General features: G+C 38.7%; 3 protein-coding genes and 1 pseudogene across 18 annotated transcripts; 3 read left to right on the top strand and 1 right to left on the bottom strand.

Annotated features, from left to right (window-relative positions):
* Positions 1 to 30,809: 30,809 nt before the first annotated feature.
* On the top strand, positions 30,810 to 31,512 carry LOC128097083 (solute carrier family 7 member 13-like; annotated as a pseudogene).
* Positions 31,513 to 73,126: 41,614 nt separating this feature from the next.
* On the top strand, positions 73,127 to 105,077 carry Lrrcc1 (leucine rich repeat and coiled-coil centrosomal protein 1). 7 transcript variants are annotated; one of them, XR_008213949.1, is made up of 20 exons: positions 73,152 to 73,401; positions 75,861 to 76,066; positions 76,362 to 76,427; positions 77,137 to 77,304; positions 78,907 to 79,082; positions 79,182 to 79,391; positions 80,614 to 80,807; positions 82,348 to 82,495; positions 83,268 to 83,416; positions 85,858 to 86,062; positions 86,998 to 87,137; positions 87,815 to 88,016; positions 89,207 to 89,392; positions 90,269 to 90,443; positions 91,291 to 91,454; positions 91,915 to 92,123; positions 92,213 to 92,350; positions 93,257 to 93,392; positions 94,029 to 94,230; positions 96,202 to 96,288. XR_008213949.1 is itself a non-coding variant. In XM_052718400.1 (20 exons), exons 1-19 carry the CDS (start codon positions 73,313 to 73,315, stop codon positions 96,015 to 96,017), a joined length of 2,985 nt encoding a protein of 994 aa, XP_052574360.1. In that variant the 5' UTR covers positions 73,152 to 73,312; the 3' UTR covers positions 96,202 to 96,270. The 7 variants fall into 7 exon arrangements, 6 of the variants coding, with proteins under 6 accessions (XP_052574362.1, XP_052574360.1, XP_052574359.1 ...); XM_052718400.1 differs by lacking the exon at positions 94,029 to 94,230 and adding an exon at positions 95,994 to 96,017 and having other exon boundaries at positions 96,202 to 96,270; XM_052718399.1 differs by lacking the exons at positions 94,029 to 94,230; positions 96,202 to 96,288 and adding an exon at positions 104,824 to 105,077.
* Positions 105,078 to 106,368: 1,291 nt separating this feature from the next.
* Positions 106,369 to 126,392, top strand: E2f5 (E2F transcription factor 5). Of its 3 annotated transcripts, none has more exons than XM_052718404.1 (8): positions 106,369 to 107,055; positions 118,021 to 118,130; positions 119,035 to 119,196; positions 120,824 to 120,867; positions 122,566 to 122,630; positions 123,661 to 123,790; positions 125,183 to 125,227; positions 125,675 to 126,392. In XM_052718404.1, exons 1-8 carry the CDS (start codon positions 106,846 to 106,848, stop codon positions 125,782 to 125,784), a joined length of 876 nt encoding a protein of 291 aa, XP_052574364.1. In that variant the 5' UTR covers positions 106,369 to 106,845; the 3' UTR covers positions 125,785 to 126,392. The 3 variants fall into 3 exon arrangements, with proteins under 3 accessions (XP_052574364.1, XP_052574363.1, XP_052574365.1); XM_052718403.1 differs by having other exon boundaries at positions 123,523 to 123,790; XM_052718405.1 differs by lacking the exon at positions 119,035 to 119,196 and having other exon boundaries at positions 120,821 to 120,867; positions 123,523 to 123,790.
* Positions 108,723 to 130,517, bottom strand: Rbis (ribosomal biogenesis factor). Of its 8 annotated transcripts, none has more exons than XR_008213950.1 (5): positions 129,732 to 130,085; positions 128,817 to 128,933; positions 126,749 to 126,865; positions 115,390 to 115,577; positions 108,723 to 110,904 (listed from the first exon to the last, which is right to left on the bottom strand). XR_008213950.1 is itself a non-coding variant. In XM_052718408.1 (5 exons), exons 2-5 carry the CDS (start codon positions 128,928 to 128,930, stop codon positions 110,862 to 110,864), a joined length of 345 nt encoding a protein of 114 aa, XP_052574368.1. In that variant the 5' UTR covers positions 128,931 to 128,933; positions 130,092 to 130,517; the 3' UTR covers positions 108,723 to 110,861. The 8 variants fall into 8 exon arrangements, 7 of the variants coding, with proteins under 7 accessions (XP_052574368.1, XP_052574367.1, XP_052574371.1 ...); XM_052718408.1 differs by lacking the exon at positions 129,732 to 130,085 and adding an exon at positions 130,092 to 130,517 and having other exon boundaries at positions 115,507 to 115,577; XM_052718407.1 differs by having other exon boundaries at positions 115,507 to 115,577.
* Positions 130,518 to 132,244: the final 1,727 nt, after the last annotated feature.

Genomic DNA, 132,244 nt, shown 5'->3' with positions numbered 1-132,244 from the left:
GTTACAAACACAGAACACATGGTTCTTCTAGGCTTTGTGAAAGTTCCATAATGATTTTTATAATTGTCACATAAATTTATAGTCATACCAGCACTGTATTTCTTCTTCACCTACATCAGTACCAGAATTTGTTGTTTGTTTTTGTAAAGATGGGTTTTTGTTCTATGACATGGAATCCCAGAGAAGCTGGGAAGCATCATATTTCCATGATGGCTAACAATGGAAAGACAGATGGTTGTGAGCTGTCTCTTTTCTTTTTGATCTAGACTGTAATGTGAGAGAAAATGTGCATCCATGTTATTGATGATACCGGTCTATAGTTTTGGGTTTGTTGTTCTTTTTTGTATTATTGTTGTTGTTAATATTTTACCTGATTTGGGTATTAGTCATACTGGCTTTATGCAATAAAGTGATCCTTTGGGCGTGATCCTTCCTTGTTATTTCTCTTTGAGAGTTGAAGATGTATTGGTTGTAACTCTTTGAAAGTATGGCAGAATTCTGATGTGAATTGATCTGGGATTAGCCTCTTTATAGTTGAAAGTATTTTTTTTCGTTATTTGTGGAGGCCCACAAATGTTTCCTAGTGAGAGATGAGCTTGCATTACCCAACAGAGCTGTATTAGAGGATTGCTTGACCATGTGCATGGTTTCTAGGTGATTGGAAGGGTCTACACTTGGCTGAGTGAGGGGGAGGTTTTGCTCCACCCCTTGGCATTCCTATAAATATCCCTTTAAAAGAGACAGAAGCTGCCAGTGGATAAGGATTCAGGCCCTCCTGAGGCTATCCTGAGTTTATATCTGTTTCTCTCCCCTCTATCCTTCTATCTAAATCTCTTATCCCTCTCTCCTCAAGTGTACCCTGGGGTAAAATGTGGGAGTCTGTGTCCCAGCTGGCCTACCATATTTGTTATTGTTATTTTGAGACAGGGTTTCTTTGTGTAGCCTGGATGTCCAGGAACTCACTCTGTAGACCAGGCCGGCCTCAAACTCATGGAGATCTGTCTTCCTCTGCCTACTGACTACCAAGATTAAAGGCATACACTACCACAGCCCAGCTAGAAGTATTTTTATTATTGTTTCAATCTCAATGTTTATTATTTTTATTTTGTGATATTGGTCTATTCTTGGTTTAAGTTTGGAAGTTTAGATAGATCAATAAAATCATTCATTTACTATCTTTATCAAACTGTTCTCTTAAAGACTTAGGGACCTATGTAAAAAATAAAGGAAACAGACTGTAAGAGTCAGAGGTCATGGATGACTCCAAGAAAAATGCATCATCCAGACAAAGCAGGCCTGTTTAAGTGTATGAAATCACCAACACTGTGACAGCTCACACAAGACCTGCAGAGGTTCAAAGCAGACAAAATACCAAGATGGAGAACGAAACTGTATAGAAAAGTCCTATATAACTAGGCAAGAAGGTTTGTGCAATTGATACCTGCTGAGAAAGAGAAAATAAGCTTTCTCCAGTGGAGTGTTACAGGGTACACAAAGCACTTTCTAGGGCACACCTCAGTCCTACAAATAATTGGCCAGCATCAAATGGAGTTTTTGTGCTTTGTGTTTTCATTTATTTTTTTTTTGTTTTTGCTCTGAGACAGAAAGAAATAGCATACACTTGGTTGGTAGGGAAGTGAAGATGATCAGGGAGAAGATGGCTGAGGAAAGAATATGAAAAAATACATTTAAAAAAAAAGGAAAGCCAATCTATAAATGAAGAAATCAGAACGAATATCTCTGTTTAGTTTTCTGACTTGTACAAGTGGTCCAAGTTAAATATATAAGACTATGTAGATGAATTTCTAAACAGTCTTATTAAATAAAAACACAGAGCCAGAAATTTGGGTTAAAGCCTGAGAGAAAGATCAGAGGAATAGGACACACCGCAAGCTCACCTCACCTCACCAACTCCACGGCTTCCAAAGGGAGCCTCTTCCTGTACATTCACGTTTTTATGCCTTTCTCTTCTCTTCTCTCACTGGCTCCCACAGGCCGGCTAAATCACTTCCTCTTCCTGCCCAGCTCTGTCACTTCCTGTCTGTCTGGACAGAACTCCAGACCTCTATGGTTGGTGCTGGGATTTAAGGCGTGTGTCACCATGCTTGGCTCTGTTCCCTAGTGTGGCCTTGAACTCACAGAGATCCAGACAGATCCCTGCCTGACAGGTAATAGTATGAAAGGTGTGTGCTAACATTGCATGGCTTTTGTTTACTATAGAGGCTGGCTTTTTCCTCTGATCTCCAGCCAAGCTTTATTTATTAAAGCACAAATAAAATATCACCACATTTCAGCACAAATAAAATATCACCACATATTCCCTTTCTCTAATAAAAAATTAAAAAAGGAAGTAATTTATCTGGCCCGAGGGAGCCAGTGAGAGAATAGAAGAGAAAGACAATAAAATAAGTACAATAACTATATACAATATATACAAGCAATAAATACATCAACAATGTCTAGTCCACTTGTGTTTGACAAATTCATTGAAAGTATTTCTTATCTATCCTATTTTCATGAGTCCAAAATGTACCTAATTCACTTTCTATCCTATCTTGTATTGCCAACAGAAAACTATCTTATAATGTCTTTCAAGCTTATACACTTAACACCTCTCAGTGCTTTTCTTTTCCGAATTTATTAACAAGGAAAAGTATAACTATAAATATCTAATCTTCAACTCCCTCAGAAAACAAAGAAGGAAGTAATATTATCTAGTAAAACAGGAAGTGCAAACAAGGGACTTCTAAATAATGATTTATGACAGAAACAGTCAAGTGCCTGGACAAACACACGAGGTTTCTTTGCAACATTGGGGCATCATCTTTGGCCTACAGACTTAGCATATCTGACAGACTCATTTGTGAAGCAAATGTACTCAAAGCCTATAGCTTAACCCCACATTCTGTGTGAGTATTTCATGTACCAGATAAACTTGAAATCCACCAGTGTGCTGTCATGATTCAGGGTTTTAAATTCTGGAAATTGCTGGTGCTTTGGGAATTCAGCTTCCCATTCTTCTCGGTTTGTTGGTAGCTTCATCACAGCATCCCATTCTTCTCAGCTTGTGGGTGGCTTCATCTCTTTTATTAAATGCCAGTCTACCATTGAGAGGTAAGGCTCTGTCAGCTTAGTTACTCTTACAAGAATAACTGTTCCAGCTACTGTTCTGCTGCCCACCAGAAGCAATCAGTCCACTGCCTGCTCAGCTGCCTTCAAAGAAAGGGGCACTATACCATTTCTGGGTCGCAAAGCTGCCCTTGAAATCACAAGCCAAGATGGAGGAAAGCATCGTGGTTGCTGTTTAAAACATGTTTTTCTAAACAATAATTACGTGCATACTTACTTACAGTTGGATCCAAATTACATACGCATACATACAGTTAAAGCTTGCTTGCATTTACATATATAATTATCCAAGTCACAAATGTATCCACATACACATAAATATATGTATCCATTTTTAACATAAACACTTTGAAGAATCATCAGCTAATTTTAAAATGGAAACCAACCATAATTAACTTTAAATTTAATATTTGCAGCTATAAGGAACCACAAAATACATACATTCCCTCTGACCTTCTACCATGTCCCATGTACACTCAGTCTGTTCAGACATTTCTCAGATATTTACTTCAGATATATTCTGCTTTTCCTTTCCTTTTCAAACATAGAAACTCTTACCAAAGTCTTTCTTGTGATTTCCCTCAGTAGTCTAGAATATATTGTAAAGATACACCATTTTAAACAAGAACAGAAATTCATGCATATACCATAACAAAATAACTCTAAATTTCCATCAACATTGTAACAAAATGAGGCATCCGAATCTGGCAGTTTTTTTAAACAATAATAATTTATAACCAGCCCTTTTAAGGGATGACAAATATTTATAATCTATTGAATCCGAATGCTACAGCATTATAACACAGCCGATCCCAGCTTAACAACCATAGGCAGTGACACTCCACTCTGCCCTAGGAGCCAATCCTCCCTCAGATTTGGTGGACAGCCAACAGGGCAGGTCACGGGTATACCACACATTAGAATGGGTGGGGAAAGCACACAGCATAGAGACAAAAGATTGTTATTAACCCCAGATTTTCAAGTACATTAGAGTGGCAGACTGAAATGACTCCATGCCCCAGCTGGGCCCCCAGACCTGTAGGTCACTCCTGGGCTGTGACCCTGGAGGGGCAGTTCTCCACCAGCCCCCATGTGATGCAGGCATGCTCTGAACTCCTCAAGGCCCACACTGGCTCCTACCAGCTCTGCACCATAAAGTTTCCGTCCTGGGCCTCCCAGCACAGGGGCTGGCCTTGAACATACCAGCCAGCTTCAGGCTCTATGGGTGTTTGTCCTAGTGGGATTGAGGGACCCCAGATGAGCCCCCAATTGTTATGCCCAGATTGCAGGGACCCCCAAAAGACGACCACAGAGACCAAATCCTATATGTAAAAGCAAAGAGCCTTTATTTCATGCTCTAGGGCTTGGTCTCTCTGCCTGTCTGACACAGGGGTGAGAGCAGAGAACCCCAAGCACTGGTTGGGTAGAGTTTTTATCATAACAGATGTTGAGGTGACAGGATTTCTGGGGGTCAGGATCCTCATTTACTGACATTTGTCTAGGGGTATCTGTAAAACAAAAATAGGTGTGTGCTAGACTCAGGGACATCTGGCCACCTTAGTATTTAATGGTTGGATTGTTTGGGATGTTAGGTACTTCCCCATACCTGGGTGGATCTCTGGGTGGTGTCAGCTTATGGCTTTTCCTGGATCTAGGTGTTGCCTGCCAGTCAGTAAGCCTGTCACAGAAGCTATGCCTGGGCCTTTAAGTCTGTCATGGCAGCTGTGTGGTCAGGCTGTTTTGGAGCCCCTCCACATAATAACAATAGAAGAAGGAGGAGGAGGAAGAGGAGGAGGAGGAGGAGGAGGAGGAGGAGGAAGAAGACGAAGAAGAAGAAGAAGAAGAAGAAGAAGAAGAAGAAGAAGAAGAAGAAGAAGGAGGAGGAGGAGGAGGAGAAGGAGAAGGAGAAGGAGAAGGAGAAGGAGAAGGAGAAGGAGAAGGAGAAGGAGAAGGAGAAGAAGAAGAAGAAGAAGAAGAAGAAGAAGAAGAAGAAGAAGAAGAAGAAAGCCTAGATCAAAGGCACAGAAAACATTTTGAATAAAATTATAGAAAAACATTTCCCTAACATAAAGATATAAGGTATAAGAAAAATAAAGAACAACAAATAGACAGAGAGGACCAGAAAAGAAATTCCCTAGGACACATAATATTCAAAACAGTAAACATACAGGATAAAGGAATATCAAACTCTACAAGGGAAAGAGAACAAAAAACTATATATACAGACCCATTAAAATAACACCTGACTCCTCTGAAAGACAGAAAGACCTAGACAGGTATTTTACAAATGCTAAAGATAACAAATGCCAACTCAGACTATTATAAAACTAACAATCACAAAAATGGAAAAAGATATTCCAAGATAAAACTAAATTTAAGCAATATCACAAATATAGCTCTAAAGAAGGCACTAGACTGAAAATTTCCATCTATAGAGGTTAAACAAGAAAACATAAGGGATAAATAACCCCTGACCAGAAAATCCAATGAGAGAGAAATAAACTCACACCTTTACAACAAAATAAAAAGAATCAATAAACACTGCTCATTGTAGTGGTATTTGTTCCTTCCATGACCTTGGGGTAGAAGACCCAAAAGAGACAGGGCTTCTTACTATTTACAGGATCTCTTAAAAGAAAAGAGAAAGGGGTCACCTGGTCCATTCTTTCTATTTATTTATTTATTTATTTGTTTGTTTGTTTGTTTGTTTGCTTATTTATTATTTATTTATTTATCCTTGCTCATGGGTCCTTGTTCAAGTTGCTCACTTTGTTCTTCTTATTTGGTTTTCAGCACTTGCTCATATATTTCTTCATTGTTCTGCAAAATATCTGGTTGAGAAATAGGTTTGATATGTTCACAGATGATGTCCACAGAAGGGTGGTAGCACACTATTGTCCAGCCATAGTATGTCAAATCGACCTCTACCTTGCAGTTGTAGTACTCTGGAAGAAAAGAATATGTAGATTTATGACAAATACTAGATAAAGCTCCATTTTGGATTGGAAACAAATTGAGTGCCAGATAATTCAATAAATCCATGGGAGTCTGTTTAAGGAGTATTAGGGAAATTTACAGTAATTGAGGAAATACATTCATGAATACAAAAACAGAGTAAAAAGCTAAAGTTGTCCTCTATTCTTACAAAGAGCAAATCCACCTGTCAGGCAGCAGGGAGAAGGGGCATGTGACCCTTCTCCCTTTCCTTTTAAGAGGTCAGGTACAACAGCAAGAAACACCACCTTCTTTGGGCCTTATAGACAAAGGTCATGGGTGGAGCAAATACTACTACAGCTCATTGATATCTCCCAGCATTAATGATCTCAATTACCCAATAAAAAGACAGATTAGCATACTGGATTAGACAACAGTGTTTGTGGTGATATTTTATTTGTGCTGAAATGTGATATTTTATTTGTATGTTAATAAATAAAGTTGCCTGGAGATCAGAGGTCAAATACCATAAAACAGAAGTCAGGTGGTGGTAGCACACACCCTTAATACAATCACATGGCAAGCAGAGTCTCTGTGGTCAAGGACACAGCCAAGTGTGGTGACATGAGCCTTTAATCCCAGTACCAACGATAGAGACCTGGAGGTCTGTATAGACAGGCAGTGATGAGAAAGTCATGTGGCTGGGCTTAGAGCCAATGAGAAGGCAGAAGAGGAAGGCAATAAAAATATGGGTTAGATGGGAAGGAGCTCTCTCTGTGGAAGCTACAGCATGGTGGTAAGCTAAGGCTAGTCATGGCTATTACTCTGATCTCTTTGGTTATTACCTCTGTATTTGGCTCTGTGTTTCTAATTTAATAAGACTGTTTAGAAATTCATCTACAAGTGTCTTTTTTCTGTTGCACACAAGAAACACACCTTACCAGCAAGTATAGACATCTCTACAAGGCAAATGGATGGAAAAAAAGATATTGCAAGAAAATAGGTCAAAGAAGTAAGCAGGTAGAGATATTTTAATATTTGATAAAATAGATTAAAAAAAATTAATCGGAGTAAAAATCCACCAAGACAATATTGCAAGCATTTATGCATCAAACACAAGGGCATCCAAGTTAATTTAGCAAACAAACAAACAAGCAAAGAAACTACTACTGCTAAAATCATGTATTGACTTTCACATACTCTCACCAATAAACATATCATCCAGACAAAAACTAAAATGATAAATGCTGGAGATAAATGATGTCTTAAAAAAATTGACCCAAAAGGTATTTACAGAGGATTTCATCTGTAACACAGAAGCATACACTTTTCCCTCAACAACTCAAAACTTTCTTGAAAATTGACTACGTATCTTAACACAAAGTAAAACTCAACCAAGACACAATGATTGAAATTACACCCTGCATCCCATCTGACAACCATTGATTAAAGCTGGATATCAACAACAGAAAGTATACCAACTCATGAAAATTAAACAACCCATTATTTAATAAAAGTGAGATCAAGACAAGAATGAAGAAGGAAATTAACAACTATTTAATAATTTTAATGTAAATTAAAATACAACATACCCAAACCTATGAGGCACAATTAAGTCAGTTCTAAGAATCAACTTTATCATACTATGTGCCTACAAAAAGAAAGACTGAGAGAGAGAGAGAGAGAGAGAGAGAGAGAGAGAGAGAGAGAGAGAGAGAGAAGAACAAACAACACAATGGCACATCTTAAAGCTCTAGAACAAAAAGAAGAACCAACACCCCGATAGAGCAAACATCAGGAATACCCACAAAAACAAAAGCAATGAAGAACCTCACACCAGCATAACTCAAAGAATACTCCTCTCTCTCTCTCTCTCTCTCTCTCTCTCTCTCTCTCTCTCTCTCTAACACACACACACACATACACACACACACACTACCATCATCAACTACAAAAAAATAACAGAAATTAATAATCATTATGTGTAGAGAGCCGTGCACGGCCATGCCTCAAAGATGGCGCCGGCATCCGGCTTCCGCCTTCCCGATGGCGGGTGTTCTCTGAGATAAACAACTCCTTATTTGGCTTGGGCATAGAATCTGGCTTGCTTGCATATGTCTAACCCTATCGGCATTGTCCACGTGGCCCTATGGGGTTGGTTGCCCAGTGGCTATAAAGGGTGTGGGCTGGCTTTCCCCGGGGTCAGAAGATTGTTCAAGGTTCCTGAATAAATGGTAGAAAGAAGAGCTCGGTGTTGTGTCTTCCTTGCTGGTCGAGGTGGTCGCGACAAGTGGTGGCCCATACGGGGAACCTCAGCCTCTTCTGGAGCTCAGAACTTTTTGCTGTCAGGGTGGTATACCAGTAAGTCCTCAGGCAATTTGGGGAACCACGATAAAAGCGGATTTTGCTCTCATCTGTAGATAAAGAGAGAGCAGGAAAATTAAAGAGTAGAGCCACGACAAAAGCAGATGGGAAAATTAAAGAGTAGAGCCGCGACAAAAGCGGACAGGAAAGTTAAAGAAAGTGAAAGCAAGGGAAGGCAAAAGTGCTGCTAGTATCATGGGCGCAACTTCTTCGCACCCAATTTTTCTGGCTCTTAACAAGCTGCTCCTTTCAAAGAAATTAAAGATTAAGAAGAGTATTTTAGAAAGATTTCTAGAGGAATGTGATGTTGTGGCACCCTGGTTCACAGTTTCCAGAAGCCTCACGGTAGCTTCCTGGGAAAAGTTGGGCTGTGATCTAGACTTCACTGCAGAACAAGGGATGCTTAAACATGGGGTTAGACCAGTTTGGACATTAGTGAGAGGGTGTCTCGAAGACCAGCGCTGCAGCCTTAGAAATTTTGCAGGAGGAAAGATCAGAAAAGGCCATGTCTGCTAAAGCAGCGTCTACCAGAAGTAAAACAAAAAAGGGGGAAGAAAAAACAAGGTTATATCCTGACCTTTCGGACCTAGAGCGTTCTGAGTCCCCTATCTCTTCCCCTGATTCTGATGATGTAGAGTCATTATGTGAAACCTTGCAGAGCGTGAGAATAAGAAAGAAAAGGGGTAGAAATAAAGGAGAAAGAGAAAGAATTAAAGGATGTGAGTCTGAGTGTGGAGCCGTTCCCTCAGCTCCTCCACCGTGTCTGGAATCTGCCTCCATGTCTAGAGTTGTCTCTATGGGGAATTCTTTTAACCCGGAGGTTTGGAGACAGGTTAGTACTGAAATGCAGCTAGCTCACCCAGTGTTTCTCAATGCCCAGACTCAACAGAGATACCATGAACCTTTGGATTTTAAGGTAATCAAGTCTCTAGCAGAATCTGTCTGGGATGAAAATAAGATATGTGAGTTTGTAGAAATTCTGTCTTGCTAAATCTGTGTTAAGAAATCTTTAGGTGTTTGCTAAGTTAAATATATGCTAATGGTAGTCCTATATAAGTTTGTAAGATAAATCTATAGAGTTCCTTTAAGAATATAAGCTTGCAAGAAATATCTAAGGTAGTCTTAAGATATTAGTTGTAAATGTAAGTTTAAATAAGAAATATAAGAAATATATAAGAAGTAATAAGAAATATATTTGCTAAAGTAGTTCTATAGTTTCATTAAAGAGTATAAATAAGTAGATTTTAATATGTTATATGTGATTTTGTAAAAATGTGTAAATGTTGAGTGTGAGTTTAGGCTTAAGCACATGTTATATATAAGTTTGTGAAAAGGTGTAAATGTTGATTGTGAATCTAAGCTTAATGTATATGGTGAAAGAACCTGAGACACAGAAGGTTAGTGTCCCAGTAGACTGCAAAGTAGGCAGTCTAAAGGGTTTCAAAAGCTCCAGAAGCTGCTAAGAGGCTAAGAATGGTGGATGCCAGAATCAGCACAACAAGGCATCTGCAGCTGAGATCTGTGGAAAATCAACGCAACACAGAAAAACCTGAGCTAACAGCGAAAACGGTGCAGTTTAAAATTACTGACTCCGCAGATGGGAGTACAATTAGTGGAGTCTGATTTTAAAGGCCCTTTGAAGCTGGGCACAGTGGGTTTATTGATAGGAAGATCCTTCACCATCATAAGAGGTCTTACTGGGATCGTGAATGCACGCACATTGCAGGCTAAATTTTCCCTTTCCCGTGTGGATGCGCACCAAGTAGTTAAGGCCAAGGCATTGTGGAGCATGCACATCGGTCCCTCAAAGAAATTCTTCAAAAACAAAAAGGGGGAATAGGCCGTGACCGAACCCCAAGAGAAAGTGGAAAAATATCCTCACAGTAGCTGGCATGGCCCCGATCCCATGCTGACATGGGCACGAGGTTCTGTTTGTGTTTTCCCACAGGACAGGCTAGACCCTATCTGGGTACCTGAATGATTGGTGTGACGGGCCCCTCAGACGGAGAGACGTGATGACACCCTGGAAGCTGGTGTGCCCGATCCTGATAGCCCTGATTCTGACAAGCATGCCAGCGGGAGCAGCTGAGGATCGACTACTCTGGGCTCTTATAAAAGCCTGGCCATACCCTTTACCCATAACATCACATTCTAGTGTATTGCTTTATTTTTGAGTTGACTTGCTGCAGGAGCAGGACCCAGATCCTGCACAATGAGATCATTGCGGTCAACTCCAACCGTGTGCACCAGGCCTCCACTGTAGAAATGATGTCTTGGCTGTGAAATTCTATCACCTTTTTAAAGGAGTAGGTGGGATTAGGTGCCCTGGCCTACTGGTACTTGTCTCCCTGATGTGCCTGTGGTGCATTGTTCATTTAAGGGTTTCTCAGCAGCGCAATGCAGCCATGATTATCCAAGCCTTTACAGCCATAGAGGCTGGACAGTCTCCCCAGGCCTGGCTGGCCGCATTAAAAGCTTGATAACGCAGGATGCGAGGCTAGTGCACTGCACTTGGGTCTAGCTGTATTGCAAAACCCAAGAAGAGCAAGTCTAATTTCATGTGGGTTGATATCCTAATCCCCACCTCTGCAAAAAAGGGTAATGGACGGGTCAAGTGTTCTCTGGGTGGATGACACCTGGACTAGCACCAGTACAATGTCCAAGTTTTTTGGCAGAGATTAGACCTCTGCTCTTGCCTGCTGATTAAAACAATTATGCATCAATATCTCTCAATATCAATGCACTCAGTTCCCCAACAAAAAGACACAAACTAACAGAGTCAACATGAAAACAAGATCTATCCTTATGCTGCATACAAGAGACACAATTCAAAATCAAAAATAAGTATAGTTTGTTTGTTTTAACTTTGGGGACCTGATATCCAGCTCCCAAATAACTACACTGAGACTTATTCTTACTTTTGAATGTCTGGTCTTAGCTTGGCTTCTTTCTAGCCAGATTTTCTAACTTAACTTAAATCATCCGGTTTCTCTTTAAGTGCATTTTGCCTCTGAGCTTCTTAATTTTCTTTACACTAATCTTTCTTTCCTTCTTACTCCTTGACTAGCTGTGTGGTTGGGTGGCTGGCTCCAGGCATCTTCCTCTCATTCTCCTCTTCTCATTCCTCTCTCCTTGCTCTTCTTTTAATATTTATTCTCTTGGCATGCAAGTCCCACCCATTTCTCTCTGCTGTTTAGCTATTGGCTATTCAGTTCAGCTCTTTATTAGACCAATCAGGTGTTTTACACATGCACCGTAATACAGCTTTACAGAGTTAAACAAATGCAACATAAAAGAATACAACACATCTTTGCATCATTAAACAAATATTCCACAGCATAAATGAATATAACACATCTTAAGCTAATATTTCACAACAGATAGACGTTACCTCAGCGAAAAGGGTTGGAAAAAGATTTTGTAAGCAAATGGCTCTAAGAAGCAAATTGGTGTAGCTATTCTAATATGTAACAAAATAGACTTCAATAAAAAATTAATCAAAAGACATGAAGATGGACACTTCATACTCATCAAAAAAAAAGTTCATCAAGACGACTTGTAAATTTTCATTATCTATGCCCCAAACACAAAGCACCCATGCTTGTAAAGGAAGCACTCCTGAACCTCAAATCACACAACGACCCACTTCATTGATAGTGGGAGAGTTCAATGCCCACTCTCATCAGGGGACATCCAGGCAAATATAAACAGAGAAATAATAGAAATAAAAGACATTATGACTCAAAGGACATTTCAACCAAACACAAAATAATACACTTTCTTCTCAACACCATATGGAATATTCTCCAAAACTGACCATATACCTGATTACAAAGCAAGTCTCAACAGATACAAGAAAATTGAAATAATCCCTTGCATTCTATCAGACCACCATGGACTAAAGCAGTATTTCAAGAAAAGCAGAAACAACAGGAAACCTACAAACTCATGATGACTGATAAATTATCCACTGAAATACCACTGGGTAAAGGGAGAAATAAAAGAAATTAATCCTTGCTATAATTCAATGAAAATGAATGCACAACATACCCAAACTTATGGGAAATAAGAAAAGCTGTGCAAAGAAGAATGTTCATGGTGGCATTAAGTGCTTTCATAAATAATTTGGAGAGATCTCATACTAACAACTTAACAAAACAACTGATAGCCTGAGATCAAATAGAAGCAAACTCACACAAGAGGAGTAGAGGGCAGGACAAAAATCAATAAAATAGGGCAGAAATCAATAAAATAGAAACACAGAGAACAACACAGAGAATCAATGAAACAAAGAGTTAGGTTTTTGAAAAAGTCAGCAAGACAAACAACCCCTTATCCAAACTAACTACAAGCCAGAGAGAGAATATCCAAATTAACAATATCAGAATTGAAAAGGGGGACAGAACAATGTACTTAGGAAATCCAGAGAATCATTAGGTCATACTTCAAAAACCTATACTTCACATAATTGTAAAATCTAAAAGTGGCCAAATTTCTTGATAGATATCAGGTTCAGATAATACAATTTAAATAGGCATTTATCACATAAGAATATAGAAAAGCCCATCAAATGTCTCCCAATTCAAAAGCCCAGGTCCAAATGGATTCAACTCTGAATTCTTTCAGACTTTCAAAGAAGAGCTAATGCCAGTACACCTCAAATTATCCTACATCTACATATTGAGATATTCAAACTACATAAAGACACAAAAAGAAAGAGAATTACAGACCATTATCCTTTATGAACATAGATGCAAAAATACTCAATAAATTACTTGGGGACTAAGTCGAATGCACATCCAAAAGATCATTCACCATGACCAAGTAGGTTACATCCCAAAAATACTGGGATAGTTCAATATAAGAAAATAAACAAATGCCATCCACCAAATAAATATCATGGAACTTACAGACAAATAGAGAGAACTAGAAAAAATCATCTTGAGTGAGATAATCCACACTCAAAGTGACAAATATGGTATGTACTCACTTGTAAGTAGATATCAGTTGTAATGTAAAGATTAACCCTGATATAATCCACAGACCCAGGAGGGCTAAGAAACATGGAGATCTCAAGTTGGGGACACTTGGATCCCCCTGCAAAAAAGAAATAGAAGAGATTTCATGGGTGAACTGTGGGTGAGTGGGGAAAGGTACATGAAGAATTGGGTTGGTGGGGATGGAGAGTTGGTGGGGATGGAGAAGAAGAACATTGAAAGAGATGACTGGAAATGGGGGGTGGGGAGCATTTCAAGGTCAGGTACAAACATGGAGCAAGGTAAACTCCTAGGAATCTTCAGGGATGACAACTAAGACACATAGTAATAGCAGATATGTAGCCTGAATGTGCTACATGTGACCAGGCAAGACTTTCAGTGGACGAATTTTGGACACCGGCCACATAACCTTTGTTCTACAGTCTGTCCTGCCTATGAGAGGTTTTGGAGTAAGGGGAGCACAGAGATTGTTGGAGTGGCCAACCCATGATTGATCCAGCCTGAGACGAGTGTCATGATAGTTACCTCACACGTGACAGTGCCTGTGGTTCCAGGATCTAGAGATTGAATGTTCCAGAGACCTAGGATAGAACCAAACATGACTAGAGAAAAAAATGCCAATATAATGATGCCCAATTATATTCCTTTATACTCATAGATTGATGCCTACACTAATAGTCTTCAGAGAAGCATCATCCAGTAAATGATGGAAACAGATATGTAGACCCAAAATCAAACATTAGGCTGAGCTTGGGCAATCCTGCTGTAGAATGAGGAAGCTTTTAGGAACCAGAGATGTCAAGGACATCACAAGAAAATCCATAGAATCCACAAACTGGGCCTCATAGGATCTCACAAAGTCTGAACTGCCAACCAGTGCATTTACATGGGACTTATCTAGGCTCTCTGCATATATGTGACAGTTGTATAGATAGCTCAGACTGATTGTGAGACTCTTTTTTACAATGTGAGCAGGGGCTGTCATTGACTCTTTTGCTTGCTTTTGAGACCCTATTCCTCATACTGACTTGCCTTACACAGGTTTTATATAAGAGGAGGAGGTTAGTGCTACTTCAACTTGATATTCCATGTGTTGTTGACATCCATGGGAGTGCAAGTGTTACAGATCCAAAGGGAAAGGTATCCTGACTTGTCGGGAAGTCAGGCTATACCTACAGCTGGGATGGGAGGTATCCTGGATTCCTCCAAGTATGAGGAGAAAGGTATCCTAATTTGTCACAAAGCCAGGCTATACTTGAAGCTGGGGTGCAATAGGGGATGATCTTCTTGCAGGATGTAGCAATCCTGCTCCTCTATTAGAGATAGCCACTACACTTGAGCTCTCCTCCACCACTACCCCTTAAGGGAGTTGCCCAGCAGAGGTATCCTTTTCTTCTTCTTCTGCCCAGCCTGCCTTAGGTAATATCCCAGCAGACATATCAGTTTCTTCTCAAATCTGACCCAAAATGCTACTTCTTCTGCTTCACAATGCTGAAAGGAAAACCCCTGTAGAACTATAGCAATCTCCTCTAGTTCAAGGGACAAGCTGTTACTCTTTCTGCTCGGCCACCCTAAGGCAACATACCAGAAAAGATTCTGCTCTGTGCCATCAAAAGAAGATCTCCTCCCAAAACTCTTAAGAAAGAGATTTATTTGGGAGGGAGGAATCCAGGGGAGTGGCTGCCTCTGCCAGAGTGTAGAAGGGCAGCCCATAATTGAACAGGCAGAGGGTCTTACATATGGCTTACTAGGGTTGGAGTTTTTCCAGGGAGAAGATTTTCTGTGCAAGGACTGGTTGCTAATCCTACTCAATCATTGGTTGCTTTCATATTAAGTTGGTCAGGGGCAGATATGGCTCTGGTTTGAGGGTCAAACTGTGTTTTTTTTTCACTGGCTCTTTTAAATATTCTGGCTCTAGTTTCAGGGCCAGGGTGTATTTCTTTCATTGGCTCTGTTTCTAGTGCCAAAGTGTGTTTCTTTGGCTCTGGTTTCAGGGTCAGGGTGTGGTTTTTTTTGTTCTGGTTTTGTTATACCTGCATCATGAGTCCCCCAGAGACCACCAGGAGCCATAGTTCATCAAGGCAAAAGCAAAGAGCCTTAATTGTAAGCTCAAGTCTGGTCTCTCCATCTGTTCTGACACAGCAATTGAATAGGGAGAGCCTGGAGCTCAGTTGAGGCAGGAATTTTAAGGAGTAGAGAATGGAGATGTAGGAGAATGCCAGGTTCAGATGGGCATTGCACTCCTTATTTAGCAGGAGTTGGGCAACAGAATATTGTCAAACAGGGATTGGTACTGGCATTGCTGCAAGGAAATTGGTAAGCTATATATAAGTGATGTAAGCTATTCTTTATGTCTTGGAGCATCTAGTACTTGTTTGTCTCAATTCTGATTGGGCTCCTGCAGGGTACAGTCTGTGGTTTTTCCTAGTTATTGTAAAGAATGTGGCCTAGTCTCAATATTGTTAGTCTGAAGCCTGTCATGGCTGTGTTAATGTTGTTAGGCCTCTTCAGTTTCAGGGATAAAGTGTTTCTTGAACTGGCTCAAGTTTCAGGGTTAGGATGTGTTTCTTTTACTATCTCTGGCTTTAGCGCCAAGGTGTGTTTCTTTCACTTGCTCTGGTTTCAGGGACAGGGTGGGTTTCTTTCACTGGCCCCTTTACTCTACATGGAGGCCTGTCCTTTTTGAATAGAAACAGAGAAGAGGATTGGGGCAGGGAAAGAGGAGAAGTGATAGAATGGGAGTGGGAGTCGGAGGAGAGGAATGAGGAGAAATGGCAAGTGGCATGTAAAAAAAAATTAAAAATTTAAAACTAAAACAATTAAATTTAGCAGTTTATTAATAGATCTTTTCTAGTTCCATACAATGTAATTTCAATAGTTCATTGACAGAATCCATTGAACTTTTAAATGTAAGAGCTTGTCATCCACAAGGAACAACAATCTCTGTTTTGTTCTAATGTGAATCAGTTTTGTTTCTTTCTCTTACCTGATTGCTCTAGCTGTGACTTCAAATATTCTGTGGAATAAAAGTGGTGAGAGCAATCTTGCTCCAAATCTTTTTTATTTAATATTTTTATTTTATAATTAACTTAATTTCACATATCAGCCATGGATTCCCCTGTCCTCCCTTCTCCCACCCCTCAGTCCTCCTCCCCAATCCATTCCCCATTCCTACTTCCTCCAAGGCAAGGTCTCCCCTGGGGAGTCAGCCCAGCCTGGTAGATTCAGTGAAGGCAGGTCCAGTCTTCTTCCCCCTATATGAGGGCTGAGCAAAGTGTGCCAGCATAGGCCCCAGGCTCCAAACAGCCAGCCCATGGACTGAGGACAGGTCGCAGCTCCACTGCCTGGGGGCCTCCTAAATAGTTCAAGCTAATCAACTGTCTCACTTATCCAGGGCCTGCCCCAGTTCCATGGGGGCTCCTCAGTCATTGGTTCACAGTTCATGTGTTTCCACTAGTTTAGCTATTTGTCCCTGTGCTTTTTCTTTTTTTTTTTTTTTTTTTTTTTTTTTTTTGGTTTTTCGAGACAGGGTTTCTCTGTGTAGCTTTGCGCCTTTCCTGGAACTCGCTTTGGAGACCAGGCTGGCCTCGAACTCACAGAGATCCGCCTGGCTCTGCCTCCCGAGTGCTGGGATTAAAGGCGTGCGCCACCACCACCCGGCCCCTGTGCTTTTTCTAATCATGGTCTAAATATCTCTCACTCATATAGTCCCTCCTTACTCTTGCCAGTCAGACTCCCAGAGTTCCACCTGGGGCTCAGCCTGGATCTCTGCATCCGCTTCCATCAGACACTGGATGAGAGTTCTATCATGACAGCCAGAGTGTTCAGCCATGCAATCACCAAAGCAGGTCAGCTCAGGCACTCTTTCGACCATTGCCAGTAGTCTACAGTGGAGATATCTTTGTGGATTTCTAGGGACCTCTCTAGAACTCTGCTTCTTCCTATTCCCCTGGGGTGTACATTCATCATGGTATCTCTCTCCCCGTTTTCCCACTCTGCTCCTGATCCAGCTGGGACCTCCAGCTCCCCTAAGCTCCCTTTCCCCCGACCCTTACCCTCCATAACCCCCCCCCCACGTCCAGTTTGCTCATGTAGATCTCATTCATTTCTCTGTCATTGGGTGATCCCTGTGTATTTCTTAGGGTCTTCTTTACTAGGTAGCCTCCCTGGAATTGTGAGTTGCAGGCTAGTTATCCTTTGCTTTACATCTAGTATCCACTTATGAGTGAATACATACCATGTTTGCTTTCTGAGTTTGGGCTACCTCACTGAGAATGATTTTTTCTAGTTCCACCCATTTGCCTGCAAACCTCATGATGTCATTGTTTTTCTCTGCTGAGTAGTACTCCATTGTGTATATGCACCACATTTTATTTATCCATTCTTCAGTTGAAGGGCATCTAGGTTGTTTCCAGGTTCTGGCTATTACAAATAATGCTGCTATGAACATAGTTGAGCATGTGTCCTTGTGATATGATTGAGCATTCCTTGGGTATATGCCCAAGTTGTGTGTTGAGGGAGGTTGATTCCCAATTTTCTAAGAAAGTGCCATATTGATTTCCAAAGTGGCTGTACAAGTTTGCATTCCCACCAACAGTGGAGGAGTGTTCCCCTTGCTCCACATCCTCTGCAACATAAACTGTCTTCAGTGTTTTTGATCATAGCCATTCTGACAGGTGTGAGGTAGTATCTCAGAGTCATTTCGATTTGCATTTCCCTGATGACTTAGGATGTTGAACAATTCCATCAATATCTTTCAGCCATTTGAGATTCTTCTGTTGAGAATTCTCTGTTTAGCTCTTTAGCCCACATTTTAATTGGACTGTTGGGTATTTTGATGTCTAATTTCTTGAGTTCTTTATATGTTCTGGATATAAGCCCTCTGTCAGATGTGGGGTTGGTGAAGATCTTTTCCCATTCTGTAGGCTGTCACTTTGTCTTGTTGACCGTGTCCTTTGCTCTACAAATCTTCTCAGTTTCAAGAGGTCCCATTTATTAATTGTTGTTCTCAGTGTCTGTTCTACTGGTGTTGTATTTCGGAAGTGATCTCCTACACCATTTCATTTAAGACTACTTGCTACTTTCTCTTCTATCAGGTTCCGAGTAACTGGATTTATGTTGAGATCTTTTATCCACTTGAACTTAACTTTTGTGCATGGTGACAGATATGGATCTATTTGGAGTCTTCTACATATTGACATCCAGTTATGCTAGCACCATTTGTTGAAGATGCTTTCTTTTTTCTGTGGTACATTTTTGGCTTCTTTGTTGAAAATCATATATTAATAGGTGTGCAGATTAATGTCAGGGTCTTTAGTTCGATTCCATTGGTCCACATGTCAGTTTTTATGCCAGTACCAAGCTGTTTTTATTACTGTAGCTGTACAGTAGAGCTTGAAATCAGGGATTGTGGTGCCTCCAGAGGTTGTGTTATTGTACAGGATTCTTTTGGCTATCAGTGGGTTTTTTGTTTTTCCGTATGAAATTGAGTATTGTTCTTTCAAGGTCTGTGAAGAATTGTGTTGGTATTTTGATGGGGATTGCATTGAATCTGTAGATTGCTTTTGGTAAGATTGCCATTTTTCTATGTTAATCCTGCCTATACATGAGCATGGGAGATCTTTCCATTTTCTGATATCTTCTTCAGTTTCTTTCTTCAGGGACTTAAAGTTCTTCACTTGTTTAGTTAGAGTTACCCCCAAGGTATTTTATATCATTTGTGGCTATTGTAAAGGGTGATGTATCTCTGATTTCTTTTTCAGCCAGTTTGTCATTTGTATATAGAAGGGCTACTGATTTTTTTTAGTTAATCTTGTATCCTGTCACATTACTGAAGGTGTTTATCAGTTGTAAGAGTTCTTTTGTCGAATTTTTGGGGTCACTTATGTATACTATCACATCATCTACAAATAGTGAAAGTTTGACTTCTTCCTTTCCAATTTGTATTCCCTTGATCTCCTTTTGTTGTTTTATTGCTCTAGCCAGAACTTCAAGTACTATATTGAATAAGTTTGGGGAGAGCGAACAGCCTTGTCTTGTTCCTGATTTTAGTGGAATCACTTTGAGTTTCTCTCCATTTACTTTGATGTTGGCTGCTGGCTTGCTGTAAATTGCCTTTATTATGTTTAGGTATGTTACCTGTATTCCTGATCTATCCAAAACCTTTATCATGAAGGGGTGTTGGATTTTGTCAAAGGCCTTTTCAGCGTCTAGTGAGATGATCATGTTTTTTTTTTCTTTCAGTTTGTTTATATGGTGTATTACATTGATAGACTTTCATATGTTGAACCACCCTTGCATCCCTAGGATGAAGTCTACTTGATCATGATGGATAATTGTTTTGATGTGTTCTTGGAGTCTGTTTGCCAGTATTTTATTGAGTATTTTTGCATCAATGTTCATGAGGGAGATTGATCTGTAGTTCTCTTTCTTTGTTGCATCTTTGCTTGGCTTGGGAATCAGGGTAGTTGTAGCCTCATAGAAGGAGTTTGCTAACTTTCCTTCTTTTTCTGTTGTGTGGAACAATTTCAAGGGTATTGGTATTATCTCTTCTTTGAAGATCTGGTAGAATTCTGCACTGAAATCATGTGGTCCTGGGCCTTTTTTGGTTGGGAGATTTTAATGACTGTTTCTGTTTCCTTAGGGGTTTTTGATCTATTGACATTGTTCATTTGATCTTGATTTAACTTAGGTATGTGGTACCTATCCAGAAAATTATCCATTTCTTTTAGATTTTCCAGTTTTGTGGAGTACAGGTTTTTGAAGTATGACCTGATGGTTCTCTGGATTTCCTCATTATCAGTTGTTATGTCTCTCTTTTCATTTCTGATTTTGATAATTTGGAAGTTCTCTGTCTGCCTTTTATTTAGTTCAGATAAGGGCTTGTCTATCTTGTTGATTTTCTCAAAGAACCAACTCTTTGTTTCAGTGATTCTCTGTATTGTTCTCTTTGTTTCTATTTTATTGATTTCAGCTCTCAATTTGATTATTTTCTGGGGACTATTCCTCCTGGGTGACTGTGCTTCTTCTTGTTCTAGGGCTTTCAGGTGTGTTGTTAAGTCACTAGTGTGAGATTTCTCCAACTTCTTTATGTGGGCATTAAGTGCTATGAATTTCCCTCTTAGTACTGCTTTCATAGTGTCCCATAAGTTTGGGTATATGGTATATTGATCTCTAGAAAGTCTTTAATTTCTTCCTTGATGCACTGTTGATTCCTTTGAGGATTATTCAGTTTCCATGTGATTGTAGGCTTTCTGTAATTTTTGTTGTTGTTGAATTCTAACTTTAAACAATGGCGGTCTGATAGAACACAGAAGGTTATTCCAATTTTTTTGTATCTGTTAAGATTTGCTTTGTGGCCCAGTATGTGGTCAATTTTAGAGAAGGTTCCATGGGGTACTGAGAAAAAGGTATATTCTTTTTTGTTAGGATGGAATGTTCTGTATATATCGATTGAGTTCATTTGAGTCATAACATCAGTTAAGTCCCTTGTTTCTCTGTTAAGTTTCAATTTGGGAGATCTGTCCAGTGGTGAGAGTGGGGTATTCAAGTCTCCCACTATGAATGTTTGGGTTTTTATGTGTGATTTAAGCTTTAGTAATGTTTCTTTTACATTTGTGGGTACCCTTGTGCTTGGGGCATATATGTTCAGAATTGAAACTTTGTCTTGGTGGATCTTTCCTGTGATTAGTATGTAATGCCCTTCTTGATCTCTTTTAATTGATTTTAGTTTGAAGCCTTTTTTGCAGGATAATAGGATGGCTACACTCGCTTGCTTCTTAAGACCATTTGATTGGAAAGACTTTTCCCAGCCTTTTACTCTTAGGTAGTGTTCATATATGATATTGAGGTGTGTTTCTTGTATGCAGCAGAAAGGTGGGTCTTGCTTTTGTATCCATTCTGTTAGCCTGTGTCTTTTTATAGGTCAGTTAAGTCCATTGATATTAAGGGATATCAATGACCAGTGATTGATAATTCCTGTTATCTTTTGGTGGTAGTGTTGTATACTTCTCTTCTTTGGGGTTTACTGCTGTGGGGTTATCTATTGCCGGTGTTTTCGAGGGTGTATCTGACTTCCTTAGGTTGGAATTTTCCTTCTAGTGCTTTCTGTAGGGCTGGATTTGTGGATAGTTATTGTTTAAATCTGGTTTTGTCTTGGAATGTCTTGTTCACTCCATCTATGATGATTGATAGTTTTGCTGGGTATTTTAGTCTAGACTGGCATCCATGGTCTCTTAGTGTCTGCATTACATCTGTCCAGGTCCTTCTGGCTTTCAAAGTCTCCATTGAGAAATCAGGTGTTATTTTGATGGGTTTGCCTTTATAAGCCTTTTTCCTTTGCTGCTTTTAATATTCTTTCTTTATTCTGTAGGTTTAGTTGTTTAATTATTATGTAGCAAGGGGACTTTTTGGGGGGGTCTAGTCTGTTTGGTGTTCTATAGGCTTCTTGTATCTTCTAAAGTATTTCCTTCTTTAAGTTGGGAAAGTTTTCTTCTATGATCTTGTTGAATATATTTTCTGTGCCTTTGAGTTGGTATTCTTCTCCTGCCTCTACCCCTATTATTCTTACGTTTGGTCTTTTCATGGTGTCCCAGAGTTCTTGGACATTTTGTGTTATGACTTTTTAGCTTTGGTATTTCCTTTGGCTGATGAATCCATTTCCTCTATTGTATCCTCTACACCAAAGATTCTCTCTTCCATCTCTTGTATTCTGTTGGTTATGCTTGCATCTGTGTTTTCTGTTCATTTACTCAGATTTTCTATTTCCAGCATTTCCTCTGTTTGTGTCATCTTCATTGTTTCTATTTCCCTTTTCAGGTCTTAAACTGTTTAATTGCTTTTTCATGATTTTTTTATGGGATTTATTGCTTTCTTCCAACTTTTTATTTGTCTTTTCCTCTGTTTCTTCTAATTTTTTGTTTGTCTCTTCCTCAATTTCTTCCACTTTTTTGTTTTCTTTTTCTCAATTTCATTTTTCATTTTTTCTTGAAAGGCCTCTAGCATCTTCATGATGCTGTTCTTAAGGTTGCTTTCTTCTGCTTCTTCTACCTTGTGATGTTCAGATCTTGCTGTTGGAGGAGGGCTAAGTTCTGATGGTGTTGTATTGCTCTTTATGTTATTATATGTACTTCTGTCTTGACTTCTGCCCATCTCCTCCTCTAATAGGTGTAAGAGGTACCTGGGTCTGAGTGAGTTGCTATTGGTCCACTCTGTGCTTGTTGTGTCTGTGTCTCAGGGGCCCTTCTGGGTCCAGTCTTAGTTCTAGGTCTAATTGGAGCAAGCAGATTCTGTGTCTCAGGGAGCTGCTCTTGGGTCAACCCAAGCTAGTTGATTCTGTGAGTCACAGATGCTTCCTTGGCCTTATCAGGACTCTTGTCTAGTCAGAGCTTACTGATTCTGTGTTTCAGGAAGCCTCTCTTGGTCCAATGAGAGGTGGCAGATTCTACTTCTCAGAAAGCCACTCTTGGTCTAATGAGGGCTGGCAGATTCCCTGTCTGCTGAGGTTACTCTTGGTCCAATGACAGCCCTTTGTCTAATGAGAGCTCTCTCTCTCTCTAGGCCTGATGAGAGCTCTAAGTCTGAATAGAGCTGGGGATTGGTTTTCAGGACTCAGGAAGTGGCTGGGGTCTCGGACAGAAAGGAATGGGGGCAGGGCTTGTAGATTGCAGGGTCCACTGCTGAGGGGTCTTGTTGAACTGGGAGCCTTCACACAGGAGCCCCGCCTGCTGGCTGCCAACTGGGGCCCAGTTAGGTGAGTGTTCCTGGGGAAAGGCTGGGGCCCAGGGATGGGTACTAGGGGTAGGCCTAACTGGGTATGAACACAGTCACTGACCTCTAGTTCGGAATAGAGCTGGGAGTTGGTTTCCAAGCCTCAGGAAGTGGCTGTGGTCTCAGGCAGATGGAAATGGGGGCAGGGCTTGTAGATTGCAAGGTCTACTGCTGAGTGGTCTTGGTGTATGGGGAGCCTTTCCACAGGAGCCCTGCCTAACTGGCCTGCAACTGAGGCCAAGTTGGATGGCTGTTCCTTGGGAAAGGCTGGGGCCTAGGGATGGGTCCTAGGGGCAGGACTCACTGGATATAAACACAAGCATTCACCTATCCTTCCAAATAGAGCTGGGGGTTGGTTTCCTGCTCCAAATCTTAAACAGAATCCACTCAGTATAATGTTAGTGATGAGCTAGTAATATATGGCCCTGGTTATTCTGCAGTGTGTTCCTTTTATACCTAATTGGGCCAGTACTTAACTATGAATCATTATTGAAATTTATCAATTGTCTTTTCTTCTTCAATATGATTTATGTTCTTCATTCTGTTTGTGCAACGGTCACCTTAATTGATTTGCATTTGATAAGTTATTCTTGCTCTGACATATTTAAATTGTTGCCTTTCATATGATATGTTTCCTTGAAATATGTTTATTTGATTCTTTCTATGTATCTATGTAGGCATGTATTTCCTAATACATATCAAAACTTCATTATATAAAGGTGCGATGTTAAAACAATAAACAATTAAGTAATTGTGAAGCTGACTAGAATAACACCCCTTGTCCTTCTAAAACTGAGGTATCAGAAACAGGAGGACTGTTATAAGTTCAGGGTCAGTCTAGGCTATATAACAAGTTCCAGACCAGCTATGGATGTATAATAAAACCAAGTCTTTCAATATCAAAATAAAATAGAAAGGAGGAAAGGATTTTCATTTTTACTGTCTTCTTAGATTGTATAGTAAACCTTCATCATAAAAGGAGATAGAAAACAAATGATCAGATAAATATATGAAATATCCAGAAATTATATGTGCTACAAATGTATTGAGAATCTCAAAGAAATACAGTGGTTGCACTAGGATTATATTCTATGAATTTCCCTGATTAGGTAGTGTGTGTGTTTTAGGGTTTCTGTTGTGAAGAGACACCATGACCATGGCAACTTTTATAAAGGAAAACATTTAATTGAAGTGGTGGCTTACAGTTTCAGAGGGTCCATCTGTTATCATCATGGCACAGGGCATGGTGTATACAGGCAGACATGGTGCTAGCTACCTCTTGAATAGAAGGCAACAAAAAGTGCAATATGACACTGAGCAAAAATTAAGCAAAAGAGACCTCAAAGCCTACCCCCACAGTAACACTCTTCCTCCAACAAGGCCACACTTAGTTCAACAAAGAAACACCTCCTAATAATTCCACTCCTGCTGTGGGATAATGCTCTGGTACACTGCAAAGATTTGTCATTCCAATTGGTTTAATAAAATGCTGATTGGCCAGTATCCAGGCAAGAAGTATAGGCAGGGCAAACAGACTAGGAGAATTCTGAGATGAGGAAGCATGGAGTCAGGAGTCACCAGCCAGACACAAAGGAAGCAAGATGAGAATGCTACACTGAGAAAAAGAACCAAGCCACTTGGCTAAACATAAATAGAAATATGGTTTGACATAATATGTAACAATTAGCCATTAATAAACCTGAACTAATGGCTGAATACTTATAAATAATATTAAGCCCCTGATTCAATTGATGGGGAAATAGCTACTGGGTATTTGACAGTTGTTGGTGGTACAGAAATTTCTGCCTGTACACTCCCTATGAGCTTAAGGGGGCCAAATACATTGAAACTACCATAGGTAGGTACCTTTGAGAAGCAACTAGAAGTAAGGGAACAAACCAATAGGTCTCTACAGATCTGAGGTTACCAGAACCCATTCATGTGGGTTCTGGGACAAAAATCAAATTCACATTAATAGTGTATTCTTATTTACTTTTGTTGGACAAGCTAATACTTTCTTTTACAGTGGCTCAAGGTCAGAACAAATTAAGATAGTAATGTAGGACTGTGTGAGTACTGAATTACTTTCTACTATATGCACTTAAAGGGGAAAAAGCTAGTCTCACTTAAAAATGTCCTTGATAAGCCAGACCAAATGCCAATACAAAGAGAGGAGCTGGGTACATAATCCCACCCCTACCTGTGGTTTTATTGTCAACCTTGGGAAGCAAAATGTGTTTTCTCTAAGAGTTTAACCTCTGCTAATTTCACAATGCTCCAAAGGAAAACCACACTTCCAAGACTGTTTGGGAATTATAATCTGATATGGAAAGATTTTTTTTGTTACTATTTTTTTCAAAGACACAAGGTTGAGTGGATAAGAAAGGGGGTGTTGAGCTATGTGGGCTCCTTCTGCAGTATTATTGGTTAACAACTGAGAGTAAATGTAACAGTGCATAACAGCGATTGATGGTAAAACTGAAAAAATGTGTCTTTGATGGGACTTTACACTGAGTTGGCTAGAACATCTTGGTTAAACCTTCTGTGAACTAACTTCACAGAACTAACCTTCATCTCAGGATCACAGCTTAGCTTTCTCTGAAGTCAGATTCTTAACTTAAACCTTTTGTACCTCAATTCTGTTGTTAATGCAATGTTTTTCTCACTTTATTAAGTTTCAAGGCCTTCCTTCCCAGAAATTTCAGAAACAGCCTTCTACTTTTCATATCGTTCATCTCATGGTCTTTGTGACAAAGTTTGTCTACTCTATGCTTCCTTCAGGCAGGGATATACCACAGATTAAGCACCTCCTCCTTTCAGTATTTCCCTTCCACTATGCACTCATTCCTTAATACTGCCTATCCTTATTAAATGCCAAAATTGTTCATTGTCCATTGATCATTTGAAATTGCAGAACTTTTTGTCTGGTGTTCGGATACTGTGTTCCACCATGTAGCTCAAGTTGTCCAGAAACTCTGTTAGCCCAACCTTGCCTCACTCACAATTTTCCAGTCTCCATTTCCTGAAGGCTTACACAGAATTTTTCCCTTTCCCTCCCCTCACCCCTACTTTGCAGCCCCTCTCTAGGGATGGTAGGCACTCTGTCAGCTGGTACAGGGTGGTGGGGGCATGTGGGTGAGGTGTGGGAGGGAGCAGTTGGGTACTTATCACATTTATAATTGTATAGTAATGTTGGCTGAGCCATGGCTTGTGTCTGGAGGTCTGGGAACAACTTTGCAGAGTTGGTTCTTTCCTTCCACTTTTAAATGTGTTTTGAAGACCTAACTCAGATTTTCAGGCTTGTGTGGCAAAAAGTTTAACTAGTGATTCATCCAGATGCTTCCAGATCAGGACCCTGAGAGCTAATTTGCTACCTTGTTTCTATCAAGAGTCATGACTTTGAAAGCACACACCTTGCTGCTATACAAACAAACTGCCCTTCAAAGCTTGATGACATAACCTTCATGAATAACTGCTCTCATCTGAAACGAGAGTCCTGTTCGGCCCTGCTACTCTGAGAATTGAGATAGTGACTTGTGGTCATGTTACAAAGTTTGCATGAGTAATTATTGTGATTGCTTACAGAGGCAATTAGTCAACTCAAAGGGAGGGGGAGAAAACCACAAAATAAAAAAACTTCAAAGTCTTGTTGTTCCATTTGATGAGTCCAAATTAAAAAAAGATAAAAAGAAAGATGAATTTTTAAGGGTTTCTAAATACTGTTATAAAAGGACTTAAATTGTCTAAATAAATTGCTTGATTTAAATTTCATAGAAAATACAGTGCCTCTGGGACTGCTAGCACGTTTTGCCTGTGTTTAAGATAGAGATTCCTTTGTTTATATTGAAACCTAGTTATTTCATTAATAAAATGATTTCTATTTAAATTGAAAATATAAATGAACCATCAAGTAAGAAGGATAATGTAAAGAGATATAAGCATGAAATAATGTAGAGTTAAAAATAAAAAAGGGAAAATCTTTTACATGTAATCTGGTCATCTCCTTTTGCCAGGTGGTGGAACTCCTTTTCCAGTGGTGGGACTGATTGAATTCAAAATATTAATGGCTTTTATATTCTCAAAACTGTGGATATTCGTGTTGGAGAGAGGACAGCAATTAAGAGCAAATATGACTCTTGCAGAGGACCCGGGTTCAGTTCCCATCACTCACATGAAGAATAACAATTATCTGTAACTTAGATCTAGGACATCCGATGTTCTCTTCTGACTGTAGGAACTGCATATACATGATACACATACATACAAGTAAAATACCCTTACACATAAATAAAAAAATAAATCTAATTTTTAAACTACAGGTACAAATAGAAACTTCCAGATAGGAAGAAACACCAACACCCCAGTCCTCCAATTACCCATCTAGGAATCAATAAGCATTTAGATGATTCTTCAACTCCAGAGATCTCTCTGTATCAGGACAACCAAAAGTCAAGTAAAGTTCTAAGTGATCTCTGTGAAAAGCTGGGCAACTACATTTTAGAAATTGAACCTTCAAAATACATGTCAGTTACATAACAACCCAACAAGAAGTCTGTAACCAGCCTGTGTAATACTCAGGGAAGTTGGTATTAAACAAATTAAGCATAGAAATAAAAACTCAAAATATGGCATGAGAAGGCCTGTATTCTGTGTGAGGATTTTACACTGGAAGAACGATCCTGACTCTGAAACCACAGAGATTTGAATAATACTCAACTATGAAAATTTACCTGAATAGATATTATAAGATACCAACAGAAACTTGATACATTGGTAAAGCAAAACCAAGGTTGCAGCATAAGACATCTCGTAGAGCACATTTTAACCTTTCACTAGGGTTACACTATTACAACTTTATATACATGGGAAAAGGTATTAGATGACTCACACATATAATCACAATCAAAGCTAAATTTTGTCTTGAAACTTAGGAAATTTTTACTGTTTGAAGAATTATTTCTTGCTTATGCTTCTCAGTCAAATAAGTGGAAACACCTGCTCATTTACTTAACCCCTAATGTTGACATAGCACCTCAAAACCAGTCTTATCTGTTCATTTGGAAGCATTTGTCAGGTCTAAATAAGGTCTGCAATTCATTCTCCTTCTTATGGGAATGGGAATCAAATCACCACTAGAATAGGTAGGACTGTGAGGGACTTGCCTCCTCCTCTCGTGTTACCAGAGCATTCTCTACAGTCCTCTCAGATAGTGACTTATTGCTCAGAGTATTACTACCCTACAAGACCAAATATATTCACTAGTGACAAGGGCTTTAAATATTGAAGGGGTTTATATCACTTAACTGCTGAAAGGGGTATTGTGTCTCTTCCTTAAAGAAGAATGATTTTCCTGTTAGTCGGTCAGGATTAGTCAGAAATGCTGGACAAAAATTGATAGGCCATACAAGTAAAATGTATCAGCTATCTGAATCATAGGACTCGGGGTCTAAAGTTTGATGTCAGATATCTCCACTCCTTCCTTTAGTAAGGTCATTCTTGGTTTCTCCTAGTTCTACTGTTCAAACATTGTCAATAAAAGTCTAAATTAACCTGTTTCTTCATGCCTAGATGCCATTAAACTCCAAATATTACTTCAGGGTTTCAGATAAATTCTGGAACAAGATTCAAGTCTCCCTGTCTTAGCTGGATCATCTAGAGTGAGAGTTCATGATCTCTTTAGATAGAGACAACACATCTTTGTAATGAGCAGCAGTTACTGAAGATAATGTCTGCTATGCCTTGGCTTCTCATAAAGATTTGCAAGGATCATGTCTCTCAAAGACATGTTACGAATTTTTAAGTTAGGACAATTAAGCCATATACATATGTGAACCATAAGAAAAGTTAACCTGAGTACTCAACAATCAAGAAAAGCCATGACAGAATTTCTCTGGACCATCCCAAGGATTATACAAACCTGCTACAGTCACGAAGAAAACAAGTCAACCATCTGCAAGAACATAAAAGGATAATCCCTCATAAAACTACTCCCTATCATTTTGATTAATTAAAGTCCCTAGACCAGGAGATGTAAGTTTTCAAGTTGCATGCTTACCCAAGCCTGACCCATCCTGTGCAATTATTTTATTCTTTTACTCTCACCTTTCATGTAAATTAAATTTTCTCTGTTAGGACTCCATATCTTTCTCACTTTGTTCAAGTTACAAAGAACCCAGAATTCACCTCAATGGGATACTACTGAGACTATCTCTGGTAACAAAATCATGTACTTTCATGTGGCAAACTGTCACAGTTGAAATGCGTTTATGAGTAGAAGTAATGTACACTAATAACTACAAGAAAACGGGGATTGATTTATTGAAAGTGAAATGACAGCATCTTGCTTACAGTTGCTAAATGGCCAGGTGAAGTTCAAATCTTTGCCCACCTGAGTTCAAAGTCAATAGTATCTAATACAGCTATAAGACACTGTCTTGGTGTAAATATGTGAAGTAGTATTTCAGGATTGTATAATAATGTTACGACAGTAGCTGTTCTCTTCAGAGTTGTTTCTTGAGATTAACCACACTTTCTATACTTCATTCTAACTATGAAAGAAAACCAAGCCTCACTAACTAGAAATTCCACTGCTGAATAAACCTGTTTTGCTTGGCAGGAACCAGAACATCAGTGACTATGAGAATGGTGAGGGTTCTTCACTCCTCAGTCCTGTGCATCAACTGAGAGGAAGTAGGTAAACTGTTCTAATGTTTAACTTGAAGAATAGCAATGTGCTTGACTGAAGAATTCCAGGAGCTAATTCCAGGAGGTCAAGATGGATGGTGTTGTTCCTGAAAGGAAGAGAAAAAAAGAAAAAAGAAAGAAGAAGCACAGCTCCATGAGAAGACTTTCCCAGCACGTTCATCTTGCCACCCTTGTACTGCCTTATAAAAGCAGATTTGCATGTTTTACTTACATAAGTTTTGTTGATGTTCTTTGTTTTTTTCTTTTGGTTTGTTTGCTTAGTGTGTTTGTTTGCTTTTGTGGAGTAATAGACTTAGATGTCCCCTGATCCTTCCAGTGTCTTTTACTTGAGAATTTGTCCTTCTTTTCTTTTTTTTTACCCTATCAATTGCTTCCCATATATTGGTTTTAGCCCAGCAAGAAAATATTCTGTAGGGAGCATAGTGTTCTACCTCCAAAAATATCTTTCAGAATGACTGAAAATACTTCTGATTAGTATATAGTGACTTTGTCTTTGGCATATTTGATATTTTAAATATTATTAACAGAAAATATGTTAGCTGTGGTCTTGGAATGAAGTTAAAATTAAGTTTTTTGCTGTTGTTTTTGGTTTTTTTTGAGATAGGGTTTCTCTGTACAACAGCTCTGACTGTCCTGGAACTTGCATTTCTGACCAGGCTGCCTCTGAACTCAGAGATTTTCCTGCTTCTGCCTCCAGAGAGCTGGCATTAAAGGCATGTGCCACCATCACCCAGCTAAAAGTTAATTATTTTAAAACCCAAGTTAAGTTCAGACTTAAAAATCTCTTATAAGGAATAGATGGTTTAGTCAAGGCAACATCCTGTTTGATAGGGATTTGCAAAAAATTACATAGAAGCATAATACAGAAGACCCCTATTTTTGAAGCTTTAAAAGAGAGAAAAAGGCAAAACTATGCAGCTCTTGAGAGTGAGAGCGGTAGGATTCATCCATACTAACATGCTTTTGTTAAGTTCCACCCTAGGGGCAGGGATTTTGTTTGTGTATCCTAAAGGAGTATTAAAATACTCCTCACTGAACATCCTTGTCTCCCTAAGTATTTGGGAAGGTTGTGGCTTGATGAGCATGATGAAAGTTCTCTGTCTTGCAGAGTTGGCAACCACCTTCCCTGTGAGTGGAGCATCTTATTATTTCCTTAAGAGATCTTTTGGATCCTCTGTTGCTTTCCTGTGTCTTTGGATACAGCTTTTTGGTCATTTCCTAGGCATTGGTGCTCAAAGCTTATTAATAGCTGGTAATCTTGTTCAACTTTTCTATTCTGGATGCCCAGCTCCAGAGTTCCCAAAGAAATGTCTGTCTTTGGCTGTTTTATGGTCATTTGGAATTCTCAATGCTCGAGGGATTAAAAACAGTGGCTCAATTTCAGACTATCAGCAGTCTCGTGAAGATGGCTGTTCTTTGTTTCATTTCTCTAACTGGGATTGTGCTGTTAGTGATTGGGAAAAAGGAGAATGTGTCCAGGTTTGAAAATGCACTGGATGCTGAACTTCCTGATGCCTCACAGATTGCAGGTGCCATTCTCCAAGTAAACTATTCATATTTAGGAGCATCACTCCTGATCAACACAGCAGGTAAATCCATTCATACAAATATCTAGCAGTATGCCATAAGAGTTGGCCTCGAATAGGGAGGGAAATTTTAATGCTTGTTTCATGTGATATAATGACATGCAATCTCCTCTATAATGTGGGATTATGATTAAAGCACCCATGTATGTTCTTTAATGTAGACTATATATAATCTAGGTTTCTTCCAGCCATGTCTTTTATATAAACTTAGGAATATTAGAATCTTCAAAAAATAGAGATTTTTTAACACTCTTGGTTTTATTTCATGTGATCCCACCATCTTGAAATAAGTAATAATTATATAAAAATATGAGTAAATTCACATTTATAAGGCTATCACAGGTCTCAGATTTTAATATACTTCACCTCAACTTCAAAACTTTGATCTCTTCCCAGAAGTACCCACTAACAAACTTGTTATGTGTAGTCATCTCTCTTGGTGTATTTGTGGGAGCCCGTTCTCAGGTTCCTCGTGGCTTTACCCAGCATGTCCGCATAGAGGATGATTAGGACCACGGGCCTGAGTGCAGGTGTCTGAGATGGTCTGCACTTGGCTGTGCTGGGGGGGGGGGGGGGGGAGGTCTTTTGCTCCACCCCTTGGCATCTCTATAAAAACCCTGGGGCAGAGACAGTCGGGGCCCGTTGGAATAGGTTCCAGGTCCTCTCGAGGCTATCCTTTATTTTCTATCTGTTTATCTCCGCAAGATTCTCCGCAATAAATCCTTCTATCTAATATTTCCTGCTGCTCACACTCAAGAAAACTCTGGGGAACTGTGGGGGTGGTGGGTAAACGCCCCACAGAATGGCGCCATGAACAGAGACTAAAGAAAAAAGAAAAAAGGGGACTAAAGAAAAAGGGGGACTAAAAAAAGGGGGGACTAAAGACAAAGTAATAGGGACTAAAGATAAAGGAAAATAATTGTTTTATTACAGAGTTTTTGGTGAAAGTGCTGAGTTCAGCCCTGCAAGTGGATAAGGCATGCCGGTGTTATGGAAAATATATATTTTTTATATATATTGAGGCAGGGGTTTTATCCTCAAGAGAAAAGGAAAGCGGACTGGAAGGATGTCCGATGGTGCAGCGAAATTCTCTTCTGTCAAAATTTTCTATCTTCTATCCCTTTCTCAATTTCTATCTGTGAAAAATAAGAATAAGGCATAGGGTAGTAAAATAGTGTAGGAAAAACTTAGAAGTATAAGATTGTGTAGGAAAAAAATAAGGCAACTAGACAGAAAAACTACAGTTTTCTAACTTTGGGGGCTATAAACGCAAACTGGAAAAAAAGTCTTTCTTTGGGTTTTATGGGTAGCAAAAAAGCTCTTCTCTGAGCTTATGGGGAAGAAAAAGTTTCCTATGGAAGCTTTTGACCTGGGGACAGCTGAAATGCTAAGTCCAAGCAGCAGGAGAAAGTGTTTTCTCTCTGAGGCAATAATGGGGGGTGTAAGAAGTCAGAGTTTAAAGTTGGGAAGTTTTGGGAAAAGTTGGTCTTTCTCCTGGGGGTAAAAAATCTCTTAAACTATAAAGCTTTTCTTGGAAAATTTGGGGGGAAAATCTCTCTAAAAAGCTTTAGTCTTTTTCAAACTAAAAGCTCTCTTAAACTTGAAAACTAAAGCCTTTAACTTTCTCAGGACAAAAATTAGAATCACCTGAAGATATTAGTATGGGGACCACCTGTGATTAGCTCTAAGGGAAAACAACAAACCTCTTAAGACAGCAAAACCTAAGTTCTGTCTTTCAAGCTTTAAAAATCCTCCCTGCGCCGGGCGGTGGTGGCGCACGCCTTTAATCCCAGCACTCTGGAGGTAGAGCCAATCGGATCTCTGTGAGTTCGAGGCCAGCCTGGTCTCCAAAGCGAGTTCCAGGAAAGGCGCAAAGCTACACAGAGAAACCCTGTCTCGAAAAAAACCAAAAAAAAAAAAATCCTCCCTGCAATGCAGGAAGCAGGGACAAGTTCCTAAAAACCTCTCTTCTAAGCTCTCTTTTCAAGCTAGTAAAAGACAGTGGGTCAGAGTACCCTGAGGGAAATGCTTGGGAGACTGTGGATAAAGAGCTACAGAGAGCCCAATAGGGCAGGAAACTTTGCCTGAGAAAAGCAAAAAAGCCAAGCTTTTCAGTTACAACCGAGCTGAGGCATCAAGGGTTTTGAGTAAGCATTTCAGAATAAAAAGGTGCTCCTAATCGTCCTAATGCAAAGATCCCCTGAAGCAATGCAAACTGTTAGCATTGTATCCTCCCTTCTGACCAAAAACCCAGAGGCAACTGGCCAGCGTCTCTGAGTTGGGGTGCATTTCGGGGATACTAGGGTTCCTGCAGTTGTAAACTTCCTGGAACACAGAGCTGAGGCAGGAAGGTGCAGGACCCAGGGGAAGATTGCCAATGAACAAAGCTAAAGCTGGTGGGAACGGCACAGTTGTCTGAAAGGACCAAGCAGATGCCATAACAGGCTGCTCAGTCTTCTCTCAGAGATCAGGCCTCAATTTCAGTTTCCTGAGGCTTGAGCAAGCAGTTTCTGGAAGGGCCATGAACAAAAGACTGCTCAAAGTTTAGCCAGATGTTTACTTTCTGGGGCCTCTCACCAACTTAGAGTTATGTGCAGTACGTGCTTGACCAGCCAGGCCCCATGGTGGCTCAAGGACAAAGCCTGGGACTTGTGCTGGACTGCCCCCAAAGTAATAAATTGTAACCACCAACCAGTAAATTCAAAGGTTACATACCCTCACCCAATTAAAAGAGAACAGAGATAAAGATAAACCAATCCGAGTTGCACCCGTGCAAAACTCCCCCAACCCCCCTGAAGGACTTGTGGATTTTGCCTTTAAAAAGCTAGCCACACAAAGAAAAAGCAAGTTCCTCCTGGCCTCACGACTGCCAGTGAGTGCTTTGGATGAGCTTCCCTGTCGTCCGCGGCTTGTAAACAAACAGAAATAAACCATGCTAATTGCATTCTGAACCTAAGGTCTGTGGTGGTTTGATTTTGGGGTCCCAATCTGGGCATAACATTGTCCACTTTCCTACAAGTCCCGGGTTGATAGGTCCACAGCTGAAAAAAAGAAATCCAAGAGAAAAGCTTTTCTATTAGAGTAAGGACCTTTCTGGGAAAACAGTAAAGCTGAACTGTGTCTGAAGCAGTTGTGCTGCTGAGTCAGAACGCTGTCTGGGGAAAGAGCCTAGCCAGGGCAGAACAGAACTAGTACAGCTTTCTTTTCTGTCAGAGAAAGCATCTCTTTGACAAAAGCTTTGTTTCAACTGACTCCCCTGAGATGAGGGGGAGTGTAGCCCTAAGGGGTGATTGCCTCTGGCATAAGCTCTGTCCTTGAGCACCCAGACAAACACAACCCACTAGGGGACTGGGCCAGGTGAAGGCCTAATGAAACAAAACGCCTGTCCTAATGGGAGTTTAGAAATGGCAAAAACCTCCCTTGTTAGATTTTCAGTCTGTACGCAAACCACACAGACCCCGAAAACAAATGGACAAAAAGCCCTCCCTTCAGTAGCAGGGAAAGCCGCCACTGTAGTGTCAAACTGTTTCTGGGGTAGAGGGGATGAACTGAGACCGAACTGGGATCTGTCTGGGAAAAAGACTCTGAAGAAACAGAGAAGGGACATAATCCTCCCCAGAAAATGCATGACCTGAAAAAGCTGCTAATATTTGAGGCAGATTTGGGGGGGGGGGGGGGGGGGAAGCCCCTACTTTCAAAGGCAGCTAGCAGAGGTACAGAGCCTCAGACAGATACCTGAAGCTCTGCATCTGGGGAAGGAAGGAGCAAGCAAAATGAGACAGATCAGTGGGAGAAAATCTCTCTGAAGGAGCTATGGAAAAACTGTTGTGAATGTTTTTCACTGACTGGCTAAGACAAACACAAGCCCCGAGGAAAGTTGCTATCAGAAACGCCAGCCTCAATGCGCGCTAACGAGGCAGGTGCAGTTCTGATTTGGGGCCAGTGTCAAATGAAGGAGAGACACCTGTTAAAGCCAGTTGAGGAGAGAATAGAAATCTCCCAACATGCCAAAACTGAAAATGTAAAATGCTTGTCCAAATCTCCCATTGCAAAAGCAAAAAACTTTGTTCAAACCTCCCGGGCAAGAATTTGTAAGCAAGTCTAGTAAAAGAGAACCAGTTGACTTTCAGACCCGAAAAGAACTATGGGAAATGACTGATATAAGGGAAATGATATAAAGGGACTGATATAAGGGAAATGCATTCTGGGAAAGGTAGTTTTTCCGCTAAAGATGGCGACATTGTCCTGAAACAATTTTGTCAGCTCAAAAATACGTTCATGATAAACTTAAAATACAGCCAGGCGGATCTCTGTGAGTTCGAGGCCAGCCTGGACTACCAAGTGAGTTCCAGGAAAGGCGCAAAGCTACACAGAAAAACCCTGTCTCGAAAAACCAAAAAAAAAAAAAAAAAAAAAAAAAAAAAAAAAAAAAAAAAAAAAAAAAAATACAGCTTTTAAAAGAATAAGGAGGAAAATCGTCTAAGAGTTTAAGTGTCAGTTCCAATGAAAAATTGAAAGGATACGCGGAACTAGGTGCTTCACAGTTTGGGACTCCATTGGTAAAATGCCTTATTTACCCTAATAGCTGTGCAAAGTTTTTACAGTAGTTGGATGACAAAAAAGCTACCTTTAAGAGCAAACAAGCCACTTTAAAATCCTTAAGAAAGCAAGAGAGAGCAGTTTATACACTGAACGTTGTCTTAGATATGAAGAAACTTATGTGAAATTAAAATTTATTTATCTCTTGAACAAACAGTCTGCAATGAATGATTTCTTTGCAAATCTAATTAAGGGGATAAAAAACAAGCACTCAAAAAGAAATGACTGCTTTATAGATGGGAAACAAACTTCAGAAAATCTAGCTGTCTTACAAAAGAGTTGCTTCACCAGAAAGTTCCTTATAAAAAATCAATGCTAAATATTACAGCTGCTAATAACATCAGGAGTTAAAGTTAATGAAATGAAAATACTAAACACAGTTCAGAGCTGTGCCACTTTTGGCTTTACTAGTTCCTTTAGAAAAATACTTTATATCGCCTAATAGCTGTGCAGTATTTGGAGAAGAGCTTTACAGCAGCTAAATATGGTAATTTCATCCTCAGCATGAAGTGAAGTTTTTCCGTAGAACAAACCAAAAGTACTGCTGTAATAGAAATGTTTGTCTGAATTGAAGTACTTAGGGGAGCTATTATGAATTTGGATGAAGGGACAGTCTCTAGTTAAAAACCGTTTACCACTGACAGTGCATCTCTGCCGGTCCAGAACGGCTGAGAGAACTGGCAACTTTGGGGTGTTACAGTCCCCTAGCAACAAGTATCACAACTCTACAACAACACTCACTAAATCCCAGTGCTTTATAACAAAGCTGACTATAAACTCTAAACTTTAGAAATGATGTATGTACTTCCTGTCTAGTTAAGAGAATCTTTCTAATAGAGATAGTGATAATAATTAAGAGTAAGAAGTAGAAAAAGATGAAAATAAGATATGTGAGTTTGTAAAAATTCTCTTGTTAGATCTGTGTTAAGAAATCTTTAGGTGTTTGCTAAGTTAAATATATGCTAATGGTAGCCCTATATAAGTTTGTAAAATAGATCTATAGAGTTCCTTTAAGAATATAAGCTTGCAGCCGGGCGGTGGTGGCGCACGCCTTTAATCCCAGCACTCGGGAGGCAGAGCCAGGTGGATCTCTGTGAGTTCGAGGCCAGCCTGGGCTACCAAGTGAGTCCCAGGAAAGGCACAAAGCTACACAGAGAAACCCTGTCTCGAAAAACCAAAAAAAAAAAAAAAAAGAATATAAGCTTGCAAGAAATATCTAAGGTAGTCTTAAGACATGTAGTAATAAGCTTGTAAGAAGTAAAGATGCTAGTTGTAACTGTAAGTTTAAATAAGAATAAGATGGAATGAATAAGTAATAAGAAATATATTTGCTACGGTAGTTCTATAGTTTCCTTAAGGAGTATAAATAAGTAGATGTTAATATGTTATATGTGAGTTTGCAAACATGTAAATGTTGAATGTGAGTCTAAATGCTTTGCAAGATATGTTATGTGTTTGTAAAAAAGTGTAAATGGTCGGGCAGTGGTGGCGCACGCCTTTAATCCCAGCACTTGGGAGGCAGAGCCAGGCGGATCTCTGTGAGTTCGAGGCCAGCCTGGACTACCAAGTGAGTTCCAGGAAAGGCGCAAAGCTACACAGAGAAACCCTGTCTCAAAAAAAAAAAAAAAACCCGAAAAAGAAAAAAAAAAGTGTAAATGTTAAGTGTGAGTCTATGCTTAATGTATATGGTGAAAAAACCGGAGACACAGGAGGTTAGTGTCCCAGTAGACTGCAAAGTAGGCAGTCTGAATGGTTTCAAAAGCTCCAGAAGCCACTAAGAAGCTAAGAATGGCGGACACCAGAACCAGCACAAGGCACCCGCAGCTGAGATCCGTGGAAAATCGACGCAACACAGAAAAACCTGAGCTAACATCAAAAACGGTGCGGTTTAGAATATTACTGTAACTAAAAAGGTCTCTGGCTTGAGAATAAAAGTTCAGAGACGCTTGTTTGAACAAAAATTGTTAACTGCAAAAAGTTTTGGTTGAAAAACGTCTCTTCATATTTTGAAGTGAAAGCCTAATACCAGAATTTATTTGTTTGAACTTTTTGAACTTAAAATGAGATAAAACTACAAAAAGATTTTGGTTATGGATTTCTCATATTTGGAAGGCTAGTACCGGAATTTATTGTTTGAATTTTAAGACTTAAGAAATGAAATGAATAGAGATTTCATTGATATGGGACAATTTTGAGTTTACTTACAGTAATGACCTAGGAACTGTTTTCTGGAATTGGGTTAAAAATGGAACTGTTTAAATGAAGAAATTTACTATTTCTACCTAGAATCAAGATGCAGTTTTGTGTATGCATATATGCTTTATTAACTGGTGATTCATGAATTGTTTTATGGAACTGTTTATGTAAAAATGGAATTACTTACTTACAGAACTGGTTTTGTGTTACAAATGGAACTGTTTAAATGGAAAAGTTTGGGTTTTCTAACTAGGCTTGAGATTTTGCTTAAATTATAAAGAAAAGGGGGAGAGTTAATATTCCTCAGTCTAATTTCAAAAGTTGTTTGAGTGGATTAATGTCATGTTTTGTTAGTAAGAAATGCAAATGGGGTATACTAGGAGACTACTTTTAAAGTGTAAAGAGTTTTATTAAGAAACTGCTTTTGGATGTTTTCCTAAGTTTTCAAAGTGTTAATGGTTAGATTGAGAAGATGGCTTTTCAATATGGGTTTGTAGGAACTGTATGAGTTTGGGTTCTTCTAAGTAGGTTTGAGATTTTGTTTAAAAAATTATAAAGAAAAGGAGGAGTTATGAGGTTGAATTATGTTTGCAGAAATTATATTTACTCTATTAATATTAACGCACCCTGGTTTTGTGGAGTTAAGGAATATTTAAGTTTGATGTGAATACATCAAAGTTTTTCCTATGTTCTGTTAGCAAGAAAATTCAAATGATTAAGAGTTAAAGTTGTAAGACGGAGAAAATTGTTAACTATATATAGCACCATATATGCTAATTCAAATGGTTCTGTTAAGAGTTTGCTTTGTGTTTTAAGATTGGGAGAATTGTGACTATGTATAGCAATATTTGTGTTAACCTGTTAATGGTAATGATGAAGCTAAGGGATTCTTTAAGTTTGTAGTCGCCTTAAGAGTTTTTGGTTTAGAAAGGGCTTGAGGCAGCTAAGACTGCTGTAGTCACCTTGGACCTAATTCAAAAGAGAAATGCCATCTTTATCATCCTCTACTCCCATATTGGGAGGTGTAACAGCTATGGAGATTGCTGTAAGCCATTAATAGTTATTTTTTTATATATTAAGAAAGGGGGACCTGTGGGAGCCCGTTCTCGGGTTCCTCGTGGCTTTACCCAGCATGTCCGCATAGAGGATGATTAGGACCACGGGCCTGAGTGCAGGTGTCTGAGATGGTCTGCACTTGGCTGTGCTGGGGGAGGAGGTCTTTTGCTCCACCCCTTGGCATCTCTATAAAAACCCTGGGACAGAGACAGTCAGGGCCCGTTGGAATAGGTTCCAGGTCCTCTCGAGGCTATTCTTTATTTTCTATCTGTTTATCTCTGTGATATTCTCCGCAATAAATCCTTCTATCTAATATTTCCTGCTGCTCGCACTCAAGAAAACTCTGGGGAACTGTGGGGGTGGTGGGTAAACGCCCCACATGTATTTGCATTGAAAAGTACATTGTACTTTCATATATATATATATGTCAATTCAATTGGAATATTAAAATGCCAGTTATATTTTATTCCACCACACATCATACATGACTTTCTGATAGACTACAGTTACCAAAACATTCTGAACTAATACTTCTCGATATCATGAGCATTTCAACTGTCTCTGATAATTTCATACCAGAGACAGTGCAATAATGAACATTTTTGAGAATGAATATTATTTTCTGTGGAGCAATAATTCTCATGCAGATTTCACAGTACCAAAAGAATTTAATAATAATTGCACACAAATCTACCTGTAATATCTAAAAGATTTAATGTAAAAAATTCATTACATATCATGTAAAGATTTATTTTTCAGTAATTGCTTAACATACAGAGTGATGAGTTTCACTGTGGCATTTCAATACTTGTTTGTCTTAGTTAGGGTTTCTGTTGTTGTGACAGAACAATCACGACCAAAAATCCAACTTGAGGAGGAAAGGGTTTATTTCATCTTACAGTTTGTAATCCATCGTCCTGGAAGCCAGGGCAGGAATCTGGAAATGCAAACTAATGCAGAGACCATGGAGAAATTCTATTTAGTAGAGTTCTCCTCAATGCCTGGTCATCCTGGTTTCTTACACAACCCAGGACCACCAGCCCAAGGGTGGCAACACCCACAGTGACCCATGACCTCCCACATCAATCATCAATCAAGACAATGCACCACAGGCTTGCTACAGGTCAATCAGGTGGGGCATTTTCTCAATTAAGGTTCTCTTTTCTAAAATGACTCTAGCTTGGGTCGAGTTGACATTAAATTAGTGAGCACTATATGTACCATTATATTTTGTTATCAATATGATCACACTACCTTTCTTCCACTCTCTCTGCCACCTTTTGGGTGTTTCCTTTTCTTCTTCCTGATAGTTGTCCTTCTGTTTCTTATCGCATATAGTTCTGTTATCTTTTCTTAGTCCCCTCTTCAGCACACTTCCACTTACAAATGCATACATTACAAATGGCCTACATAAATGCATAAATACATATGTACACATATAATTTTATTTTTGTTTTAATTGAAATCAAATTATCTAAATTTTTCCCATCCTTTCCTCCTCTATCTCCTCAAAGATACCTTTTCTCCAGACTCCTGGAATGTGTTCTCAATCTCTCATGTTGATAGCCTCTTTTCCTATATTTATTATTTTATATACTATATATATGTACATATATATATATTTATATATAAATACAACCTGCTGATCTGTTTCTGTTGCTAGTGTGTATGTGGATACAAGGCTGGCCATATGCATGTGACAACCAATAAGGTACCTGCCCCTGGGGCATGACATCGGGGCTACACTTAAAACCTGAGAGTTGCATGTAGGCAGCTCTCTTCCCTCTGTGTGGACTGACTCAGGCAGCAGAATAGCATGGGACTGTATCTCAGACTTGGAGGACCCGGCAATAACTCTCCTTTTCTGTTTCTTGAGTTTTGTTTCCTAATAAATTCCTTTTACCCACTAAGCAGATTCCAGTGGATATCTCAGTTTATCATTGCTGTGGGATGTCTTTCTGTATGCTGGGAATATGTGTTGCTTTCATTGGTTGATAAATAGTTTTTGGCCAGTGGTGCGGCAGAATAAGGCTAGGCAGTGCATTCAAACTGAAGACAGAGCTGAAGGGTGGATTTAGGGAGAATTTTCAAGGTGCTATCAGGAGAAGCAAGATGTGAGAGAACAGGTAATGCCACAAAGCCAGGTGGCAAAATATAGATTAATAGGAAAGGGTTGAGTTAAGTTGTAAGCTAGTCAGCCAGAAGCCTGAACCATAGGCCATACAGTTTGTGATTAATATAAGCCTTTGTGTGTTCACTTGGGACATAGCAGCTGCAGAACTGGACAGGACACAGGAAATCTACTACAATACAGAGCACAGGAAAGAAGTACAATTATTCTATTTTCAGACAAATGACCCTGTATGTAAAACACCCAAAGACTACAAAGGAAGCCATTGATCCCAATACATACATACTATCAGCAAAGTAGCAGGATGTAAAGATCATCATACAAAATTGCATACATTTTTCTATATACTATATTTAATTTTCTGAGTAAAAAATCATGGAAAAGTACTGTTCACTGTACCTTTCTTTACTTCTTTCTCTGTGGCTTGATGTGTAGCTGGGTGCCTAGACGATGAGAGCCAATGAGAAGGCAGAACAGCAAGGCAATAAAGGTGCAGGTTAGACAGGAAGAAGCGGGTTTGTTTCTTTTGGGAAGCGACAGCAGTGTGGTGACCTGAAGTTAGTTTGGTGGCTATCACTACTGCTCTGATCTCTATGGCTTGCACCCCTGTATTTGGCTTTGTGTTTCTTATTTAATAAAACTGTTTAGAAATTCGTCTACAATTACACATCATACTCTCCTCCTCTTTCTTGCTCCTTAATCTCTCCTCCCAGATTTCTCCTATTTTTCCCTCTGCCTGCCTGCCCTGCCTGCCCTGTCTGTCCCTTCTACAGCCTTGCAACTGGCCATTCAGATGTTTTAAATAGTCAAAGTAATACAGCTTCACAGAGTTAAAAAAATCAACATAAGACTATAATATACCTTTGCAGCATTAAACAAATATTCCACAGCATAAACAAATGTAACACATCTTAAAATAATATTCCACACCATATATCTTTCTAAGTCTGTTTGTATTAAATCACATAATATAATCTTCTCTAAGTCCATCATTTACCTGAAAATTTCATGATTTCATTTTTCTTTATAGCTGAATGTATATTTGCCATATTTACAGTATCCACTTATCTATTGAAGAACATTTAAAATTGGATGTCTACAAGCAGAACAATGGAATTAGATCCATATCTATCACTCTGCACAATAAAATGAGATCCAAGTCGATTAAAGACTTCAATTTGAAATCTGGAACGCTAAAACTTCTAGTAGAAAATGTAGTCAGTATGATAAAAGATACAGGTATAGGAAAAGACTTCTTAAAGAATACTCCACTTGCCAGGAAATTAAGGTGCACAATCAACAACTGGGACCTCATATAACTAAAAGACTTATGAACAGCTTAATCAATTGAGTTAAAAGAACCACAGGATAGGAGAGAATCTTTGCCAATATGCATCTGACAGAGGATTAATATCCACAATATACAAAGAACTAAAAAATGGTCAAGGAAACAAATGACCCATTTGAAAAATAAGCTAGGTTTCTTGAAAAAGAGAGTTCCTTTTTAATTTATTTTACATACTTACCACAGATCCCCCACTTATTACTCATCTCACTTTCCCCGAGGCTCCCTCCCCACCCCACCCCATCTCCTCCTCCAAAATGGTAAGGCATCCCACGGAGACTCAGCAAAGCCTGGTATATTCAGTTGAGGCAGGAACAAACCCCTCCCCGCTGCATCAGGGATGATTAAGGCATCTTACAATATGTAATCGGTTCCAAAAAGCCAGCTCATGCACCAGGAATAGTCCCTGATCCCACTGCCAGGGGTCCCTCAAACAGACCAAGTTACATAACTATCACCTATATTCAGAGGGCCTCCTCCTGTCCTATGCAGGTTCCACAGCTGTCAGTCTAAGTTTCGTGAGTTCCTCCAAACTTGATTCAGTTGTCTCAGTAGATTTCCCCATCATGATCTTGGCATACATGGCTCACTTAATCTCCCTTCCCTCTCTTCGACTGAACTCCAGGAGCTCAGCCTTGTGCTGGATAAAGGCTCTATGATGACATTTAGGGTATTCACCAATCTAATTACCAGGGTACGCCAGTTCAGGCACCCTCTCCACTATTGCTAGTAGTCTAAGATGGGGTCATCCTTGTGGATTCTTGGGAATTTCCCTAGCACCAGGTTTCTCTCTTACCCTATAATGTCTCCCTTTATCAAGACATCTCATTTATTGCTCTCCCACTCTGTTCTCCTAGCTTGGCCATCCTGTTCCCTCATGTTCTCATTCCTAATTCCCTCACCTCTATTGCCCTCCCTCACCCCCAGTTTACTCATGGAGATGTCCTCTGTTTCCCTTTCTCAAGGTGATCCATTCATCCCTCTTAGAAGCCTCCTTATTTCCTAGCTTCTCTGAAGCTGTGGGTTGTAGGCCGATTATTCTTAGTTCTAATCTAGTATCCACTTCTGTGTGAATACATACCATGTTTGTCTTTCTGAGTCTGGATTACCTCACTCAAAATGATATTTTCTAGCTCAATTCATTTGCCTGCATATTTCATGATGTTATTGTTTTTATTCCATTGTGTATATGTAGTATATATTTTTTTTAATCCATTCTTTGGTTGAGGGACATCTAGGTTGTTTCTGGGTTCTGGCTATTACAAATAAAGCTGCTATGAACATAGTTGAGCAAGTCTCCTTGTGGTATGATTGAACATCCCTTGTGTATATGCCCAAGAGTGGTATCATTGCATCTTGAGGTAGATTGATTCCCAATTTTCTGAGAAACCACCATGCTGATTTTCAAAGTGACTGTACAAGTATTCACTCCCACCAAGAGTGGAGGAGTGTTCCCCTTTCTGCACATTGTCTCCAACAAAAACTGTCACCAGTGTTTTGGAACTTATTCATTCTCACAGGTGTAAGATGATATCTCAGAGTCATTTTGATTTGCATTTCCCTAATGACTAAGGATGTTGAGGAATTCCTTAAGTGTTTTATTGCCATTCGAGATGCTTCTATTGAAAATTCTCTATTTGGCTCTTTAGCCCATTTTTTAAATGTATTGTTTGGTATTTTGATGTCTAATTTCTTGAAATCTTTATATATTTTTGAGATAAGCCCTCTGTCAGATGTGGGTTTGGTGAAGATCGTTTCCCATTCTGTAGGCTGTCATTTTGTCTTATTTACTGTGTCCTTTGCCTTACAGAAGTTTCTCAGTTTCAGGAGGTTCCATTTATTGATTGTTGCTCTCAGTGTCTATGCTACTGGTTTTATATTTAGGAAGTGGTCTCCTGTGCTGTAGCAGGAATCTTAGTAGGTCTTATTAATAAAAACAAACATGGAGCCAAGTATTGGGGTGAATGCTGGAAGATCAGAGAAGCAGAACAAACTACAGCTTCCTCACCTCACCAACTCCTCAGCTGATGCTGTTTCCTCAGATTGGATGCCTCTCAGCTGAACTGTGCTACTCAAAATCCTAAAAGCTTAACAGACTCTAGTTCCTCGTCCTCACGCCTTAAATGCCTTTCTGCTTTCTACCATTACTTCATGGGATTAAAGGCTCACTTCCTGGAATTAAAAGCATGAGTCACAGAGTCACATGCATGGCTGTTTCCAGTGTGGCTTTAAATTCACAAAGATCTGGATAGATCTCTGCTTCCCAAGTGATAGGATTAAAGGCGTGCACCACCACCAGCCGGGCGGTGGTGGCGCATGCCTTTAATCCCAGCACTCGGGAGGCTGAGGCAGGAGGATCTTTGTGAGTTCGAGGCCAGCCTGGTCTACAAAGTGAGTTCCAGGAAAGGCGCAAAACTACAGAGAAACGCTGTCTTGAAAAACAAAAAAACAAAAAACAAAAAAAAACAAAAAAAAAAAGGCGTGCACCACCACCGCCTGGCTTCTGCTATGGCTTGCTATTAGCTCTGACTCCCAGACAACTTTATTTATTAACATGCAAATAAAATCACATTTCAGTACAAATAAAATATCACCATATTTCCCCTTTTCTATTTTAATAAAAAAGAAAAAGGAAAAAAGTTATAAGTAATATAAGAAAACTACATACAAAAGTATAATAACTATGTACCATATATACAAGCAATAAATACCTAAACAATGTCTGTGCCAATGCATTCAAGGCTGCTTTCTACTTTCTCTTCTATCAGGTTCAGTGTATCTGGATTTATGTTAAGGTTCTGATGCACTTGAATTTGAATTCTGTGCATGGCAATAGATATGGATCTATTTGCAATCTTCTACATGTTGACATCCAGTTATGTCAGCACCATTTGTTGAAGATGCTTTCTTTTTCCCATTATACAATCTAGGTTTATTTGCCAAAAATCAGGTGTTCATAAGTGTGCAGATTAATGCCAGCATCTTCAATTAGATTCTATTGGGCCTTATGTTGGTGTTTAAGTCAATACCAAGCTGTTTTGTTACTATAGCCTTATAGTAGAGCTTGAGGTCAGGGATGGTGATGCCTTCAGAAGTTGTTTTATTCTACAGGAGTATTTTAGCTATATTGGGTTTTTGTTTTCCATATGAAGTTGATTATTGATTATTGTGTTAGGATTTTGATGGTGATTTCACTAAATCTGTAGATTGCTTTTCGTAATAATGCCATGTTTACTATGTTAATTATACCTATCCTTGAGCATGGGAGATCTTTCTATTTTCTGATATTTTCTTCAATTTCCTTCTTCAGAGACTTAAAGTTCTTGTCATATAGGTCTTTCATTTGCTTAGTTAGGGTTACCCCAAGGTATTTTATGTTATTTGTGGCTATTGTAAAGAGTGATGTTTCTCTAATTTCTTTCGCAGCCTGTTTATCACTTGCATATAGGAGAGCTACTGATTTTTTGAGTTAACCTTGTATCCTGCCACATTACTGAAGGAGTACATCAGCTGTAGGAGTTCCCTGGTAGAATTTTTGGGGTCACTTATGTATACTATCATATCATCTGCAAATAGTGAAAGTTTGACTTCTTTCTTTCCAACTTGTATCCCTTTGATCTCCTTTTGTTGTCTTATTGCTCTACCTAGGACTTTGAGTACAAAATTGAATAGATATGGGGATAGTGGACAGCCTTGTCTTGTTCCTGATTTTAGTGGAATCACTTTGAGTTTCTCTCCATTTAATGTGATGTTGGCTGTCAGCTTGCTGTAAACTGCCTTTATTATGTTTAGATATGTTCCTTGTATTCCTGATCTCTCCAAGACCTTTATTATAAAGGGGTGTTGGATTTTGTTAAAGGTTTTTTCAGCATCTAATGAGATGATCATGTGGTTTTCTTCTTTCAGTTTGTTTATGTGATGTATTACATTGACAGATTTTCATATGTTGATCTGTCTCTACACCTGTGGTATGAAGCCTACTTGATCATGGTGGAAAATCTTTTTGATGTGTTCTTGGATTCAGTTTGCCAGTATTTTATTGAGTATATTTGCATCATGTTCATGAGGGAGATTGGTGTGTAATTTTCTTTCTTTGTTGCATCTTTGTGTGTTTGGGTGTCAGGGTAACTGTAGTCTCATAAAACCTAACTAACATAACTATAGATATGACAAGCGTGGGTGACTATTAATCCATAAGCCTTCTCCATCTTAATAACCTAAGGATTCACATATCAATACTGTAAAGAGTCTGTAAACAGATGTACAGTATCAGGATAATTACCTCAAAGTTCTGACAATATATGAGTTATCTAAAATGGATGTAAAAATGTATAGTGCAACATGACAACAATATCCTTAGTATGTATCAATATACAAAACATTTCAAATGGGAGTAGGAACATATGTATAATATGACAGTTATAATTTTGAATTTGTATTAATATACAACTTATCTTAAATAGAAATAGAATAATAGTTTATATTTGTGTCAATATAAGAATCCATATCAGTGAAAATTATCTAAGTCTGATAGTTTGCTAAATTAGTTTACTAGTAGATACAATAATCTACCTTAATATCCTATACCTATCTATTCCCTTTTTCTCTTTTCTTAAAGAGAATTCTGACTCTAAATTTTATTTTTCCACCCAACCCTATAACAACTTATCCATAACCCTGAGAAAATGAAACCTTTGGGAAAGGGGTATCATTTTCTTAAAATTGCTTTCTGCTGTTTATGGGGCAACAGTATCTTTGTAGGATCCTGTAAGAAACCTAAATGGTTAAGTCTCAATAGGACTAGCTATAAAGTCTGTAGCCAGGTTCATAGTAATGGATAAGGTATATTCCCTGTATTCCTGATCTCTCCAAGTCCTTTATCATGAAGGGGTGTTGGATTTTGTCAAAGGCATTTTCAGCATCTAATGAAATGATCATGCAGTTTTTTTCTTTTCAGTTTGTTCATATGATGAACCAATCTTGCATCTCTGGTATGAAGCCTACTTGATCACGGTGGATAATTTTTTGATGTGTTCTTGGAGTCTGTCTGGCAATATTTTGTTGAATATGTCTTCATTGATGTTTGTGAGGGAGATTGGTCTGTAATTGTCTTTCTTTGATGCATCTTTGTTTGGCTTGGAAATCAGAGTAACTGTAGTCTCATAGAAGGAGTTTGGTAATGTTCCTTCTGTTTCTATTGTATGGAACAATTTAAAGAGTATTGGTATTAACTCTTCTTTGAAGATCTGGTAGAATTCTGTGTTGAAACCATCTGGTTCTGGGCCTTTTTTGCTTGGGAGACTTTTAATGACTGTTTCTATTTCCTTAGGAGTTATTGGTCTATTTAAATAGCTCATCTGGTCTTTATTTAACTTAGGTATTTGGTACCTATCCAGAAAATTGTCCATTTATTTTAGGTTTTCCAATTTTGTGGAGTACAGGTCTTTGAATTATGACCTGATGATTCTCTGGATTTCCTCATTGTCAGTTGTTATGTCTCCCTTTTCATTTCTGATTTTGCTAATTTGGATCTCTCTCTCTCTCTCTCTCTCTCTCTCTCTCTCTCTCTCTCTCTCTCTCTCTCTCTCTCTGCCTTTTGGTTAGTCTGGATAAGGGCTTGTCTATCTTGTTGATTTTCTCAAATAACCAACTCTTTGTTTTATTGATTCTTTGTATTGTTCTCTTTGTTTCTATGTTATTGATTTCAGCTCTCAATTTGATTATTTCCAGGCATCTGTTCCTCCTGAGTGACTTTGCCTCTTCTTGTTCTAGAGCTTTCAAGTGTGCTGTTAAGTCACTAGTGTGAGATTTCTATAACTTCTTTATGTGGGCATTTAGTGCTATGAGTTTCCCTCTTAACACTGCTTTCCTAGTGTCCCATCAGTTTAGGTATGTAGTACATTCATTTTCATTGGTCTCTAAGAAGGCTTTAATATCTTTCTTATTTCTTTCTTGACTCATTGGTGATTCAGTTGGGCATTATTAAGTTTTCATGAGATTGTAGGGTTTCTGTAATTTTTGTTGTTGTTGAAATTTAACTTTAAGCCATGGTGATCTGATAAAATACAGTAGATTATTCCAATTTTTTGTAACTGTTGAGATTTGCTTTGTGACTGAGTATGTGGTTGATTTTAGAGAAGGTTCCATGGGGTGCTGAGAAGAAGGTATTTTGTTTTTTGTTAGGGTAGAATGTTCTGTAGATACCAGTTAAGTCCATTTGAGTCATAACATCAGTTAAGCCCCTTATTTCTCTTTTAAGTTTCAGTCTGGTGGATCTGTCCAGTGGTGGTAGTGGGCTGTTGAAGACTTCCACTATTAATGTGTGGAGGTTTATGTGTGATTTAAGCTTTAGTAATGTTTCTTTTACATTTATGGGTGCCCTTGTGTTTGGGGCATAAATGTACAGAATTGAAACTTTGTCTTGGTGCATCTTTCCTGTCATGATTATGTAATGTCCTTCTTGGTCTCTTTTGATTGATTTTAGTTTGAAGTCTATTTTGTTGGATATTAGGATAGCTACACCAGCTTGCTTCTTAAGACCATTGATGCAGCAGAAAGATGGGTCCTGCTTTTATATCCATTCTGTTAGCCTGTGTCTTTTTATAGGTCAATTAAATCCATTGATATTAAGGGATATTAATGACCAGTGATTGTTAGTTCCTGTTATCTTTTGATGGTAGTGTGTGCATTTCTCTTCTTTGTGATTTACTACTGTGGGGTTATCTATTGCTTGTGTTTTTGTGGGTTTATCAGACTTCCTTAGGTTGGAATTTTCCTTCTAGTGCTTTCTGTAGGGCTGGATTTGTGTATAGGTATTGTTTAAATCTGGTTTTGTCTTGGAATGTCTTCTTCACTTCGTCTATGGTGATTGAAAGTTTTGCTGGGAATATTACTCTAGGCTGGCATCCATGGTCTTTTAGTGTCTGCATTACATCTGTCCAGGTCCCTCTGGCTTTCAAAGTCTCCATTGAGAAATTGGGTGTTATTCTGATGGGTTTGCCTTTATAAGTCATTTGGCCTTTTTCCTTTGCTGCTCTTTATATTCTTTCTTTATTCTGTACATTTAGCTGTTTAATTATTATGTGGTGAGAGGACTTGTTTGGGGGTCTAGTCTGTTTGGTGTTCTATAGGCTTCTCGTATCATCATAAGTATTTTGTTCTTTAAGTTAAGAAAGTTTTCCTCTATGATCTTGATGAATATGTTTTCTGTGCCTTGAGTTGGTATTCTTCTCCTTCTTCTATCCCTATTATTCTTGGGTTTGGCCTTTTCATGGTGTCCCTGATTTCCTGGGCATTTTGTGTCATGACCTTTTTTTGGCTTTGGTATTTTCTTTGACTGGTGAAACTATTTCCTCTCTTATATCCTCTACACCAGAGATTCTCTCTTCCATCTCTTGAATTCTATTGGTTATCCTTGCATCTGTGTTTCCTGTTCATTTACTCAGATTTTCTATTTCCAGCATTCCCTCTGTTTATGTCTTCATTGTTTCTATTTCACTTTTCAGGTCTTGAAGTATTTTCTTCACCTCTTCAATTGCTTTTTCATGGTTTTCTTGGCTTTCCTTGTGGGATTTATTGATTTCTTCCAATTTTTTATTTGTCTTTTCTCAATTTCTTTCTTGATTTCTTCCACTTTTTTGTTTGTCTTTTCCTCAAATTCATTTTTTCTTGAAAGGCCTCTAGCATCTTCATGATGCTATTCTTAAGATCACTTTCTTCTGCTTCTTCTACCTTGTGATATTCAGATCTTGCAGTTGGAGGATGGATAGGTTCTGGTGATACCATATTGTTCTTCATTGTTGTATGTATTATTGCCTTGATATCTGCCCATTTCCTCCTCTAATAGGTGTAAGAGGTGCCTGTGTCTGAGCAAGTTGCTATTGGTCCACTCTTTGCTTTTGTGTCTGGGTCCAGTCTTGGCTCTTGGTCTAATTGGGGCTGGCAGATTTTGTATCCCAGGGAGCTGCTCTTGGCCCAACCCATGCTAGTTGATTCTGTGACTCATGGGTCTGCTCTTGGTCTTATTGGGGCTCTTTGTCCAGTGAGAGCTAACAGATTCTGTGTCTCAGCAAGCCTCTCTTGGTCCAATGAGAGCTGGAAGATTCTGTATCTCAGAAAGCCACTCTTGGTCCAATGAAGGCCCACAGATTCCCTATCTTGGAAAGTTACTCTTGGTCCAATGAGAGCTCTTAGTCTAATGAGAGCTGGTGGTTTGGTTTCCGTGCCTCAGGAAGTTACTGGGGTCACAGGTAGATGGGTATCAGGGCAGGGTATGGAACTTGTAGATTGCAGGTCCTATGGATGTTTGGGGGGCTTCAGCATGAGTTTTCCCTGCTGGCCAGCAACTGGGGCAGAGTTGGATGGAGGTTCCCAAGGACTGACTGTGTCCCAGGGCCTGGGTCCTAGGAGCAGGATTATGAAAAAAGTTACTCACCTCTTGGTCCAATGAGAGCTTCCTTCATGGATTTCTTACAAAGGCTGTCTTCAGCAGTAAATAGAATGATACCAAATTCAGTAGCTAGACAGATAATAATTGAATCTTTGGCTAACTAGTTTCTCCCTTTAAGTGTAATTGACTTTTCAAGTCTTGTAGAACAGTAGAAGTCCAAAGGAAATTCGAAGCAGCTATCTATTGTGGTGGCAGTCCAAAATGGGAATCCAGAGAGAGAAAGAGCAGGAGAGAGAGAGAGAGAGAGAGAGAGAGAGAGAGAGAGAGAGAGAGAGAGAGACTACTAGCCACCAGGAGGAAAAAAAAAAACTTAAAAACTTAAAAAAAAACTTTAAAAAGTCCAGCCATATGTTCTAGCCTGAACTGTACCAGGCCTGAGCCAGGGGCTCTGTATCCACAAAACCAGTCTGCTTGCAGCTACAGCTGAATGCAGCTCTTGCCACATGTAGCCTGGATCACTTGAGCCTGGGGACCTGTCAGCCCTGGCCTGTAGGGCCACCAATGGTTTTTTATTGAATTCATGCCACATGGGTGCCAATTGTAGCCGAATTTCTAAGTGGTCTTATTAAATAAAAACTCGGAGCCAAGTATAGGGGTGAAAGCCTTAGAGATCCAGGAAATAGTGAGGAAATAGCCACCAGCTAGCCTTAACTCACCATACTTCTATAGCTTCCCAAAAGAGCTACTTCCTGTCTACCCAGGCTTTTATTGCCTTGCTATTCTGCCCTCTCATTGGCTCTTAGCCCAGCTACCTCACTTCCTTCTTACTGCCTGTCTGTACAGACCTCCAGGTCTCTGTGGTTGGTACTGGGATTAATGACATCTGTCACCACACTTGGCTCTGTTCCCTAGTGTGACCCTGAACACACAGAGAACCCTGCCTGCCAAGTGAATGGTTTAAGGGCCTGTGCTATCACTGCCTGACTTTTGTGTTAATAGCTTGCTATTACCTCTGATCTCCAGGTAAACTTTATTTACTAACATACAAATAAAATATCACATTTCAGCACAAATAAAATATCATCACATATGATTGTTGATATCTAGTTCTAACCCATAGTTGTCTGATAACATAGTGTTTTATTTCAATTTTCTTATATTTTTTAAGACTTTGTGTCTTAATATGTAATCATTTTTTGAGAAAGTTCCAGGGGATGCTGAGAGAAAAGTGTGCTCATTGTTTGGGCAGAATGTTCTGTAGATGTCTGTTAGATCCATTTGATTCATGATGTTAACTCCAGTTTTTCTGTTTAGTTTTTGTCTAGATGACCTGTATATCTTTGAAAGTGGGATACTAAAGTCACCCACAATCATTGTATGAGGGCCAATATGTGATTTTAGCTGTAGTAAAGTTTTTTTTATGAACTTGGTTACCCTTGCATTTGTTATATAAATGCTTTGAATTTTTAACATCTTTTTCTAGATTTTTCCTTTAATTAATACCTAATACTTTCCCTTAACTCTTCTGATCAGTTTTATTTTGAAGTCCATATATTGAGATATTAAAATAGCTATTCCTGTTTGCTTCATGGGTCCATTCACTTGGAATACCTTTTTCCATCCTTTTATCCTGGTGTGGCTATACTTGGTGCGGTGTGTTTTCTGGAGGCAGTAAAGAGATGGATCCTATATTCTAATCCAGTCTGTTAATCTATGTCTTTATATTTTGGAATTGAGATTGCTGATTTTAAGAGTTAGTAATGAGCAGTATTTTATCAATTTTTGTTATTTTGTTGTGGTGATATTGTTGTTTTTTGGTTCTTAGTACTTTTCAAGACTGATTAGTTAACTCTTCTGGAATTATTTCTTGTGTCCTCTTAAATGTAATTAATCTTCTTTTTAGATTAAATTTTTTTCTTTTAGTAACTTCTGCAGAACTGGACCACTGGACAGAAATTCAGTAAACTTGTTTATATCATGAAATATTTTTCTTTCTCCTTAGATTGTTATTAATAGTTTTGCTGGGTATAGTAGTCTAGGTTGGCATCTGGACTCTTTCAAAGCTTGTGGGACACCAATCTGTGCCTTTCTGGCTTTCAGAGATGCCATTAAAATGTTGGGTTTAGTGAATCATTATTCAGATACTAAGAAAAATGAAATTCAGAAGCAGATGGATGTAGCTAGAAAAAATTATAGTGACTGAGGTAAACCAAATTTAAAAAGTTAAATATTGTATGTGTTCTTTTATATATGGATGTTAACTTTTAAACCTTCAATGGTTATGCTAAAATCCACATAACCACAGAGGTTAGGTGTTAGCTATTACTGGTTTGATCAGGGTGAGGGTAGAATCTCCCAAGAAAGGGAAAATAAAATATACAGCTGTGAGGAGACAAAATGGACACTTGAATAGAGGGATTAAATAGGGAGGGGATGGAAGAGAGGTGTAAAGGAGGAGATATGAGGAGAAATAACTAACACTAAAGGATTTTTGAAACCAATTTCTTTAGATACTTCCTAAAATATACATGCATATGGAAGGATTCTAAATCTAGTCACCAACTATTGGGGGAAAAGAATTTCCCAACTAGATACAATATACCAACAAGTAAAACCTTTTGTGCCAGGAATGGGTTGCATCTTGTTGAGTTGTTGTCAAGGTGGATACCTTGGGAACTGCCAAATATCATAAGCTGTTGTATAGGCTTTTGGTTACTCTCCATAATCTGGTGGTAAGGCCCTATTGGTGAAAACAACATTTAACATACATCAGCAAACACAGAGAAATTGAGCCAGAACCTAAATAGATGCTTTACCTCCTACAGATTAGTGTTCATGGTAACAGAAGGTATATTACCTGCTACCAGAGGGAAAGGTAATCATCAATATCACTCCACTACAAACCCTATGAACTACACAGTTACCTGCATGCAAGATATGATGGTTCAATAGTGTTATAAATACTACAAGAACAACAAATCACATTTTGATTGAAGTGGATTTAAGGCATTCTCCAAAAGATATAAGCTGTATCTGTAACTGCTAAAATGACCAAGAACCTGAGCCTAGACAAGTCACCAGCCTAAAAGAAAACCAACTACTATTGTTCTGCTAAGGAGAAAGAATAATAAAATAACTTCTAACAATATACTGCTATATCCACAGATCAGTGCCTCATACAACTCATATCTGAGGAGCTTTTTACTGCATTGGATAGAAATTAATGCAGAGACAGACAACAAAACAATGTACAGATAGACTTTAAAGTAGTCTAAGCAAAATGGGATATTTTAATCAAACCCTTCCTCTCAAAGCTCATAGATCTATGAGGAAGAGGAGGCAGAAATATTTTCAGTGTCAGAGGGGATGGATGATGTGCTGGCTAGTACTGTCAACTTGACAAACAAACTAGAGTTATCTGAAAGGAGGAAACTTCAATGCAGAAAATGCCTCCATCATATCCAGCTGAAAGACATGTTCTTAGCTAGTGATTGATGGGAGAGGGTCCAGGTCATTTTGGGTGGTGTCATCCCTGGGCTTGAAGTTGTGGGTTCTAAAAGAAAGAAGCCTGAGCTGGCAATGAGAAACATGTCAGTAAACAGCACTTCTCCATGGCTTCTGCATCAGGTTCTGCCTCCAGGTCCATGCCCTGTTTAGGTTCCAGTCTTTGTGGCTGGGTCCTAATAGTTCCCTCAAAGAAAGGGGTGAGGAGGCAGACCATTAACAATACAGACACCAGGAGTCAGTTGGGGGCAAAGAGTAGACTCACTTATTAAATAATGGGGAAGGCCTTATGTACCCTCCTTCCAGCACTTAGTCTGTGTCCCAATCTGGGGGCATTGCAAGGTCGAACCTCATTGACTAGGCATGATTAGGAACTCTGACAGTGATCAGGAACTCTGACAGTGCCTGTTGCTAGGCCCACAGGCAGACTCCAGGTTGGCTCATAAGGAAGTACATTATGAGCATACCTTGGCAACTGGTTTGAGCCAATTTTCTTGACCCTATTGGCATGTCCTACTACACATCTGTGGGGCATTTACCCAAACACCCCCACAGTTCCCCAGAGTTTTCTTGAGTGCGAGCAGCAGGAAATATTAGATAGAAGGATTTATTTCGGAGAATATCGCGGAGATAAACAGATAGAAAATAAAGGATAGCCTCGAGAGGGCCTGGAACCTATTCCAACGGGCCCGACTGTCTCTGCCCCAGGGTTTTTATAGAGGTGGAGCAAAAGACCTCCTCCCCCCCGCACAGCCAAATGCAGACCATCCCAGACACCTGCACTTAGGCCCGTGGTCTAATCATCTTCTATGCGGACCTGCTGGGTAAAGCCACGAGGAACCTGAGAACAGGCTCCCACAGGTCCCCCTTTCTTAATATATATATAAAAAATAACTATTAATGGCTTACAGCAATCTCCATAGCTGTTACACCTCCCAATATGGGAGTAGAGGATGATAAGGATGGCATTTCTCTTTTGAATTAGGTCCAAGGTGACTACAGCAGTCTTAGCTGCCTCAAGCCCTTTCTAAGCCAAAAACTCTTAAGGCGACTACAAACTTAAAGAATCCCTTAGCTTCATCATTACCATTAACAGGTAAACATAAATATTGCTATACATAGTCACAATTCTCTCAATCTTACAACTCAAAGCAAACTCTTAACAGAACCATTTGAATTAGCATATATGGTGCTAAATATAGTTAACAATTTTCTCCGTCTTACAACTTTAACTCAATCATTTGAATTTTCTTGCTAACAGAACATAGGAAAAACTTCAATGTATTCACATCAAACTTAAATATTTCCTTAACTCCACAAAACCAGGGTGCATTAATATCAATAGGTTTCTGCAAACATAATTCAATCTCATAACTCCTCCTTTTCTTTATAATTTTTTAAACAAAATCTCAAACCTAGTTAGAGGAACCCAAACTTATACAATTCCTACAAACCCATATTGAAAAGCAATCTTCTCAATCTAACTTTGAAAACTTAGCAAAACATCCAAAAGCAGTTTCTTAATAAAACTCTTTACACTTTAAAAGTAGTCTTTTACTATACCCCATTTGCATTTCTTACTAACAAAAACATGACATTAATCCACTCAAACAACTTTTGAAATTAGACTAAGGAATATTAACTCTCCCCCTTTTCTTTATAATTTAAGCAAAATCTCATACCTAGTTAGAAAACCCAAACTTTTCTATTTAAACAGTTCCATTTGTAACACAAAACCAGTTCTGTAAGTAATTTCATTTTTACATAAACAGTTCCACAAAACAATTCATGAATCACCAATTAATAAAGCATATATGCATACACAAAACTGCATCTTGATTCTAGGTAGAAATAAAAAATTTCTTCATTTAAACAGTTCCATTTTTAATCCAATTCCAGAAAACAGTTCCTAGGTCATTACTATAAGTAAACTCAAAATTGTCCCATTGCAATGAAATCTCTACTGTTCATTTCATTTCTTAAGTCCCAAAATTCAAATAATAAATTCTGGTACAAGCCTTCCAAATATGAAGAAATCCATAACCAAAATCTTTTTGTAGTTTTATCTCATTTTAAGTTCAAAAAGTTCAAACAAATAAATTCTGGTATCAGGCTTTCACTTCCAAATATAAAGAGACGTTTTTCAACCAAAACTTTTTGCAGTTAACAATTTTTGTTCAAACAAGTGTCTCTGAACTTATTCTCAAGCCAGAGACCTTTTTAGGTACCGTAGTATTCTAAACCGCACCGTTTTTTGATGTTAGCACAGGTTTTTTAATGTTGCGCTGTTTTTCCATGGATCTCAGCTTCGGATGCCTTGTGCTGGTTCTGGCGTCCGCCATTCTTAGCTTCTTAGCGGCTTCTGGAGCTTTTGAAAACTGCTCAGACTGACTACTTTGCAGTCTACTAGGACACTTCCTTCCGTGTCTCAGGTTCTTTCAACCATATACATTAAGAATAGACTCACACTTAACATTTACACATTTTTACAAACTCACATATAACATTAACATCTACTTATTTATATACTGCTTATCTTATTTCTTATTTAAACTTACATTTACAACTAGTATCTTTCTTACAAGTTTATTACTACATGTCTTAAGACTACTTTAGATACTTCTTACAAGCTTATATTCTTAAAGAAACTCTATAGATCTACTTTACAAACTTATATAGGGCTACAATTAGCATATATTTAATTTAGCAAACACCCAAAGATTTCTTAACAGATCTAACAAGAGAATTTCTACAACCTCGAATATCTTATTTTCATCTTTTTCTATTTCTTACTCTTAATTATCACTATCTCTATTAGATTCTCTTAACTAGACAGGAAGTATGTACATTATTTCTAAAGTTTAGAGTTTATAGTCAGCTTTGTTATAAAGCACTGGAATTTAGTGAGTGTTACAGAATTGTGATAGTTGTTGCTAGGGGACTATAACCTTCCCGGGATGACGCCACACTCCAAAGCTGCCAGTTCTCTCAGCCGTTCCGGACCGGCAGAGATGTACTGTCAGCGGTAGATGGTTTTTAACTAGAGGCTGTCCCTTCACCCAAATTCATAATAGTTCTCCTAAGTACTTCAATTCAGACAAATGTTTCTATTACAGCAGTACTTTTGGTTTGTTCTACCGAAAAACTTCACTTCATGCCGAGGGTGAAATTACCGTATTTAGCTGCTGTAAAGCTCTTCGCCAAATACTGCACAGCTATTAGGTGATATAAAGTATTTTTCTAAAGGAGCTAGTAAAGCCACAAGTGGCACAGCTCCGAACTGTATTTAGTATTTTCACTTCATTAGCTTTAACTCCTGATGTTATTAACAGCTGTAATATTTAGCATTGATTTCTTATAAGGAACTTTCAGGTGAAGCAACTCTTTTGTAAGACAGCTAGATTTTCTGAAGTTTGTTTCCCATCTATGAAGCAGTCATTTCTTTTTGAATGCCTGTTTCTTATCCCCTTAATTAGATTTGCAAAGGAATCACTCGTTGCAGGCTGTTTGTTCAAGAGGTAAATAATTTCTTTAATTTCAACATAAGTTTCTTCATATCTAAGACAACGTTCAGTGTATAAACTGCTCTCTTGCTTTCTTAAGGATTTTCAAGTGGCTTGTTTGCTCTTATAGGTAGCTTTTTGTCATCCAACTACCGTAAAAACTTTGCACAGCTATTAGGGTAAATAAGGCATTTTACCAACCCCAAACCGAAGTGCCTAGTTCCGTATCCTTTCAGTGTTACATTGGAACTGACACTTAAACTCTTAGATGATTTTCCTCCTTATTCTTTTAAAAGCTGTATTTTAAGTTTATCATGAACGTATTTTTGAGCTGACAAAATTGTTTCAGGGCAATGTCGCCATCTTTAGTGGAAAAACTACCTTTCCCAGAATGCATTTCCCTTATATCAGTCCATAATATCATTTCCCTTATATCAGTCATTTCCCATAGTTCTTTTCGGGTCTGAGAGTCAACTGGTTCTCTTTTTACCAGACTTGCTTACAAATTCTTGCCCAGGAAGTTTGAACAAAGTTTTTTGCTTTTGCAACAGGAGATTTGAACAAGCATTTTACATTTTCAGCTATGGCACATTGGGAGGTTTCTATTCTCTCCTCAGCTGGCTTCAACAGGTGTCTCTCCTTCATTTGACACTGGCCCCAAATCAGAACTGCACCTGCCTCGTTAGCGCGCATTGAGGCTGGCATTTCTGATAGCAACTTTCCTCAGGGCTTGTGTTTGCCTTAGCCAGTCAGTGAAAAACAAGTATTTACAACAGCTTTTCCATAGCTCCTTCAGAGAGATTTTCTCCCACTGATTTTATTCTCAATTTGCTTGTTCCTTCCTTCCCCAGATGTAGAGCTTCAGGTATCTGTCTGCGGCTCTGTACCTCTGCTAGCTGCTTTTGGAGGTAGGGGCTTTTTTCTCTTCCCAAATCTGCCTTAAATTCTAGCAGCTTTTTCAGGTCATGCATTTTTCTGGGGAGGATTATGTCCCTTCTGTTTCTTCAGAGTCTTTCTCCCAGACAGTTCCCAGTTTGGTCTCAGTTTATCCCCTCTACCCCAGAAACAGTTTCCAACACTACAGTGGCGGCTTTCCCTGCTCCTGAAGGTAGGGGCTTTTTGTCCGTTTGTTTTCGGGTCTGTGTGGTTTACGTACAGACTGAAAATCTAACAGGGGAGGTTTTTTGCCGTTTCTAAACTCCCATTAGGACAGGTGCTTTGCCTCATGAGGCCTTCACCTGGCCCAGTCCCCCAGTGGGTTGGGTTTGCTTGTCTGGGTGCTCAAGGACAGAGCTTATGCCAGAGGCAATCACCCCTCAGGGCTACACTCCCTCATCTCAGGGAGGCAGTTGAAACAAAGCTTTTCTAAAAGAGATGCTTTCTCTGACAGAAAAGAAAGCTTTACTCCTGGATAGTTCTGTTCTGCCCTGGCTGGACTCTTTCCCCAGACAGCATTCTGACTCAGCAGCACAACTGCTTCAGACACAGTTCAGCTTTACTGTTTTCCCAGAAAGGTCCTTTCTCTGATAGGAAAGCTTTTTTCTCAGTTTTTTTTTTTCAGCTGTGGACCTATCAAACCAGGACTTGTAGGAAAGTGGACAACTGTGCCGTTCCCACCGGCTTTAGCTTTGTTTGTTCATTAGCAATCTTCCCCTGGGTCCTGCACCTTCCTGCCTCAGCTCTGTGCTCCAGGAAGTTTGCAACTGCAGGAACCCTAGTATCCCCGAAATGCACCCCAACTCAGAGACACTGGCCAGCTGCCTCTGGGTTTTTGGTCAGAAGGGAGGATACAATGCTAACAGTTTGCATTGCTTCAGGGGATCTTTGCATTAGGACGATTAGGAGCACCTTTTTATTCTGAAATGCTCACTCAAAACCCTTGATGCCTCAGCTCGGTTGTAACTGAAAAGCTTGGCTTTTTTGCTTTTCTCAGGTAAAGTTTCCTGCCCTTTTGGGCTCTCTGAAGCTTTTCACCCACACTCTCCCAAGTGTTTCTGACCCACTGTCTTTTACTAGCTTGAAGAGACAGAGCTTAGAAGAGGTTTTTAGGAACTTGTCCCTGCCTCCTGCATTGCAGGGAGGATTTTTAAAGCTTGAAAGTCAGAACTTAGGTTTTGCTGTCTTAAGAGGTTTGTTGTTTTCCCTTAGAGCTAATCACAGGTGGTCCCCATACTAATATCTTCAGGTGATTTTAATTTTTGTCCTTTTGAGAAAGTTAAAGGCTTTAGTTTAAGAACTTTTGAGAAAGATGAAGGCTTTTTAGAGAGTTTTCCCCTAAATTTTAAGAAAAGCTTTTAGTTTGAGAAAGATTTTTTTTTTCCCCAAGACAGAAAGACCAACTTTTCCAAAACTTCCCAACTTTAAATTTTTTGGCTTTTTACACCCCCATTTTTGCCTCAGGGAGAAATCACTTTCTCCTGCCGCTTGGACTTAGCATTTCAGCTGTCCCCAGGTCAAAAGCTTCCAATGGAAACTTTTTCTTCCCCATAAGCTCAAAGAAGAGCTTTTTTACTACCCGAAAAGCCTAAAGAAAGTTTTTTTTCCCAGTTTGCATTTATAGCCCCCAAAGTTAGAAAATTGTAGAGTTTTTCTGTCTAGTTGCCTTACTTATTTTTTCCTACACAATCTTACATTTCTAAGTTTTTCCTACACTATTTTACTACCCTATGCCTTATTTTTCACAGATAGAAATTGAGAAAGGGATAGAAGATAGAAAATTTTGAAAGAAGAGAATTTCGCTGCAGCATCGGACATCCTTCCAGTCTGCTTTCCTTTTCTCTCGAGGATAAAACCCCTGCCTCTCAATATATATATAAAAAATATATATTTTCCATAACACTGGCATGCCTTATCCACTGGCAGGGCTGACTCAGCACTTTCTCCAAAAACTCTGTAATAAAACTATTATTTTCCTTTATCTTTAGTCCCTATTACTTTGTCTTTAGTCCCTGTTCATTTGTCTTTAGTCCCCCCTTTTTTTGTCCCCCCTTTTTTTCTTTAGTCCCTTTTTTCTTTTTTCTTAGGTCCCTGTTCATGGCGCCATTCTGTGGGGCGTTTACCCAACCACCCCCACAGTTCCCCAGAGTTTTCTTGAGTGCAAACAGCAGGAAATATTAGATAGAAGGATTTATTGCGGAGAATATCGCGGAGATAAACAGATAGAAAATAAAGGATAGCCTCGAGAGGGCCTGGAACCTATTCCAACGGGCCCCGACTGTCTCTGCTCCAGGGTTTTTATAGAGACGCCAAGGGGTGGAGCAAAAGACCTCCTCCCCCAGCACAGCCAAGTGCAGACCATCCCAGACACCTGCACTCAGGCCCGTGGCCCTAATCATCCTCTATGCGGACCTGCTGGGTAAAGCCACGAGGAACCTGAGAACGGGCTCCCACACACATCCACCCTTTTATTTTATTACATGGGTACACAGAGGGAGTCAGAGTTTTTTCCTCTGGCCTTGCCTCAGGCAGGGCTCAGCAACTGGACTGTGCCAGTCTTATGTTGGCTTGCCAAACAAGCTCTTACCAGTCATTGACTATCAGCCCCTGAAGAGTGTCCATCCCTGAGTAGTCACCACAGGTGGGGCAGGTCATGCAGGAGCCTTTTGAATTTCAGAAAGCCAGGTATACATAACCTCCTGTGGAGGGCTATGAGTTGGATGTCTAAGAGCCATTAACACCTGTAGAGTCGCCTTAGTGGCCACCTGCTGTTGCCAGATGTGCTGTAGGAGACACTTAAAAAGGAGAAAGATTAAAAGCACCACCCCAGATCAAAGAGCCTTTTTATATCATGCCAAACCTTTTCAAAAAGTAAAGAGTCAAAGGTCATAACCTCTGTCCTTGTCTGATTTTATTGGAAAATTTAATGTGTTAGTAATAACAACTAATATAGAAACTTAGCTGACCATGGGCCCTTAATATATTTAGCTAGCTCTCAGTGTGTTAAAGTAGCATTTCTCATCTCAAAAAGTGTCATACAAAATGAGGAAAAGTGAGGGTCCACAAGCCTTCAGCCTTTAGAGGGGCAATGAGAGCAAGAGAGGGGAGTATACACATTACTCATCCTGGGTTCTTTCCTCCTTGATGGAAGCAGGCTGATCTGTGGCCGGGTACGTATCTCTTGCTGGGACCCATACTGGCATAGTGGCACTATAGGGAAAAACACAAGCATACTCTCCCCCAAAGATTAGCAGAGGGGCTGGCAGCTGCCACTGAAGAGAGATAGGATCTCTTCATCTCACCAGGGGTAGGGGAATGTTCTTTGGCAGAGACACCCAGTGCTTGTAGGTCAGGCTGAGCCCCTTGTCATCAAAACTGAGAAAGTTAATATGGAAAAGGACCTCTGTTAAAGCCAGATGAGGATGTGTCTTTGCCTCTGGTGAGATAGTCCTTGTCAACAGCTCCTTAAGAACTCTGTTGGTCCTCTCCACAATGGCTTGTTTCTGTAGATAGAGGGGATGCCAGAGGTATGGGAAATCTTCCAGGACACCAGAAAGTAGTTAAATTGTTGAGAGGCATAGGCAGGGCCACTGTTAGTCTTAAGTGCCCAAGGTACCCACATAACTACCATGGCTGACTTAAGGGCCTTGATAGCATTGATGGCCTTCTCCCTAGATAGAGCAAGGGCATAAACAAAATTAAATTTATTATCACTATTTTAACTACAGTTTATAAAGAATATTTAGGAACAGGATTTATGTCAATTTTACAGCATATTGGAATTTTCTTACTTTCCTTACACCAGGCATAGCACTTAAGAATATATTTAGCTCTACTGAAAAGAATTGCCCATCGTTAATTATGTCATAAGTACTTTAATGACAACTTCACTTACCTATTGGTTCTTGACAGACCTCTAGGTATTTCTGGGCATAAGTCAACCATGCATTCAGTCTACATGCCTTGAGATTGGCTCTGTAGGGTAGGTCCAGCTGAGCACTTTTGTTATCTGTAGGATCATTCACATGTCTGTAGCATGCTCAGTTTAGAAGACTATTGTCCTCAGGCTGCACATGGACCTTGGAGTCTCCTCTAGTAGTTAGTTCTGGTTCTTTGCAGAAGCAAATCCCAAACTAGCATTATATGTATTGTGACTATATTCAGGTAAATATTTATATTGGGAAAAAAAGAAAGCTAGATAGACAATGGGAGAGGCATGGACCATAATATATATCAGAACCCCAGCAAAAAGGAATAGATGGCGGATAAGAAACTGACTAATACCCATAAAGAATGAATGAAAAATTCACAGGGAGTCTTCTAGCAGGAAAAAGACAGATGTGAGATAAATGAGGTTTCAAGTGCCTGTACACAAAGTCATTGAATGAGGGAACATGGTTTTGGTATAAATGCCGTAACTAATTTCACTCTGAATTATCTGATCTCTAGGAAAATTCTTTTCCTTTCTATTAGCCTGTGTCTTTTTATTGGTGATTTGAGTCCATTGATATTGAGAGATATTAATGGCCAGTGACTGTCAATTCCTGTTATTTTGTTGTTAGTGGTGGTGGTATATGTGTGTTTCCCTCAAGTGTGGGATTATCTATATTGCCTATGATTTTGTGGGAGTAACTAACTTCCTTGGGTTGGGCTTTTTCTTCTAGTAACTTCTGTAGAGCTGGGTTTTTGGATAGATATTGATTTAATTTGACTCTGTCATGAAATAAATTTAAAATGTCTTGTTTTCTCCATCTATGGTGATTAAAAGTTTTGCTGGGCATAGTAGTCTAGGCTGGCATCCATGGTCTCTTAGAGTCTGCAAGAGGTCTGTCCAGGTTTTTCTGGTTCTTAGGGTTTCCATTGAAAAGTTAGGTATAATTCTGATACATCTGCCTTTATATATTACTTGGGCTTTTTCCTTTGCAGCTTTTAATATTCTTTCTTTAGTCTGTGTGTTTAGTGTTTTGGTTATTATGTGGCAAGGGGAAATTTTTTTCCTGGCTCAGTCTATTTGGTGTTCTTGAAACTTCTTGTGCTTTTATAGTTATATCCTTCCTTAGGTTAGGAAATTTTCTTCTATGATTTTGCTGAATATATTTTCTGGGCCTTTGAGCAGGCATTCTTCTCCTTCTTCAATTCCTATTATTCTTAAGTTTTGATCTTTTCCTAGTGTCCCATATTTCCTGGATGTTTTGTGTTAGGAATTTTTTAGATTTAACATTTTCTTTGACCAATGAACCAATGAATCTATTTTCTCCATTGGCTCTTCAACACCTGAGAGTCTTTCTTCCATCTCTTGTATTCCATTGGTGATGTTTGTGTCTGTAGTTCCTGTCTGGAATTCCCCCAGTTTGTGTTTTCTTTATTGCTTCTATTTCCATTTTCTGGTCTTGAACAGTTTTATTTGTTTCTGTCAGCTGTTTGCTTTTTCTTCACATCCTTTAAGAGATTTATTGATTTCCTCCAATTTTTTGCTTGTCTTTTCCTCCAATTTTTTGCTTGTCTTTTCCTCCATTTTTTAAGGGATTTTTTCCATTTCTACTTTAAGGAACTCTTATCATCTATATAAAGTTATTTTTATTGTCATTTTCTTGTACTTCAGCTGCATTGGAATGTTCGGGTTTTGCTGTCATAGGATAGCTGGGTTGGTGATGATATATTGACCTTTTTGTTATTGATTGTGTTCTTACACTGACTGTAGCTAGAGTTTTCCTGCCTGGCTCATAGTCAGGACAAATCTCTCTCACCTGCCAGTCCCACAGCTGCTCAGACCTGACCAAGTAAACACAGAGACTTATATTACTTACAAAATGTATGGCCGTACCAAGCTTCTTGCTAACTGTTCTTACATCTTAAATTAATCCATTTCTATAAATCTATACCTTGCCACATGGCTCGTGGCTTACTGGCATCTTCAAATGTTGTCATCGTAGTGGCTGGCAGTGTCTCTCACTCAGCCTTCCACATCCCAGCTTTATTCTCCTCCTTGTCCCACTCACACTTCCTCTTGCCTGACTACTGGCCAATCAGTGTTTTATTTTCCAACCAATCAGAGCAACACATTTGCCACACAGAACATCCCACAGCAACTGACATTTAAGCATCTGGATTTGGGGTGATTATAACTCTAGGTGTTGATTCCTGTGTTTGTATTCATTGGATGGGTGTTTTGTTCCTTGGTTTCTGATTCTTTTCTGGTCTTCTGGACCAAGTGGCCAAGTGTTTTGGTCACTGATGAGTCTTCAGGTCCAGTTGAGTACCTCTGCTGGGGTTTTGGGGCCTTTAGTCCCTTGATCCGGTCTGGCCTCCAGTAAAGCTGAAGTCTTATTGGATTTCTAGATCTGGCCTGCCCTCCAGTAAAGCTTGAGTCTTTTTCTGGAGCAGCCTGGTCTATGGTAGAGTTGCCGGGGCTGTCCTTCAGACTGGTGTGGACTGTATGTGAGCCTATGGTGTCTGTTCTTCCAACTGGTGTGGACTGTATCTGGGCCTATGGAGTCTGTGAGGTCTGGAGAAGGGCCACTTGTGGATTAATGAGGGCATCTGTGGTTTATGTGGTCTGTACTTCAGTGGCAAAAGTCCCCTGGGGCTATGGGTAGGGCCCAACAGCAGCAGGGCCAGGGACAAAACTGGGATGACTGGAATAGGCCTGGTGAAGGGTCATGGGTTGTGGGGAAAGCCAAGTCATGGGGTTTGGGACTAGCTGGGATAGAGTGGTCTTAAGGAAGGATCACAGGGGGCAGGATTTAGGGACGGGTGCCTCATTGCCTCTTCATTTGCTTGCTTTGATTCTGCTTTTGTGTAACACATATTTTTCCCCAAAAGTTGGTATTTTCTATAATCCTGTACTAAAAATAAAAGTATGTAAGTTAGTGAAAGTCTCCCCTAATCATATCAGGGAAACAGAAGAATTTGATCCTGCTACTGAAGAGTGAATAAAAAATTCTGGTAATGGGAGTTCTGTCACAAGAGACTTCTCTGGGTATTTGCTTCCTGTAACTGAAATGGATACAGTGATGGCTCAGAGACCAATATACAGCCTGGCTAAAGTCAGTCATGGATCTAAACAAAGTACAGTGATAGAACTCTATGCTGTCCCTCCAACCTAACAATCTAGATATATAGCATTAATTTTATTGACGCATAACCAGTTAAAATTTGCCAGAGGACTACGGCATAATCCATAAGATTCTAACTCCATGAATTACATTATAATCAATGTTAATGCACTGCTAGTGTGACAGCCAGATCCATTCAGTGGTGCATTGTGATACAGACCTCTTCCTTCAGTTCCTTGAGCTCTTGTACCATCAAGTGAGGCAAAACTTAGATTAAAACAATTGCTTTATAACCACCAGTGAAGGTATTCTGGTGCAATGTGATGAAGTAGTTGGAAAAGTATAATGAAATTTTTTGGATTAGAAGACTCCACATTCTTGTAGAGAACAGAATCAGCTTTAATGCAGATGTTAATTTTAATAGTTATTTTTCTTGTTGCTATGATAAATATATGACAAATGCAAGATCAGATAGGTGGGGTTTATTTTGGCTCACAATTGGAAGATATGGTTAGTTTATCATGGAGGCAGGAGTTTGAGACAGCTTGTCACATTGCATCCACCCTCAGGAAGTGGAGAGTGCTTGTTGTGGAAGATGAAGAGTCAAGTACACAGAGAAAACATTGCTTTACGATACCTTCAGGCCATGTTTGCAGTCATCTCCTTTTACTTCTAGAACAATTCATAAATGTTCTTCCTCAATCATAGAAGATTTTGATAATAGACTCATTTCTACTGTTAATTTTCTTCTTACTTTTAGGTGTGGTCACCATTTCTGTTAGGGTCAGTATCGTCTTTGTTTCTGTTTGTCTTACCAATGATTAAGACTACCACAATAGAGCTTATCTACCAGGCCAGCTTTCTTTTAAGTCGATTTCTGTGTTACTGGCTTTTACCTTATGCAACATTCTGAGTTTTTTGATAAAAATAACTTGCTATTTGCAATTGCTATTTAACATTTCCCCGTCTGAAGACAGAGATAACTTTTTTATGCATTAAAGGAAAAGCTGAAATAATATGCAAGTTTTGTGAATTAGTATATTTTATGTAATCACTTATTACATACATAAACATCCATCTCCCACCTACCTCAAAATTGTGTGACATTTACTTACCCTCTTAGCTGTGTAGATTTCTGTGACTAGCAAGAAGAAAGAAACTCAAAGGTTGTAAACACAAAATTAAATGACATGAAAATGTAATTTCTATGACTTAACTTCCATTGGAGTATCACAATATACTCCATAAATAATAATACTTATTATTACACATAAATAAAAAGTGTGATGTTTAAGATCATTGAATGTTAACAATACCGATTGATCATCACACACAATGTAGATATACCAAATTATCACATTTTACCCTGTTAATTTACAGTTCATGATTTATATTTTTGAGATTCAAGGTCTGATCATTTATTTGTTCCTCCTAAAGACTTATTTTTGAGTGGACTCAGACTTAAAAGTAGGAGCTCTTAGTGAGGACAGACTACATCTCTTAGCAATCTGTTCCTGGCATTTTTCTTTGGCTTCCTTCATTCTCTAGGCCAGAAGTTTAGCATATTCTGCACCCTCCTCCTTATTTTCCTTAGTGTGCAGTTTTTCAGAGCAAAACATCAGCATTTGTATTGCAGGACATGCAAAATAACATGATGCTGAGTCTTGGGTGCATTTATCCTGAGCTTTTCAGCTTCTTTGTTTAAGGGCTTTCTGATAATGTATTGATGGATATCATCTTCTTTAGAGAGATTAAAAAGTTTTTGGATTCTGTGAGCTCTTTGGAGCCCCAATCACCTAGGCACAGTAGTGATCTGTCAGTTCAGGATATCTCCTCTCCTCATCCCTCCCCTCCCTTCCTGTCCCCTTCCCCTCCCTCCCCATCAATCACTAATTAAGAAAATCGCCTACAGACTTGCCTATAGCCCAATTTTATGGAGGCATTTTTGCCTTAATTGAGGTTCTCTCCTCTCAGATGATTTTAGCTTATGTCAAGTTGACATAAAACTATCCAGCACACTTAGGCAGATTTTTAGCACAAGTGCAAAAGTAGCCACATCCTTGGCAAAATATCACAAGAGTTGTCTCTAGGCCATTCCTTCCCCTCTGACACTTCTTTAGCTGGGCTCCACAGTTCAAATCACCCTCAGAACTGTTTTTCAAGCTCCTACTAGTATGGTCCATTCAGACCTGCTTAAAGTGTTCAATCATTTTTCTATTCCAAAGTCCCCAAATCGTTTATATTCCTCCAACAAATAGTATGGTCAGGCCTGTCACACCAATACCCCAGTCCCTGGTACCAATTTGTCTTAGTCACTGTTTTATTGCTATGAAGAGACACCTTGATAAAGGCAACTCTTATGAAACAAGGCATTTAATTGGGGACTTGCTTACAGTTTCAGAGATTCATTATCATTGTGGTGTACAGCATGGCTACATGCAGGCTGGTGCTGGGAAAATAGCTGAGAACTACATCCTATGCTGTGGGCAGAAAGAGAGACAGCCTGGGTCTGGCATGGGATTTTGAAACCTCAAAGCCTACCTCAAGTGAAACACTTCCACCAACAAGGGCACACCTACTCCAAGAAGGCCACGCCTCCTAATCCTTTTAATCTGTTCAAATGATGCCACTCCTTGGTGACTAAGTATTCAAATATATGAACCTGTGTGAGCATTCTTATTCAAACCACCACACACACGTGATCCAATACATACCGTAATTGTCTTTCTGGATTGGGTTACCTCATTTGCAAATAAAGATATGTTGACTTCTTCCTTTCCAATTTGTGTCCGTTGATCTCCTTTAGTTGTCTTATTTCTCTAGCTAAGACTTCAATTACTATATTGAATAGATATGGAAAAAGTGAACAACTTTGTCTTGTTCCTGATCTTAGTGGAATTTCTTTGAATTTCTCTCCATTTAAGGTGTTGGCTATGGGCCGACTGTAAACTGCCATTATTATGTTTAGGTATGTCCCCTGTATTCCTAATCTCTCCAGGACTTTCATCATAAGGGAGAATTAGATTTTGTCAAAGGCCTTTTCTGCATCTAATGAAATGATCATGTGGGTTTTTTCTTTCAGTTTGTTTATATGTTGGATTACATTTATCGATTTACATATGTTGAAACATTTCTGCATCTCTGGAATAAGCCTACTTGACTGTGGCAGGTGATCTTTTAGATGTGTTATTGGATTCAGTTTGCAAGTATTTTATTGATAATCTTTACATCTATGTTCATAAGGGAAATTGGTGTGTAATTCTCTTTCTTTCTTAGGTTTTTGTGTGGTTTGAGTATCAGGGTCAGTGTGACCTCATAAAATGAATTTGGCAATGTTCCTTCTGTTTCTATTTTGTAGAATAATTTGAGTATTGTTGTTAACTCTTCTTTGGAAGTCTGTTAGAGTTCTGTACTAAAACCATCTGGCCCAGAGCTTTTTTGGTTGGGAGACTTTTAATAACTGCTGTTGTTTCACTAGGATGTATATGTCTCTTTCAATTGCTTATCTGATCCTTAGTTAACTTTAGTAAGTGATATGTATCAAGAAAATTATCCATTTCTTTTAGACTTTCCAATTTGTTTGAGTAAAGGTCATTAAAGTATGCTCTTATAATTCTCTAAACTTCCTTGATTTCTGTTGTTACATCTCCCTTTTAATTTCTAATTTGTTTTTAAATTTTATCATCTCTCTCCACCTTTGAGTTGTTTTGGATAAGTATTTATTAATGTTACTGATTTTCTCAATGAACCAATTCTTTGTTTCACTGATTCTTTATATTTTTGTTTGTTTCTATTTTATTGATTTCAGCCCTGTGTTTGATTGTTTCTTGTGGTCTACTCATTTTAGATGTGATTTTTTTTCTTTCTGTTCTAGGGCTTTAGGTGTGCATTTAAGTTACTAGTATGAGATCTTTCCGATTATTTTATATAGGCACTTAGTGCAATGAACTTGCCTCTTAGAACCACTTTCCCTGTGTCCCAAAAATTTGAGTATGTTTTGTATTCATTCAGTTATAGAAAGACTTTTCATTTCTGTCTTGACCCATTTTTCATTTAGTAGTGAGTTGTTCGGTTTTCATGACATTTTAAGCTTTCTATTGTTGGTGATATCCAGCTGTAATCTGTAGTGTCAGATAGGATGGAGGGTGTTATTTCAGTGTTCTTGTATCTGTTGAGACTTGCTTTGTGTCAGAGCATCGGATCAATTTTGGAGGATGTTCCATGAGGTGCAGAAAAGATGTATTCCTTTGCATTTGGGTGAAATGTTCTGTAAATATCTGTTAGGTTCATTTGGTTTATAACATGCTAGATCCAGTATTTCTGTTTAGTTTTTGTCTAGATGGCCTGTCTATTGGTGAGAGAGGGGTATTGAAGTCTCCCAAGATCAATGTGTGAGGATTACTTTTCTGACTTAAGCTGAAATGCCTGCTGGACTTTGCTGGACTTAGAGCATGGGATAACATGATGAGTGGGGAGGAAGTTTGGAAGGAAAGTTCTAGGTGACTCATTGTGGGTAGGAACAGAGAGAAGGAGGCCATAGCTGATTTGGGAGTGGGAGTCAGGGGGTTGGATTTGGAGGAGAGGAAGGGGTGATGAAGAACTGCAGTTAGTCTACCTGCTTAGCTGGCCAGGGAATCAGTCATTGAGGTTTTAAATGTATCATTGGCCCTTTCAGTTAGGTAAGTGGAGGGGAATGAAGGCAGCCTAAGTGCTATTTCCTGTTTGTACAGCCTGTCAATGTACTGCAGAACTTTACCTCACGTGTCAACATAAAAACCTCAATTTTTAAAATGTCTTTCTTCCTCTGTGTGTACTTATGTGTATGTGTAAAAATGTAAGTGTGGCAAAAGATAACCAGAGTACAATCCACGACCTCAGAGAAGCTAGGTAAAAAGGAGGACCCTAAGAGGGACACATATGGACAGCCCCAGGAAGGGAAAATAGTTAAGCTCTCCTGCATAAACGGGAGGGGGGGTAGAAGGGAAGGGATGGGGATGGGAACAGGAGGAACTGAAATGGCCAAGTGGAGGGAGGGATGGAGAGGGAGAGCAATGAAAGAGATATCTTGGTAGAGGGAACCATTATGGGGTTAAAGAGAAACCTGGTGCTAGGGAAATCCACAAGGATGACACCAGCTAAGACTCCTAGCAATAATGGAGAGGGTGCCTGAACTTCCCTTCCCCTATAATTATATTAGTGACTACCCTGACTATCATCATAGAACCTACATCCAGTAACTGATGGAAGCAGATGCAGTGATCCACAACCAAGCACTGGGCTGAGCTCCTAGACTTCAGTTGGAGAGAGGGAGGAAGGATCATAGGAGCAAGGGAGGTCAAGATCATGATGGGGAAAAACACAGAGACAGCTGACCCAAGCTGGTGGGAGCTCATGGACTCTGGCCTGTGTTGGGAACATGCATGGGCCTGAACTAGGTCCTCTGAATGTGGATGACAATCATATAGCTAGATCTGTTTGGGGAGCCCCTGGCAGTGGGACCCAGACTTGTCCCAGGTGCATGAAATGGCTTTTTGGAACACATTCCCTAGGGTAGGATACCTTGCTCAGCCTTGACACAGCGGGGAGGGGCTTGGTCCTGCTTCAACTTAGTATGTCAGACTTTGCTGACTCCCCAAAGGAGGGCTTACCTTCTCGGAGTAGTGAAAGGGGGGGGGGGGTGGAGAAGGGGAGGGAGGGGGAACTGGGATTGGTATGAAAAATGAAAAAAATAACTTTTTAAAATAAATAAAAAATGTAAGCTTGGTGCATATGTGTGGTGTACACATGGACATGTGCAGATATGTTCACACATACAATACTGAGGAGGACTTTCGGTGTGCTACTCTACCACTGTTTATCTTATATCCTTGAGAAAAGGTCTCTCCCTGAACCTGGAGCTAGGTTGGCAGCCATCAGGTCCCAGGGATTTTCCTGTTTCAGCCTTCCAACAGTGCTGGAGTTACAAGCCATTCCTAACCATGATCCAATTTTTATCAGTGTTCTGAATTTTTAGTTCAAGTTGAATTGCTTCCATGGGTAATATTCTTAACTACTGTGCCATCTCTACAGCCTTAAAACTTATGTTTTAAAAATAACAAAATAATTTAATGAACAATCTGTCATGAAATCAATCATGAGGCCTTGAGCAGTCTCAAAATGAGTTTCATGTGTGGTAGCCAAGAAAACTGTATTTTGATGGCTCTCTCTTCTTACCTTTGCAATGCCCCTTTGTGGTTAAACATCCTTGAGGCTGTGGATAGGTTTCCCCCACTGCACCAAAACCTATCAGTACATTTTCCCATAACTGTCACTAAATGCCTTGGCACTATTAGAATATCATGCCACTGTGCTCTCAGCTTCCCTCCCATTTAGTGAACTTTTCTGAAGGACTGTGGAAATAAATACCCTGAAAGGAGATCAATCCATGATATGGGAAGGAAAAGGGTGTCAACTTATTCCATGATTGTAATCACCTCATAAATATTTTTCTTTTAAATCCACAATGCAAACACATTGTATTGCCAACCCTACCTTGGAACAGCCCAGTTAAGTATCTTTGAGGTGCTTGCTTTGCAGAGGCATAAAGGGTGTCCCTTGAATGAATTTTTTTATGAAGAAAAACTAAGCCCCCCTCCTTTTTTTGGCATAGGGACCAACATACATAAACACACTGCACAAGTATTTAACGAATTACCAGGAAAGGCAGTAACCAAAACGGGAAACGGTACTATGACTGTGAGATCGTATCAGGAAGTATAAAACCAGACTGTGGTTATTTATAAATATAGATAGATTGATGATAGATGATAGATGATAGATAGATAGGTAGGTAGGTAGATAGATAGATAGATAAGCCTTCATAAGGCAGTATAAAGTTCATGTACACTCATTGTCAAACCAACAGCCAGAAGGCTGTGATTTAAAGCAGATGCCGTAAAAGGCTACCTCCGGGCCCCCGGGCGTCCTGCTTTGCGGCAGCGCCCGGCGGGAAAGTGCGGCGGGCGGTTGGAGAGTCCTCGCCCCGCCCCCGCCTGCTTTCCGGTACTCTGGAGGCGTGAGCAGGCTGGGACCCAGCGCTGGGCGCCGCTTAACACCCACTCCCCGTCGCCGGTACCATGGAGGCGGCGGTGGATGCCGAAGTCGAACCTGAGGATGGCGACAGCAGCTGCGGAGACGTGTGCTTCATGGACAAAGGCCTGCAGAGGTAGCTGCCGCCGCCCGGTGGGACCTCGGGTCGGTCGGCTGGGGGGTGGGGTCGGGGGGAGACGGGTAGGGGAGTTCCCTCTGCCCTCCCAGCACAGCCCCGGGGTCCTCTCAGTCCTCCCAGCACAGCCCCGGGGTCCTCTCAGTCCTCCCAGCACAGCCCCGGGGTCCTCTCCGTCCTCCCAGCACAGCCCCGGGTCGGGTCCCTTCCTATCCTCTCCGGGCTCCTTCTGTCCCCTCTTCTTCGCTCCCTTTCCGTTCCCACTACCTGTTGCTTTTTCTGGTTTCCTTTCTCAGAGCCTGAAAAGTGGCGCCTGGGGCTTGCATCCCGGGCCAGCTGCTTGGCAAGCCTGCTCTGTACCCTGCTCGCAGCTCTTGCCACGGTTCGCACGCGTTTTTAATTCCTTCTGCACAAGGCACCGTCAGACACACATGCATATACTTGTTGAAAGTACCACATGTAATGCTTTTAGCTGACCCTGTTTCATGCTGCCCACACCATTCAGTGCTTTTGTCCAGACTCCTAGCTTTTTCTCTTTCTTTTTTTACTTTATTTTTATTTATTCAGTGTGCATTTCACATCATGCATTTTGATCCCATCCATTTCTCCTTCCCTTTGCACCCACCCATGCAACTCCCCCCCACCCCCCAAAATAAAACAAAATTTAAGAGAAAAAAAGGGAAAAAATTTAAAAAATCTCATCATGGAAGCTGCACTGAGTCACCCAGTAAACCCTTTTGTCCATATATCTTTACTTGCAAGTTTTCTTGCAAAGAGTCATTGAGGCCTCTGGTTTCTACTACACCATAGATGCTGGGCCCTCACTGAGATGCTTCTTGGATATCCTGTTGTAGCCATTTCCATTGCAAGAGCCCCCCTGTCTTGGTGGAGGTGCCCTACTCTATCTGAACCTTGGTATTTGTAATATAATAAAACAGCTTAGTCTCAGCCCTGATCTGAGGTTTGCCAGGGAAGATGTTTTTTCAAAGGAATGCTTGCATTTATATTTAATAATGTGGTTATCATTTCCAGGATGTTGTCTATGTGAATGTTACATGCATTATTACTAATGCCCACAGCAAGTCTGCAAGGTTGTTTTTCTAATAAGCAATGAATTTGGGACTTTCTGTTTTAGATACATTATATAATTTGTCTGACAGTTCAACTAATGAGCAATTAAATTCAGCAATATTAATTCCTAATGTGTTAGAAAACAGTTGGCTATTAAGAGCTTATGGTAATAGCACAAGATCTGGCCCTAAATAATTCTGTAAATGATAGAAGCTAGATAATTGGCAAATACTTCAAACAGGCACCTTTAGAAATTGGTGGTTTGAAGTTTCCTTGCTGCCAGTTAGTATGTTCCCTGCAACTTTATAGTAGCCAGCACAAAATGTAGCACAGATGCCCCTGACTGTTGTGTGTGCTGTTCCTAACTGCATTCATCCAGCACCTCTGAACTGTGCACTGTAGTTCGGTGGAACTACTATTATGTCCTACTAGGCAAGTTCCACTTACAAGTGGTATTTGAGGGAGTAGAGAGATGATTTCTGTTTAGTGGAAATGCATTCCAGCCTGCAGTTACAGAGGACAAGAGCCTTTCCACCAGAAAGAGCAATAATTAGTGATTTTCTTAGAAATCAGCTGCATCCTGGACTAACTAGCTAACACAGATGGTAAAGAAAGTAAAGTTATAAACTCATGCATAAGATCTGGATTTATGTCAGGTCTCTATTAGTCTGTTTAATTGCCATAAACATGCACCATCTGCCTAAGAGTTGTGCAGATTGAGTGAGGAAAAGAAACAGCTTTAAAGGTTGCAGCAGCTCATTCTTAGCTACTAGAAGGGGAAGAGTCAATTTTCTCTTAAGAATGTCATTGCCCCTTAATAAGTCTACCATACTCGAGTGGAAGGCTGTACATCCAAGGATATTTGGATAGCACAAATTGGCCTTGATTGTGAAAACGAACAAACCAAAAAGGACACAAAGTTGAGTAGGGAAGGAAGGGAGAATGGATCTAGAAGAGGTGACAGAGTAAATGTGTTCAAAATACATATGTATGAAGAACTTGTATGAAGTTCTCAAAAAACATATGTATAGAGGCCCAGGAGGTTGCAGTAGCTCAGCATCTCGAAAAGAGCGAGCAGAGATGTCAAATGGTGTGTTAGCATTCAGGAACCTTTATAATTACTGACTGTTGAATTCTGCCTTTACTATATATGACAGTGACTTTGCACATGCAAGCTGAAAGTACCCAGAGTTACCCATCTCTCTGTGATTGTATAAATGGACCAAAATGTTAGTTTGCATGGTAAGTAATGAAATATTGCAAGGCAAAATAGGAAGGATTTTTTTCTAAAATGAGTAGAAGACGTTCATTATAATCATGCTACTTGATTAATTTTAACTATTTGGTCATGCTTTTTAAATATGTTTTTATAACGTTTTCTTTTATAGTATATCAGAGTTATCTTTAAATTCAACACTTCATGCCATCAATCTGCATTGTAATAACATCTCCAAGATCACATCCATTGATCATATTTGGAACCTACGACATTTAGATTTGTCATCTAATCAAATAAGTCAAATTGAAGGACTAAACACACTGACAAAACTATGCACTTTAAACTTGTCCTGCAATTTGATCACAAGAGTGGAAGGTTTGTAAACTATTACATGTGGTATTTTGTGTAAATGAAAATGAAAAAAAAATTATGTCTCTCTGTTTTCTTCCAAAGAATGGAGTTAATAAAACCATAAATTTTTGAAAATTGGCCATAAGATCCACTGTGGAAAATGTTTTATTTTTCTATAAAACCGTCTTTTTAAATAGCTAAATACTTCAAAAAACAGCAGTTGATTTCACTGCTATCAGTGTGAAATGATACTGTGTTTCGTTATTTAAACCTTATAAAAGCTGTATTCTATCTCCCCCCTACACACCTTGTTTTTTAGGACTTGAAGCACTGGTTAATCTGACTAGACTGAATTTATCTTATAATCACATAAATGATCTTAGTGGTAAGTAGATTTGCTTATATTTCTATACTGCTGAAGCTTTGCAGTGTGTGAGGACTTAGCTCAGTGTTGGGAAACTCCAAAGAATAATGATGTTTTGACCAAGAGTTTTATCCAAATGATGTATGTACTTCTATCTGTGTTGCTGCCAAAACAATACCTGAGTAAAAAGTGGAGATAAAGACAAGGATGATCATTAGCAGAAGAAGCTAAAGTGAGGAAAACCTACTTTAGGAGGGTGATGCTTAATCTTAAATAATTAACCACTATACTCACATAGAAAGGGGTAGTTCCAGTAAAACCTCAGACACTGATAGAGAATTTCTGTATCTGGTGCCCTCTTGTGTGGCTGCCAGGAGCCAGATGTGATTATTGACGTGAAATATGAGTGGTCAGGCAAGGGACTGAATATTTAATTAAGTTTTAATTTAAATATAAAAGCAAGTAGTGACTACTACATTGCACAGTATAGATATGGAGGATTGCAGGGACTTGTATCTTAAAAGTTAAAATCATTTTTTCATGTGGTCAGCATGTTTAAGAAGATTTTGAAATTGTTACCTATTTCTTATTAAAGTGATACAGTTGATAAAATTATAATAAGATACAAAGTTTCAAAATTCTTAGAATTACCTGTTAGAACTAATAGACTTTCACTAATTACTCCCATATGCTGCTCCTTTGCCTTAAAAGATTTTTCTTCCTGTTGCAGGGTTGATGCCTCTTCATGGACTGAAGTATAAACTTAGATATATTGACCTACATAGTAATTGTATAGATAGTATCCATCACTTACTTCAGTGTACAGTAGGCTTGCACTTCCTAACCAATCTTATTTTAGAGAAAGATGGAGAAGGCAATCCTGTCTGTCTTGTACCAGGTAGGAAACAGTTCATTTAGCATGATACTTTTTGACACTTAAATGTAAAAGCATTTTTTTCTTGAAATTGGTGTTCATGACCCCCTTTCATTTCAGTCTTTAGCTTTGCAGTTTGGGGGTGTTGGGTTTTTTTGTTTGTTTTTAGTATGTTTAGGAGAACAATTATAAAGAATTTATTGAGAAAAGAACAAAATTTCTTCTTTGTTGAAAGTATAAAGGATGAACAGACCTCCTTCCATGGTTCCTTCCTTCCTTCCTTCCCCCTCCTGAGATAGTATCTCTTGTAGCCCAGGTTGACTTGAAACTTGATGTGTAGTGGAGGATAACCATGAACCCTTCCTCACTCTCTGAGTGCTGGGGTTACAGTTGTGTACCACATGAATTTATTGCATTATTAATTATATCTTTTAAAAGCTTCAACTTACATGTTCATTGCACAGCACCCACATGGTGGCCCACAACCATCCATAACTCCAGTTCAGGTGATACAATACCCTCTATTCACCTCTGTGGTCACCAGGCATGCATATGGCACATACATACATAAAGGCAATGCTCAGATGCATAAAAGAAATCTTATAAAAAAAAGTTCTAACACTGATTTGCTAGACCTCTCTCTATTTTCTTTCCAACCACTTAATTGATCCTTCTGAGAAATATTTAGTATTGAAATTACTTGAAGGATTTCAAGTAATAGTGAGATGGTATAATTTGCCACCAAGCCAGATGACCTGAGTTTACTTCCTAAGACCCACATGGTAAAAGAAGAGAAATGACTCCCACAAGTTGTCCCTTGACCTACTCATGTTAAAAAAGGAGAGAGAGAGATTGGTTGAGGGATTAGAAAGATGGCTTAGTGGCTAAGAGCACTGGCTGCTCTTCCAGAAGATCTGGGTTCAATGCCAGTACCCACATGGTGACTCACAACCATCTGTAATTTCATTTCTGACTCCCTTTATGGTAGGAACCAGGCACACATGTGCACAGACATCATACAGCCAAAATACCTATACACGTTTTTTACAAATAAAAAAATAAAAAAAAGGAAAGAAATTACTTGAACAAAATTGAATGTTTCTATTGGGTTGCATACCAATGTAATGTAATTTGTCAGGTTTCTCGTTTAATTAGAGTGAATATTTTTTTCCTGAATACTTCATATAGCATATCCTAATACTGATTATGTGTCATTAAGAAGAAAAGGTGGGATATTTCACTAATGTCTCACTATGGGGAATCTGCCACTCTAATTCCTTTTTTTTTTTTTTCATTTTATGATGGTCATATTAAAATAAGCAAAAGTCTTGCTTATCTTCCTTCTCAGAGTAAAATGATGCTGGTTTCATGCATTTATAATCTTGAGATAATTTTTCAGACCAGGTGGTTTCAGTGGTTTGACTTTATTGGAGATGGGATGGGGGCATGCTTTATCTCTTCTGTATTTACTGATTGCTGTTGAAAATGCTGAGTACGTAATGTTTTTTCCTAGTTAGTGCTGCATGGGACTGACTAATATCATTCAGGCAATATATAGTAGCTTGGTTTGTTTTAGAAATAATCTCTTAAAATATTTATGCATTGGTTTTTAACTCTGTTTCCAAGGGTACCGAGCAATCATCCTCCAGACTTTGCCACAATTGAGAATCTTAGATTGCAAGAACATATTTGGTGAACCAGTAAATTTGGAAGAAATCAACTCAACACGCCTACAATGCTTTGAAGGACTTTTGGATAACTTAGTTTCTTCTGATTCCCCCCTGAATATAAGTGAAGATGAGGTAGTGTATTGGTGATTTTTCTAGGAAGAAAGATATCTTCAAGTGTTAATGTATCAGAATATGAACTTTAAAGGATTTGGGTTTGTTTCTGTGTCATAGGTCATTGACAATATGCCGATGGCAGCACCACCCATGGATGTACTGCCTCCTTTGGAGCAGTTTACCACTACACCAGAAGATAATGTTTTGACCTCGCTTTTATCTGTGTGTCCATCTTCTGAACCAGAAAAAATTAATCATGAAAACGATTTTCAGAATGAAATGAAACTTCAGAAATTGGATGATCAAATCTTACAGCTTCTCAATGAAGTAATTTTTTTTTGAAGGCCAATATATGTTTATTACAGAAAAAGTAGTTAAGAAAGTATGAAGCAGAAATTATACCAAAGTTGACCAACCAAAAACATCATATTGACTATATCTGTATTTTTGTTTTGTTTACAGAAATAGGATTATATATAGTAACAGTGGCAGAAAAAAATGGGATATGTTTTTTTCACTCATTTTCTTTGTTGACTTCATGAGTGTCAGTACTTGTATTGCCAATAATACTTTATTGTTTTGTGTATGTAGCATCAGTTCATAGACATTTGACTAGTTTTCCTCTGGCAACTGATAGGATTATGAACATGATAGTCAACTTTTGATTTCTCTTTACTGTGTACCTACATGTTCAGTTGCTCATCCCTATCCTACCTTTTGGGTAAGAGTTGCTAGAACATTCTATGTACCTAACAGCAGTTCATGAGGGTTCTAGTTTTTCCTCTCTTGATTTAGTTTTTTAAGATGAAGTGTTACTGTATAACAGACTGACCTTGATGTCTTGCATCTGCTTCTGGAGTTCTGGGATTACAGGAATGTACCAATATACCCTGCTCTCCTGTGCCTTTTTCATTGTACAGCTTCCTAGTGAACACTTTTGGAATATATCCTAGACACTGAATGTTATATGAAGGGACTCTTAGATTCTGTTAGAGAACTTCTAAAAAATGTTGGCATTCTTGTATTTAACATTGATTTGACTTAAACTCTAATTTTGTCTATTAAGTATCAGTTTATATTTCATTTGTTTTTAGAAATTGCCTTTTATTACCTCTGGCTTTCAGCCCAAAAGTCTTTACTTTTTATACCTGGCTGTTGCAGTTTCTCTGTAGAAAACTGATAATCTTAGATTAAAACATGGTCTCATTCTGGTCCGTTTTGCAATTATCAGCTTCCATCTAGACTAGTCTTACCTTTTTTTCACTTCTAATATCTTTAAATAATTTTATCTTTTGTTTTTGTTTTATTTCTTTATCATTTTCCCAGAGTTTATAATTGTCTGTAAGAGATTTGAGCAACTGAAAGTTCTTTTTTTTTTTTTTTCGTCTATTTGAGAGCTGGATTACTTGCCTTCAGTTTTAAAGATATGTAATTTATAAATCTTTAATCTTATAAAATGTCTTAATATTTAAGAAGGCTTAAATTTTAATTATACTGAGCAGAACTTTTAACAGACTTTATTTCTTTGTTTCTTTTTTTATATTCTTAGACTTCTAATTCTATAATAGATAATGTTCCCGAGAAAGACAGCCCAAAAAGAGACACAGATATAACTTCTGAAAGTGACTACGGAAACAGAAAAGAGTACATCCGAAAAGCTCCTAGAAGAACAAAAATCCCGTATTATGCCAGAACTATTCAAACTATTAAGCACCACAATAAAAGCAATGGTGCTTTTGTAAGGTACATCCTTTGGTCTTAGTAATCCAAATAAGGTACACAGGCCAGAGTAACTGACTGGCTTCTTACTGTTTCATGATGATAAACCTGTCAGTTTACTGACACCAGACATTTTTTTCTTTTCAGCCTAGACACTTAAGGTTCGGTAAACTATTTGCCCCTCGTATCCTACAGTTTCTTCATCCATGGATTCAACCCACTAGTGAACAAATAAAATCAAACAAAAGAATTACATCTCTACTGACATGAACCATTCACTAGGTTTAAAATTACTGCTCCTGATTGAACATTCACAAACTTTTTTCTCGTCATTTATTTCCTAAATAATATAGTATAATGAATTGATTATATTAGGTATTATAGTGGATATTGTATTGGATATTAAAGTTAGACAATTTAATGTATACTCATATGCATGTTATATATAAAAATGCTATGCCTTTTTATGTAATGTACTTGAGCATTTAGATATTTTGGTGTTTGTGGGTAGTTCTGGAACCAATCCCTGCAGAAACTTAAATGTATATTCATATAAAAGATTGCTTTCCCTGTGTCATTACCAAAGTTGAGAAATTAATGTATAATACCAAAATGCCACTGTATTACTTACAGTGGGAAGTAAGGCTGATACACTTGAGTTTTCCTGACTAATTTCTACTCTATATTGTAGGCAAATCTAGCTGGGAGGCCAAGGCCTAGCTAAACAGTACCAACTAAGCTAGGATCAGTGGCAAATGAAATGATTATGTTTTTGACATAAGGATGTAGAAATCTGATGTCTGTGTTTTCATAGCAGGGGTATCAACCATGATAGTTATTCAGAAAAGACTACACCTTTTGCCTGCGCCATTCTGTTTTTTAAATGTCCTCTTTGTTATTTCAATTCTTCATAGTGATCCAATTGTACTTTCGTGTATAAAACTCACTCAGTCCTCTTAATAATAAGGATATACTTCTTATTACTCTGGCTTCTGATAGAATCTGTTTATTCTGTTATATTGTATCAATTTTGAACTTTTAAGTTCCATAGGGTATTTAAATCATGTTTTCAAATTTTTGTATTATATGATCATAGTCTGTTTTCATTTTGAATATGTTGAACACTACACATATAAAATCATCTTTTTAAAAAATATTGACTAAATAGTGAGTCAGCAAAGCATATCCATTATAAAATTTATAAATTAGCTTGTCCAAGTAACTATTACTTAATACATTTTTTGTTAAAAAATATTTATTGTATAGGTATTGGTGTTTTACCTGCATGTATGTCTGTACCATGTCCTGATGCCCACTAAGGAACAGAAGTGGGCATCAGATCCCCTGCGACTATGGTTGCAAATGTTTGGCGCTGCTGCATGGGTACTGGGAATTGAATCAGGGTTCTCTGCAAGGGGAGCCAATGCTCTTAACTACTGAGCCATCTCTTCAGCCCCTGAATATGTTTTTTAAAAATATTACTTACATGTATAGCTATGGATAATTGTATTGGAAAGCATTATAAACTGTACTTTGGATTATTTTCTGCGTTTTATCTTTGCAGTTGTAATCGCAAAATGAGACAGCCTTACCTTAAAGATTTATACGTAAGATCGTCTCTAGTAAACTGTAATATTTTAAGAGACTCAGACGAGCAGAAGACTGACATAATTAAAGTAGACAAAAGTATCTCGGATGACAACACTTACCGGGTACAGTTTAGAAAGTTAAGAAAAACTTAATAATCTTAATTTTAAATACAAAGTCCTAGAAAGTTAACCATTTTTTTTATGAACAATAAATGTTTGTAGTTTTATCAGAGATGGGAATTGGCTACTTTTACCCTTCTTGATTTCCAGACTTTGTGTAATATTACTGCTTTTACATTTTCTAAAGATCAGATCAGTTGAAATGATGTTACATTCTTGTAGAAGGAGAAACCATTAGGAATGTTCCAGTTCCTATTTCACAAAGAAATAGTTCCTAATTTGAGGGAGATGCTGTATCCTTTCAAATATCAAAAGAAATCTCCATGTTTTCTCAAAGAAGTATTCTGTATAACTATCTTGTTAGTTGTCCTGAAACCCAGTTTTGGAAAAGAATTTAGAGATGCTCAAGTAATTTTAAAAATTCAAGACTTGCTGAATGTATTAGTTAACTTGTCCACATTTTACATGTTGGAGTACTGGTTATTCTACTATGCACTGTAAAAAGTATACTCTAATAGTTGGATTGCCTTCTATAATTGTCATGACAGTAGCAGCTAACATTCTGGTTATGCACCCAGCACTATTCTGCACTGTTCTTTGTGCTTTAAGTCCATTAATTTAATTCTCGCTGTAGCTTTTTACAGTAGGTAATTTATAATAATTACAATATAATAATTATTATTATACAATAAATGAAAAGACTGAGGCAGTGAGAAGTTAGGTAACTTTTTCCAAATTCATGAAGCATTACTTTTTTTTTTTTTTTTTTTTAAAGTCCCTCTTGGAACAGTTAGACCAAGAGAGAGAGATGAGGTGGAAAGCTGAGCAAGCTGAAAAGAAACTTATAGATTATATCGATGAGCTGCATAAGCAAGCGAGTGAGAAAAAAGATGTTCACAGCCTGGCTCTCATCACTACAAACAGGTAAGGCAAAATATGACCCAGAGGTGTCCCTCAGAACATCAAGATTACTGGACTTGGCACAGGAAAAGTTAGAGGGGAAAATGAATATATGTGACTTTCATGTCATTTGAGGATTTAGTGCTTTCTTGTTAAAAAAAATGGGGAATTTGGAGTACATGTAGTTGACCACTTGTACGGGGAAGTGTCAAGTGGATGAGTTTTATAAGTAATAAGATAAGACAGGGTGGAGTAGGGGGTGACATTCTTTGTAGAGTGCCATGTTTGTAAGGGGCTGGCATTGGCAAATTTCTCTTTAAGGTTTATGAATCCTAATCTCTTATCATGTACTCATTTTCTGTTAGCTTTGGTACCACATAGCCCAAGTTTCTTAATTCTTTTCTTATTATTTCTTGTCTATTCAGTCTCCTATTTGCCTGAGAGTTTTTTTTTCACTCCAGTACTTTCTTTAATATAAAATCTATCTTATTCCATTATGTGAAAATACATTATAGTAACCCCCTCCTTTGATTTCTATAGTTAATTCTGAAGTTATCCCTCCAAATAGTTATTAAATTTCTTTCTAAGAGTTCTTTTTGAGCTGTATATTTTTCTTATCTCTAAAAGAACACTAGGTCTCCAGACTTGCTATTGGCCATAAGTAGGATTTAGAAGTTGCTGCTAGTTCAGTTTTGTGTCTGTAGAGAGGATAATTCCTCTTAGAAGATCTCCTCTGAATATTAAATTGAGGTACACAGTTTCCATCCTGATCCCTAATTTATTTTAGACATTTGGCTGTATAATAGTGATGCTTAAAGAAACAAACAAACAAACAAAACCTGTCCTACCTGCTTCTTTTATAGGTTGTACCTGTGTGATGTGAAACAAGAAATCATGCTAAACATGTACACTGAATGTGTTTACTGTGAGAATCACCATAACTATACATTTTCGTGTATTCTGCTCTTATGTGATTGCTTCTATCAACATCCTGCCTTCTTTGTGTTTGAGGGATCACTGTCTGAATAGATGGAAGAAAAATCCATGTCAGGAAATGAGAGAATGGCATGGAAAGGGAATAGGGCTCAGACATCCTTAAAAAAAAGGGGGGGGGGGGCCCTGTTACATGACAGGTTTATAGAGACCTCAGGATGAGTCACAGGGAGACTGTAGAAGACAGGATTTCTCTTCAGAATGAAGCAAAGCTTGTTTTAGGAGTTGTTTTATTAAATTGTATTTCCTTTTGCATTATAATTGAAATTCCTTTTAGTTTTGGCATTCTTTTTGTTGTGTTGTATTGAGTTTTTGAGGCAGCATCTCACTATGTAGCTCTGGCTGGCCTGGAAATCATTAAGTAGAGCAGTCTGGCCTTGAACTCAAAAGAGCGCCACCTGTCTCTGCCTCCCAGGTGCTTGGAATTACAGGTGTGCACCACCATGCCTAGTTTGGCATTCTTAATCTCTTGTTTTGGGCTATTTGTGATTAATTTTTGCTTTATTTCATAGTATAAGTATTAATTGTGGTATATTAAAACTATTTCTCAACTGCTCTCCAGAGTCCATTGAATTTGGGGTGTTTGGAACACACTTCCTCTTTAGCTTTTATACAATCTATTTTTGTACCTGTTGTCCACTGTCCATGTTCATTGCTCTCTTGAGAAGTAAGTCTCGGTTGTTCTGGTTCTACTTTTATCTACACCCATATTTGTTTGGTATCTTGAGATTAATACCTCACAGCTCTTGATATTCTTTTGTGTACCTTGTATTCATTGCCCTTAATATGAAGTCTGATGACTAGGTGCCATCCTATGAATAATGTTAGGTCAACAAGGGAATCTCATTTAGTATAGTATCTTCGTTGTTTTGACCTCCTTGGACAATAGACTTGTTGATCTAATGGTTACCAGAAGTGCTGTATTTCTGTATTTCTCATAAGTGTTTTCAGGTTAGCCCATCCTGAGAAAGAAGCATCTTGCTTCTGTAGTCTTTTGCCTTAGTAAATGGTGTGCCATTAATATTCTGCCAGCTACCAAAACTAGAAATAATTGTTCTGCCATTTCTTTCTTATATCTCAAAGCCAGTTGGTATTAATATCTTCTTGATTCTGGCTCTATCTATCTATCTATATCTATCTATCTATATATATATTTGTATCTCCTGATACTGAGCTCCTTGTGGGCAGTGACCATATCTTAGTCAATACTGAATGCTTTAAAAAGTTCACATCTAGCCCTAAGCTGAAACACACTTGGGGTAAAATATTGCTGTGGAATAATAAAAGTTTATCTAAGTTTCTTTAATTTATGATGAATGTTTTTTCCTTACAGTAAAACATTAGTTTTAAGATCAGGACAAATGCGTATATTCAGATACTGATCAGTATTTTAAGCCTTAACATTGATTACAACTTTCATTATTTTTGTACATGTAACATTCTTACCATTGCATATATAACTTATGCTTTAGGCTAAAGGATGTTATTTTTAAGGAGAGACATTCCAAGGCTCAACTTGAAATGATAGTTCACAGACTTCAAAATGAAGTTAAAAAACTAACTATTGAATTAATGAAGGCACGAGGTCAACAGGAAGAGCACCTCAGACACTTGAGAACCCTGGAAAAGGCCTTGGAAAAAATGGAGAAGCAGAAAGCACAGCAGCAGCAGGCACAGGTATCTGAATGGATCAGGGTTGTGGATGAACAGATTGATGGCTTCCTCCCTAAAACTAATTACATACATAGTAAGCTCCAAAGATGCCAGGCTCTATGCAGAAATTAAGTCACTGTTGTTTTTAATAGAGCAATTGTACAGCCTGTGGATTGTGTCTTTATTCTACCAGCACTTACGTAAAGCATTCCTAAGAGTTGGTAGAAATACTGCAGGTAGTTAGGCTTATATTTTTGAGGGATAGCTTTCCAATCTGTGGGGTACTTGAAGGATTTTCACTTTCATGCTTTTGACATGGAACCCTGTCAAAAAAATGTGATGCAAATCAATAGTGATTGATGCCAGTATATTTGATGCTTCAACTTTGTCTAACAGTATCATTCTTATGTCAGTAAAGTTTGAAAACAGCTCAGTTTTAGGTCATACCATTTAGGCAATGTTTAGAGGAGCTGGCATAAAATACAATACAATCAGGGGTAGTTACTGGGTTGGCCATAAGGCACTTAGGTCTGTAAGCTCTTAGGTCTGCCATCTTTTCTTTTCTTTCTGGTCTTTTTTTTTTTTTGTCGTGCTCTCCCTAACATGCTGAACTTCAGCACGCCCCAAAGCTCTCTGTCACTCACCATGTGGCTGGCAGCATGCTTACTTCTCTTCTCTTCCATGCCTAAATCAAAAAGGCATGGTTTTTTTTTCTCTTCCTCTTCTCCATCTTCCTCCTCCAGACAGCTGACAATGTCTACAGTTTGCCTGCCCTGTGGCTTTTCTTTTAAACTAAGGGAACTGCCCTTGGCCTTTAAACAAACTGACCAGATGTAAAGTGGAAGCAGGGAGATGATTGTGTGAGTGCTGGAGCCATGCGCACCTTACTCAAATGAGACTGCTAACTGACTTTAAGACACAGAAGCACGAGGATAATTGTGTGACTGTGCTTCACTCAGATGAGACTTATCCAAGAGGTGGAGCTCAAAGCCTCGGCTGCTGATCGAGAAATAAACTTACTAAGAACTTCTCTTCACCAAGAAAAGGAGCAAGTGCAGCAACTTCATGAACTTCTGGCATTGAAAGAACAGGAACACAGGTGAATGAAACATGTATGAAGACAATACTGACATTCAAAAGTATAAAAGGAAGTTTCTGGTTCTGTCCCTGCTCCTTCCCACCCAGCGACTGACCATTAGTGAAGTCTAACAGAATTAACTCATAGAGGGCCAGCAAGATGGCTTAGAACGCCTGACAAATGTAGTTCCTGGGATCTACATGATAGAAGGAAAACCAACTTCTGCAGGTTGTCCTCTGACTGCTATGCATGACGCACCTACATGTAATCTATCAACCAATCGATGTAGTGAAAAAAATATTGAAATCAGAATTAATTCATAGAAAATACCATGTTTGTGCCTTGGTTAGATTCAGTCCCATAGAAATAGCTAGGAGCTAAAAAACAAATGTGTGACTTTAGTGTCAGCATGAAAAGAAGAGTCTTCCAATAATTTCTATATTTCTTCAAGCTTGACAAAAATTGCTCATCATACAGAGAGGAAGCTATGCTAATTAACTTCCAAATAACTATTTGTAAAATTAATCAGTATTTATTCTCTAAAGCAGTACACTATTAACTTTCTCGACATTTCTCTGTTTTAAAGCAAAGAACTGATCTTCCATTAACCTTAGGTGATACAAAATGTTAAAGGTAACTATTTAAAGACCTTTGAATTTTTATGGACATGAACTGCATTGCTTTGGTTTTCATTCCAGGAAAGAAATTGAAACTAGGGAGTTTTTCAGTGATGCTGAGCTCCAGGAGGCATTGGCTAAAGAAATGTCCAAAGAAGAAAGAAAGCATGAGCAAGAAGTAAAAGAATACCAAGAAAAAATTGATATATTAAACCAGCAGTATTTGGATTTAGAAAACGAATTCCGTATTGCTTTAACTGTTGAAGCCAGAAGATTTAAAGATGTAAGAATTGATAATATAGCTCCATTGATAAGAGTACCACATTTTAGAATCCTACCCCTATTTAGATGACTGTATAATGTTTAAAAAATTGAATTTTTAGAGCTTGCATTTCCTCATGTCAATAATAACTTTTTTTATTGCTGTTGGAAAAATAATTATGGTAGTAAGTGGTGAGATAAAGTGAGAATCAGAATATGAATGGGTAACCTGAACTTGTACTGCAGGGGCCAGCAAAGCTGACAGTTCTCCTATCCCACCCCCACCCCCCATACCCTCACTTCTAGGCCAATGCTTAATTAGCATTTCTATTGAACTGAAATTCCTCCACGTTTACTTCAGCAGTCTTTCCATCTCCATTAATGCTATTCCCAGCCTTCTAGATGCTTATGCCAAAAATTAATGCCAACATTGACTCCTCTTTCTCTGATATTCCATAACCAGTAGTATCTCAAGAGCTTTTTTGTAATGTTATTTTTAGAATATAGTCTTTCTTTCCACCTTTGTATTAAAATGTAAGTTAGATGTTATGCTACTCCTCAACTCTTTTGCCCCTCTATTTTATTCAGAATGACAATCAGAACTCTCTGTATTCTAGCTGATTGCATACTCTGTCATCCTCCCCTTCACCCATGCCACTCACATCACCAGCCCTTGGGCTATTCCTTGAAGCACCTTCCTGCCTAGAACACCTTCCCTACATACATACTTACATCCTTTGTTATCTCCTGCTAACCTCTCAATAGCAGTGTCATTTAAAAGTTGAATGTTCCTCTTATAATACTGTACATCCCTCTAAGCTTATGCTTTCTATATAGTTTCATTATGCATAGTTTCTTCCTATTGGTATCTTATTAGTCCCTAACTACTAGAAGACAGATTAGTCTGCTTTGTCCATTGGTACACTGTAGTGCCAAACAGTGGCTGACATATAGCAATTGCTCAGTGAATGGCTGTTGTACAAATGAATCTTGGTTCTTACATTCACTAGTTAACTCCCTGGGTAACTAGACAAATGAGTAGCAAACTCCTTGGGTCTGTGTTTTATCTTCTGGGAATTAGTAGATTGAAACAAACTACCTTTGAATTTTGTTTTGCTAAAACTCAAGGTTTTAAAATGAAAAATGTAAACTGTTTCTAGAAGCAATATTTTCTGTTTGGGAAGATGCTGTTTATATGATTTTGAAATACAGGTTCAAGATGGTTTTGAAGATGTTGCAACTGAGTTAGCCAAGAGCAAGCATGCTCTTATTTGGGCTCAACGCAAAGAAAATGAATCCTCCTGTTTAATTAAAGATCTGACCTGTATGGTGAAAGAACAAAAGACAAAACTCTCGGAGGTCTCCAAATTGAAACAAGAAGCAGCAGCCAATTTACAGGCAAGAGTCTGCAGTGTCATTTCCTTGGAGCTTTGGCATCACCTCAAGTGTGAGCAGTGGATTTTAGGAGTACTCAGGACTAACTTGGAGACTATATTAATCATTCATTGTGATGTTCATGATGAAAGTATACCTAATGAAATTAATGAGTTCAGAGATGATATTGCTTTCATCAAAGTATCCAAGTATGCCAGCACCTTCAGCCACAGCTCTTGGAAGGCAGAGGCAGGCAAAGGGATCTCTGAATGGAGTCCCTCCTGGTCTACATTTGAGTTCTAAATCTATCAGGTCAACATAGTGAGACTCTGTCTCAATAATAAATAAAAATATGTAAATAAATTACTTAAGTAAATTATTCTTGTAAAGGTGTACCAGTTGTACAGTGATATAACACAAATTGGTAAAGTGATACTCAAAAGGTGTTAAGGTTTGAGAAATGCCACTTGTATTACTGCTATTAATTGCATAGTAGTGGTAGTTTCAGATACACTTCACCGCAATAGCTTTTAAATTCATTTACATTAATATTTGTGCTATTTTACCTAAGAAATCAACTTCTGGAAAGGAAGCTATAGACTGTTAATTTAAATATTTCATGAGAAATTTTGACAATTATAGGTTCAGTTTTTCTCTTAACAGTTATGCAGTAAACCTTAGCTTTAGGAAGTAGCCCTTTAGATGTTGGCATTTTATTTTATAGGGTGTGTCTTAAAACTTTTGGTATAAATTTTGGTAATCTTTACTTTTTATTTGCTTAAAGAGCACTTTTTCATAAGATGTAAAGAAGGTACTTTAATAAAAATTTATAGTGTATATAATTTTAATGTTTATAATTAAGTGAAATAATTGGTGGTTTTGTGTTTCGGGGGTTTACAGAATCAAATCAACACTCTTGAAATTTTGATTGAAGATGACAAGCAGAAGAGCATTCAAATAGAAATTCTTAAGCATGAGAAAACCCAGCTTATTTCTGAGCTAGCAGCCAAGGAGTCGCTGATTTATGGTTTAAGGACAGAACGAAAAGTATGGGGCCACGAACTGGCACATCAGGGTAAGTCTCGAGTTCTTAAATGGAAAATTGCCATTGTTAGGAAGCAGTACATCTGGATGTTAGAGTAAAAAGGTGCTTCCCTGCCTCCCAATGCTAAAATAAAAGCAGTGTTTTATCTGGTATAATACATATGCATTTACTAGCCAGACAGGAACACACCCCTCTCAGAAAGAAATCATTGCAGCAGTTAAGTTGTTAAAGTGGCCAGGCGTAGAGGTACATGCCTATATCTGCTGCTTCTCTGGAGGCCGAGAAAGAGGGTCACTCAAGGCAGCTGAGGGAACGGTAGCTTTGATACTTTTAGTTTTCTGTTTGAGCTTATTTTTCACAGATTATATAAAAACATTAAAATTAGATATTTTCACAGGATACTGTGGTGATACTGCTCTATATCAATAGTAAAAGCATCTAAAATGAGTACTCATTTGTGACATTAACAGTATTTTGCATGGATAGAAGTAAAATTGTACATGAATGAAACCACTGTAGATTTTAGGTAAATCCTTAGTCTTGTTCCCATTTTGATTGTCATGTAGCAAAAGAAAAGTAATACTCTGTCTTGACATTTACAGATAGCTTAAAAATTATGAATAGTTAGATATTGGTCAAAATAAAGCATTGTTTATTTATTCTATAGTAATTTCTAATGTGATTGTGTTTGCTTTTTAACTATGTAGGGTTTATAATAGCTGAAATATTTAGAAGGCTTTCTCTCTCCTGTTGATTTGCATTATTGTATGCTTTGGGTTATAAATAAATTTTTTGTTTTTCACCTTATTAGGTTAGGTTTTCATAAAGTACAAAAATCCCCAAGTTGTATAGTTTCTAACTGGTAATTATTTCTTAGGCTCGTCACTAGCTCTGAGTCGTGGGAAATTAGAAGCCCAAATTGAAAGTTTATGTATAGAGAATGAATCTCTGAAAAAAGCCCACGAAAGTGACTGTGATGCATTGAGAATAAAATGCAAAATCATTGAGGACCAAACTGAAACCATCAGACAATTAAAAGATGTAAGATTAACCTTTTTTGTGGGGGGGAGCAGATTTGAAAAATAATAATTTATAACTGTAATCCTCAACTGTTGTAGATTTTAAAAGGAGAAAGAATATCATGTTTCCTTTTGAAGTTTCTCACCCTTGCTCTTAAAAGTACTATCTCATAGTTATTAACTTGAATCTTTGGGGTTGTTTTGTTGTTGTTGTTTTTACTTTTTTTTTTCCTGAGACAGGCTGGCTAGGAATCAAGCTGGCCTTAAACTCACAGAAATCCGCCTGCCACTGCCTTGAGGTCTGGGATTAAAGGCCTGTGGCACCATGCCTGGCTTATTACTGCCTTTGAAATAACAAAATGTGAGGTATCAGTAAAAGATTAGGAATCACAAGAAAAGTTAATATTTTATGTTCAGTATCCTTTTAGGTCTTAATTTGTACCATATGCAACATCTAAAATAAATTATGCTCTTTTTAAAAGTGTTTACAAGAAAAAGATGAACAAATCAAATTACTACAAGAAAAGATCGCTTTTGTAGAAAAATGTACTCAAGAACAACTTAGTGAAAAATGTTCACAACTAGATAATGTGATTGAAAAATTAGAAAGACACAATGAGAGAAAGGAAAAACTAAAACAACAGTTGAAAACAAAGGAGCTTGAACTGGAAGAAATCAGAAAAGCTTACAGGTATAGTATAATTAATACTTGCCACTGAGAAAGTTCTAGATTAATGATTCCATGTTCCTCACTTTTAAAGTTACTTCTTGTCTTTTTAGCACACTAAATCAGAAATGGCATGATAAAGGAGAACTACTCTACCATCTTGAAACACAAGTAAAAGACGTAAAAGAAAAATTTGAAAACAAGGAAAAGAAACTTAAAGCAGAGAGAGACAAAAGTCTTGAGCTACAAAAGTAAGCATTAAGTCATGAAGGATGTGGGATCCCTTTATTTATTTATTTATTTATTTGGTTTTTCAAGACAGGGTTTCTCTGTGTAGCTTTGCGCCTTTCCTGGAATTCACTCTGTAGACCAGGCTGGCCTCGAACTCACAGAGATCCGCCTGCCTCTGACTCATGAGTTCTGGGATTAAAGGCATGTACCACCCCCTACCCCCCAGTGTGGGATCTCTTTAAACATGCATACTACGCTGGCATGAATGAAATACATGTAAAGAAAGAAAAAGATGCCAAAGGTATAGAGGGCCTGATTAATTTGCTAAGAAGTTATTTTCATACCATTTATAAAATAGTAATATTAATTTCCCCTTAATAACTTGAAATGAATATATATACATATATGTGTGTGTGTGTGTATATATATATTTCTCCTTATAGAATAGTGCCTGAAACATAGTAATTTCTATATGAGCATTTTATTGCTAACATTACTGGCACTATCTGAATAAAATCTTGCTTGATATAAATGAAACTCAGACCAGTCACTTGACTGCCAAGAGCAATGTAGATTTAAACTGCTATTATCCTGCACAAACTGAGGAATAGAAATGATTTTAAAAGAGATCAAGGAAAATGTGTAGCTAACTGCCAGTTTTGGTTTCATTGTAAAAAATACTCAGTAGGAAATAAGGATTTACCCTTGTAACTTATAAATCTATTTTTAAAACACTTTGTAAAATTGAAATCTCCATGAAAAATAGGTATTACAATTTAATGCTGGTTTTGATTTCAAGATGCAGAGTGTTATTAATTAATAACAGTCTGCAGATAGCTTCTCACTGCACCCAAGAAAAAGCCCACTTAATTTCTCTGTATATCCATATACATAGGGGTGTTTTCTGCCTTTTTTTTTTTTTAAAGGGATGCAGTAGAAAAGCTTCAAAGCATGGACGATGCCTTTAAAAAACAAGTTGATGCAATTGTTGCAGCTCATCAAGCTGAGATAACACAACTAACAAATGAGAAGCAGAAATATATTGATTGTGCAAATTTAAAGGTACTGTGAGTTAAGATTTACTTTAATAATCAATATTAAATAGTTACGGTTAAACAAATTATATTTTTGGAAATTAAAAGAGAAGAGACTGCACATTTTAATGATATAACTATTAAAGAACATGTTTTCAAAGCTATCATGAATCTAGGCAACACTTGGGTCATTCATAGGTAATAACTCCAGTGAAATGAGTAGTTAGATCTCCGTTTGCATCTGTCCACAATCCTGGCAGTCTCCATGAATATCCCTTTGGTCATGGCAAGGGAAAAATATAATGCAGTCTACCACTGCCTTGAGAAAGTTCTCAGTGATCACTTCCCTATTCATTGGGACTGACGTCAGTCAGCTCTGTCATTTTGATAAGAATGAGTTTCTGATGGTGCCAAATCAGACATCAGATACTTTTTACCTCAGAGTCAGACCAAGGTATTTTAACAATCACACAAATATTCTGATATGACTGCTCTGTTGAGATACACGAGATTCAAAGTTACTTAGGAACTTTTCATTATTTTTCAAGTAGTAATGAAAAAACAAACAAAAACTAAGGTATCTAAAATTCAGAAATGAGTAACCAAAAAGCATTCCAGAACAGAAAGCACGGTGGTGCATGCTTATCATATAATCTCTACTCAGGATGAAGCAAGAAGATGAAATGTTCATGCCAGACTGGGCTAAACAGAAAGACATCTCTCCAAAAGTAGGGAGAGGGGCTGAAAAGATGGCTCGTTAAGAGCACTGAGCAGCCGGGCGGTGGTGGCGCACGCCTTTAATCCCAGCACTCGGGAGGCAGAGCCAGGTGGATCTCTGTGAGTTCGAGGACAGCCTGGACTACCAAGTGAGTTCCAGGAAAGGCGCAAAGCTACACAGAGAAACCCTGTCTCGAAAAACCAAAAAAAAAAAAAAAAAGAGCACTGAGCAATCATGAGGCCCAGAGTTCACATACTATCACCCACACAACAAAAGCCAGATTGCCACAGCCTCTAAATGCCAGTAATTCCAGGTCTGAGGTATCCAGTGCCCTAATCTGACCTCAACATACATTCTCATACTCATACAGACACGTACCAACACATGCACACATAAGTAAGTCTTAGAGACAGAGGCAGAGTCATTCTCAATTAGAATGTGATTAAAGAAGAATTACCCTTAGGACTCTAAAGAGAGAGAACGGTCTTATATAATTAGTAGTTAAGGACATAATGACCAAGTTATTTTACTTGGAGTAAGTGGCAATTTCCAGCATTTTATTTAACATGATACTAAAGTACTGTGGACAATACCAAATAAAACATGAACTCGGCTTTTGGCTGAAAGTACTGAGTATAATGTTGGACCTGCTACCAACATGATTTGGTAAAGAGTTGAAGAAATGCTTTCTTATGTTGGTTTTTGACAGACAGGAAAACTCAGGAGAGTCTAGCTACCTGAGGTTTATCAGATGTTCAAGTTTGTGTTGTATTAGAAGTTACAAGCCTCTCTTTTCAGGAAGATCCTGAGGGACTCCCTGGTGCTGCACAAGTCTGTTTCATGATGTAATAAGTTCTTGAGAATTCTTAAGTCCAAAGGCCTTGCTCCTGATCATCCCGAAGATCTCAACCATTTAACTAAGAAAGCAGTTGCTCTTCCCAAGCCTCTGAAATGAACAGAAAGGACATGGATGCTAAATTCTACCTGATTCTGATAGACTGGATTCACCGGTTGGCTCCTTATAAAATTAAGTGGGTCCTTCCATCCAACTGGAAATATAAGTCATCCACAGTCTGCTCTAACGGCATAAATTTGTCTTGTGTACTAAAGCAACAAAATTAAATTTAAAAAAAAAAAAGCTAGAAAAATAGAACCAGAGCTTAAAATAATCAGGCACAGGAAATGTACAGATCCTGAGGCATCACAGACAGGTAACAATTTAAATTAGGAAAAGTTGGGGCTGAAGAGTTGGCTCTGAAGTTGAGAGCACTAGGCTCAACCCAATCTTGATCCCCAGCACCCACATGGTACCTCACAACCAGCTGTAACTCTAGTCCCAAGGGATCAGTGCCCTCTTCTGACCTCCATGGGTATTAGGCATGATTGTGGTAAATATACATATATGCAGACAAAACACTCAAACACATAAAATAATAAAATAAATCTAAAACTTAAAAATAAATTAGGAAAAGTCATTTTCTAAGGGGAAAGAAATTAGGAGATCTGTATTAAGAGGATGAGGAATGAAGTGGTGGAAAAAGGTGGTCATAGTAGCTGTGTTGGACATGTTGAGATACGTAGAAGTACCAAGCAGAAGTCTGTAATACCAAGCAGAAGTCTGTAATATGCAGTCCTAGGGGAATGTGAGCTAAGAGTGAATGATAAAATTTTATTTTAAATGTGAAAGACAGAACTTATACACATTCTGGAGGGACCAAATTGAAGGATTGCTTTGGATGGGAAGTTGTGTGAGTTGGAAATCTTTAAGGGATGGGTGTTTAAGTTGAACTCAGCATTGATAGGCAGCTCAGGGCAGTCAGAAGACTGGGTTTCTGTTCTCTCTGTAAAACAGGAATTTCACATTTTCTAAGCTCAAAATGCAGTTAAAACACATTGCTCTATCTTTTTCAGGAGAATGTTCGGAGGATTAAATAGGTAACACACATGAAAGTACTTTATATAGTTTTCCATTTTATCATTTGAAAAAAGTTGCATCTTACTAACTTCATTTAAATAATCACAAATTATAGAGTACATAAAATACATCATTGACTTTTCAAAATGCACTTATATTTTTTTTTTTAGAAAATTAAAATGTAAAATGTATACATTGGTTTAGGTTCAACAAGTTGAAGAAGAAATGCGAGGACTTCTGGAAGAAACATCCAAGAACAAAAAAGTAATGGAAGGAAAAATTAAGCAACTTGTTTGTGCTCTAAGTGAAATTCAGAAAGAATGTGATGTTGGTAGGAACCAATTTAATTGAAATGGACCAACAGACCTATTGTAAAAATGATTAAATACTGTAACAGTAGCAACTGCTATGACTTTGAAATGTCTCTTTCTACACATTTCATTATGAATATATTTTAAGAGACTTGATGAAATAATTGTATGTGTAGATTTTTTATAATAAACTATTGATAACTATATATATATTAGAAGGACCTATCATAATAACTAGACTTAAAGGACTTTTTCTTGTCGCTGTGCTGTATGTACCTTGTTGGTAATTACACATTCATTTATTTGCAGACTTGGAAGGTTAGAATTTGACTATAGGAGAGAAATGAGAGAAAGTAATCATTGTTGTAAATCTTGTGCTAGTGCAGAACTAATTATATTTATGGGTTGTCTTTTAGTTGATGTAGCTCTGTTCTTTTAAAGTGTCTATAAGATGTAGCCAAAAATATTTAAAGTCTATATGATTAAAACCAAAAAATGTGTTGTCATTCAAAAAGCAGGTATAGCTATCTCCACATGACACAGTTTCGTCTTTCTGGTGCATTTATTTCATTAAAGGTGACATTTATAGTTTTATAAATATTGTCTGATCTAGAAGAGCACTGCAGTCCTACCGTCATTCACACTTTGAGTCACTGCTTGAAGAGTGACTTTGCAACTGGACACACTCACTTCACTTCCAGACATGTCTTGTACTGCTACCTCACTGTCGTCACCTCTTACATTAGAAAATAGATGTCTCCATCCCTCTGCCATTTCTGAGAAGAAAAAAATACAACACATTTGAAAACTCATATCATTAGTAAATTAAATTTTAAAAAGTAAATAGAACACAAATAATCTTTATTCCTAAAGGGAAGGTCTTGTGTTATTCTTATAGCTGAGCTACATACTGCAGTCTGTGGGCCAATATCAGATCCACCAACACATGTAATAGGCATCTTGGAAATAAGATAAAGAATAGCTGCAAACCTGCTAAATTTGATTTTAAATAGTTAACCTACAGATAAATTTTTAATAAAAATCATGATAAAAAGATTTTACCCTTAGAAATGTCAGCCAAACTTCGATCAGTTTGAGAAGGAACAAGAAAGTCCTTATCATAAAGAATACCAATTGGAAAGAATTCTATTAAAATAACTGAAAGACATTGATGAAGATTAATTTACATTGTCAGTCAACCTGCTTTAAGAAAGTTGCTAAAGAAACTAAGGCAGACAGGAAATTATACCTGACAACTCAAAAACCCACTAAAGGAAATAATTTACTATAAAAGGTAATTATGTGGGTAAATTTTTATGTAAAAGATTAGAATTTTGACTAACTGACATAAATTACTCATGTTGAATTTATACCATAGAAGATAGCAGAAAACACCAGGAGCTTGGTAGCTATGGTGTATGTTTTGTTCACATTATAGTATCATATTAGTATCAAACTGAAGATGATTAGTGCTCAGATGCATAGTATAGCCACTAGAGTATCAACTAGGAAAATAACGCCCCAAATCATTAAAATGCCAAAGCTAAGCATGATGACATACAGTTACTACCAGGAGACTCAAGTAGAGGAACCCAAAAGCCAACCTAGGTCACATTGGAGGCTCCACATTTGAATGGCAACAAGGGGTCTACTGACCTGCTTCCCAGAAAAATAATCCTGATGGTAAAAGTGTTTTAAAACTTCTAGAACTTGTCCTAATTAGATACAGCAATTGAAGTATTTATTCAACAAACCTCAGTAACAATAGCAAACCCTCAGTGATGTACAGAGACACGGCATTCCCAGCACCATCACTTTAGCCCAGTGAAACTCCACTAGATGGTTGTGGGTGTGGGCAAGTCAGCTTTCTTCTCCCCTTTGCATCTAACCAAGGGATGTTGTCTCACCAGAGTGGACAAGATGTTAGGGTTATGCATCACTTCTGAAACTTCCTAGGCTATATTATGGTAACCACAGCTAAGAAGGGAGGGGACTCCATCCATCCAGCTTCCATTCATGACATCAAAAGTATTAATTAGGAGTCTAGTTACTAACGTTTACCAGGTCAAATCAGAAGTTACCTCCTGGGAGAGGTAGACCTAGAAGACCCAGACCAAGGTTTCCTGTCTTCATCAAGCACCTGAAGTAGAATCTTTTGAGTTTGCATGGAGCCAGGCCCAAAGCTCTCCCCAAAGGGACTGAGTTTATTTGAAACAATGTGGAGAAGTACAAGCTAACCACTCTCTAAGAAAACAACTTCCTTATAGGTACAGTAAACTATAAACTACTAGTTTATGAGATAAAACCAGTTAGTGACTGGAAATCAGGCTGAACTGTAGCTCTCAGTCTATGCGTTGCTGTGGGTGACTCTGCAAAGCAGCAGGCAGATACTTGAGAATTTCATAAATATGTTCTTGTGTCTCCTGATACTATACAGACAGGAGGCATCTTGCTCAGAAATTTCCTGTTTTATTTTAAAATCATCTATATTATTAGAAAATTCTCGTTCTTTATTGTATGGCCAGATTGAGTCATTTTTCTACAGTGTGTTGGTAGTTTAAAACACTCGGGTTCTCACTTATCCACTCGGGAATGAGAATGGCATCTAGACAGATGAAAAGGGACACCACTTACAGTTGGGTCCAGAGGAATTAACATGTTAAGTGTTCTTGACTTTACTAATACACTGCTGACAGTGTGTGACGTCACCTTCTGGTGTTGATCTTTATGGTTTTCTTCATGTGTCTGTATTATATATAAAGACATTGCAAACTGATATTCTGTTGGCTGTACTTCTCTCCAAATGCTCTTTTAATTGTGTTCTGGAAAATAGCATAATTGAGTCATTATAGCTTAGAATTTGGCTGTTCAGCATGTTATCAGAGAAGAGAATCTCTATAACTTGGCAACTTCTTAACCATACATATTTTCAGGCCCCAGGTCAGCCTCATGTACTAAGCACACCCTCTCCTACCCAGCTCCCCTCTGCTAAGACCCACCTTTTAAACGGGAGCACTGGATGATAGGAGTTTATATTCACATTTAGGAAGCAATGGCTGGCCCAGAGCTCTGCAGTTTACTTCAGCTTTGTTCCTATCACTGCTTTGTGAAACTTCAAGTTTTTAAGTATCTGCCCTGAGTAGAGCCTTTACATCTCTGCCAGAGTTTCTATATAGCTGTCTTACTAACTTGCCTGTTTTCACCTCAGATATAACTTCTTTTTTTGGTAGAGCAATTTCTGCCACCCCAGATCACAAATGTCATTAGTGCTGTTTGTCCTATCAAGTCTTGGTCTATTTTTGTGATTCAGTTGTGGTTGGGTAGGCTATACATCTGGTTCTGTTCAGGAAGATTTTAGTGTAAATGATGTTTAAGGCTTGTAGTTTGTCATTGCAGTGTAATGTAGCTCATCCTTTTGACTACTTTTGCTACTGCTTCAATGTCAAGTAAACATAATTTCTGCTTTGGGTTAAGGTCTGTTCATGTGAATTTGGATATGTCAGATGGAAGGTATTATATGCAATTTTTGTGTTTTTTCTATGATATTCAATTAAATATAATCCATGAATTCAAATGGTAGCTGACAGTCTAATTCTTATCTGAACCAATGCCTGACACTTTCAATTTCATGCATTCATAAATTTTCTGTCTGGTGGTAAGCTCTGAATTGGGTTGGCTTAGATTTATCAACACAGGTGCTATAATATGGAGGATGTTCCAGGGAGGCTTTGGAACACTTGGTGTGCTCTATGGAGGCAAACATCCCATGAACCCTGCTGAATTATTACCACATATGTAATCCTGAGTACACCATTTCTGCTTGTTGACAGAGTACTGGGCTCCCCTATCTGTGAGAAAGGGGAATGGAATGCTTAAGTTCATAATAGGAATATAGATCATGGTATGATTAAAAACAGTATCAACCACCCATTGGTTGGAGGGGCAGTGTTAGATAATTCATACATTCACTGAAATACCAGAAGTTTTAGGAATCATTTTGTTTTCTGAATCTAGGGGATTCTCCAATAATTCTCTATCTAGCAATTTATCTTTGGATCTAAATTCTTGACTTAAAAGTGCCTCAACTAAACTTAGTGATCTTTGAACTTACATGCTGTGCTATGAACTTGGGTTCTAGTATGTACTTACATCCCAACTTGCAAGTTATACGTACAACTAACCAAATTCCTGAAGCCATGATTTACTCTTCAAGACTGCTGAGCTCCCAAACTGAGAGTGTCAGATTCAAAGGACTAGTTGAATAATTTGGGTAATAACTAGTAAAGATAACTCATTGTTATCCTTGGGAATCCCAATACACGTGTACATGGGGCAAGGTCCTGAATGTTTTCAAGGAAAACAGCTTAACGCCTCACATTTTGTCAAGGTGTCTGGGAATACAGGGCAGTTCAACCTCCTCTAGTACCATTTACATATCATTGATGGGGCTAATGCTAAGTGTCTTTAGGTTAATATTATTATAAGACAAGTAAAATAAATTCTATGACAAATAATGAGAAATGGACATATAGTGGGGTAAAAGCTAAGTTGCAACACTGGTAATTCAGTTGGCAGACTTTATCAAGAAGTCTGGATAAGTCATCTGAGCTACCATATATGGGCATATCATGCTAGAAGAGGATGAAGAATGGGAATGATAAGGTGGTCCTAATTATCTGTAGAATTTCCTTTTGCTGGAAATCTTTTTCTGCTGCCCAGTAGCCATACTGTTAGGGACAAGAGATGGGTCTCAATAGCACCAGCTTCAGTAAGTGACCACAATCTGGTTTTCCATTTTATCCACCACAAAAATAGATTTAAGGGCTGCTGGAGCTTAAGTGGATGTTTCCAGTATATTATTTCTTATATTTTAATTTTATGTATATGAATGTTTAGCCTACATGTATGTCTGTGCACCCTGTGTGTGCCTGGTACCCATGGAGATCAGAAAAGGGTATTACATGCCCTGGAATTAGAGTTACAGAAGGTTGTGAGCTGCCATGTGGGTGCTAGGAATTGAGCCCAGGGACTCTGGAAGAGCAGCTAGTGCTCTTAACTGCCAAGCCCATTGCCCCAGCCCCTCCAGTGTATTCTTGTTGAATTTTTTTTTGTTATAACAAACATTTCTTTATATTTCAATATATATGATGTCTATAAATGAATATGTATGACTTCAGGTTCACTTAATCAGATCACAAGCACTATCCTAGTGAAGGTGAGAATTAAAATTCTCATTGCTGAGATGGTGAGATGAGTCAGCTAGTAAAGGCACTTGGTGCTAAACCTGAGTACCTGAGCTTGATCCTTGGGATTTACATAGTGGAAGAAGAGAGTTGACTCACAAGTTGTTCCTGGACCTCCACATAAATATATGCATGCACACAAATATAAGACAGTTTTTAAAGTCTGTGATATAGTAGGGAATAAAAATTAATGTGAATCAGGTTTAATTGTATAAATACCTATACAATTAAAACTAAGATACTAAAGAAATGGTTGAAGACACTAGAAGATCGAAAGACCATCCATGCTCAAGGATTGGAAGAACTAATACTGTGAAAAATGACTATACTACCAAAAGCAGTCTACAGATTCAATGCAACCCCCATCAAATCCCAATGACTTTCTCATAGAACTAGAATCAATCCTAAAATGCATATGGAAGCACAAAAGGCTATTAATAGTTAAAGCAGTCCTTAGCAGGAAAAATGCAAGTAGCATAATACCTGATGTCTATTTACATTACGGAGCCTAGTAACAAAACAGCATAGCACTGGCATAAAAATAAACATGGAGACTAAAGGAACAGGACAGAGGACTCAGAAGTAAGTCCACAGAGCTAGAACCACCTAACAATTGAGAAAGCTCTCAAGAATAAACATTAGAGAAGAAACAGCCCCTTTAACAAATGATGCTGTAGAAATTTGGTTTACAAATGTAGAAAAAAGTATGTCGACATCAACTACCGTACACGAAAACAATTAAAAAATGGATCAAGACCTTAATGTAGGATCTACAACTCTAAAACTTCCAAAGGAAAACATAGCTAACTCATCTCAAGGTATAAAGGCAAGGATTTCTGAAAGACTCCGATAACACAAGAAATAATGCCAAGGTTTATTAATAAAAAGGAATTATGTGAAATTAAGCTTCATCGCAGCCAAAGACAACCATCAAAGTGAGTGAAAGCTTATAAACTAGAAAATAAAAGCATTGCCGACTACATATTAGGCAGGAGGTTAAGATGAAAGATAAATGAAGAACAAAAGTTTAGCACCAAAAAATTCAAATCATCCAATCAATAAATGGGCTAAACAGCCAATACGTACCTGAAAATGTGTTCAACATCTTCACCTTCAAGTAATTACAAATTAAAACTACTTTGCTAGTCCATACCACCCCAGTCAGAATGTGATCCTCAAGAAAATAAAACGCTGGTGATGTGGGAAAGAGAAGGATGCTGGAAAGAGGAACCTTTACGTTACTGATGGTAGGGAATGTAATCTCATGCAAGCACTTTGGAAGTCAATCATAGAGATGCTTGCCACATAACACAGCTATGCACTCCTGGATCTATACCCAAAGGACTCTAAATGAACATACCATAGAGGTGATTATTGCTGCATTATTCACTATAACTAGGAAATGGAACCAGTCTAATTGCCCATCAACAGATAAAGGATGAAGAAAATGTGGTACATAAACACAGTGGAATTTTATACAACTAAAGAAAGAAAAAATGACATTTGTGGTGAAATAGGTGTGATTAGAATCATTGTTAAGCAAAATAGGACAGACTTGAAGAAAAATATCATATTCCCTCTCACATGCAAGACCTAAATGTGAAACTATATATACATATATATGTTTATGTGTGTGCATGTATATTTATAGGCCATGTATCAAGATGAGGGTAATGAAGAGCTCTTACAGGGGTCAAGAAATAAAGTAATAGAATACATGTAATAGGAAAACAGAAGGACTAAGGGGAAGAAAGAACTGTAGAGGGGGAGGGACAAGGAAAAGCAGTGGGAGAGAGTGAAGTGAGAGCAGAGTATGCACTCATACAGATGTGGATGTCTTGATGAAAACCGTTGCTTGGAATGCTACCTTTAAAATTGATGGCAAAATGGAAAACAGTCTTGGTGCCACTCTTCCAGGACATTTTTTATATTACATATTATTATGTATGCTCTTTGGCAAAACAGAAGAGTATAAGACTGAAAATCATTCTGCTGTGTGCCAAGTGTGTGTTTAAATACAATCTGTACTTGCTGTTTGTAGTTACAGGATACAAACTTTCAAAAGGCCTTTGCTTTACCTGTCATATTGCTGTGCCATGTATGCTATGAGCAGTGTCATTTATCATAAGAGGATTAACTGTCCTTGGAGCATATTTTAACTACATGTTTTAATGTAGAAAATGCAGAAGGTAGATGTTTGTATGTTATAAGCATTTGAAAGGAAAAATAACCAAATCTGGTTTTGGAAAATTACAAAAAAGAGGTAATACAACTGATATAGAAGCTTTGATGGACTGTTAGCTCAAAGGAGATCTAACAATTGAAAGTTGTAATTATCCATGACCATTGAGTAGGATTATTCATTTAAAACTCATTCAGTTACATCTGAGGACAAAACTCAGTGCTGAGGCACTTATTTAGCATGCACAGGGCCTGGGTTCAATCCAAAGCACTGCCCTATCTCACAGGGGCTGCAAAAGAAGAAAGAAAAACAGTTTACTGCCATCATTGATTTTAAAAACTTTTGTTTTCTTAAATATTTACTATATTACAACAAAATAGCACATATTTTTAATTTATCCTGTATATATGAAAAATAGCATGTTGTTTTCCATAAATGTCACATACTTTAAATCCAATAAGCTGTGGCCTAATAAATTATTCTTTTCACCATCAAATACTTGCCCCTCATCCCTTAGTCCATTCCTGAATTGATAGTTAATTTTCTAAAATGTATTAAAACTTATTCAATAATATTACATTACACCATAATATCTGTCCTACAAATCTATGTGGCTAACCTAAATTTGTCGGAAGATTGCTGGCATGGAAATATTACTCCACAGTGAAATACAAGTTATTTCCACTGAACTAGCAAGTACACAAAATCTGCCTCAGAGCTTGCCAACCTGGTTTGAACACTGACTTGAGGTAAAGAGCTTTGAGGCTTTTCTCCAAAACGGCAGACAGACGTGCAGTAATTGATCCTTTTTTGAGAACTGTCTTTTTATAGTCAAAAGACATGGAAATTGAAGTCAGACTGAAATAAGAAGCATGATGTTCTTGGTCACCTAATAACTGCTAAGTGAACAGTATGCAGTAAGTGACCAGTAGCATCTTAAAGGTTATTTGTACTCTGGTTTTTAATGAGCAGAAATTTCAAAAAGATCCAGCAGTAATAAAAAAGACTTTTTCACCATCAATCTCCTTTTCAGCAATGTTTGGGGAAAAAGAAACATCATTATTTTCACTGTGCTGTTCATTGTTCGCAGGGTGACTGGGCACGCGAGGACTGAGACTGAAAAGCACCACCCTGCAGGTCACGTTCTCACCTCAATTGCGGATGTGCTCCTGAGGGCTCGGACATAAGCACCGACATTTAGTGCTCTGTGTTTGATTATGATGATGACAGTTGCACAGCTTTATATATTACAACTCAAATCAAAAGACTGAATTGTGTATAAATTTTACATCTATCAGATGTTTTTACAACAAAAAAAATAAAGGCAAAGGTCTACATTTATAACAGTTTTCTCTCTGAAATTTGGGAAACAGTAGTATAATTGTTGTTGGTTTTTTTTTAATTTTAGAATATCAGGCAACAAAAACCAAAATATTTTTATGGCTAACTGAAATGTTTGCTAATTTGTTAATACTTTAATATTTGAATCCCAGCAAATTCAAACAAATGAAAAATCTCACTGTGAAAAACACAACTATTAATCAAAAATTTAGAGTCAATAGTCTTATTGGTCTTTTTAAAACATCTAAACTAATATATTAAAATGTGTTTACAAAATTACCCAGATAGTTGTGGTAATAGTAATATTGTATGCTGGCTTCCCCAAAACTAACCTTTTGAAACTCTAAGCTCCAACTCCCTCCCCTCTTATGCTCTTTGGAGACTAAGAGATCATTACTAATAAGTCTTCCTAAGGGTGAGATTTTCAGGGTGGCATTAGTGTCTTTGTAGCAAGAGAAATCCAAAGCTGTTCAGTAGCCGCTCAAAAAGCAGTGCAAAAATTCAGTATCCACAAGCTAGGAAGAGGCTCCTGCCTAGAACTAGCAATTCCTATGCCTTGATTCTTAGACTTGCAGCCTTCAAAACTGTCAGAATATAAATTTCTGTAGTTTAAATAACCAGTTTCTGATATATTATGGCAGCCTGAGCTAAAACACATAAATTGTTTTAGAAATAGTAATAATTTTATTTCACATCAATTTGACCTAGCACACAAGTTCCTTAATTAAAATCTCAAAAAACATTTTCTATTATAATATTAATTCATAAAATTTGTTGATTTGCTTAATATGAAATTACCTAAGCAGTTGTATTAACTGTTTTCAATTTATTTTAGATTCTTTATCCCAAATTTTGTTGTGTTCTTCGGACTAAAATATTGGCTAATAAACTAACGTCTGTGAAGGGAAAACAGCATTTTTGTTTGAAACGGTTTCCAGGATTTACTAGTTGATGCTGTCAGTTTTCCCTCTCATTTTGGTGATTTTTTTTTCTCTCTATTGTTAAATTAGGCATTCTTTCATGTGGGATATGTCCTCCATTATTTCCTGCCAAATGATGTTTTTAGTCACCTAGTATTTGTTAAGTGTGAACACTATTCAATGTGTGCTAACACCAAGTTGTCAAAGATTTTTTTATCCTGATTCTCAAGTTTGCAAGTAAAATGAAGGGTGGGAACACATCTCCTCCTGTCATTCCTGTGTGATTTCACTAACCATCCATAGTTTAGGATATCACTAAGCACACGATGCTGCTGCGAGTGCCTAAATAATGCGATTACTGGGAAACAAAGCAATATAATTGGGTAAAGAACACTATTAAAGGCAGGTAAGGCAAGAGTTGGGAATCTACCGCCTTCTACAGGCTTTGCAAAGGACTGAGGATTGACGCCGCGTTCTCCTATTCCCGCGAAGATGAACCTTAACAACACTTGCACCTGATGTAGGTGCCAAAGAGACACCAGGGACGCGAGAGCCGCAGGCCTGACTGCGGGCGCGGGAGTCGGCGGGACCACAGTCCAGGGCACCGCTCGCTGGACTCCCCTCCGCGGAGAGTGCGTTTCTAGGCAACGCCGGGCGGCGTCACTTCCTGCCATTTAAACTCAGGCCCACCCTCGCGGCGCTCGCCCGAGTCCGCGCGCTCTGTGGTCCCGCGCGCCTTCTTCGCGGCTCCGGGCGGCTGGTGGACGCGAGGGGCGCCGAGGGCCGGGAGCGGAGTCCGCGCCCCTCGTCTGCGCTGCGGCCCCGCGGCTCCCGGCGGGCGGGCGGCGGCGATGGCGGCGGCGGAGCCCGCGAGCTCTGCTCAGCCCACGCCGCAGGCCCAGGCCCAGCCGCCGCCGCCGCCGCCTGGGGCGCCATCCTCGCAGCCGCCCGCGGCGCTCTCGGCGGGCAGCAGCCGGCACGAGAAGAGCCTGGGGCTGCTCACCACCAAGTTCGTGTCGTTGCTGCAGGAGGCGCAGGACGGCGTCCTGGATCTCAAAGCGGTGAGCGGGGGCGGAGATGCGGGGGCGAGGCCTGAGGGAGCTGGGTCCGCCGCCCACACGCCGACCCGGACGCCGGACAGGCGTCGGGGCCCACCGGGAAGCGTGGAAGAGGGGGGCTGGACGCGGGGCCCCCACCGGCGGGTAGCCGCGCGGCCCTGGCCACAAAGGAGCACCCTGAGCGCGGCGGCCGAGGCCCAAGCACCCAGAAATTCGCGCTTTGCTCTGGACTCACTCAGGGTTGGTTTGGTGTTGGAAACTGATGCCTTAATGGACCGCTTTGTAGGACTTTATTACTGTTTGAAGAACTTAGTGCCAGTTCTTCTGAAGGAAAGGAAAACGAGAAAACTTACCACACTTTCCCGCTAAAATCATAGTTTTTAGAAGGGGAAACTCTTCATCAACAGGAAGTGAGATTCAATTTGTTGACTTAATTTGGAATCTTAGGGTTTCTAGATGGGAGATTTGCAGTCGCACGGAGAGTTTTGTGACTTCCAGACTAAGCGGTGGAATTGCTTAGTAAACATAATCTGGTTTTATAAGAATGTTTTCTTCGGTTCAGGTTTTTTCAAACAACGTTCATCAGAAGCTGTTCAGTCATACAGTGATTTAACCGTTCCTGGCAGGATTTGTATCCACAGCACAGAGGGGGAAAAAGCATGTGATCACGTGAATTAAAAATCCAGCCAGTACACTGAAGTTAAGAAAGAGCCAATACTTTAAAAAACAAACAAAATTACTAAGGAGTCTACAATCACAGCGGATCGCCTCTGTGACTCCTTTACCTGGCTGTCCTGGGAAAACTCGCAGCATCCAGGGACTAAGTACCATGTCACCTTCCTGGCTTGAAGCCATTACCATCCTCACTTCTGTGCCCAAGGCAATGGGAATAGTGTCTGAGCTGGAGAAGCCTGCCTTCCAGAACTTTCATGTTGAGTGTCCTCCTCTTGGTGGCCCAGTGGGAGGCACTGGCTTGTTGGCATTGGGTGGCCCAGTGGGAGGCACTGGTTTGTTGGCATTGGGATTGCCCCCTCCCCCTCTTCCTGAGTATAGATGCCTATGGGTGTCCGTTTTTACTTGGAAATGTTATTCCTGGGACCTTTTTTTTTTTTTTTTTTTTTGCCACTTTTGAAATTACTTGTATTCTCATTCATATAGTCTCTCTCTGCCTTCCTTCTCCCTCCCCCTTCCCCTCTCTCAACCTCTTTACCTCCTTAAAAGTACTTTAATGGGCTTCTACAGTATTCAAATTGTAATGAATTCAAACGGTATGCTTTCCAATTTCACCAGGAGTAATGAGGTCAGCAGAGAAACCCCTGATGTTACAAAACATCCATTGAAATCTGCTGTTCAGAATTAAATTCAGCTGTAGCCAGTGATTGTCAATAATGAAAAAAAAATCAGGGAATTCCGGGGCTTTCCGAGTAAAGCTGGGGTTTGATGATTCGGTCCTGAAACATGCTCAAAACTCAGAATAAGATGAACTCTGTCTGCCCTTCCAGACTTTGTCATGTGGCTTCTTTCCCCTGTGTGGCAGCAGGCTCAGGCATCCAATAGCACAAGTTTGATATTCAAGAGTCTTATTTCGGTTATCTTGGATCTGTCCTAAAGAAAAGTTCATAGATTTCTGTACTAATAAGGGTTGATGACTTATAGAGACCAGTGGAGTATTCTATTTCCTAAGTAGAAAAACATTTTATTTATACATACACATAAATACACACATATATAAATACACATAAAATCTTATATATAGGGGCGGGAAGAGGGGAATCTGTGATTGGTTATGTAAAATGAATAAAAAATTTCTTAATAAAAAATAAAATCTTATATATAAAACAACTTACAGTGAGGCATTCCTAGTGATGTTTCTCATAGTACATCATTATGAAATATCATTAAGATATCCTGATAATACATGTTAAAGATCGACTTATTCTGATAATAATACATTTCTATCTGAAAATTATAAAACTCATTCATTATTTTTTTATTCTAACTCTGAAGAAAGAACATTTTTCTGTATAAGCTACTGATACAGGTTTTGCACCTAATTTTTTTAATAAAAGAATCCAATTTTGTGAAAATCACAAATATAAAAATATATTAACTTTCCCATGAAATATCCTGAGTGGCTGTAAAATAATCAGGACTGTGTAGATGGTAAGCATAATATTCTCACCCTATTGTGAGCCTGATACACTAAATTTAGGAAAGTTCTGGGTTAGGTCTATCAAGTGAGATTGGTCATTAGACTTATTTTCTGTGCTGTACTGTCGTTTTAGTAGTCCTTAAAAATTTAAGTTTTCACGTGTCTCTCTGTATCATGGATTCCTTTTTGTAAAGAAAAATACAAAATTTTACTTCTCTGGAATAAAACTAACATGGTAGGCAATGGGCATCTGTCTAAAAAGGAGGGCACTGATGGCAGATTCTGTAGAAATAGTGTTTTATTTTCCTGTAGCTTAATAACTGAACTGTTAAAGAGTGTGGGTGTGTATTCTGAAAATTCCTGTTCAGTATACTTTACAATATTTTATTTGCCATTTTGCTGCCATCTTGAACTTTGCAAACATAATCTGGATTGTGTATGTTATGCATTATGGTTACTTAAGTTACAATTACCTGAATGACACCTAAGTATTGGTGCCTCTTCTCTCCCAGATCCAGACACAAATATAACAAATGACCTAACTGATACACACACACCCAGATGGGACGTATTCAACCTCAAGCTTCAGTAGGTAACAAGAGTCTGAGGTAGTTGACATAGGGAGGTATGTATGGAGCAAGGAAGGCTTCAGTACTTGCTTTAGGACAGCACCACTCCTGAGTATATGCCTGCAGAATTGAAAGTGGGGTCTGGAATAGGAGGTATTTGTAAAATCCATGTTCATGTTGGTATTACTCAAATAGTCAAAAGATGGGCAACTCAGATGGCACAGTGAGGAGCTTTTCTGTTTTAGAAAGAAATTCTGTACTGCGGAGATGATCCTTGAAGATTTTACATGAGTAAACAAACATGCTATACAATTCTTTTTTTTTTATTATTATTTTTATTTTATGTGTATGAGTGTTTTGCCTGCATGTATGTCTGCACTACATGTGTGCCTGGAGCCTGCAGAGGCCAGAAGAGGGCATCAGACCCCTGGAATTGGAGTTACAGATGGTTGAAAGCCATCATGTGGGTCCTGGGGATTGAACCTAGGTCCTCTGGAAGAGCAGCCAGTACTCTTATTAACTGCTGATCTCTCTCTCCAGACCCTATTATATGATTTTAATTTGAAGTATTTAAGAGTACTCAGATTCTTAGAAACAAGGCAGGAAAATGTCTGCCAGAAGATATGGTAATATAGAACACAAGTTTATTAATGGGGATATAGGCTGAATTGTCAAAACTTGTGCCCTCCACCCCATTCATTAATATGAAACTACATTTGAAGGTAGTTTCTTAAAGGAAGGCTGAGTTAAATGACACTATCAGGATGTGACCTAAGGAAATCTCATCAGTTTCCTTGTGACAGCAAATTTGGAGACACAGAACCAGCAGGGCAGTTCACACATAAAAAGACCATGTGAGAACACAGCAAGAGGGCAAGAGATGAGGGAGGGCAGTGGGGCGGGGGTGTCAGTTAGGAACAGATTAACTATAATGACAGATGTCACAGTGAAATCTCTGTATGCCAGCCAAAATAATAGTTCTAGAAAAGGATTTTCAAACTATACAGCTGGTGGATACAGGCACACAATCTCTACAGATTTCAGTTTATAGATTTCAGAAGATCACTGATTTTCCTAGTTAGACACTATCAAATACCTTTTTTCCTTCTCTTTTGATTATTCTTTGGTGACCTGTGTAAGAAAAATAGAAATAAACTTTTAAAAAAAAAAAACTTGTACAGAGTTTATTAAAAATAGCATCAGAAAAATATTCAAAGCTTATCTATTTCAAAATACATAAGTACAGTAGCAGTCAGAGTAACCAATCACAGAGGGTATGTTTAGGTGCAGTTTCTTTGGGGCAGAGCATTGATGTGGGATTGAAACACTTACTGTATAAGTAAACGGGGCTGCTTCTGGAGGGGCCCTTCTGCTCTTAGAGTCAGCAGTTCTTTGGTATTTCATTTCCTTGTTGATTTATGGCCCCTCCAGACCCACTGAAAACAGATCAGCCTCTCCCAGGAATTTTCTTTGTTGCCCTTAAGTACTCCCACTTCTTCACAGGTTTATAGCATTTTAACATCTCTAGGGCAAATGACCCTCTCCTTTTTGTGCTAGGGATTTAAGTAGGGATTTGCACAAGTTACTCTTTTTTTTAAGATTTATTTATTTGCACTGCTGCTTTGCCTCATGTGTATCTATGTGCACCACCTGCATGCAGAGCCAGTGGAAGTCCAAAGAGGTGCTTAGATCCCTTGGAACTGGAGTTACTCATGCTTATGAGCCTCCATGTGGGTGCTAGGAACCAAACCCAGATCCTCTGAAAGAGCAACAAGTGCTCTTCTTAACAGCTAAGCCATTTCTTCAGCCCCTACAGTTTGATGTTTTAAGCACCATTTTATGAGATACTATCTTCATAGGCATAGACTTAAATATCTATGAGTTTTTTATTTTCAGTAAGCAAATAAGTGGAATTTTAAATTTCTGCTTTTCTGCCATTTTTATCTACCCTTTATGGAACCTATACTTGAGTTTTACTTGAATTCCCTGTTCAGTACAAGCATATATTGAATTCATATGCCCAAATTATTTAAAGTCTTTTAAGTTGTATAAAATGTTTTGTCACAGTTTTGTTTCATGAATATAGGACTAATGTCAAATGCTGTCCTTATTTATTATTCTTTAGCTTTCTGGGCTTCTCTATGAAATGAGAACACTTACTTTGCAGAGTTATTGTGAGCTTTACATTAGATAACATCTATAAAGTCCTCAGTTACCCTATTGCTATAGGTTAAAATCAAGCATTTTACATGTTAATTATAATGAGTTGTGTTTGAAATTAGGTAATAATTAACTTAAGGAAATGGGTTAGCATGAAATGCCATGTGTCTTAGGGTTTCTATTGCTGTGAGACATCATGACAATGACAGCTCTTATAAAGAAAAACATGTACTTGGGTGGCTTACAGTTTAGAGAGGTTCAGTCCATTATCATCATGGTGGGACATGGCAGCATGCAGGCAGACATGGTGCGGGAGAGGTAGCTGAGAGTTCTACATCTTGCAGGAAGTGGTATAAGACTCTAGGCAGTATCTTGAGCATGTATGAGACCTCAAAGCCTGCCTCTACAATGACACATTTCCTCCAACAAGACCTCACCTACTCCACAAGACCAAAACTCCTAATAGTGCCACTCTCTTTAGGGGCCATTTTCTTTCAAACCATTGTACCATGTGTCACATCTGAAGTTTTTTTTACTCTCATTAAAATATTTTCTAGACTACCTTGGTGCATCACTTGAGAACCTTCCCCCTTAATACTTTGAGATATATTTTTCCTTTCTTCTTTATATGTCTGCGTGGTTTTGTGGGTGTCTGCCCTGTTTATACAGGTGCCTTTGGAGATCAGAAGAGGGCATTGTGAATTGCTCCACATGGGTGCTGGGTATTGAACTCAGGTCCTCCAGCACTCTTTAACAGCTGAGCCATTACTTCAGCCCCCTCAACCTTGATTTTAGGTGGAATTTCTTTGGTTTTATATAGCTAGCGTTGCTGTTAACACTGCTTTGACTTTGGATTCTGACTCCTGTCTTAATGTAAATTTCTAAATCTCAGTCACTAGAATACTGAATGCTTATATGTTAACTGTTATGACCTGGAAGAGAATAAAGAACTTGCTTTGAAGTACAGGAAGTTATCTGAACTTGTTTTTATGTTACCTCTTTAAATGCAACATTGTGGCACTTAGATCCTGCCTCCTTGGTCCTAGTTTATAATTCATTTGGCTTGCCCACCTGGTAACAGCATCCGAAGCTTGAATACTGTTCTGCCTGTAGACATTGTTTATCTCCCATTTGTGAGTGGAAAACATCTAATACTTATCTGGGAGATAGTTTTTTTTTCCCCCAGGGGATTTTCTTAAGGTTTGCTTATTTTTGCTATAAACTGGTTGTATGATAGTTAGATGCAACTTTTATGGATTTCTTTATAGTTCCCTTTATTGGCTTTCAGACTATAGAATTGCAATATTTTAAAAATAAACTCGATGCCCTATCTACCAGTCACAGTAGAAAGCTTGAGATGAGGGTGGTGATTCTAATCCCTGCCCACCTCCTTGGTATACCTGAGCAGTTCAAGGACTGGAGAAAAATGCAGTGCTGTTGCATGCAGTTGTTTGAATGAGAATGCCCTCCACAGGCTCAAAGAGTTGAACATGTGGGCCCAAGTTGGTGGGACTGTTTGGGAAGTTTAGGGGGAGTGGCCTTGCTGGAGGAAGTACATTACTGCATATGAGAGTACAAGGCCTCTGCCACTTCCAGTTTGTGCTCTCTACTTTGTGCTTGTGTTTCAAGATGTGAGCCCTCAGCTTTCTGTGCTGGTCAGTGTGCCTGTCTGCTGCCCTGTCTTCCTGCCATGATAGATCTTATTCTTTTGGAACCATAAGACAAAATAAATTCTTCCTTAAGTTGCTTTGGTCATGGTGTTTTATCTCAGCATCAGAAAAATAACTAATATATTGAGTCTCCCTTCAAATTCATGACCACTAACTTTGAAGGTACTATCTACACTCCTCATGTGGTGATATTTTGTTTTACTTATTAATAAAATTTGCCTGAAGATCAGAGGACAGAGCCAGCCACTAGATTAAACAAAGAGGCCAGGTTAAAGGTGACACACACCTTTAATCCTAGCACTTTGGAGGCAGAGATCTGTCTGGATCTCTGTGAGTTCAAAGCCACACTGGGCTACATGAGATTGATCCAGTCTAGGAGAGAAGCAGAGCCAGGCAGTGGTAGCACACACCTTTAACCTCAGTACTTGGAAGTCACATGCCTTTAACCCTAGCACGTGAGATCTCATGCCTTTGCTACCAATATTTGGGAAGCACACAAGCCATTAATCCCAGCACTAGGAAGGAAGTGAAATGGCTGGGCAGAGAAAGGTATATAAGGTGTGAGGAGACAGCCTTTTCGGCTGAGGACTCAGGCTTTCAGTCAGGATTCCTGGAGATAGAATCTTGCCTTCCATTCAGCCTGAGGATTTGGTGGTGATGAGAAGTTTCTCTAGTGGCTTGTTCCTTTGTCTGTCTGATCTTTCAGTATTTACTCCAGTATCTGGCTCCGGGTTTCTTATTAATAAGACCACTTAGGATTTGCACAACACCTTCTGTACTGTCCACTATTTTATGTCAGTATTTTTCTTTTCTCCTTCCATCCATCTACCCCAAAGCTGATGAGAAAATCAAACATACTAGGAAGGAAACGTCTGCTGTTTTGTCTACTAATGTAACAGTATTTGCACTCAGCCCAGTGCTGGACTTCAGTTCCTAATATGCCTTCCCGTTGGTCCTAATGGTCTCTTTAATGCTCTTCTGTGTTGTTAATTATCTATGTTTGCCAGATCATTCCTATCAGCATACTTACAGGTTGAAATAGCACTTATCTTCAAAAGAAAAAAGAGAAAGAGGAAGAAGAAAAACCTTCTTGAAAACCCCATAGCTCCTACAGATATGGTCTTCTGTCTCTGTTCCTCCTTACAGCATGCCACTTCAAATATGCTGTCTATGCTAGCTTTCCTTCTGTTCCTCCAGGAGATCCCTCCTCCCCTGCCAAACTAGTTCTTTCCCAGGTGCCTGGGGATCTCTGAACCTTCCCTCACTGCAGTGCATGGCAAGTTCGGCCTCTCCTTACACTCCTTTCCTTTGGATTCCACAACTCCTGCGTTCGTGCCCCATGTGTCAGTGTCAGGTTGTTCTTCATTTCTCATACTCTTTGTTCCCTTGCTAGGTGGATCTTGTGGATTCCACTGTTCCTGAGATGTCTGTCTCCTGAGGACAATAAAATTGATGTCTAGCCCGTGCCTCCCTTATAGCTTTGGCGTCTCCTTCATGGCCTACATTCTCATGCCCAGTGATCTCCTTTGGGATGTCACAGTCTCCAAGGTTAAGTTCCTGACTTCCATTGCTTCAAACCTGTTCCTACAGTGGTGTTCCTCACTTGCAGCTGTTCAAGTCAAAAACTCTTTTGAGCCAAGGAGATGACTCAGTATACAACGGCATTTGTTGCCAGGCCTGTGGAAGAAGAACACCAGCTCTACAAAACTGTCCCGTCTTACATGCATGAGCTGTGGCACATATGCCCCACCCCCCAATAAATATAACTTTAAAAAACAAACAAAACCTTGAGTGATCCTTGGCTCCTCTCTGCCAGGAACTGCTGCTTGCAGAGCCTTCAGATTCTACTCAGACTGTCCCCTCTGATCATCACCTTCTTAGTTTACTCCATCTGTATTCCTACCTATAGTGGATTGTTGCCATTGCCTTTCTCATTGATCGCCTTTCTTCTGTTTTCTTCTCAACAAGATTCTCCTTATAGGAAACAGAGAGGACATTTTGAAACATGAAGTCACATCATCCCTGTGCTTAAAGCTGCCTGGTGGCTTTCCATGTCACTAAAATTAAAAGCTGAAACCTTGAAACCTTCACAATGACCGAGAAGGTCTGCTGTCTCTCTCCTAGTGATATCAGAACCCATAAAGTCTCACATACATGAATGCTCAAACATGAGCTGAACAAGGAGGACACCAGTGAATATTCCAGAGTGGACAAGAAAAAGCCCACTAGGATTCAGCCCTACACAAAGAACTATAGGCAACTGAGGAAAGTTGGGAACAGGAGAGTTGGTCCTCCCTAGGGAAGAGCACACCAATTGGTTATCCAGTGCCAAGTGGTGAGCTCTGAACAGGTTATATTTAGGAATATATATACATACTGACACATACATACATGCAATAACATTGAATAAAGAGGTCATGAATTTGAAGGCAAGTGGGAGGGGCACATGGGAGGGTTTGGAGGGAAGAAAAGAAAAAAGGAAGAAATGTAATTATAATCTGTCATAAAAAGACAGCTCTTAGCCGGGCGGTGGTGGCACACGCCTTTAATCCCAGCACTCGGGAGGCAGAGCCAGGTGGATCTCTGTGAGTTCGAGGCCAGCCTGGGCTACCAGGTGAGTTCCAGGAAAGGCGCAAAGCTACACAGAGAAACCCTGTCTCGAAAAACCAAAAAAAAAAAAAAAAGACAGCTCTTATGGTCTGGATCCTATGTGTACAGTGCAACACCAGATACCAGAAGCTGTTGCTATGGCTGTGAATGATGTGGTGCATGTGTACGTAGATACTGAAAACACAGAACCATGGCTGGCAGAACTCTGGGTCACTTCTTGAGATCCTTTTCAGAAAGAAGCAAGAACATTCTTTTTTTTTTTTTTTTTTTTTTTTTGGTTTTTCGAGACAGGGTTTCTCTGTGTAGCTTTGCGCCTTTTCCTGGAACTCACTTGGTAGCCCAGGCTGGCCTCGAACTCACAGAGATCCGCCTGGCTCTGCCTCCCGAGTGCTGGGATTAAAGGCGTGCGCCACCACCGCCCGGCTGAACATTCTTAATTTTATAATTTTTTTTAATGACTACTTTGCAGTAGGCTGCTGTTAATCAGAAGAAAGTCAAACTCAAGAACAGAAATTCTGTGAAGGAAAATGAGATGGTAAAGATTCTGCTGAGTACTATGTGACCGTGGCTAGTCCCAGTCCTGTTTAAGTTTTGATTCCCTAGAGTCAAGAGTCTTCTGGAGATTAGGAGATTCTAGACATTCTGTAGAATTCAGACAATGCCAACTCAGAGTTGAGGATACTAAAAAACCTGTTGCTCCTATCACTGCACATCCTGTTCTCCTGGTCTATTGTTGGAGACACGAGTCCCATTCTAGAGAGACCTGGATGTGGGGCATCGTGGTTGGGTTTTTTGTCAGTTTGCACAAGGTAGGGTTACCACCTAAGAGGGAACCTCAATGGAGAAAATTCCTCCATCAGACTGGACTGTAAGCAAATCTGTAGAGCATTTTCTGGATTAATGATTGATGTAGGAGGGCCCAATATTTTGGGGAACACAATACCACCACATTTCCCCTTTTTTTGTCTAAAATTAAAGCTTATCACTAATACAAGAAAAATTATATCGAATAAGTATATACAATATACACAGTCAAGATTACATTAAGATGTCTAGTCTATTATTCAGACAAAAACTCCATTAATATATTTACAATGTCCAGTCCAGTAACATTTGATAAACTCAGACAAAAACTTTTCATTACTTATCCTATATAAAACAAGTAGTTCCTTTTTTAAAAGTAGATTCAAAAATTGACCTTTTTATCTTATCATATTCAATAATATTTGTGTTACTCTTACCTTCTAGGAAAGAAACCACCATGCTTTTTAAAAATCATTGCTAGAATCACCACTGTGTTAGAGATTTTTATTTCTTGTTGATTAATACTGTTAGGTGGGATAATTCATCCATGCAATAAAGCTTTAAAAATGCAAATCATTATTAAACAGATTTATAATTTGTGCATATAATCCTAACTACTCTTATTCCTTAATTGCCAAAAGGTCCAGATACATAGAGTAAGGCCGTCTTTTGATGAGAAATAGGAAGTGACAGATTAACAATTAGTAGTTCCTCCTCAGCTTAGTCTGTAAGGTGACAAAAATTACTACTGTGTTTTATTTTGGGGGCCATATGTTGTGTCCATATTTTTTTCTTCTCTCTAGCATCTGCTAGTGTTTAGATGGGATAATTTCTCTGGTATTTGCAAAGTCTGGGAAATGCTTCAAATATATCTAGCTAATGTTCTCAAGATACTGAGTGGGTCAAATTTGGGATTGGACTCTCGTATTTTGACCTTGATAGTCAACTCTCTCTCTGACTTTAAATTATACACTGTGCTTTCTCTGCTCTTTGTCCTAAACAGGCTGCAGATACTTTGGCTGTGAGGCAAAAGCGAAGAATTTATGATATCACCAATGTCTTAGAAGGAATTGATCTAATTGAAAAAAAATCAAAGAACAGTATCCAGTGGAAGTAAGTCACACAAACCCTACCCAATACTAGATAGATATCGAGCTTTAAACCTTTCTTTAAATGCTCAGTTTTAGCTGGCCAATCACACCAGATTCTCTTCCTCAGGACAGGCTCCCTGGGCTTGCCTATCTGTTCATTATGTGTTGGATCTTTTCCTTGCTCTCTCCACTCTTTCATGTATTAGCTAGGACATGATTGTGTGCTTCTGACAAATACATTCTGTTTTTAGAGTACTTCCTTCGGCCTTAGTTTTTTGTTTTGCTAGAATTCTATCCCAAACCAGATGTTTACAGGTTAGCTTTACCAGCACCTCAGGGTACACCAGGAGACTTAAATAACCGTTTAGCTTTGGTGTGATTTTGGCACCTTGGTCACTAGCTTGGCCTTCCAAGTGATAAAAGCCACTCTAGCACATACTAAGCATTTCTAAAACATGGTTCTTGTCATCAAAATTTTTTGTTCTTGTTATTTGAAAGGTGTTTTTTTGTTGGTGGTGGTGGTGGGTTTTTTTTGTCTTCTTTAGTTTTTTGTTTTGTTTTACTTTTTATGTGCATTGGTATTTTGCCTGCATGTATGTCTGTGTGAGGATACTAGATTCCTTGGAACTGGAGTTACAGACAGTTGTAAGCTGCCATGTAGGTGCTGGGAATTGAATCTCGGGTCCTCTGAAAGAGCAGCCAGTGCTCTTAACTACTGAGTCATCTCTACAGCCCCTGTCAGTAAATTTTCCAAGCAAGGATGTATAGAGCTTTGATGTTTAAGTTTTGTAAGGATTTTAATGTGTGGTTTTCAGAAGAGTGTAAACTCATCTTGATTAATGTATAAGTCTATTTTATTACTATAAAAATTAAATGATATTAAATGGGTGTCTGAACCTGTGGGTATTTATTCTCATGCTTTTAAGGGGTGTAGGTGCTGGCTGTAATACTAAAGAAGTTATAGATAGATTAAGATTTCTTAAAGCTGAAATTGAAGATCTAGAACTGAAGGAAAGAGAACTCGACCAGCAGAAATTGTGGCTACAGCAAAGCATCAAAAATGTGATGGAAGACTCCATTAATAACAAATATCCTTCTGAGTAAGTTATATACATAGCTGCAGAATGTATACATGCAGTGCTTCTTTAGTCTCAAGTCAGTTACCTGATGCTTATGCAGTTAAGTTTGACAAATGAACATAACATTTTATAATTTTCTAATAACTTAGACTGGTATTTTAAAAATACTATCATTTTAAGTTGTATTATTAACATTCTTGTGTTGTAGTGAGGGGGAAAGATATATGTCCCTTCAGCATACTGACTAACAGGATGCAGCATTGTAGCTTAGTGTGAGGGTCTGAATACTATTGCTAAGTATGTAAGGGTGCTTTAAATATGTCCAATTGTAGGGCAGTCAAAAACCTATCAGCTTTCAGTTTTGAAAAAATAATTTGAGTTTAAAGGACTATCAAAAGTTTATAGTCCTTGATATTACTATTATAGTCCTGCCTAATATTAACCCAAGAATGGTTTCTCCTACTACATAGAGGGATATTAATAATGCAGGCCATGTGTTCCTTACACATCACTGTCTATGCTTAGAGACCGTGGAGATTTCTTTTGTATTTGTTTACCTGTACTTTTACAGAAACTTCGCAATTTTTCCCCACCTCACAGAAATATTTGAGTAATGTATACAATGCATTCATCATGTTGTCTTACTTGTTACTTTTGTGTGGGGGTCAGAGCTCCATAATCATGTGAGAACAATGGGAATTTTCAAGCTGTGTCCTGTGGAACCTGAAGATTCAGAAACCAGTGAAGTGATCTAGAATTTGTTGTCCTGCTTTATATAGCTTTACAAGATTTTGGCCATTTACAAGTCTCTTAAACCATGACTGTACTTATGCTGTATAACTTACATAGTTGTGATATTTTGGTGTGTCAAAAAATATTTCTGTCTAGGAAAGACTGCCCTGGATTTAGCTAATTGTTAGAAATGGCAAGGGCTCAGCCAGGGACGGAGTTGTACCATACCACCTCCATCTGGCCCACACATCCAGGAGGCAATATTCCTCTGACTTCCTCATCCCAGGGCCAGGAAAAGGCAACCTGGGATCCTATAGAAAAGAGTTGGTCAAAATTATTCAGACTAACCAATTCTGAAATGTTTTCCCTTCCCTGCCTTGCTTTTTATATGAAGACTCAAATAAAGATTCCGGACTAGTGCTTTCTCCTGCCTTCTAAACACACTGTTCTATTTCCTATGTGGCCTGTGACACTTTAGTCTCTAAGAGCTATGAGTGTAATATATTTTGTTTTCCAGAGCTTCCTCTCTTTCTTTCTATTGTCATGCATTGCATTAAAGATAAACAGTTACCCAAGAAGATTTAACCTGTATGGCCGCTCTCCACTCACAGTGATAATGCTCTTTCCCATCCATTCTGTATGCACACACATCTCTAGTATATGTACCATTTTCCATCATACCCCAAAAGTCCTCAGATGTCACAAATCAGAACAGCTGCTTATTAGAGCAAAACATAGAAACTCTGCCTACAGACCTTTGTCTTTGTCTTTCTAAAGACTTGCACTTTTGTCTGACCAAGTGGCAGCACCTTCACTCATTTGATTTCAATTTGGACTTCAGTTAGATTAACTTAAGTGTGCAGGCCTTGATATAAATGTTGTTCCTTAACTCTTATGACAGTACGTTTTCCTATGTAACTCACGAAGACATCTGCAATTGCTTTAATGGTGAGTACTGTCAGCCTTTTTTACATTTTTCCATTTATTTGTTTATCTGTTAATTTGGTTTTTCAAGACAGGGTTTCTCTGTATATCTCTGGCTGTCCTGGAACTCACTCTGTAGACCTGGCTGTCCTCTAATTTAGAGATCCACCTGTCTCTGCCTCCCAAGTGCTGGGATTTAAAGGCATGAGCGATCACATTCTTCCTCTCAGCAACCTGTTGACTGTAGTTTCTCACAATTCTCCATACACACTCAGCCTGACAGTATTTTCAGGAGTTGTGAATATTTTTGTCTTTCTCAGTAGTGGAGTGTTGATAGGCTGCTTACATTTCTGTTTTCATGGCAGTAACCTTTTTCACAGCTTTTACTTTATGTGTGTTAGGGAACAGGAGCCAAGGGAAGAGGAACTTAAGTCAGCAGGATTTAGCAGCCTTTTCAAAGTCACAGGAGCATTGGAACTTGAAACATAAGCATTGTTTCATGCAACTGTATACAGCAGGTACTAGTCACAGGTGGAATGCAGAGAACTCTTGAGGAAAGTTAGGTGAATCTGTTTTATAACCAGGAATCTTATTCCTAATCCTGTTCCAGCTTCTGCTTCCCATGTTTAAAGCTTGAAATGACAATGTGATATATTAGCTAAAGTGGATGAGACTCTTTCCAAAATTATAAACTAAAATTCTGTGCATATTTGTATTATGCATGTTTACTAAAAGGATAGCATGTGTATTGCCCACACAGAGTAATCAGTTTGTCAAATTCTTTTTTAATGCAAACTGAATTTCCATGTAAAGACTGTTGAAAATACATATAACTTTATGGTCCTATTTTGCCAGCATAGTTCTTATACATTCTAGTGAAGTTTAGGGAGAGCTTTATTAACCTGAATTGCATAAAAGTTCTGTTGCAAAATAGGCTTCAAAAATAAATTTGCCTAAGGATAACCAGTTACTCTATTATACTTAGCTTCTAGTGTCCTGTTGTTTAAATGGTTTGACTGCTCTAAGTAACCAATATTTATATGAGGCTAAAGGGTTGCACAGTCTGACTTTACAGAACACAAGTAAAAGAAAAGTTAAGGACCTGAATTGTTCAGTGAGAGTAGCAGCCAACCCTGAGAATGCTTGAGACTTATAAAAGCTACTGATAACATGTATGCCCTGTCCTTATTTAATATCCAGGGCACAGCCATGTTGTTATGGCCTTCATTTTATTGACACTGACGTCATCTGGCCTAGGTTATTTATTGTTTTTTTTTAAGACAGGGTCTCAGGTTGGCCTCAATCTCACTATATAGCTAAGGATGACCTTCTGATCCCTCCTGCCTCTTCCTCTTTGGTGCTGGGATTATAGGCATGTGCCATCACCCCTGATTTTTGCAGTGTTGGGGATAGAACCCGGGCCTTTTTTATAGGCTGGCACTCTACCAACTCAGCTACACCTCTAGCCTCTGTTTATTTAACTTCTGAGATAGTTTCTTAATTAGCCAATGATGGCCTAGAACTCACTCTGTAGCAAAGAAATTCTTAATTTTCCTGCCTTCACTTCCTAAGTGCTAGGATTAAAACCATGTACCACCACACCTGGAAGCCTGTGACTAAATCTACACTTTTGATTCTATACTTTTGTCTCATTCTTACCTTGTCTTTTATGATCTATAGCATTCTACAGTTGTTAAGTATTTATTAATTTTATTTTACCAGGTGATACACTATTGGCCATTCAGGCACCTTCTGGCACACAGCTCGAAGTACCTATTCCAGAAATGGTATGTAGGATAGCTTTTATACAAGTGAAGAAATAGATCTACTGTCTCAAGAGAAACAAATGTATTTTCTTGAACTAAACAAGAACAAACAGTGTGTGGACACTTTTCAGTTATTGGTATTTATATATCTGAAAGCACTGATATCGAATTACTAAGTATTCTTCAATACTTTGGTAAAAGTAGCTGAATGAATCTGTACTTCCCTTCTCCCCTGTTCTCAAAGCATTTAGGAATTTATATAACTATATTTTAAAGCTTTATGAAATAAATTACCTTTTGGAAAAGAAAGAATTTTGTTATCTATGTAGGAAGTCAGGTCAATTGTCTTGGAAAAGTTTTGGTTTGTGCAGTCTGTAAATTCAAATAGGATGTAGATGACCACAGTTGTGGTAGCTTACGCCAGAGATTGTAGTTCACGCATGTGGCCACTTTGCACATTACTGAGCACAACCAGGTAACATTACAGATAGTAAAGTGGATAGTGGTGTGTGCATGTAGTAATCATCCCAGCATGCGAGAGACCGTTTTGAAACCAACCTGGACTACATAGTGAAAGTCTGTCCAGTGAAGACGAGAGTGAGGGACGGGGAAGAAGTGGAAGGGAAGGAAAAGGAAACAAGGAACAACACGGACAAGGAAAGAGGAAAGGACAGGACAGACTGACTATTTAGAAGTTCATAACTGATAGCCATTTTTACAAAGTTCCTCTTAGGGGCAAGTGGCTTACAGACCTCAGAATTCTATTCTACTTGGTCTTTTCTCCTGTGTTGTAACCCAGTGACTTTTTCATGTGAGTTGAGTTGTTAGATTCTAATGACTTTGCCTTTGTCTTAATGTGTCAAGTTAGCTAGCAGTGATAATACTTATTTGTTTATGCCCAATAACTTCAAAGGGTCAGAATGGACAAAAGAAATACCAGATAAATTTAAAGAGTCACTCAGGACCTATCCATGTGCTGCTTATAAATAAAGAGTCCAGTTCATCTAAGCCGGTGGTTTTTCCTGTCCCCCCACCTGATGACCTCACACAGCCTTCCTCCCAGTCCTCAACATCAATGACTCCACAGAAATCCACCATGGCTGCTCAGAACCTGCCTGAGCAGCAAGTTTCTGAAAGAAGCCAGAGTTTCCAGCAGACACCAGCTACAGAAATATCTTCAGGTTGGTAGAAAGTCTTTGATCTAAAAATTTCAGGTGACTACCTCAAACAGATCAGAGAGCTTTAGATAAAAGGCAAAATAAGCTTATTCAATGTTTTAATTTAGTATCCTCTATATTCTATATACCTGTTACTAGAATAGGTATAAAGGAAGATTTTAAAGCAAATTCTGTCTTTATGTTTTTCTAGACATAATACATATATGGGTATGCATATGTATATGAATTTTGAGGGAAAGAACCCATAAGGAATACTTAACCACTTTTACTGAAAACTATTCACACACTGGCTCAGGAGTAATTGAACAGTGTGTCACAATCAACAGTTTTGTACGTACTCCCACCACAGGCAATTTCAAGCTACCTACCCAAATCACTCAACTATTACTAATATTAGCCAGGATGTCATATGAAATCCATATTTGTATGCATGAATGTGTATATGCACATTACAGGAGTATCTATCTAATCAGTTACAATGTTTAGACTATATAGAACTTTTGTTTCTAAGCAAATACAGAAGTTACTGCAGATATAAAAAGCTGTATTATATAATTTGTATTGTTTGCTAATGGGATATATCTCATTGCATCTACTGAAATTTCATAATCAGTAACAGTGAAGCTAGATTTTAATTGGACATAGGTTAGTTTTTAGCTTTGTGTCACATATACCTTGCTTCTTCCCTATAAGTTTATACACTATAGCTGAAGAGATGCACAAGTATAGTCTTTAAGAAAGTACTAATTCCAATTTAATTGGGATACACGAGGTAAACAAACTGTATATGCTTTAGCTTAAACCTAATTGGTACCTTTGCTCCCAAAGAGCATTTTAAAAAATAATAATAATAATTGATTCCTTTCTGTGTACCATTTGGGAAAGTGAGAGAAGTTACTTGGGGCCACATTACAGGTTTGGAGTATCAGATGAAAATGTTAGCTAATAAACCAGCTAAGATTTGTACAAGGGAAAATAGAAGTTAGCTGTGCACTGGTGAGCTTGAGGGTAGGGTGACTTGGAAACAATGTGCTTTTGGGAAGCAGAGGATAGCTTTTCAGAAGCTTCAGAGATTGAAGATGAGATGTTTGCAGTTGCCACAGCAGAGACAATGTAAGACTAGAATAGGGTGCCACCAGGGAGATAGGAAAGAGAAGTAATGAGCAGATAGGAGAAATATTGTTTAGGTAAAGCAAGTACATTTTGATGTATAAGATATGGAGAAATGAACAGGAGAAATGAAGTGTTGTTAAGTGAGTAGAATTATATCACACTTGTGACAGATTCAGTTTTAGAAGAATGGGGAGTCTTTAACTTCATTCTGCCAATCAAACTAGTGATGTGACTACCACTACTGAAATGTAATTGCCTCTATCACATTTATGTTTTCAACAGGATCTATTAGTGGAGACATCATTGATGAACTGATGTCTTCTGATGGTAAGTAGTTGAAGATTTTACTACTGGATATATATCACTATCCTAGAGTGTAAATGCCATGTGACTCAAGATTATACTAGGCATCTTTTAGAATTTTTATTTACTTGCATTTTTAGGGAAAGACCCCAAAAGGAATACTTACCACTTTCATTGAAAACTATTCACATACTGGCCTAGGAGCAGTTGAATAGTATGTCACAATGAAGTTCTGTACATATTCCCATCACAGGCAATTTCAAGCTGCCCACCTGAATCACTTTGAACTATTACTAACATTAGCCAGGGTATCATATGAAATAATTATTAAAAATCATCTGTAGTATGCTAATTAATAATTTTGCTGGGCTTTTGTGTAAGTTTGGATTCAGAATTGTGAGAAATTTTATGCTAATCATCATAACGCCTGTGGAAACCAACTGTAACAATGAATCTGTTTTTCCTTTGCAGTCTTTCCTCTCTTACGGCTTTCTCCTACCCCAGCAGATGACTACAATTTTAATTTAGATGATAATGAAGGAGTTTGTGATTTGTTTGATGTTCAGATACTAAATTATTAGATTCCATGGAAACTTGGGACTGTTATCTACCTCTAACTGTAACATTGTAGAATTCTTAATAACCTAAGTATTTAAAATTATGAATGTAACACCGTTTTAGTTCGCTGATTCTGAAATGTTCTTCCCTAACATTTTATTTTTTACTTCACAAAACTTGAAAGGGCTCTGACTACTTTGGGGGGGGGGGGGTGATTAACTGTCTACCGGCATGTCCCTCCCGTGATTATATTCAGTTTCTTTCAATGCTGAATTCTGCTGTAGCTTCCTCTGCTGAGGAAAGTTAAAGCAGGCTTCAGGTCATCACGACAAAAGATTGCCCAGAAGATCACTTATTTGTCTTTATGTTTTTACTGCCACAAAGTTCTATCTATGTGTCCTTCAGACATTCACTGCCACATAGCGAGTGAAGGACGTCACTGTTGCGTGAACAGACTTTGTGAAGTGCCTTCTGTTTTAGCACTTTAAGTCTTATCAGTTTGCTGACTTCTGACATTCCACTTTCCTAGAGTATAGGAAAGATCTGTTATGTAGTTGTTTTTAAAATGTGCCAATGCCTGTACATTAACAAGATTAAAAAAATAAAGTTGTATGAGCATTCGGTTTATTGACCTTTGGGGGAATGTGATATTCTGTCACTAGGTTACAACTGAGCCATTAGTCTTGTCGCTTCATCAACATTAGCCGGTTCATTTTCACGGGGCTTCTGAGGAATCAAAGGGAAGAAAGTTTAAAAAACAAAAACTTAAGTAACAGCAAACTAAACCACTGTGACTACAAACTGTTACCTAGTTTAACTCTTCTAGAGTCCCTTAGGAAATACAATAAATTCTATATCAGACTTAGTGTTTGAGCCTGAATATGACTTACAGTGCTATATATACACCAAAACACCAGGTAAAAATTACTTATTCAAGTGTGTTAGCCTTCAATTTATCAGTCATGAAAGCAACTAATTTCTACTTACCAGCTCTTTTTGCACAGATTTAAGAGAAAGGCTTTTTGAAAAGTTTGCAAGTTCTTTCTGTATATTTACAAAAGCTGTGTTCATTCTGTTGACTTTTTCATCATTCATAATGTTTATCTGTAAAAACAAAAAAATCTTAGAATCTCATAACTGTTAAAGTACTGCACTGTCTAAATGTCTTAGCAGGTAAAGGCATTTGCTGAGCAAGCCTGGCAGCCTAGATTTGATCCTGAACACATGCAGCTGTCCTCTGACCTCAGACACCCTCTCCTACTCCTGTCTGCATGTGGCACAGACACAAAATTTTAAAAAAAAGTTTTTAAAAAAGAAATCTATAAACTCTTGACTCTACCAAGTAGATATTTTACACAAAAACTACTGTTGTCTTATAAGGAAATTTAGTCAGAAAGTTTGGACTTTATTCCCTATTGTCATCCAGAAATACCACAATTATCTGCTGCTTTGTGAATTCAAAAACTCTGACCACTCTATGTATGGAATCTCTGCTCAGTGAGTTCAATAAATCTAGTCTAATGGTCTCTTGTCTCAAGGTCCTGTTCTGCAGGATCTTTTTAACAATGGACCTCTACCCTCTGCCCCTGTGAGACAACATAGCTCCTCCCTCTACCACCCCCTCTCCTCCCCACGCCCCCCACCCGTCACCTCTCTCGCCTCTCGTACCTTGACAAAATTTGCTTGGTAACCTGGCTAAGTACCCATTCTGAGTCCAGATCTTAATCTGACTAAAGTCATAACTCACTGACTGGCTTCATTAAATTCATTGTCACAAATTTCAAGCTGTCATTTATGTAAAATTTAATAAAGCTACTTTCTGAAGAAATTATTTGATATTAACTCCAACTACCTATTTAGATATGCCCTTTCTCTGATCCTACACTTATATAAAAGTTTTACTGTCTTATAGCTCAAGAAAGTAATATTCCTCATAGACTATGAACATGCTGCCCTCGGGTTCCCCACTCTGCAGTATTAGCTCTTTTTCATTTAGGTCTCTGCAACTACAAAGAAAACCCAGTGGAAAACTCTCTCCAAACTCCTGTCTTACCCAACTTTACTTCCTTTATAATTATAATTAGATTACAAATCTCCTTTAGAAAGTGTATCCCAGTTCTTAAGAGAGATAAGTCAGTTTTTAGTGGACTTTTATGACAACTATTACATCCTGGAGAGCCGGCTCACTTAGTACTTAAGCTAAGAAACTTTCTAAGAGTATACATAATCTACTTAGCCATGAAAATTCTCAGGCATTTTGAAGTATAAAGATTTACTATTTTTATTTATATGTGTATGCACCTGCATAAGTTTATGTGCACCATGTGTATGCAGGGAGCCACAGAAGCCAGAAAAGGATATCAGATCCCCTAGAACTGGAATTAGCTGTAAGCCCCCATGGGGTGCTTAGAACTCAACCTTGGTCCTCTGCAAAAGCAATAAATGCTCTAATTGCTAAGCCATCTCTCCACCTATTTTGAAGAATAAAGACAAACCTTTTCAAATTTTGTATTCTTCATTTTATAGGCTTTTTTTTGGGGGGGGGGGTTAGACCAGGTTTTTTTGTGTACCCCCGGCTGTCCTGGAACTCGCTCTGTAGACCAGGCTGGCCTCAAACTCAGAGATTCACCTGCCTCTGCCTCCTGAGTGCTGGTATTAAAGGGGTGTAACCACAGCCTGGCTCCATTTTATAGGCTTTTAAGTTCCAAGTTTCTAGTTAGCAAGCTGCTGGTGGACATTGTTCAGCTTTGCTAGTGGAATCTTGAATATACTTCAAAGTGAGCTCATAAGAACTTCTGTCCTGCATACTGTCTTAACAGTAATTTCTGTGGTCTCATACAGCTATTAGGCTGTTGTGTGGGACCTCATACGTGCAGTTTCTTTGTTTTTGCCCCCCTCTTTAATTTGTATTTTAAAAGGGAGGTTATTTATCTTAATATTTTAAAAATAATCTTGCCTAGTAAGAAATGCTGACAATTTCTGGTTTAAATAACAAAATCCCATTATTCAGTAGTTTCTAAGTACATTTTGCTTGTAAAAAAGTCAGAATACTTACCTTCTTAAGATTAGTAGTAACTGGTTTTGCCTTATTTTTAGCTTTGAAGGTTCTTTGGCTGGCTATATGAAATACATTCCTGGACTTCTGCCCTTTTAATTTGTTCTTGGCCATTGTCTAGAAAAGAAAGGGTTAAACTGCTTATATTTTGAACTACAAATAATTTTAACTTTTATGTCCATCATAGTTTTGATTATTTTAAAAGTTGCTACATAAATACCATTTATTGAGCTTTTATTATATATAGTCACTAGACTAATGTTTCATGTGATTTAACTCAGTTATTCCTCACCACATCCCTTTGTGGTAGGTACTATTAACCCAATTTTACAGATTAAAGAAAGAAATGATGCAGTTTGCCAAGATTTAATTTTTTGTTGTTGTTGTTTGTTAAAAAAAAAAAAAAAAAAAAAGCCGGGCGGTGGTGGACCACGCCTTTAATCCCAGCACTTGGGAGGCAGAGGCAGGTGAATCTCTGTGAGTTCAAGGCCAGCCTGGTCTACAGAGCGAGATCCAGGAAAGGCGCAAAGCTACACAGAGAAACCCTGTCTCAAAAAATCAAAAAAAAAAAAAAAAAGCTTGGCGGTGGGTGGTGTTGGTGCACGCCTTTAATCCCAGCTCTCAAGAGGCAGAGGCAGGAGGAATTTCTCTGTAAGTTCAAGGCCAGCCTGTAGCCAGGGCTACACAAAGAAACCCTGTCTCGAAAAAAACAAGAATAAATAAATAAATAGGCAGTAGATAATACATGATTACAAGAGTAAACAAAAAACTAAAAAGTTAGTCAATTTCTCTAAAATCCCTCATCTAACCTCTTATCCACTTATCAGTTACTAAGCCTGAAGTAATAAAGAATCGATAAGTATTTAAGTACACATACGCCAAGCAAACAGGCATTTTATATACACAAATACTAACATCAACATAAAGCATACACAGGCAAAGGTGTTACTAACTCCAAAGACAAGAGAGATGCTTAAGCCAGAAACAGAATGGTTCGAGAAGACGAACAACCTAACGGAGGCCAGGATTGGGAAAGCTGACAGCTTGAAAATTGTGATGAAGACGGTTCAAATACAGGGAACCTGCCAAGGGGTGGCCCCAAGGTTTCAGGCCCGCCTGGGCGGGTGGGTCCATAGCCCACGAGTACTAGGCAGCGGGCGGAGAAGTCCGTACGACAGAGCCCTCGGGGCCGCCGCAGCCCCAAGTCCCAGCACGCCCTGCCTGGGCCCCAGACATTTCACCCCAGCGCGCCGAAAAACCTCGTAAGCTTCTCACCAAACTGCAAAACGCACGCGGCTGTTCAGGTTCCCGGTGACGCCATCCACAAAGTCAAGACACAGGAAGTTCCGGAAAGAAGCAGCCAGTTAGGTGAGCGCTTTCTAGCCGTAACCCCACCCACGGCAAGGGCCACCCCGAGCCGGGCCACGCCCACCACGTACAGCCCTCGTCCCTCTTAGCCACGCCCTTCACGCTCGGCCCTCTCAGCGGAGCCCAGCCCCCTTTGCCGTGGCCCCGCCCACCCTGGAGGAGCCGCCCTAGAAGGGAGGAGTTAATCCAGCGCGGAGCTGGCTTTAACGGGCACTCGTGGACCTTTTACTCAGGCTTAAGCTGGTACTTGGCGGGACGAGGCCTCGCCCGCTAAGGTGGAGAAGCCCGGAGTCACTAGCTGCGGACTGGGATGTCCGGCAGGTGGCGCTGCGACCGCGGGCAGCGTCCGGGCTGGGCCAGCCGTACACGGAAGAAAAAGTTCACAATCTTTTCATTTTGTTACTTTCTTGTTCCAAAAGAAAATTTCTTACAACACTGCAGATGTACAAGAAATTATTCACAATAGTATATATGTGCAAAAGAGTTCATCAGGAACCTTTGAGAAAACTCAGGAGAAGCCTCTTCACCGTCGCTCTTTGTGGGATCTGCACGTTTCGCGTTAGGGCATTTCAGAAAAATCCGTTCACATTTTCCAAGAAGCCATTTACATAGCTGTTTCCACATGTTTCTACTTATTTCGTAGACGTCACGGGGAAAACAGTTTTCAAATAAATGAAATGTTGGCATTTATATGTAATTTTGTATCTTAGAAGCACTCTGATTGCTTTTTGCTCTATTCCAAAATAAAGCAATGATACCACCGCCTTTGGCAAGCGAGGGCACCACTGAGGCCCAGAGCGGAAGCCACTTCTAATGGTCCACCACAGCTGGCATCCTCTCAAGTCCTCTTTCGACTAAATCAGCCCTTCATCTGCTTGTAGAAAGATGGTCAGCCCTTACAACGAATCAGCATTTTATATTATACCTGTCACAGAAAAGTAAGGAATAAATTCCGGAAAGAAACATAATTGACTGTTAACACACATTTATTTCTATTTTGTATTCTTTCTAAAGATCCACTTCTAAGTACCATAAAATGCATTTCAAAATACCTGTGAAGCTCGTATGTGATGATGCCCTTGGATCAGAGCCTCCTTTCCCCAAGCAAGGCAAAAATAAAAACAAATAAGTCTGCTTTGTGTAGGTGTGGGAGTGACATCAAAGCTACATAAAAATATTAAATTATTTTGCAAAACCAGAGTTATAAATACTGACGCAAATAAGAGGGACATAATTATGTTCCTTAAATGGGAAGTAATTGACATGTTTGTGCAAGAAAAGGCAATATATGTAAAAGAATGGCATTACAGTGGTAAAATCTGTGGAGGGTAGCTTTTAGTCTAAAATGGTGGCATAAGGCTACATCTACCAAGGAAATAGCATAGTTATACAAGTAAAAACAGAGGCACTAACAAAGGCAAGGAGACATTAGTTTCTGTTTTATTTTCTACCAGCCAACAGTGCAACCTAGGAAAAATTTATTTCCCTGTGCCTCCTTTGTAGAAGGCTATTGATTATTTACTCAGCATCCCTTTCTGGATAACCACTTTTATTACATCAAGTGGTCCTGGTGGGTAATGACGTCCTTCTTGAAGGCCTTCCTGACTAGGACCAGGGGGAACGTTGCTACTTGGGCTCAGTGATGTTTCCTGGAAATGCTGTGAAACTGGGAAGAAAAGGAAGGGACCACAAAGGGGAAACTGGGCTTTTGAAAAATGGCCTGGCAGTACAACTGGTGTAAGTATTGTAACCCGAGAACTCAAGATACCGTTTGATTCCCTGGATTCACTCATGGCTGGAAGAACAATCCTCCTCAATTATCAGAGGTACAAGATTACATTGGAGAGACTAGACCTAACTTGGACCTTTTTTTTTTTTTCCATTTGTACCTGAGTTTTGACTCTCCTACTTACTTCATAGGATTATTGTACAAGTTAGCTAAGTCTAAAACAAGAATGGGATAGTACTCTGATAAAGATAAGGAACATGTTAACTTTCCAAATACCATTTTATTCAGTGAACTATATGACCTGTTAAGTATAGAAAAAACATACTTGGTG

The sequence above is a fragment of the Peromyscus californicus genome, unplaced genomic scaffold (genome assembly GCF_007827085.1).
Source record: "Peromyscus californicus insignis strain IS unplaced genomic scaffold, ASM782708v3 Scaffold_5__1_contigs__length_169319896, whole genome shotgun sequence".
Classification (NCBI taxonomy): Eukaryota; Metazoa; Chordata; class Mammalia; order Rodentia; family Cricetidae; genus Peromyscus; species Peromyscus californicus.
Note: the sequence above shows the minus strand (reverse complement) of the source record. Positions and strands in the feature narration are given on the sequence as shown.

Coding starts and splice junctions, on each gene's coding strand:
- Lrrcc1 (XM_052718397.1), top strand. CDS start 73,313: ATGGAGGCGGCGGTGGATGCCGAAGTCGAACCTGAGGATGGCGACAGC. Junction 90,444..91,290: donor CCACGAACTGGCACATCAGG/GTAAGTCTCGAG, acceptor ATTATTTCTTAG/GCTCGTCACTAGCTCTGAGT. Junction 93,393..96,201: donor TTGATTGTGCAAATTTAAAG/GTACTGTGAGTT, acceptor ACATTGGTTTAG/GTTCAACAAGTTGAAGAAGA.
- E2f5 (XM_052718403.1), top strand. CDS start 106,846: ATGGCGGCGGCGGAGCCCGCGAGCTCTGCTCAGCCCACGCCGCAGGCC. Junction 120,868..122,565: donor CATCTGCAATTGCTTTAATG/GTGAGTACTGTC, acceptor TTATTTTACCAG/GTGATACACTATTGGCCATT. Junction 122,631..123,522: donor AAGTACCTATTCCAGAAATG/GTATGTAGGATA, acceptor ATAACTTCAAAG/GGTCAGAATGGACAAAAGAA.
- Rbis (XM_052718407.1), bottom strand. Junction 126,866..128,816: donor TTACTACTAATCTTAAGAAG/GTAAGTATTCTG, acceptor TTGTTTTTACAG/ATAAACATTATGAATGATGA. Junction 115,578..126,748: donor AATCTGTGCAAAAAGAGCTG/GTAAGTAGAAAT, acceptor GTTTCCTATAAG/GAGAATCTTGTTGAGAAGAA.